The sequence below is a fragment of the Cibotium barometz genome, chromosome 49 (genome assembly GCF_041138505.1).
Source record: "Cibotium barometz isolate CiBa-2024 chromosome 49, ASM4113850v1, whole genome shotgun sequence".
NCBI lineage: Eukaryota > Viridiplantae > Streptophyta > Polypodiopsida > Cyatheales > Cibotiaceae > Cibotium > Cibotium barometz.
The window spans coordinates 10,368,509-10,512,687 of record NC_141094.1 but is presented as its reverse complement, the minus strand read 5'-3'; the positions used below and the strand labels follow the sequence as shown (position 1 = coordinate 10,512,687).

The 144,179-nt window shown below is 43.2% G+C and overlaps 2 protein-coding genes and 1 pseudogene across 3 annotated transcripts; 1 reads left to right on the top strand and 2 right to left on the bottom strand.

Annotated features, from left to right (window-relative positions):
• The first annotated feature begins 11,895 nt into the window (after positions 1 to 11,895).
• On the top strand, positions 11,896 to 12,886 carry LOC147610278 (ubiquitin-like-specific protease 1D). The gene is made up of 5 exons (XM_086786545.1): positions 11,896 to 12,065; positions 12,153 to 12,290; positions 12,377 to 12,470; positions 12,573 to 12,674; positions 12,782 to 12,886. Exons 1-5 carry the CDS (start codon positions 11,896 to 11,898, stop codon positions 12,884 to 12,886), a joined length of 609 nt encoding a protein of 202 aa, XP_086642671.1.
• Positions 12,887 to 26,065: 13,179 nt separating this feature from the next.
• On the bottom strand, positions 26,066 to 126,114 carry LOC147610276 (MADS-box transcription factor 23-like). Of its 2 annotated transcripts, none has more exons than XM_086786419.1 (8): positions 125,964 to 126,114; positions 125,597 to 125,792; positions 44,777 to 44,852; positions 44,513 to 44,565; positions 44,279 to 44,378; positions 44,139 to 44,180; positions 26,908 to 27,075; positions 26,066 to 26,470 (listed from the first exon to the last, which is right to left on the bottom strand). In XM_086786419.1, the coding sequence occupies exons 2-7, from the start codon at positions 125,776 to 125,778 to the stop codon at positions 26,926 to 26,928; spliced, it is 603 nt and encodes a 200-aa protein (XP_086642545.1). In that variant the 5' UTR covers positions 125,779 to 125,792; positions 125,964 to 126,114; the 3' UTR covers positions 26,066 to 26,470; positions 26,908 to 26,925. The 2 variants fall into 2 exon arrangements, with proteins under 2 accessions (XP_086642545.1, XP_086642546.1); XM_086786420.1 differs by having other exon boundaries at positions 125,597 to 125,787; positions 125,964 to 126,084.
• LOC147610277 (uncharacterized) lies at positions 114,065 to 115,095 on the bottom strand (annotated as a pseudogene).
• Positions 126,115 to 144,179: the final 18,065 nt, after the last annotated feature.

Sequence of the window (144,179 nt, the reverse complement as noted above, 5' to 3'; positions counted from 1 at the left end):
GCCCTCTGGTCATGTCTTTTGATGAAAAAAAGTTTTTAACCAACTTCATAAATCTCTCAAAGAAGAACATCCATCTACTCATGACACCTATAAGTGACATTTCATCCTTGAGGTACATGAGCACACACACGTATATATCAAAGAAGCCTTTAGCTAATTCATTTCCATAAGGTGAAAAAACATTATGATATCTTCTTTCATCTATGATAAAATTCAAAGGATCAATCTCTTTGGAAAAAACATAACTGTAATAATTGATAATATTATAAATATTTTCAGTAATAATATGTATGTTAAAAAACATGAAGTGAAGGCGTAATTCAAGATTATCAATTAAGTGCTCCTAATTGATAAATAATATCATCTATCCAAGGAATGAAATAGCCTTGAATAAACAATGGGATACATGCTATAAAATACAATAACAAGTGAGTTATATTTAGACTACCACATATAAGAAAATGAGAAATGTAGGTTTAAGTTAGTACTTCATTTTCCTCAACCTACAAGAAGTTACATTATGGGACTTTAGTCCTAATAACTTTTCGTTATTTGAGGTGTAAATATTTCAAAATGAAGCTCCATATCCATGTGGTGTTCAAAATTTCATAGTAAAATTTTGACTAAAAAAGGGCCCTCTATATATATATATATATATATATATTCTCTCACACAAATGCAAATTAAAATCGTGGTTCTAAAGATAAAAGTTCACCAAGAGGTGGTTCAGGATACAATGGTAATCATCCCATAAGAGTTGCATCGAATGGGGGTTTGTGCACAGATGCATGAGTCATTATTGGCCTACATGTTCAAATAGGAGAATAATTCATCTTTCGAGAACCGGAAACGCCTAAGCTTACGAAAGCTGGGCACCAAAAATGAAACAAAGCTTTGGCATAAGCTAAGCGAGAAGGCAGTAAAGTTATGGCTAAAACAAAAAGTGAGAATGAAGATAAACTAAACCTGCTTTTATTACTAGACCATTTTAAAACCTATACAATTGTGTACCCACACTTTTATTACATAGGATGCTTCACACCTATGAAAGGTATGTGTTTGTTGCACTGAATGCCATGTTTAGGCCCATTAACTGCAAGGGGAGCTTCTTCCACTTGAGGAATTGTTTAAGCTGGAATTGTTCCAGCTTTCTGGTGATCAACCAGGCCCAGTCTTCAGAGGGGTAGAGAAAGCTTCTCAGCACCCACTTGGCAGCCATTCTATTAGCCAGATTAGACACGTCTTTGATTCCAAGGCCCCCTTTACCTGTTTCCAAACAGCACCATTCCCACCTGACTTTAGGGATTTTCCTAATCTAGGGGTCCCCTCCCCATAGATAGTTCCTGCATAACCTTATGAACTACTGAAGATCAGAGTCAGGCGGTCTCCAGCAGCTAAGAAAGTAGATGATAGAAGGGATACTCAAGTGGTTAATTACCATCTTTCTATCCCCCAAGTTTAAATGCATTTTTTGCCATCTGGTGAGTTTCTCTTCCACCTTGTTTAGCACCCACCTCCATCTTTGCTTCAGGGTGATCTTGAATCCCATGGGAATGCCAAATAATCTGAAAATTACTCCCTCTTCCAAGACTTGGCAGCCAGCTTGAATCAGCCAATCAGGAGGCTTGTCAATAAGGGACATGATACCTGTTTTTTTATGGTTAATGACTGAACCAGAAGCCCTGCAGTAGATGTCCAAGGACTCCCAAAAGCACTTAATGCTTATCTCAGTATTGGCAACCATGGCATTAGTATCATCAGCAAACATTTGGGTGCATATCTGTTTATTGTTGGGCTGAGAGATACCATTCATTTCCCCTCGGTCCATCTTGTCTTTAATCAGCCAGTTCAGACCATCTGTAGCAATAGCATAGAGGAGGGGTGCTAGAGGGCAGCCTTGTTTGATAGATTTGGTCAGGGAGAATGCATCAAAGAGTACCCCATTGACGTTCACCCTAACCGTGGCATTCCCAAAAAGAGTACTCACCATCTGGTTGAAGTGCTGACCTGCATCCATGTGTTTAAGGGATTCTAGAACATAATGCCAACCGAGCCTATCATAGGCCTTGTCAAAGTCAATTTTGAAGAAGATGTAGTCCTGTTGAGATTCTTCTGCATACTTCATACCCTTCCACAAGGTGATAATGGCATCCAGAATGTACCTTCCTTTGATGAATCCCTTCTGCTCCCGTCTGATCCAATTCTTTAAATGACTGGATAGTCTCAGCGCAAGGGCCTTGGCAAATATTTTTTAGGCACAGTTTAACATGGTAATCGGTCTCCAATTGCTCAAGTCATTCTTCTCCCCTTTCTTATGGATAAGTTTTATCCACCCTTCATTGATCCGGCGAGGCAAGGCCCCAAAAGAAACAGCCTCCTACCACACCGCCAGTAAGGGAGACAGCAAGAGATCCTTGAATGTCTTGTAGAATTCAGCGGGCATGCCATCAATCCCCGGGCTTCTCCTTATCTTTAGGCAGTCTATGGCCTTGCCAATCTCTTCCTTGGAGATATTGTTTTCTAGCTCTTTAGCAAGTGTGTCAGGTATGGTTGGCTTCCTGGCCTGCCCTATGAGAGCTATGCATTTGAGTTGGTCATTGGTCACCTCTCCCCCTTTACTAAATATATTGTTAAAGTACTGGAAGATTCTTGATCTTTTCCCTTCCTCCGAGGCGATGTCCAGATGGTTGGGACCATACAATGTAGGGCTTGCAATGTAGGGATTGCGTCCTTACATTGTTTGACTTTTAGCATTTTGAACATCTCAGGAGTGGGAAGGTCAGCTTTCCCAGCCCACCAATCTCTAAAGAAAAGAAGGGCCTGCTTCTGGGTTACCTCCTCTTCTCTCCTAATTTCAGCCCTAGTACCAAGAACGGCTTCTTGAATAGCCGCATCTTCCTTATTGACTGCAGTTTCCAGTTCTTTAAGTTTTAGGTATAGCAGATCCCTTCTGTTTTTTCTGATTCTCGTTACCTCTTTCCTAATGCAGATCAAAAGAGCTTGGGTAGATTTGATGGCCAGACTCCAAGCCCTCGCCGAAGTAATGCCACAGCTGAAGAAATCAATCTAGATTCTTTTGACTTGCTCATGAATAATAGGCATTTTGAACAAGGCAGGATCCGTGTGGAACCATTGATTAGAAACCTTTTTATCATGGTTGTCCACCAGCACTAAAATCATGGGGTAGTGATCAGAGAGGCAAGTAGAGATGTCAGTTCTACATTCACATCTGATGTAGGCAGGGATTTAATATTCACGTGATCACAAGATTTTTTGTGATAATAACACATGTGAACAAGTTATTCACATGTTCTCATGTTACCGTTCACAAAATAACAGGTCACTTGCCATTTGGGAACCCCTTAAAAGCTTGGCTACACATGGGAATAAGCTATTCACATGTTCTCATGTTACCATCTTCACATAATAGCAGGTCAGTGGCCACCTAAGAAGATTTTTTATGCCCGAAAAATATAAAATTTTTAGGCCCTTGTGAAAGCTTTGTGAATATAATATAACATGTGATCACAAGATTTTTTGTGTTATTAACATGTTCACATGTTCTCGTTTATGTCAGTGAAATCCCTGGATGTAGGTGTTACCGAGGGTTTTGCTAATGTATCGTCTATCCAATCTTGCTTTCGTGGTCAACTCCCCATGGGCATAGTTCTGCCACATGAAGTCTCCCCTATTCCCCATGTCACATAGCTCAAAGTGATCCGCGGTGCGCTGCCAAGCTAAGAGCTCTGCCCCTTTGATGACTTGTCCCAGTCCTCTTAATCTGTCATTTTTGGATTCTACCATATTGAAGTCTCCCATTAGAATGATAGGATCAGGGATGCTTCTCAGTGTACCCCAAGTTCTGATTCTACTCATCTGAGGACCTCCAGCATAAATCCCAATGAAGGAGAAGGATGTCATTTCAAATGCAGCTCATCGATCAAACGTATGAATCCTCACGTCTTTCAGATCATTCTGATGGTCCACATGCATCCCTACAGCCACTCCTCCAGATCCCTGACAGTGGGCTGTGTAGATCCAGATGTGCTCTTTAGAGATGTTGAGCAACCTTTTTTCAAGCTCATCCCCGCTAACTTTGACTTCCGTTAGAGCTATAAAGTCAAATCTTCCTTGTTTCCTTAGCCATTGTTTCACTAGTTGGACATTGGAAAGGTCGGTCAACCCCTTGACATTCAAAGTGGTGCATCTCATTTGCTCTTTTTCTAGGAGTTGACCTTTTGAAGTCCCACTTTGGATGTAGCTTGAGGTGTGGTGGAACCCACCTGTGCATGCATTCTTTTCAATTCCTTGACTATCTCCATATCTTTGGGCAAGCCATTTTCTGTATCAGACAGAGACTGTTCACCCCTGTCTTGCTCATCTCCCAATGGGCCAGCCGTCATTGCATGGGGCAGGAGCACTTGATCATGGTCCATTTGATTAGTTTCGGCCAGAATTCTAGATCTATCCAACGGCGTGGAATGACTGATCTCTTGGGAGCCAACCGAGTCATCCGAGTCAGATAAGCTGTCTAATAAGGCAAAGGAGTTGGCAAATGCCCTCTGGTTTCCCGCCCTATTCTGTCTAAAGGTCTTCTTCCTATTGGGCACTGTAAACTTTTCTCCCTTTTCTTTTGAGGTAGAGGGAACAAGGGGAGAAGGCACCGTCGTATTCTTATTCATTCCAGTAGAGGCTGAGCTTGGTTGATGGCTAGGGGAAGAATAGGGGCACTAGTGGCACTCAAATTGGGGTATTTTGAAGGACACTCTCTGATCACATGTCCTTGCTTTCCACAATGGAAGCATGCATTGGGTAGGTGCTTGTAAAGAATGCTTTGCTGGATGTTGTACTCACCGCAATTGATTTCAATCTCATCAATAAGGGGCCTATCTAGATCTACTTCCACAAGGACCTGAGGATGCCATGCTGGGTTGTAATCATTCTTGGGTCTCATGCCTAGCACTTTCCCTATAGGGGAGACAATTTTCTTTAGCCAAGGGTACAGGTAGAAGGGCAGGTTAGGAAGCTCTACCCACACCGGGCAAGCTGAGGGTTTAGGACCTTGAGGGTTAAAGTTCTTGGTCCAACTGAAAAAACAGAATGGGATGTTCTTGTACATCCATTGCCCTGATCCTAGGACCTTAAGGGCCATATTTGGGTCCTTGAAAAGAAAGAGGTAGTATCCATTTGGGAGGGCTTGGATGATCTCTACTTCAATACCAATGGAAATCCAGTTATCTTTAACCCACCCCCTAAGAAAATCTACTGGAGGTCTTGGCCCAAACATCATCCCAACTAAACAACAGGCTGTGTAATCGGTTTCCAACGAATGAACCAGTTCAAGAGGAAGACAAACCACCGGAATAGTGGATGAGGGTTTACCTGAAGTGTCCATTACCTTAGCTGGAGCTTGCTTGTTGTTTTGAGCCTCTTCTTCGACTTGTTTCTGCAGCAACATCAGATTTAGCTCTTCCACTCGGGCTCTGGAATCTTCCAGCTGTTTCTTGGTGTCCATGAAGTCTTCTAAAACCTGCTCATACTTCAGCATGGTTTCTCTGTTGCCATCCATGGCCGAGGGCCAATGTAGGAACTGCTGAAAGTCAGCTTGAGGGAACTTGGCAAGCTGAGATGACTTGCTCCCAGTACTGGAACCCTGTTCTCTGAGAAGAGTAGGAGCTCCCCTCCATTCGGTGCCCATGCACCTGAGGGGGGGCTGTGGAAAGTAGGGAAGGAATCACACAGAGGGCTTCAAGCCTCTGGGCAGGGCAGCAGCTGCAGAGGGGCAAGAGAGGAGGAGCTCACGCGCAGCACAACACCATCGCCAGAAACCTGCGCTTTCAACGGCTCTCTGTTCGTCCGATTTCTAAAGTTTTGATGAATGTGGTTGCATGGGCTCTATTTTTAATACTCTTTCCCGGCTACTGGTAAAGCCTTTTTTTATTGGTTAGGAAAATGAATTCTTTGAGCATTGACACATTCATGAGACTATTAAACTTCAAGAGCAAATGATTTCAAGGTTGAAAAAGCAGTTGGAAAGTAGTACTTATTTGTATTTTAGTGGTGACAATTAAACGCCGCCGAACTTTCATTTTCAGTTGTTTCGAGTCCATAATTATAAGGGTAGGTAGGAACTTTATGAAATGCTAGAATGCTATTTTTCAAGGGGGCATTTAAATGACGAGTTTTTCGAGGTCAATGACCGGGTGGAATAGATCAGAAAGCCCAGAGGCAAAGCCCTCGGGCAGGCCATTCTAAGAAGTTAGTGCACCATGGTAGCAATTATTCCAACCTCTAATTAAGCTTGTTTTTGTTATGTAAACAATCCTGAATCAGTGCAAACTGCAAATGCCCTTTCCTGCTCTCTCTTTAAAGGTATCTGGTTTGCACAGTTGACCTCTGTGGCTTTGATGCAACGCATGGCTGATGCACAAGAGCGCAACATCTTTGACCCCACCACCTTAGACATGCTGCTGTTGGACCAGCCCTGCACAACACACGCTCTTGAGGGTCCTGACAATAATTTCCTTCTAGAAGCTCAGTATTCATCCCCCTCGTGCGAGATTCCCCTTCATGATGTGGTGTTGTCGCCCAACTTGGAAGCCTTGGAACCCTTTCTCCCTTTTAAGCCACAAGCTATCCACCATGGCGCTCCTAACAAGGATGACAGTGAGCTGAAATTGCTGCCTGAGCTGCCCCCTCGGCCTCCAACAGCGCGCCACCGCTCCATTCCTGGCCTTCACACTGCGCCGCCCATGAGGAAAGGAACGCTCTCTTACAGAGAAGCTCACATACGCTCTGAGAGACAGAGACGACAAGGCATGGCCAGCTTGTTCTTAACGCTGAGGTCTCTGCTTCCCATGACAAACTTCAAGGTAAATGAATATGTTCAAGTCGTTCTCTCTCTCCTCCTCTTATGATGTTTAGTGGCAGGATATGATTCATCGTGCACGTGCTTACGTAGCTTGAATTCTTTTAAACACGAGCTGTTTGACAATTAGTCGAGTGTTATGCACGTGTAAGGTTCTCATGCTTAAAAGCTTTTTAACAACTACTGAAGTGTTATGCACGTGCAAGCTTCTCAAGTTTAAAATCTATAAGCAGGACGTGCTCGCTCTGCAAGTGTTTACATGCTTCATGACACTACTAAGCAACCAAATTTCCATTAATTTTGATACCCCTGCTCGAGTAATTCGTGTTTTCTAGTAAACGCTTTGTGGGTTGCGCGCATGTAGTCGGACAGGTGCACTATAGTGAGCTACGTGATAGAGTACTTGCAATACTTGAACGAGAAACTGCAGCAGCTGGCCAAGACGAAGGCGGAGCTGGAGGCTGCAGCTGAGAGAAGGGGGCCATCAGACACCAACGGCGGCGACGATGGGAACGGCAGCGCCAGCAGTACTGCATGGGAGGTCGCACGTTGCCGTTCCCGTCGAATCTGACGGTGCGGTTCTGGAGCAGCACTGACGTCTTCATTTCCCTCAACTGCCCCAAGAAGAGGGGTTCTGGCCGGAGCTTCTTTCCGTCCTGCAAGACAAAACTCCAACTCGACGTGCAGAACGTCACCTTGTCCACGACGCCAAGCTTCTGCGTCCACTCGATCTACGCTAAGGTATTACTACTGAAGCTAAATTTCGGATGGTTTGAATTTCATTAATTGTGTCGACCGGAGGCTCAAGTCCCAATCGTAATTTATGGTTTCTGATCACGATCGTAAGTAATGGTCTCTGCTGTGATCAGGTACCTAATGCCGATCATGACGTCTCCTGCGACAAACTAAGGGCTACACAGTACACTTGTCGACCTCGTAGCTGCGCAGATGGGCTCCTACAATCTAGAGAAACACGCATGGAGTCTGGGTTCCTGCTCAGGAGAGTCAATATTCAGCCTCGCAGCCCCTCGTCTCTATATCACACGGTGCCTTTAAGAGGCACCTCAAGTGGGATCGACGGCTGAGATGAGCGCGCGGATCTCGGCCGTCGGCATCACAAGCGCAAAAAAGTAAACTAGGACAAGCGAAACTAAACTGGGGATCGAGGATCGACGGCTGAGATGAGCGCGTGAAACTTGGTCGTCGGATAACACCGCTAAAACCTAGCTGGTGAGGGATTTGGCGGACGTACGATTTGGAGACGTGGGATTTGGCGGTGCTCCCGTTTGAGGGATTTGGCGGAACGACGGACTGGCTCGCCTCCACCCGTTCCTGCCCACGAGGACCGACGACGTTGGACCACCCTCCCACCGGCGGTGATCTCCGTGACCTACACGTCCTCCGTCATAGAAGTCCGTCCACCGACGACGTTTCCCACCGGCGGCGATCTCCGTGACCTGCACGTCCTCCGTCAGAAGTCCGTCAACGATCCTTCAAACGCCAAAATCCCACGGTGTCTTCTTCTTGCGGTCTTCCTTGACCTTTTTTTTAATTTGTTTGGAGACATAATGGAGAGTATCATCATTTGTTGTGTTCCAGGGAATACAAATAATTGTCATGCTTGCTAAGCAAGGTTCTTGTTGCTATGCTTAATGCAGCTATGCTTAATGCATGCAGTAATATGTGTTCATGCATGCATGACACACTTAAAGCTTTTGCCAGGGAATACAAATAATTGTCATGCTTGCTAGGGTTCTTGTTGCTATGCTTAATGCATGCAGTAATGTGTGTTCATGCATGCATGACACACTTAAAGCTTTTGCCTAGTTTACTACACAGACCTAGTTTATCCCTAGTTTACTACACAGACCCAGTTTGAAAATTAGCCTTAGTTTATCGATGGTGCTTATTGCATGCATGCTTTATAGCCATGCTTGGGTTCACTTATTGCCATGATTAATGTCTTGTTGCCATATGTAATCATGCATACATGACACACTTAAAGCTTCAACCTAGTTTAACCCTTGTGCACTAGATATGCATAGTTTATCCAAACCCTAGTTTATACATTGTTTACTAATGTACCTTTGGTTCATTTAACTTCAATGAAAGCAAGTCATGATATAGTAGTTCTTGTAGTCTTTCTTTTTGCTAAAAGTATGTGGTACCAATTTGTGTATGTCACTTCTTTATATTGATGGTCCTTTGATACTCATTGCTATTAGATGGCACTTGCAAACCCTCCTTATGAGGAGATTATTCTTCCTTCTGGGAAACTTGCTCGGCAATGTCGAGTCTCAGATACGTGTCCTAGATGGAACACAAACTATTGTAAGAGAATTCATATGATTCGCCACTTGAAAGTCGACCATGGCTTAGAGGTGGATATCCCACTTCTAAAGATAGGACGCCCCTTGGGTGGTGGAATGCAAGGAGCTTCAAAGAGTGGTGCAAAGCAATCAAAGACAAGGTTTCTAGATGCACAACGTAAATTTCAAATCAACATGAAAAACAATGAAAAGAAACAAAGACTTTTGGCCGAAGATGCTTGGGAAAAGAAAGCTCCATCCAACTTGTCCAAGAGAGCCTATAACATGCAAAAGGAAGCATTTATCGAGGGATTTGTTGCCAAGGGCATGGAACAATACATGGCGAACAAGGAGAAACGCATTCAAGGGATTGAACGGCGCATTAAAGAGGGATATTCCAAACATGTGAGATTTTCTCTTGTCCTATTAACCTTAATGGTAAAATATATATATATGATGAATATTCTTAAGCTCTCATTTTGCATCTCGTAGCGACGCAAAAAAGAAAGTGATAATTGTGACAATGATGATGGTGAAGTGGCTTCTCAACGGATGGAAAACCTCAATGAGGACATATTGACAAGCGACAAGGATGAAAATCGAAAAGAGTCTCTTCCTTTGGTATGCAAGAAATGAATTTTTGATATTTTTAGCTTGTTTGTTGTTTGTTTTCTTTACTTTCATAACATGCCACTCAACCCATTTTCCTCCCTCTTGAAGGAAATCATTAATGAGGCAAACCATGAGCATGTGGCTCCATCTCAAGTGAAGAAGAGGCAAAAGTGTGTTGTTTTTTCTCCTTTGAAGGTAAGAGATGGATGTACTAGTTAGTCAGAGGGCTTCTGATATACTAGTTGGTGAGAGGGCTTCTTTGTAAACATGGTACTAACCTTAAATTGTATTTACCATGAAACTTTGTAATCTTCCAATTCAAAAGACTCGATCAAAGAAAAATGTTCAAATCCATGATAGTGAAGGCTCCTCACATGGAAACAAAAATATCGATGAGAAATGTGGAATTCGAGGGAAAAGCCTCCCTTACAATGGTATGAATATACTACTCTTCAACCTTTGTACTACTTTATTTCTTGTTTTCCTTACACTAATATACATAAATATGCATTGTTTCTTGTTTCCTCACTTTAGGAGAAAATTGTCAACAAGGAGGCTCATGTAGTGCTCTCTAAAAAAGGTAAGAAACGGAAGAAGGTAAGGGGTGGAAGATGTCTCTTTGTACACAATTTAAGAGTAGGCTTTATTTTACATACCTTGGCTCCTTATGTCAAGTCTTGTTTGTTTGAACTTGAAGGGGATGGCTTGCAATGTAAATGCATCTTATGTTGATATTAGCTCTCCGAGTGAGAGTAAGCCTTCAAATGTAATAATAACAATATCCACTAGTGAGATTAAGACGCACAATGTCTTGGGCAAGGTAAAAGATCTAAGTGCGGTCTATGAAAGGTATACTTTATTTAACTCTATGGCTTGAATATTGAATTATCTTAACATATGCATGGTTTCAATCTACGCAAGGATTGATTTTTTGGTTATGTAGACTTCAACACGGAGAGACTATTCACTTACACTCTACACGTTGGGGATTCATTGCCGAGGTGGATGTGCAACTAGCCAAGTCAATCATGCATGTGGAAGCGTCTACTCGTGTGCTTAACCTATTTGCCATGTCGGTAAATTTTTTAATTCTGAAATATAGCTTTTGGATTTGCAGCTCAAAGATGCTTAAAGCATGTTGATTTTGTAGGTGGATGGGGGTGGTTGCAAGATCAGGGTGCCCAGTTTTGTCCACTCAGGCACCTTGTAAACAGTAAAAAAAACAGGCATTTGTTTACCTTTAGTAGCTAATCTCTCCTAGTAAATGAAGGAATTTCGTTTCAAGTTCTTTTGTTGGAACATCATATTCAAAGTTGGTAATATAGTTGCATAATTTGATTAAGCATTAGATAGTCAAAAGTCCTCATTTTCTTAGGTACAAAGTCAATGTATACACCCTGTCCCAAATTTGAACTGATTCCATAAAATGCTAATATCTTTTACATATAAAGTCATATGAGATTCCCACTTTGTACCTTAGATCTTCACATAATATGGAGCTTAACTTGATTTTTTGAGAAAATTTTAAGATATCTGTCTATTTTCTTTAAATATTTCAAGGTCTTAAAAGTGTTATAATATATGCCACTTTTTGTACCCACAATAGCTACCACTTAAAATCCTCAATCTTGTAGATCAAAAGAGTGGGTAGATAGTGAGAAATTAGTAGAATGTGGTGGTTAGTAAAAATTGCAAATCCAATGGTTGGATTTTTAATGATCTCTTTTTCAAAATTCTTCCAAACTATCAGAAGGCCTGCAAATATCAATAATCTAATTAGTAAAATTACATTTTTGATGTGAATCATCTAAAACCTATAGGGACTATGGTACTTATAATGGTGCATCTATAGAAAAATAAATTGGATCACTCTAAGTATGAAAAGATCATTTGTTTATCATTTCATCATATTTTTGATTAATTTTGATTAATTAGACTAATTTATATTAATTTAAATTATATTGGATTAATTTAAGGGCAAGCGTATTTTCTATTATTTGCTTGATCTCATTTTAAGTACCTTGCCCCCCAAAATTTGCTCTCCAAGCATTGTCCCAGTCCAGCATAAACTGGATAAAACTGGATACCCTGATCTTGCAACAACCCATGGAAAAAACCCTACCTGTAGATGCTCTGGAGAAGGTTTCATTCGTGGATAGTTTGTGGTATGAATATGTGGCTTCACGGCATCCAACGAGCAATACTTCATTGCAAAATTTCTTTGGACATATTGATATGAGCAAGCATATGTTCTTGTTTCTACCTCTAGTACATAGGTAAAGTCAATAGTTTACTCATATTGATGCATGTGTTCTTGTTTTTGTCATTAGTAGACAAAGCACTTACAACTTCATGTTTTTCAGGCACCATTGGACTCTTTTTATGGTCTATAATTACCACATCATGAAGGTGAGAGGCTTGTCATCGAGAAAAAATATTCTCCTGCACCTAGACTCACTGCATGTAAGGAATTCGGGCGAGTATGTTTCCATTGTGCAACGGTAAGACAAGAGCTTTACTTTGAAGTTCATGAATCCATAATGCTTGGGTAAATGCTAACTAACATTTTACATCTATATATTATTAGAGTTCTTGAGTCAATTTCTTCAAGTTGCACACATGGACCATTACAAGAGTCTCTTGCATGCCCATCCACTGGGTTTGAGTTGAAGTGTATAGAGGTATGTGAAAATTAATTTTATCTTTCAATATTGTGTCCTTTATATAGCATGACATATGGCATTTTTTGGATCAATTGAGACATATGTAGATAAACATTGTAGGTGCCAAAACAACCAAACGGAATTGATTGCGGATTTTATGTAATGGCATTTATCAAGAAACTAATTGATGGGAGCCTTATAGATACACCTCCAAAGCATTGGGTATGCACATGCTTATTAAAAAACTTCCTCACGAAATCTCTTGCTATGTATGTGCTTAATGTGATTTTGGTGTTCTAAACTCTAACATTGCTTTTTTTCTTGTGTAGCTATCAAAGAAGTGGTTCGACCATGGATATGTCATGAAGTTGAAGGATGAGTTCAGTTCGTGGCTCAGCCATGTATTGGACGAGCATATGCCCTTAGCATCGTGACCTTCTTAGTTTGCTATGTTAGTTTTTTGGGCACTAGATTTGCGAACTTAGTCAATGGAAGGCTTATGCCATTTTATGATATATGACATTGTATGTCTCCACAATAGTGAAGATAAGTCTTATTTTGGGATTTTATAGTTGGTACAAAATTACATTTCGAGATAAGTTGTACACTTCTTGAAAGGCTACACTTCCATGGAATGCTAAATCTTTTGGTTATAAAGATTTTGTATTAGATGAGTTCAATACATGTGTCAATGCAGCAGTAGTTATTTTTGGTTTACTCCTTGGTTATTACTTTATGCAAAACTGCGCTTTTTATCGATGTGAGGCTACTTGCAAACCTCATTGGCTTTATGAGTCTTCAATATCATCCATTGGCAAATTCAAAGGCAAAGTCCATTGTCGCTTACGTTATAAATATTACGTGAGACTTCCATTTGTACTTCCGCTTGTCCTAGTTTTTGCACAGTCCTAGTTTACTGTAGAGTCCTAGTTTTTGCACAGTCTTAGTTTACTACACAGTCCTAGTTTACTACACACTCCTAGTTTATGTGAAAACGCTTACCAATGATAGATCATACACACATCCAATGCTACAGAAATATTGAAAAACAGGACAGTACTTGCCACCATTTCAAAACATTAGTTTCCTCATATATATCACACCAAAGCATTTCAACCACTCTATTCCACATGATTGATATATCAAGCGTACAATATCTTAAGTCTAACGCACGATGCATATATCTTTTTGAGTCAAAGAAAAACGTCTCTCCAGTTTGCTGCAAATGAATCACCTAGAGTTGCGCCAAAGTACTATGCAATCAATTTTCTTGATTAACCATTGATTAGAGGTTGATTTGATCGGTGATGACACTTGGTTCTCTATAGAGAGCTTTTTCTGACCTTGTTGCTAGAATTGCAATAGTATACACTCAAGGCTGCCAATCATAGGCCGATTTCCTACTGAGTTGACTTGCCACAAATAGCACTACACAAGACTCTATGGAATGCTTATGCTTTGCTACAATGTGAGGTGATTGAAGGCCTCCAAATTTCCTTCTCTTCTCAACAACACAGGAGCTCTGTGCCCCCTGCCTGGTCTTTTGATTGTAGCCACCTGGTTTCATACGCTTTCTGCAAGTTCAAGGCACAAAGATTGATGCCCTGAGGTGGGTTGCTAAAGCCCCAATACAATAAGTGCAATTCACAATCACTCAAGTGTGATTGAAGCCTCCAATTAGTGCCTTTTTTTAACTATGTTTTGCACATAGATAAATAAATTTAGTACCTTCTTGTGTTGATTCTTTCAACCATCAATGGGGGATACCATTTGAAGTTGATGATGGATTTGAATAAGGTCTCTATACTCAGCTTCAATGATTCAATATTGATGCAATCAACTCTCTTCTCACAATGCAAGCACCACCAACACTATGCTCTCACACAAGGTTTCTTTCAAATAGAGGTTCCCTTCTTCTAATGCTTATTCACACCCACAATGGTGTGTCCCACTAAGATATGATTCCTCCCTTCTTAATCTCTCAATGTTTCACTCACCAAGAGAATGAGAGTAATAATTAAGGTAATGATTAGGGTTTGGTCATAAAGCAGATTCACATAGAATGTTGTGCTCACATAAAGACTTGCACACACGTATGGATAGATTTGACACCTTCTTCTTCACTCCAATGTGCCACCCAATGAAGTGATGAATCAACCCCAAATGTAAAAAATGCAACAATAGGTTTCTCACAAAGAATACCACTTAATGATAATAGAGAATGCTTGTAAGTAAATCACACATACACCCACAATCACAAAGATGTATCCTATCAACAGATGAAGGATTACACTCCCATGGAAAGGAGCTTTGATACCATGTTAAAATACATGGTGTGAGCTTAATTATTGAATCAAACAATGGAAATGATTATCACAAAAGCAAACTCACACCATTAGAGAAACATATGCCAGCACTTAGATAATAAGATGTCTTAGTGATACCTTAGAGTGTCTTGTTGTTAGAAGGCTCATCTACTAGAGTAACTAAGTGTAGGTATAGTAGATACTTTCCTATGATTGAGGCATCACCTTTTAGGTGTTTGGTGAGAAATCTAAGCGAGGTGGAGAGATTCATGGACCCTAGGCGCCTCCTTCTCTTGAGCCTAAATAAACAGGGTATACTACTTACACTTTAGAGCTAAGTAAATAGCTAAGTGGAGAGTGTAATGCCCATGCTCTGTGTACTTGCTTAGTGATCAATATACTAAGTGGTCCTTTGTGGAAATACTCTCCTCTTTGCATTTTCCATTATCATGTGTTTATGTGATGCTTTGTGGTGACCTTGGGTGTACACCGATCTACATCGAGGAAGACCTCTGTGTGGAAGAAGAGAAAAACCTTACTGACTCCTCACAGAATTTAAAGATTGCTTCACCTAGAAACATATGGATATGAAGGGTGCACCTCCTAAAGTGGTTAAACACACCATCCCCATGGTAGAGGGAGCAAGGCCAGTGAAATAGAGAGCATACCCTATGAATCCCAAGTACTCCAAGGTGGTCTAGGAAGAAATCAATTAGCTCATAGATGTCAGATTCATCTACGAGATAGAGCACACCGAATGGGTCTTAGCCATTGTGATAGTTCCCAAAAAGAACAGTAAAGTGAGTGTGCATGGACCTCAAAACATTCAATGCTACCACAATATAAGACCACTATCCATTGCCCTTCATAGAACATGTGCTCGAACGGTTCACAGGAAAGGAAGCTTAAAGCTTGCTTGACGAGTATTTTGCCTACAATCGATCGACCCAAAAGATCAACATAAAATGGATTTTTCCACCAAATGGGGCACATGTGCATATCGAGTCATGCCATTTGGTTTGACCAACGCCCCAAGGACCTTCTGTGGAAATTCCTTAAAGTCTTTATAGATTACCTTTATGTCAATCCTAAATGGAAAGCACATTTGTGGTGTTTAAGAAAAGTGCTAGAGAGATGCCAGATCTACCAAATCTCTTTTAACCCTTTGAAATGCCAATTTTGGGTTTAGCATGGAGTAATCCTAGGACACATTATCTCATAACATAGTATCTCCACAGATGATACCATGAAGCGACTCATTCTTGAGCTGCCACCCCCTACCAACTTCAAGGGAGTCCAACGATTCATGGAACAACATGTAGGGTATTACTGGCATTTCACCTTTATGTATGCCAACATAGCACGTCTCCTTTATGGATTCTTGGTGATTTTTAAATGAAGGAGTGCCAACAAGCATATGATACCTTCAAAAAGGAATTGGTAACAAGCGCTCCCATTTTGATATCCTCTAATTGGGAGATCATATTCCATGTCCACATAGACACCTCTACCTTTGCAATTGGCTATGCGCTAGCTCCACCTAAAGAACACGACAGGAATTTCCCTGTTAGCTTTGCCAACCACCAATTAAACTAGATAGTTAAAAAGTTTCGTCATTACCTTTTGGTGACCAAATTTGTTTTCTTCATAGACCATCAAGCTCTTCTTTATCTAGTGAATAAACCTTGCACCATGGGCAGAATCACCAGATGGCTCCTCATTCTACTATAGTCTGATTTTATCATAAAAATGGTACGTGAGGGCTCCCAAAATGTATTAGCCAACCATATGTTACGCATTCTAAATGAAGAGCTACGCTAGTGGTATTGATGATGACCTACGAGATTCCTCCCTATTCCAACTATGCTTGATTCCTGAATGGGGAGATGCAGTTGCACACTTCTTAGCTAATGGCCTACCCACCGAAGTGCCGATCAATAAGGATTAGGCAAGATGCCTCATCAAGAAAGCTTCCCCCTATCAATTGATTGCGTAGGATAACTTTACAAACAAGAAAATGATGGAATCATGAGACGCGGTGTCCATGAGGATGAATACATCTCTATTTTGGAGCAAGCCCACTCTGGATTTACATACCGACACTTTGCAAAGATATCACTGCACTCGAAAGATCCTTTTGATAGGCTTATGGTTCCCAACCTTGTTTAGAGATGCCGCTAAATACGTCAAACAATGTGATGAAGTTCAATGGACAAGATGCCCCTTTATCCTGTCATGTCCTTTATTACAACCATTTGAGAAATGGGACATTGATTTTATGGAACCCATTAGTCCAACTACCTGACACACCCAATCTCAATACATGATAGCGACTACCTACGGACTATTGCACAAAATGGGTTGAATCTCAAGCCACAAGAAATGTTGATATGCAAGGTCCATGACTAAATTCCTTTATGAGTTCAAAATCACTTGCTTTGGGTGTCCCCTTGAGCTTGTTAGTCACAATGGAGCTCTAGGACTCGTCGAAAAGCTGACATCAAGCTCTTTGACTTTGGAATTGGTCGTCCGAAGTTAAAATCGACCATTTTGGTCTCCGACCAGCAACCTCCAAATTTAACCCAAAAATCGAGACAAAAAATAGCCCAAAAAATAAGAAAAATCATAAAATTTAGCGCAAAAATGATGATGAGCCATATTCGGACTACTTTTTGAGGATCTAAAACGACAAAATCACAGACGACTTAGGAAAACAAAGTTGTAGCACTCCAAAAATACTATAACTTCCTCATACAGACTTTTTCAAAATTCTTTTTGGAACACCCTCAAAAACGTGCTGCAAAACAGGGAAAAAATTCTTGAAATTTTTTTCGTCTTTAGACGGTGATGGAAAATAAGTTTTAGGACCTCCTCTTCCATCTGGGAAGTTCCTAGCATACGCTTTTTTCAAAAAAAATATCTCATGCACGTGTAGCGTCTAAGCTAATTAGGACAAACGAATACCCGTTTGATCCAACGAAGAGTATACCAAGCCTCTTGAGGCTGTAACGGGCTATGGAAAAGTATGAAAAGCAAAAAAAAAAATGTGATTACTCATTAAGGAGCATTTAGGCACTCTGACATGGCCACGCCTATAACAAGCGTGTCATCAAGTTTTACACTCCCTGTCACTTCAATTCCACCGGGCTTTGGTCCCTTGCCTAACATTCTTGAAAATCCTATAAGTACCAACCCATTCCTGAATGCCTACACCTTGGACATACTGACTAGTCTAGGAAGGGGAGTGGCCCAAGGACTCACTGAGTCTCTTCAAACAAGAGCACTTACATACGACCTCAGTGATTTTCAAAATTATGGGTAAATACGACGGAACAACAGACCCTGTTCAATTCATTCAAATGTTTGAACATAGGTGTAAAGCCTTTGGAAATCCCAACTGCCCCACTAAGGTACATGCGTTGAACTGGGAAAACCTAGTCGATGGTTCATCGCATTGATGTGGGCGATCAAGACCAACTTCAAAACTTTCAAATCAGCCTTTATACATGGCTTTTCCAAACAAGGTGATTGGTGGAGTGTAGTAACGAAACTGTATTCAATTGAGCGTAAACCAAATGAATCCATTAAAGATTTTATCCTTAGGATAAAACTCTTGGACTCAAGTTGTGAGTCATGGAAAAAATTAAACGATGTTCAATTGAAGAGATGTTTCATAATGGGCTTGAACAATAACAACTTACACAACTTAATCATTGTATCCAATCCGAAAACATTCGATCAATGTTGTAAAGAAGTAATGCGTTTAGATGACAACATGCTAGAAGATGATCATGCTACGAGGTGTTTCTCATCTAAACCAAGTAAAGCAATGGCAAAAGAAAGATCGATCTGGGAATTGACATTCCCAGGATTTTATGCAACCTTGCTTGATACCTTACAGCCAACATCTCTAAGAGAGGATAAAAACCTTCAAAACCAGACATCCTTGATGTCTCTAAAAGTGAGAAGAAAAATGCCTTGTCTTGAATGCAATTCACTATACGACCATCTCAATCCTCATTGTGCATACAAGGCACTTGTTCTTCTATACTGCATATATTATAAAACCTTTGACCATGATACTAAAAAGTGTCCCGCTTCATCCAAATGGACTTAAAATCTCCACCTCCCATGCAGACACCAAACAGAAACAATCCATAGGGTAGAAACTGCTCACAGGAAAAAGCAGTTAATCGAACATTTCAGTGTTTCTATTATCGTCGTGGACCTTACAAGATGGCAGACTACACAATTTGGAATACTTTTATGCCCATAGCCACTAGAGCCAATGTGTGTGAACGATGTGGCATTGATCACATGTTCCAAGATTTCCCAGACGAGTTGCTTCAATGTAACTTGTCTCACAAAATACAACTCTTAACATCTTAACTTTGCAAAATGGATAATTGACCACGGTACCCTTGAATCTACTTACACGCTTACAAGCCAAGACACGAGAAACAGTCAAAAGAAACACAAAAGACAATAGCTCAACATGGATAGAAGAACATGCTTTAAAACAGAACCCAAAGACTAAGAAAAACAAAGAACAATAAATTATCGAAACCAAGGTCGAATTAAAAGACAAAAAAAGAGTCTATAAAGGACATAAACCCAAAAAGGAACATAAACACGAGAGCCAAAAGCTACACATGATGTAGAAGTATCTACCTCAAAGACCACAACACAAACCTCGACACCCATACGTCCGACATAGGATACAAAAACCCAAAAGAAAATTCGATCTCATCACATGGGTAAACATAATGAAAAACTGACAAACCACAGAAAGTCAGAGAATGAAACAAGTTTTTGTACATCACTAAGTGAGGATGAAACAAGTTCTTACTCTTCACTTAGTGCACCGCATAGACCAATCAAGAAACTAGAACCCACCCAACCATCCCAAATGAATAATAATGATAACATGACATATGCAGAACGCAAAAAGCAAACTTAAGAGAGCATGCTTAGCTTGGTTGAATGTCTTACAGGGTCACCGATTGTGATTAAGCCTCATAATGCCAAATATAAAACAGCAACCAAGATAAAAAGCCTAGATGAGTACCGCTTTTCCTTTCAAGAGGAAAACGTACTCTCTACACAAGTGTCATTTAAAACCGACTGTACGAACTATAGGCTTGAGAAATCACGTAAGAGAATTTGATAATTCCCTTACAAGATTAAAACAGTCTCTCAAAACCTCATTTGGTGAAATGCTCTTCTCTCATAATAAAGTTAGCATCACATCGACACTTGCACCTTTACTGATTCAACTTGAGTTATACAAGGACATAACAAACTACATAAAACAGGACTGTCAAGATTCACAAGTTTCCAAACAGCCCTCATTAAGAATTGTCAGAGGACCAAGTGTGCCAGTGTATGCATTGAATACTCTTAAAAAAGCTGAGAGCCAAAATGAGGATGAAAGTGAATAGAAATATGAAACAAAAAAGAGATTTGAAACCAAGTCAATAACTGAAACATCCATGGTTCCTTTGGAAGATTCTATCATGGTATGGTTGGATTTTCCTACAGGCAGTGATGTTAAGCGCACACGCGCATTGATTAACCCTCACGCTAGCCATAACATTGTGACAATAGACACTTGGGTGTCATTGGGACAACCTAAACTCATCCTTATAAGCAATAGTCTTGCAAGAGGAGCCAATGAACAAAACATTGAAGTTTCAGGTTCCTTTAATTTACATTTCATGTTACCCCAGATTCCCTTGAGTATGATATCGTCCTTGGTGGAACTTGGATAAGTGAATCATTGTATTCACTAGATAAATCCATGCAAACAGCCACCTTGAACACTCCTGCGCAGACAATGTATAATTGCTATTACGGGAAAAAGAAACCTTGCAAGAGCTGGAACTTCCAACATATCTTACTAAAAATATCTCTAAGATTTTGGTGAGATGAAAAATTTTAAATATAATCACAACTCAAGCACAGCTTTATCCAACACGAGAACACAATCCCATAACCCTAGAGCTATGGGATTCGTTAAGTCAACCAACACTCATGGCCCATCTTGGAAGAATGAACTTTACACAAGACTTGAACATGCCATGTTTGGGATACTTTGAACATACAATGTATATTGCAACTAAACCCCTTTACTTGAAAGTTTTTTATGGTTGAGTATGTGTTGGAAGCAGATTTAATCTTGGGACATAAATGAACTGTTGTTGCCCAAGCACCACTGTGCTTTGCTAGCGATAGAGTCATCATGATGGTCAACGACAAAAAGTTAACAATACCATACTGCAAGGAAGAGAATCCAACTTTAATGGATATCTATGATGCTGAACGCAAAAGGATACAATCCTCTTTCACAAAAGCCCCTCTACACAATGACATATCATCTGCATCAACGATCGACCCCGATAAAGCATCAACTCCTTCAACCCCATCCTCACCTATGAAATTCGATGCCAAGACCTCGCAATCAACATCTATTCCTAAAGAAGTTCCCACAGCCAAACCATCTATCTCTAACAAGGACCTCAAAGGAAAGACCCCGAAGCTTATGCATCTTCATCGACAAACCTCATCAAAGGAGACAACCACATGCTCAAAGGTCTCGTCCATCGACAGCCACTACACAAGAGACTCTAACCTCATCATCAAAATACCAATGAGTCAAACCTACAGCCTCGGCACCACAACCAAAGTCAAGGAGAGCCCAACACCTTCCACATCAACCCAAAAGAAAACTCCGCCACGACAACCACAATCAAGATATCTTAATAGTATCAAAATGTAGATGGAGATGCAGTTACTTGTAGCTCAATGCTACTATGAAGGTGCCAATCAAATTTGGGTGCCTTGACACTCAAAAACTCTTCCTCAACGCAGCAATCAGAGGCCAAGAAAGGAGAAGAGTATTCCACAACACTGTCCACAAAAGCTTATGCGAGTTCCTCAAAGAACTCCACCAATGCAACAAGTTCGGGTACCAAAAGCACTGCTGCAAGCACAAGGGTACTACCAAAGAAATACCAAAGCTTGGGCCCCTAAATGTATCACAAAGTCCCCTAAGTTTGCACAAAGAAGAATGCCTCAACACCAAGCACATCAGTCACACCAAATTACAGTGTTCGTCAAAGATGGATGCCTATGCATGTACTTCAACAAGGATACTATGATGGTAATTCCATCATATGATTGTCAAATTCGAACATTGTGAAGGAAACCTCATCGACGACGACTTTAATCCCAACTTCACCTAAAGTTTGACAAGAATGGAGACCCAAGCAAATCACTCAACCACTCGCGCATTCAGCACCAACACAAGTGCTTGTCTGTTCAAGCAAACAATCAACAGTCTTCCTTACTACCTCGATATCATTTCTGCAACAAATTCAAGATACAATATCGAGACTTAGGAGCACATCAAGAACAAAATAACAATACTCTTGTTACCCTTTTGAAAGTGAGAAATGAGTGCACAAGAAGCTGTTGCTTGTAAATCATAACCTAAATGATCCATAAAAATAATAATAATAATAATAATAAGAACCACCTGTAAATTTTTAAAATTCCATCTCACAAAATTACAATTCACAGAGTTCCATCTCACGGCTTAAGAACCTGTACTTTCACGATTTAAGTCCCATCACGAATTAAGCCATCTCACGCAAGCAATAGCCACTATATAATTGTTAAGCTTATTGCTTACTATTCTTTTAACTCAATTAATGTAGCATCTGCTCCATGAGTACATATCCATACTCATGCACTGGAGAACATTTGCACCAAAGCCTCACCATCGACAACTTTCAAGTACATCTCTGGATGGGAGAGGCATGGTGGACGAAAGCTTGGTCAATGATACAACCCATCGCCTGAAATTTTCCTTCAAATTACAAACCTCTCCAAACGACGTCATAATCTTCACAACTCAATGATTTTCAATCCCTAGTGAAGATCTCTATATTAGCCTCGCAAGCCGACGTAATTCTTTCAATCCTCACCAACAAGTGACTACTTCAACACCAGAGCAATTCAATAAGAGTCTATGACTCAATTCTTGTACATCATGAAAATCTACTTCTAAGAGGACTTAAATAAATATAAAAACATAAAAAGCACATGGATATAAGAAGACAGGATCAAGTCCTACTCAACAACATTTGACAAGAATCCTGCCACACAAAGGGACATCATCACAAGCCAATTACTTCAAAGGATGAATGTCGCTTCAATGAATCAAATGAGAACTGAGAATCACCATCTCGTTTTGATAACTAAGTCTACGTTCCTTCGGATTCTTCTCTTCTCTCCCAATATGAACATCTCTTAGTATCCCCACTAATAAAAAACACATGTAACCTTGCCGATGATTGCAAAAACAAATTGAGCCCAAAAAAAAAAGACAGAAATGTAAAAATACAATCATTCGTAAAAAAACCCCACCCCCCATCCCATTAAAAATTCTCAATAAACCACTATCCTTTTCATTTATTAACTAGCTCTTCTTATTTCCTCCGAAGGAACAAAGACCACTGAACGTCATTCAACATCAAAGCCATCAACAAATCTTGTTCATTCTCCTCACACAAAGGTCTTCAACGCGATCACGCAAACACAAACGTCATCAAGAAGGGAGGGATATTAATCTAATTCTAAGATTAACAGGAACTACCACCATTATCTTACATCAAGGAGTCACGGTAGATACACCAAAAGAACATACATTCAAGATATGAAACAATAGTGTCCAAAAGCTACAACTTGGACGAGCGTCCATAATGGTGTGACGGAGTATTGATGACAATTCTCGCTTCAAGAACATGTGATAACAAGTTAGGATGAAGTCTAAGTAAGGTACTTCATGGATATATTATGAGAGTAATCATTGTAATAGTATTAGACCTCTTATAAGCCTAAAGTGCTCGACCGACCATACTTTAAGTGTGAACACTTATAGCCATGCATATAAATGAATTTCTCTCATAATACAACATACTCTCCCATTATGCAATTGAGTCTTGCTCTTGCTAATCCTCTTACTAATCTCTCTCCCTAATGCATGCATGCTAGTGTGTGTAAGTGAAGTGAGGTGAGAGAGAGGGACAAGGACCCGTGGTACAACACGACAAAGTGACAACACTTGCGAAAGACGCGATGAAATTGCTTCTCAAAGCGTTATAGAGCTTGGAGACCTCGAGGGTTACACGATTGACCATTGAAAGGATCCTTACGACAGTTGCGGTTCACCAAGTAATATCTTTTTGGATGTGTTTCAAGAAGGATTAGAGTGAGCCATAACAGATTCTCAATCCAAATACCTAATGGCAAGATTTCCTTTATGATGCGAACGTAAGTTCAAGTTCCTATTTGAGGAGAATGTCTCATGAAAAAGATCCATTTATAAAAGGCCCATGCTCTAGAACCACACTTCCACGTGCTTTTCAATTCAAGTACCTAGTTGAAGAGAGTTGATGTGCTTCCTCTTTATGCGAATATTTAAACAATGATTGAGAACAAGGATTAAGTGCAAAAAGGTTTCATTGCAAAAATCCATGTTAGATTTTTTATTTTTTATTTTAAGAGTGTTCCCCGTCCCTCCCAAGGTTACATACATCCAAGGGCGTCCATTGCAATGTATTAATTTCCACATCAATTTGTTGCCTCTCCAAAAAACCCAAGGCATGCACTTTTGTGTAGTGCCTTGGAGCATTTCAAACTTTCAAAGGTATTTCCACCTTTGATTGACGAATACCCATCTGAATTAGTGCTTTGGATGAATCAATGCTTTAGTCCATCTGAATTAGTGCTTAGTGCTTTAGTTGCATTGGTGTAATGGCCTCCAAGGTCTTTACACAAAATTCTCGAAGTTGCTTCGAAAACGATGAGTTACAGAACTCCATGTTTTCAAGCACCCAAGTCTAAGGACAAATACAAAATGACAGTAGCTAAACATTTTCAAAGGCCTAGCAACTAAGACAAAGTCGACCTTCAACTTCTCAAAGATGACAGTAGGGACAAATACAAAATGACAGTAGCTAAACATTTTCAAAGGCCTAGCAACTAAAGAACAAAGTCGACCTTCAACTTCTCAAAGATGAGCAAGTCCTTGTTCATAATGGCAAATACAATTGCCTGCTCAATCCAAAGCACAAGACATACCAATCAAACGACAAATCATTCATGGCCCACTTGTAATCCTTCTAATTCATACTATACTTAACTCCACCTAGAAACATCAGAGCATAAAATACACTAACACTATTCATCACACTGAATCCTCTTCAATATGTATTGGGGTCTTGAGTACCATGTGGCACCACCTGGCCATCAATGTCGAATGGCAACTGACATAATACGACCGTTACATCTGACCGGCAACACATCTGCATGTACATACATGGCAAGTCCAACGTCAACTCTTGATTCCTAGACATTGGTAGTTGGCGTATGGTTGCTATGCATCAGCTCCCAAATTCACTCAATGCTTGAAGAACAAAAGTGAACAAGTAGTGTGCAAACACATCTGCATGTGCATACATGGCAAGTCCACATCAACTCTTGATGCCTAGAAGTTGGTAGTTGGCGTATGGTTGCTATGCATCAGCTCCCAAATTCGCTCAATGCTTGAAGAACCAAAAGTGACATAAGATCATACAATGCAATTCATAAGACATGGAGTACCTTACCTATCTCATTAAACTATATAGAATTACCAACTTTCATACTCTAAGCAAATACATGAGCTGAGATAAAATCCTCCAAAAAACTACCATAAAAACTATCTTATAGTCAACGGGCAAGTACCCGAGTGGCTTAGCTCATCACAACCCACCCTAGCCAAGAGGTCATGGGTTCGAGCCCTACCACCGTAGGGTTGTGTGTGAGTGGTGTAGCTTCTAGCTCGGCTACATATCTTGAAAGAGGGATTTGGGGGGGGGGGGGCGGGGGGGGGGGGGGGGGGGGGGGGGGGGGGGGGGGGGGGGGGGGGGGGGGGAACTTAGATCATACAATACAATCCTAAGAACAAAAACTATCTTTAAAAGATCATACAATACAATGGTAAGATAATGGAGTACCTACCTAGATCATACAATTACAAAAATATGTATCTTAGATCATACAGTACAAATATGTCATAAGATCAAACAATACAATCATAAGATCATGGAGTACCTACCTATCTCATACAACTACACAATTACCAACAACATTTCATACTCTTATGTACATATCTGAAACCATAAGCTCATAGATTAACCACCTCATAAAACTATAAAAATAACTGCAACACACCGTGGTGGTGATGACAATTCGACCACAAAATAAATTAAGCTTATGTTGATTATATCACCCATACATCCCCTTAGAAGGAAATAACAAAGCCTATACAATACAATGCAAACCTCGAGTAATTACTGCTATTTGCATGGTGATGACAATTCGACCACAAAATAAATTAAGCTTTATGTTGATTATATCACCCATACATCCCCTTAGAAGGAAATAACAAAGCCTATACAATACAATGCAAACCTCGAGTAATTACTGCTATTTGCACAGTTGCTTTTGATACATATCATTGCCATGAGGAATCCCTTAAGGTCAGATAATCATTGATTATTCCATGCATTCCGTGATTGGTTTAGGTCTTCGCTTAATTTTGACCACTTTGCTGCAGCAGGGAGGACTGCATGAGTTTGATTGTTCTGGCCACTTGAGTCAACCCTACAGTATATTTCAAAGACATACTTCAGCAATTTTCAAAGACGTACTTCAGCAAAGAAACGCTATTAAAAGACACTATGAAAGATGAGGTTCCTCTAACAAACTTAAGAGCATCATCTACATGCATGCACACATATCTACAAAGATTCAAAGGCATCCACCATACCAAGTACTCTTGAAAGATGAGGTTCCTCTAACACACTTAAGAGACATGTTTAATGATATCATCTATATCGTACCAAAGTTGCAATGATTATCTGATTGACTTAACCATGCTCAAGATGATGCAATACTTGCTAGGCCTAGAGGAGCCAAATGCCACATTAGCAAACAACACCTTGATAGTCTGAGATTGAGCAATACACACTAGGGGGGTTGCAGTAATAGAGCATTTTGATATCAGATCTTTGAGAATGTCGGAGTCATGCATTACTCACCTGAGTTGCAGTGATGCATCAGTCCGAAGGGGCCTCCTCAACATTCAGTATTAGGCAGTCACCATTACCATACGAGTTACGGGAGCCAGTTACATCTGATGGACCAGAGTCCACTAGCTTGGCCAGAAGGTTTGAGCTTGCATTGCTTGTTTTCCTAGCTTCCATCGCCTACACAAAAAGAATATTATTGGTGCATAACTTAGTTGATTAGATAACACCAACCCGAATGTAAAGACACAATGATCTATCTAAAGTGCAATGTATAAAGCACACCACGAGAAAAATAGGCATATGAGCCATCATGCCATTAAATTGTTCACAATTGATCTCCATAATCTTGCATGGACTACGAAATGTTGCAGGCTAGCTGCAAGCACTGCCTTCCTCAATTGCAAGTAAGATTTGAAGAACAGCAGAAGACCTGGACAAGAAACACAAGCAAGAGAGATACTTCGATTACTGTACTCTATTATATTGCTAAGCAGAGCCTTGCAGCTTCCTCATTCCCACCCCTTCGCACCCGCCTCTCCTTTTCCCAAACACCACGCCCCGCCACATCCCCCCCCCCCCCCCCAAAAAAAAAAAAAACCCCACCACAAACTAGAGAATGATACACCCATCCTTGATGCACTTTGTGACCTGAAAGGGGCTGCTTTAATCCTTTTTACAGGCTGCACGGTAACTGCCACAGATCTCCCACTTGAGGGTTGCAATTTTGCTTTTATGCTGCAAGATGGCGGCCAAAGATCTCCCACTTGAGGGCTGAATTTTTACAACCTTCCACTGTGCTCATCTCCTTGAAGCTGCTTGTGGAGGCTGCCAAAGATGAAGCAAAGCTTGAACATGAAGGATGGGAAATCAGAGATTTTATCACCCTATATTTAGGGTCAGGAATCTAGTTGTGCTGGCCTACCTGGGCAAAGCCCCTTTCAGCTGGCCGACAGGAGCTGATGGGCCACAAAGCCCTTGGGCTAGTGTGCCCACAGCCCTTCGCCCATGGATCTAGTCATGTTACATCTGCCCATATGGTCCTACATAGCCTTTAACAAGGTCTATGCTTCATGTTTCTTCCAGGTTCTCCTAGAACATGGGACTCGGGATTCACCTGCAACAAAAGAGTCCTGCCTACTCACCTAGGCCCAAGTTTCCCAGGACACAAGACATGCATCTAAAAATTGTCCAGGTAGCTTGTACATCATTCATAGTGCCAATGGCTTACAAGGCAGTGTGGGATGGCAAGACAAGACAGACACGCACGACGCAGCTAACGACACTTGGTAGTACACCAGCCTCTCCTCCCTAGACAATGGCTCACAAAATGCTTGGCATCCAGCCATAGGTCACTTGTCCTATACAGTCCTGTCCATGTGCCATCCAAGTGCGGAATGCACGTGACATCCCCTTGGTAGTACACCAGTCACTCCTCCCTCACACCTCCCTCACAAAATGCTTGGTGTCCAGCCATAGGTCACTTGTCCTATACAGTCATGTCCATGTGCATCCAAGTGCGGAATGCACGGGACATCCCCTCCTGCTTTATCTCGTTGAAAAACCACCAAAATGTTGGGTCTTTTGTGGTAAAACTCGAGTAAGCTCTGGGAGGGTCTTTTCGACTGGAATCTAGAATGGTAACTGTCTTTCGCATCCGACTATAGTGCCCAACAGGATCAACTTCAGGCAACAACCCCACTGTCTTTTATATGCATTGCAGCGTGGTTCAATCAGGTGGAGGACGAGGCAGTATTGGGGCATCGGATGACGTGACATCCCATGTAGCTGTAGTCTTCCTCTTATTCGTTATGGCTCTTCATCTCTTCCATGATGCAACTTCCACATCTTCAAATGGTTCATCCTAACAACATTGGAATCAAGATGAACATCAAGATTTGCTTGACTACTAGAATTAGGTTCACATTGGATGATAAGCTTGCACGCGATAGCGAAGAAATACATGTCCCACCAATCGAGGGTTGGAACTAGCAAAACCACTGTACACCCAAAACCACACCTGCACCAGCTAAGGGTGTGACAATCTAAATCACATGTATAACCTCAAGAAATACCAATCTGGCACTCTGTGACTCTGACGTAACCTCTGTCAACCAACGATTGTATTAAAAGTACCAAAAACTAACTTGGCTTTATAAGATGAGACATGACTCAAAAGTCGCTTTGGAGTCATCTTATAAGTCCCATAAGATGACTCAACAGTCACTTATATACCTGGCCATCACAAGCTAGACACTTCTTAAAAGTACCAAAAACTAACTCGGCTTTATAATCACAACCTTTACAGAAGACTCCATAGAAATGTCATTATACACATTCTTGGAAAAAGCCTTTAACTTATGCTATTACAAAATACTATGATGAGGCTCCAAAATATGTCATGTCCCACCTTCTGTACTGTAGGTCTCATCCTTAGACACTAGATTGGCTTGATCTTGTTGTTCTCCCACAAGCCTCTGAAGATGTCCTTTCACTTTCACATACTCGTGTAAAATAGGAGTAAGGAGTTCACAAAATGAGGCCAAACATGTCCACAAAAGCGACAAGGTAATGTGTTGACATCTAGCGGACCCTCTGGAAGTAGCCATCGATGCCCACTTTTCATGGCCTTGTGTTGAGACTGAAGTTGAGGTTGACATCAGGATCTTGCTTTCTAAGAGCACAGAACTGCTTCCAATTCCCCCTTCTTTTTAATGGGAAAGTATGTGGGAATGCAGAGCTCCACATCTACTTCACACAGTGGAAACATGGTTTCTCCTCCGATTCAGACACACTCACATTGGGAAGCACTGTCTTCCCAATGGTGGTATGCTTTCACGGCCTTCCCAAAGAGTACACATGCTTCTCTCTGTGTTGGGGCACCCTTTAGGAAAGGTTTTACGCCCTTGTTATGTACCTTACGCTAATCCTAAGGATTAGTGGCCTAATTTGATAGGGTTAGGGGAGCCGTGGGATTAGGGAAAGCATGTTATGGCTATTAGTAAATCCATGATTATTAACTATTTACGACTAGATGGTTATTTATAGCAACAATTGAACAAAAAGAGAATGGCTATGGTGACTTGAAGATGACAACCATGGCTATGGAGTGTAAGCCAACAGTGATAGAGAGAGAAAGAGAGAGGGAGAGCTAGAGAGAGTGAGAAATACACCACTCAAAAACAATGTGATAGTTGCTTTTTTTCTTCAATGACATGCATGCACCTTTATAAGTACAGAGGTTTCCCCACTGCGTGTCTCAAACACAGAATAATATCTAGAAACCCCTCTTAGAGGTGGTTCACACACAAATATACTTCCTCACTCTAGGAGTGGGTTCACACAAAGGGAAGACCTTGATTCCCAACAATCTTCCCCTCAAGGGATTACCTGATACTGTGTATAGGATAGATCTTAGGCTCATGGCCTAGTTTCTCATGGCAGATATGGGGTCCCAAGGGTAGAGTATACATGGAATCAAGTCACTCACAAAACAACATATAATTGATCACATCACAACACAACACAACTTTGGACTCTAAAAGGCCCACTCATCATGGTAGTAATTTGCTTCCTCTCTGGAAAGCTCTTTCTTCTCAATGAAATTGACATCTGCTTTTTTATGATAGCAGTACTTTCCATTGTGGTAGCTTTTCACACAATGTTTGCACGGCTTCTTTGAATAGCAATCCTTTTCTGTATGATTGTCCACAAAGGGAGCATTTCATACCTTTGAAGTTCTTTGTGAAGAAGGAGATGTCCCTTCCTATTGCCTTATTCTTGAACTTCTTCTTTCTTCTTTGAAGGAGTTGATAACTCCTTCCAAAGTGAGGTTTGGGAGATTTTTGAGTGTGGTGATGAGGTTTCCATAGAGATCTTTAGGCATTGACATTGACTTGATAAGAACAATTCCGGCCACATCTTCATCAACCTTGGCTTTAAGTGCAGCAAGCAGATTCATAAGGGATTTCATCTTATTCACATAAGCGTCGAAGTTCTCGTGCGACTGCATCATTAGGCTATAGAACTCTATTTGCAATGAGACCTTAAGTTATATCCATGTGTTCCAAAGAGCTTATCTAGCATCTCATAGGCTTCTTTGGAAGTCGGGAGATTAGCAACTATCGGACAGGCCTAGGGCTATGAGGCCAAAGGCTTTTTGATCCCGGAGTAGCTGTCTGGGCTTCATCTTCTACATCAGGTATCGTTTCCTCCCCCCTCAAAGAAAGGCCATAAACCCTCTCTCTCAAGACTAAACTTCAATTTAGTTTGAGCTTATCCAACATCTCATAGGCTTCTTCGGAAGTCGAGAGATTAGCAACATGGTGTATGAAGTTGTCGGATAGGCCTAGGGCTACGAGGCCAAAGGCTTTCTGATCCCGGAGTGGCTGTCTGGGCTTCGTATTCTACATCAGGTATCGTTTCCTCCCCCTCAAAGAAAGGCCATAAACCCTCTCTCATGAGACTAACTTTCAATTTAGTCTGCCAGATATGAAAATTATTCCCATCAAATTTGAGCCACTGTCTACCCTTTTACAGATAAATCGAGGTTTTCTAGAAATTAGGATTTCTAAAAATTAGGGTTTCTAACCAAGGGAGTTTCAAAAATAATGACATGGCGTGCTGTAGCGACCCTTTAATCCTTACTTTGTACCCTCAATTTAAAAAATGATGGGACAATTAGGGTTAATTACTTGATTAAGCAAGAGTTTGCAAGAATTGGAAAAAGGTCCAAAAGCTCTCTGAGATGATGAACTGAATGAATGATGCACTACTTTATATATGGATTCTACTACTGGTCGGCCAGTGTACAACACCTGAATATTCCTCCATGACTTCATTAAATGCCAAAGATCTGATGCAGAATCCCACAACTGGCATAAAAGCCAAGTCGGCTATTGTGGATGCTTTGCCTAATGCTTGAAATGCCTGAATGCCATGCTTGGAAACATGTGGTAAATGCCCGGATAATGCTTTATGGTCATGAATGCTATCTGCTTAATGCTTATGGATGCTAAGAATGCCATGTCACTTGTACACCAATAGGGTGTGCACACGAGATAGGGTTAGCGTTTGCCTTAGGCTATAGAGAGGGAGAGAAAGAAATGAATGCTCAAGAGAGAGAATATTAGTGCGAGGCGTCCCTCACAAGGGACCTTCCCTACTTATGGCCGTCCTCCGTCCCGTCCCCGTCCCCGTCCCCCGTCCCTTGTGACTATGATTTCAGCACTCCAAACGCTCCCATCGTGAAGACTTCCGCTGTCATCGACTCTACTTGCAATTGGTAAGCTTTGACGCTTAAATATGGAAGCAAGTAACAGGAGGGAGAAGCAGGACTCCATGTTCACATACCTTGTGTAGTGTTCTCTTGTCCTACGTGCTCTCTTGCAGATTGTTGCTACCATGTGTTGGTGGAACAATAGACAATAGATGGTAGGGAACATGGATACTTAAGAGAGTAGTGTGAGTTGTAAATCTATACAGACAACCACATTGTTTGCAATATTGTATTCATATGCATTGGTATGAAAATCTGGTCAGAAATGCCAATGACACTATGTACTTGATTCTCCCAAGATTAATATACACTATTTGAGGGAAGGGCCGGCCATTCCGGCTCATTGTGCCTCTCTTGTCAATTAAGCAAATTATTTCTTGTACTGAGCATGTTGTCCAATAAATCTTGGTGTATTTAAGTGTATTGAATAGCATTCTGTTAAACCAAGTTACATTGGTATCAAAGCATACGGTTCTCTTTCACTTTTATCCTGAAAGACAATCACTGCGAACATTAGCTATCTCTACACTTAGAACACTATGAATAGCCATACAGTGAATGTTGAAGATGCCAACACAAGAGGCGGAGACAATGAAATGCATGCTTCCACCAATGCTTTTTACAGGAAGAGAAAACTCATGTGGTGTACACTAGGGAACAAGAACATGTGAGACGGTCGTCCCGTGGTAAAGAGAAAAAGAGTCGATAGCCTTAAGGGCTGAACTTACTCGTATGCAGGCTCTTCTTTATGCACAACAAGAAGAATTGAAGCTCTATCACCGCAAGGATCCATTGGTACATGATAGTTTGAAGGCCAAGAAAGCTGAATCTTTTATGGATCATGCAATGGCAATGATTGCTCAAGAGTTGCACATGCAACCGAGGGATGCAACATGTGCATACCTGGCTCGTACCGAGGATGCCTATGCAGAAAAGACAACCATCGCACATGTCTTGGTATCCCCACATGTGGTTGAACAAGAACACATATCTAAGAGAATGAATCCTCATACTATTAGAGAGGAACCATTGGTCCATGGCTCCTGCAATGGTAGCCCAGCTTCGTCTTCTCCTTATCTATCTTCAGCTCTAGCCGGACCTTCCTACGAGAAGGACCAAACCAAGATAAAAATGGTCCAAAGACTAAAAAAAGTCTACCAAGAAGCGTCCCTTCCAAGTGAGAGACTATGGTCTCACTCCTGAGCAGCAAAGGAAATATATGAGCAAAGGAAAATGCTTTACTTGTGATAGCACTGAGTATATTGCAAATGCATGCCATGCCCAAACAAGAAGAAGTGTGAGAATGCAAATGCATCACAAGCCAATGTGCATATGGTTCCGGATCTGCAGGGCATTTACATGATAGCAAAGACAGCGTTGTATGTAAAGCTTGGGGACAGCTTAAGGATCAGCCCACTTTGTTCGTGTTTGATGATTGTGTAACTGAGAACTTCATATCTACACAGATGGAAGCTGCTTTGGGTATTGAAGTGGAGGACATGAGTCCTCAAATTGAAGCAAGGACTGCCTTTATTGGCAGAGAAGAGCAGGTCATGCCTATTATTGGGCAAGTTTCACATACATATTCTAGGCTATGTGGATCATGAGGACTTTCCTGTAGTGTCATTGAATGGTTGTGATATATTGCTTGGAAAGCCTTTGCACACACGCACAAGGCTTACAAGACCACCAGGAGCACCTTCATGCATAAAGGCCAAGAGTATGTGATTGATGATGGTGAAGAGGGTGATACCATTCCCCTTGTATCTCATATACAAATTAAGAAAGTAATGAAAAAAAGTATTTTTGTGTACTTGATTTTTGTACGGGATCATGTTGAAGAAAATAATGTGGATGTAAACACTCTTGGTAATGATAGGATGAAATTAGAGTACAGTGATTGTTTTGCTGATGAGTTACCAAATAAGTTGCCACCCGTACGCCTAGAAGATCACCGCATTGATCTTGTGCCGGGTAGCTCACCACCTAATAGGCCAGCCTATCGTGTCAGTGCATCCCAAAAAGAGAAGATCATGAGACAGGTAAATGAGCTTCTTGAGAAGGGTTTGGTTCAGCCAAACTCTCCCCCATATTGTTTACTAGTCCTCTTGGTTCAAAAGAAGAATGGATCTTTTCGTATGTGTGTGGATTATAGAGCTTTGAATAAGCTCACCATCAAGAATTGGTTTCCGATTCCACGCATAGACGATATCCTTGACAAGTTGGATGGATCGGCATGCAAGAAGGCTACATTCAAATGGACTGATGTAGAGAGAGATGCATTCCTCAAATTGAAAGATGAAACTACCCATGGTGCAGTGTTGATCATTTTGGATTTGCAAAAGCCATTCAATGTGGAATGCGATGCATCTGGAAATTGCATAGGAGCTGTCCTAAATCAATAGGGACATGTCGTGGCTTATGAGAGCCATAGATTTTGCATGATGTAGAGCTCTCTCTTCGCATCTATGAGAGAGATCTCTTGGTTGTAATTCATGCATTAACCGTATGGAAGAATTATCTTCTTGGGATTGATTTAATTATGAAGACAGATCACCAGAGTTTGAGGTATTTTCTTACGCAAACTAAATTGTCAAAGGAGCATATAGGCATGGCTAATTTTCTCCTATGTTTCATTTTCAGATCTTGCACATCCTAGGAAAGAAGAATGTAGTGGCAGATGCATTGTCACAAAAGCCGTATGTAGCAGCTATCTCGGCGACCATCAAAGCTGAGCAAATGGTTAAAATTTATCTTGCACAAGTGTTTAAGCATCATGGAATGCCGAAGTCCATTGTGGGGGACAGAGATCCCAAGACTACAAGTCTCTTTTGGCGGGCCTTATTTGATAATATGGGCACCAAATTAGACTTCTCATCAGCTTATCACACTCAAACGGATAGACAAATTGAGGCTGCAAATTCAGCCGTGTTGGACTTCTTGAAATGTTATGTGGAAATCCATTAGGGTTGGATCTCCTTCCTTGTAGTATGGTATCATTAACTTTGTGTCATTGACCATCATGATGACCCTATCGCTAGAAAAGCACAGTGGTGCTTGGGCAACAATAGTCCATTTATGCCCTAAGATCAAATATGCTTCTAACACATACTCGACCACAAAAAACTTTCAAGTAAGGGGGTTAGATTCTATATACATTGTATGTTCAAAGTTCCCTATGCGTGGCATGTTCATGTCTTTTGTGAATGGAATTTTTTCAGGATGAGCCTTGAGTGTTGGTTGACCTAACAAATCCCATAACTCGAGGGTCATGAGATTGTGTTCTCGTTGTGGATAAAGATGTGCTAGGATTGTGGTGAGATCTAAAGTCTTCTTGGGAGAAGTACTTACCGCTTGTGGAATTTGCTTACAACAACGCGGTGCATGCATCTATGGGAAAGCCCCATTTGAGATTGTTTATGGTAAGGTGGTTTTGCCACGCATCCTTCACACAAAGGATGAGAAATTTGCAGCAGATAAAGTATGTAAGAGACTGCCTTTACTCAGGTGTGGACAGCCATTGCAAGGTCACAAGACAAACATAAAAAGATTACCGACAAGCATAGAAGGCAATTTGATGTCAAAGAAAATGATTGGGTATTGCTGACGTTCGAGAAAGCAAGACTTGCAAAGAGGCCTAGCAAAGAGGGCGCATACCCTAAGCTTGCAACCAGGTACTATGGGCCTTTTCGAGTGATCGAGAAGATCAATGAAGTGGCTTTCAGGTTAGCATTGCCCAGTCATTGGCATATACACAATGCTTTTCATGTGAGTCTCCTTTGCAAGTATGTCCCTGTGAACCGCTCATTGAGGATCCACCACAAGTGGATGAGCTTGAGGAGATTTTGCAGCCAGAACAGATTGTGTATCACAAGGAACGCAAGCTTGCAAACGAAGTTGTCAGGCGTTATCTTATGAAGTTCAAGAACTATCTTCCCATTGATGCTAAATGGGTAGATGAAGAGTTCTTTAGAGATTGCCCGCACTTTCTTCAGACATATTTGGATGCTTTTCACTTGCGGACAACTATTTTCAAGCCAGAGGGAATGTCACCATTGGGCCACCCAATTGGTCTACCCGTGCTTTCTCATTAGGTATGTACTTTGGACTAGTGTCCATGGCAGTTGCATATGCCGGGGATTGATGCCTCTCATGTGATACTATGGACTTGGCTTTCCGCTGAGACTTGTACCTGCGAGTACATGCCCGGAAATGCCTAGAGGATTGGTATTCCATTGCGTCTCGTACCTCATGTACTTGCCCGGAGCACGTCAATTTTGGTATAGTCTCATGAATGGGGATTGTTCATACCAATGCTGCATTGCGAAGAATCTTTATGAGCTGTGCTTGCCTGACCAATGTGTAGTTCCGGGTAAGGGGCACCCGCCCATGAACCATGTGTGTGCCACTGTCTGCTGACATGGTTATGTGGCATGTCACTGTCAATAAGTATTGGTCAAAAACCTAGCCTTAGACGTTAACATTAATTTATAAGTGAGTGTGTAAACACTTCATTAAGTTTTGGGTGACCAAAACTCACTTATAAATTACGACCAGCCCTGTGTTCGCACACACTTCTCGAGGTGGACAAAACCAATGCCCACCTCCTAGACCTTATCCCCTTTGTACAAAGGGAGCAACTAGCCATGTGTCCATCCTAGCTCGCACCACAAGTCACTTGTTCTCTCTACCTGACACCTAGAGTGGACATCTCACCATCTCTCTTCCCTCTCTCTAGACGTAGGCGCCCTCCTTCTTGAGCCTCTTTGGCTATATTTTCTACACTTTCTCCTTCCCAGCTCCATTTCCAAGCTTACTAGTGTGTTTTCCAAGCTTGCAAGAGTGTTTCTAGGTGGTGTTCACTCTCCCACACACTCCCAATGACCGCAATTCAGTAAAACAACTCTTATATTTGCTGTAATTTTTGGTCTTTTGTTGAAAACCCTGATTTCATCTTTTCTTTCTCAAGTTGAACCATAGGGAAAGCTTTTTCCTATAATTTCTGGCCTTTTTGTTGAAAACCCTAATTTCAAATTTCCTTTCTCGAGTTGAACCATAGGGGAAGCTTTCCCAAGGTTCCCTTCATCCTCTTGAAGCCTTTTGTCGCGAAGAATCACGACAGATTGAAGATTTCAACACTCCAAATGCTTCCATCGTGAAGACTTCTGTTGTCATCGACTCTACTTACAATTGGTAAGGCCTTGACGCTTAACTATGGAAGCAAGTAGCACGAGGGAGGTGCAGGACTCCATGTCTACATATCCTGTGTAGTGTTCTCTTGTCCTACGTGCTCTCTTGCAAATTGTTGCCATCACCTCCGATTTCTAGAGACAGCTTCAACTCATCCACTATCACTTCCTCATAGTGAAAGTACAAGATCGGTTTTGGCAATACATTTGACTCGTTGTGTGCAACCTCGCTCTGGAGGTTTCTCGATTCCTCCTTCACCATGGATGAGCTTGAGAAGGCTCTTCAAGCCTTATCCCAACGGAAATACCTAAGAGAGGAAGGATGTCAAATCCCCTCGGATCTCCTCGTGATCGATCTTGGTTCGAAACTCGAAACCTGCAAACAAACGAACAAACAAACGAAGGGGGTGCAGGCCTGACTCACCTCCCAACCATGACAGCCGTGGGCAAGCCCACAGTCTTGGCTGTCCCCACCGAGCCACGAGCTGAGCTAACTAGGTTGACGTACCGACCAATCTCGTCCTCGCGACGTCCCATACCGCCACGAAGCTGCCCTCGCAGGCCTCAAGACTGCTGTCGGCCTCGGCTGCGTAAAGCAGGTCCACGTCTGCACTAGATCTAGGCTCCAAGACCATAGAGCTCTCACAAACTCGCGAGACTCTCTATAATACAATAACTAACCTTAGCCACCCTTTTATAGGCTCTTGGCCGGTCATCGGGTGTGCACACTTGGGCGCCCGCCCGTCCATACTTGGATGCCCGCCCGTTAGTATATCCCTAACTCAGCTCGTCAATCAGCCTGCCTAGTTCCAAGCTTCCCCAAGCCTCGAATTTAGTCTTGCGTGCATGTAGCACACGGTAGATACACACTATGCACATGACATACTCCCCTTCCTCTAAGAGCTCACTCCTGAGCTCACTAAAAAGCCAGGGTAATCTCTCTGAAGAGTAGTCAATGTCTCCCATGTAGCGTCCTCCTCAACACGATCCTTCCACTTGATCTTGTATTCCGTGATAGGCGTGTTACGCAATCTTCTTTCATGAAATCCAAGAATCTTTTCAGGTTCGTGCACAACAAATGTCATGTCCTCGACATCTATAATTTCTTGAGGAGTAACTAACTAATCTGCTCCACCCAGTACTTCCTTAAGTCTACTACTACTTCCTTAAGTCTACTGACATGAAATACAGGATGAACTTTTACATGAGAAGGCAAATCCAATTCATATGCAACTGAACCAATCCGTCGTGTAAACGAAATGGTCCACAGTATCTAGGGGATAATTTCGGAGATCGACCTGTCCGTAAAGTCTCGAAATCTTTCGAAACTCGCAAATACACCATCGTTCCTGAAGAGAACTCTCTGGGTGAACGATGTCTATTAGAATAAAACATGTCTCGGTCTTGAGCACTTCTAATAGATTCCTTCGCAACTTGTAACATTTCCTACATGTCTTGCAAAAAATTACGTGCTGCATCATGCTGAAGTCTTGAGAATCCTACTGTAACAGGTGATCGAGGTTGAAAACCATACATAAGCATGAAAGGACTAAAACCTGTACTCGTATGCTTAGTACTGTTATATGCAAATTCTAACATAGGAAGATAATCCTCCCATGAACTCTGTCTTTTGGATACATACGCTCGAAGCATATCCTCCAAAATCTGATTCACTCTTTCAATCTGGCCATCAGATTGAGGATGATCAGAGGAACTCAAATTCAAAGTTGTTTCCAACTTCTCAAAAACAAGTTTCCAAAAATCACTCGTAAACTTAGAGTCTCTATCACTGACTATGACCTGTGGGAACCCGTACAGTCTAAACAATTGCTCGATAAACTCCCGTGCTAATTACGTAGCTGTAATAGTCTTCCGGGTCGGTAAAAATCTAGCCATCTTTGTCAAGCGATCTACCACAACCCAAACAGAATCGTGGCCTTGATGTGTTCTTGGCAATCCGGTAATAAAATCCATGGAAATACTTTCCCATTTATTACGTGGGATTTGCAAAGGATGCAACAACCCAGCCTGTCTAAAGCGTTCAGCTTTATTTGCCTGACAAATTTGACACTTGAGAACATAATCTTCTACATACCCTTTCATCTTCGGCCAATAAAAAGTGTGTTTCACTAATAATAGCGTCCTGTATACCCCAGGGTGTCCAGCAGAAGAGGCGTCGTGACACTCCTTAAGAATCTTGGACCTAATGTCCGGGATCTGTGGTACACAAATTTTGTCATTACGGAACAGTAAACCATTCCGAACCATCCACTAGCCTCTTGCAGCCTAAATGGTAGACTGCTCAGTCATCGAGTCTTGGTCAATCAATGAGCTCCCGTCCTGGATCTTCTGCCAAAATAGACCAAAATAACTATCAATCTTGCAAAGCCCTCTCAATGACTGAAATAAGTCAGTTGAAATCTCGGTGAACGACAAAGAATTCACCTCTCTAATCCGACTAAGCGCATCTGCAATACTATTCATGGACCCTTTACGATAACGGATCTCAAAATCAAAATCTTGCATTAACTCTACCCAACGAGCTTTCTTGCCTCTCAAATCATCCGCATCACACACATACTTAATTGACTGATGATCAGTCAATACCACATACTTAGAGCCATATAAATAATGTCTCCAAAGCTTGAGAGCATGAATCACAGCATAAAGCTCCTTCTCAAGGGTTGGCCAACGAGATTGAGTGTCGTCTAGCTTTTTACTTTCAAAAGCAACCGGTCCACCATCTTGAAATAAAGCAGCCCCGATAGCATAGTCACTGGCATCAGTTTCAAGAACATAAGGCCAACTAGGATCAGGCAATGCTAAGATAGGTGCTTCCTTGACTTTATCTTTCAAAAGTCTGAAGGCCATATCCAAATCGTTATTCCAAGTGATAGACTGATTTGACTTACGTCCACGACCTTTCAATAAGTCGGTCATCGGTAGTGTGAGCTGAGAGTACTCCCGTACAGATTTCCGAATAAAAACAACAAAACCGAGAAAAGAACGAAGTTGTTTCACTATTCGCGGTATAGGCCAGTCCAGAACCTTCTGAACTCGGTCATAGTCAATGCTCAATCCATCTCTAGTGATCTTGTGTCCCAAGTAAATGATGTCGGTCATAAAGAACTCACATTTACTTAACTTAGCATATAGTCGATTCTGTCTTAAAATAGATAAAACAATCGTGAGGTGTCTGACATGATCCTCAAGAGTATGACTATATATCAAAATATCATCTAGCAACACCACCACAAATTTTCCCAAATGTTCACGAAAAAGATCGTTCATCATTTGCTGGAAAGTGACTGGAGCATTGGTTAACCCAAAAGGTAATACGAGAAACTCGTAATGGCCATACCTGGTCCGAAAGGCGGTTCTTTCGACATGCCTTTCATGAATAGGTATCTGGTGATAGCCAGTACGTAAATCTATCTTCGTGAAATATTTCGCTCCTGCTAACCGGTCAATCAGGTCATCGGATCTAGGGAGAGGATAACGGTTCTTAATGGTCAGCTTGTTCAATCTCTTGTAATCTATACACATTCTCCACGTGTTGTCCTTCTTTCTCCTAAGCAACACAGGTGCACCCCAAGGTGATTTACTTGGACGGATCTGGCCCATCCTCAAATAATCTTCGAGTTGTTTAGCCAACTCATCTTCCTCACCTTGGCTCATCCTATAAGGTGGAATACTGACAGCATGAGCACCAGGGATCAAGTCAATACGATGATCTGCTGCCCGTTCAGGTGGTAAACCCGATGGCAGTTCCTTAGGAAATACATCTTGAAATGAATCAAGTATCTTCTGTAATTCTTTGCTTTCAAACACACTTAATTCATTTACATCCATGGAAGAGATGAGAAAGGAAGAAAGTGGAATCAATACACAATGGAAAGCGGTATACAAATAAGAATCCATTATATTTCGAAAATCAATTGTATTTACAAGAGGTCCCTAAGAGGGATGAATAGAATCACCTAAAATACTATACTTGGTGTCCCTATGTTGAAAAGAAAAAATATGACCAGACCAATCTATCTGGACGTCAAGAGTCTTAAACCACTCAATCCCTAATAACAAGTCTACATTCTCTAGATGCATAACATAGCATTCCAGAGTGTCTTTGTAGTCCTGAATCTGGATTGGAAGCATCTCCACCTTGCGATCCCAAACTTGCCTTCCCGCAGGTAGACGTACCTCATAGGTATGGTCGCTGAGTGTCGTATCAAGACTCAATTTCTACACAAGTTTGTAGTTAACAAAGTTATGTGAACTGCCAGGGTCTAAAAGAATGTGAATTTTATGGCCATTCACTTCTCCATAAACTCGGAGAAGATCATGCAAGCCAAAAACTTTAGAGTTGAACAGACAATCAGAACATGTACTAGGACGAGAAAATACAGTAATTGACATACCTGTCAAAGACAACTAGTTAGGTGCCTTTGGCTTGGGTCCTGCGTTTGACTTGGTACCCTTTTGCTTTGGCACTCGTTACGTATGTGTCCTTTTTCTTCGCAGATAAAACAACGTCCTTCCTTCTTGAGCTTTAAAGCCCTAAGGAGTCGTTTCTTCTTCGCTGGTGTCGCACTTGAATTCTTCGAAGGTTGGTCCGAATTCAGTCTCCCAAAAAGGGAGGCGTAGGCATCATTGATCCTATGACCCAGATTCGTTCCTTACTCATGAAGCTCATTATCCGTGGTCTCCAGTAAAAGTGGAAAACCATGAAAAGCCTTCCTCCTTGCCCGCATTCTAGCTTGCACCATGGCCCGTGGGGATATCATATGGATCTTTTCAAAAGCCCCTCTCTGCAAGCTTGGTCCGTCCTTTGGGGACAAGTTTGTTGCCACCCTCTTTCGAGCTTGGGAAACCCTTCAATCTTCTCTTTCGAGAGCCATCCACATGCAAGGAGCCGCTTTTCCAACCACTGTTGTGGCACGCGCTCATGTACCTCCTTTCTCATCACCTTGGAGCCCACTCACGCATTGCATGGGAATGCCCTTGCTAAAGGCTCACCCAAACTCTGGATGTAGCAAACTGAAAGCGTAAACCAAGAGTATTTGCACTTAAACACTCTAATTAACCATTGAATTCAGCATAAGCATCAAAACATCATTTCACAAATATACATCAAAAGATTTTCTTCTTTCCATCATGAAACATTTGCACAACATTAGGGACCACAAGATAGGCTGGTCTACCCCCCCTCTTCAACTGGCATTTTCATTACCATTAAGGAGTGAAATACATAAAGCATCATAAGTGGACAGCCCAAGGCCCAGCCTTGTCAAACTACCACTTCTTTCCACAATGCAAGTGAATACAATAGCAAACAATATCTTCAAAATGACTGGCACCCTCAGCCCTTCATCACCGTGAGAGCACTATGGGATCCCATCTATGTGATCACACGTGAATCCGTCAAACTGAGATACTCAACCAGTTTTAAATGCATTCACCGCCTTGCCCCTAGCAAAGGCTCAAGTAAAGCTTCACACCTGTGATAATTCTTGTCAATGGCCTCTTGCACTTGTGACTTCAGCATATCTACATTTCATTTGCCCCAGAGAACTCTCACAAATGAGAGTGAATCCTTAACTGGTGTTCCGGGACCTCACACGACACTAGCAAGCCCGTACTAGCACATGGCGCACACACAGGAATTAAGAACCTAGTAAAACTCGCACTGACGGTCACTCCCAAGCACAAACTAAGAGTAGCAACGGAAGAGAACTTGTTGGAGATGCACCAGCAGCAGGAAATCAGTAATGGGCACCACCCACAGGAACAAATAGGCTCGTAGGCTGCCGAGACTGCTCAAAAACATGAAAAAACGGACAAAAACAGGGGTCGATCAGCCAAATCAGACCCAACAGAGGCTGAACAACCACTGCATGGCTGTACAGAAGCTGTCCGTACAACCGTACAGATATGTTCATACGGACTGAACAGAATCCGTTCAGAATATGGATATGTTTATACAGACTGAACGGAATCCGTACATTAATGGATTCTGTACAGACTGCAACAGAATGACGTTTTTGATATGGGAAATCTATTGGTAATGTAGGTTTGCTTTTGATGTCGTTTCAGCCTCCAAAATGGGATTCAAAGGTTCTCAGAAGTGATTACAGAGAGTAGAAGCATAGATAGGGGCGTGGAGATGACGCGAGGATCACAGAGATGCCTTCGGTTTTGCAAATGGCTGTGCAGGATTTGGTATTAGCAAAAACGACGATGCGCTTGTGTGCAGGGAAGATGACGATGAAGCTTGCAAAGAGGGAGAAATGAATCATGCATGGGCTTTTAGGTACCCACACCAACCTTTGGCTACATGGGTAGTTACTCCTCACTTATGGCGTGTCCAACCTACACATATAGGCAAATAGGATGCCCACAAGATTTGGGCCCTGGTCAATTTAATAAAGTGTCCACTCAAATTTTAATGTGTGAACCTACAAAGGTTATAAACATTACAAAGCATTTTAATGATAAAAGCAAAGGTTTAGAGTGCACTTACCACTTGTTCACATGCCACAAAACACATCAGAATACAAGGCATTCACACGGCTCACGTTTAGGCGTCTCAGGCCCGTGAACTGGACATCCGTAGCAGGCAGCCACACGAAAACAGTTCACGTGAAAACAGTTTCAAACATTGTTGTGAGTGCGTGGAGCACAGTTTGTGCACGCGTATATGTGAGAGAGAGAGAGACACAGAGAAAGAAGTACAGGAAAAGAACAAGAAAAGGAAATCACAACTAACTTTTAAGTACCTTTTCTTTAATCTCCTCAAGCTGATCTAGAAGTAGTTCCCCCTATAGATTGGACAAACATGTAAGAAAGAATGCACTTAGTGGTTTAGTGGACTACCAATACAAAAAGAAGCTAGGTCAAAGGTGTTGCATACACTTGCCTTTTTTGCACGAACACGTCCCAAGCTCTCATGGAGTTGCTGCTCCAAGTGAACAAGATCCTTTAATGTCAGCTGCTCTAGATCATCACCAGAGATGTTCCTGGCACAGGATCGCCCTTTTTAGGGTACATGAAAGCCATTGACCTTTTAAGAAATAGGACCTGTCAATGGCTATGTTATTATCCCCTTGTTCAAAATAATTAGCACACATCTGCTCATGTTGACAATGCATACCTGAGAGTTCTCAATTTCTTAGAGTGTTGAGTTAAGCTACCAGTCTTGGCGATCTGCAGCAGTACAAGAGGGTCACAAACTCATCATCAGTGTATTCAAATGTAAATAGGATTCCACCAGTATGAATTTCCACTGTAATGTAACCAATATGTCCATCTTTAAGATTATTTTTATAAAATTTTACCTGGTGAAATCTTAGAATCCAATAAGTCTTTGCCAATCCAAGGTTGTGATCTTTAAAAACATCAAAAAAGATAAACTCACATCAGAGGAGTTATTATTCTTGGGAGACTCCGAATCCTCGTGACACTTTTCATACCGTTCCAGTACACTTTGCATGCTGAAATCGAGAAATGACATAAAAGATCATTATCACCACCAAAACATGACTAGCTATACCAAGGGTGTACAGATACTTTGAAAGAAGAAATGCTACTCTATAGAAAAAGGATATCTTGGCTTTGGATCAACCGTGAGGATAGTTAATCAAGTAGGGCACCACAGGAAAGGCAGTGTAAACAGGGATTCACAAACATCCGCAAGACAGCGTCCCCCCTTATGCAAAAAGTTCAATGGCCAAGAGAGCTCTTATAATATTCAAAATAATGATTTATAACTAATAAAAGGGTGCCCACACTTATAAGAAGTACGGTCTTTTTTAACAAACCAATCCACCCACTGTGAACATGCACAAGTTTTGCCTTTGCTTTCCACATAATGGCCGTTCCTGTCAAACCCATGCCTTGTCAGGCTCACACCCCACATAATCCAACACGTGTCCTGCTCTCAAACACCCACCAAAATCTCCAAGATGCCTGGAACTTGGAAGCTAGACCTCCATAACCTCCCATTCCCAAAGCCTTTCCAGAAGTCCATAAATCCTATAAATCTGGTGAAATATAGATAGTTACGTATAGATCCAACAAGTCCTGAAAATGGGTCCATATTCCAAATGAAAAATGTAATATTGCTTTCAAAGAATAATCCAACATTTCCCATCCGTGGAAGTCATAAGAAACCGTATAGAGCCATAGAGATTAACCACGGATACCATATAGAAGCCATTATAACCAAGCTCATTAATGCTTTATTTGACAGGCGAAATACTCCCAATTTGCTTCAGCCGTTTCTTATTCCCAATCAACCTTAGGAGTGCATTGCTTTGGATTTTGTGATGAACCTGCCATGCACACCTCAAAGGAATGATGCCATATGGACCACTGTGGATAGGTGGCCCGTTTACGATAAAGGCTTGAAGCATGGCTCGTATCTTTTTTCTAGAAGTTCAAACAGCATGGAATGCCACAAATCATAGTGGGGATAGAGATCCCATAACCACTAGTCTTTCTGGAGGACATTGTTTGACAAATCCTCAGACGAACAGCCAAAGTGAGGCTGCAAATTCAGCAGCATTGGATCTATAAAAATGCTATGCAGTCCGACTAGTTAAGTATGATAAACAGCTGCTGTACAGCCTGTTTATAGGCAGCCAGTACAAAGAAAAACCACACTGCTGCTGTATGGCCAGCACTGGAGTGTCCAGTAGAGAGAGAGAAACAGTGTTGTACGTCCTGTCTGAAAGCAGCCAGCAGAGGAAAAGCAGCACTGTTGTAGTACAGTTTGAGGGCGACCAGCAAAGACAGGTGAACAATACTGTTGTCGGCCAGACATGAGGGCAAGACAAAAAGAGAGAGAGCTCTGTACAGCCTGTTCAAAGGCAAGAGAAGAGAGAGAGAGAACTTGCTACAGCCGGCGTGTGTCCCTATGGGCATGCCAATAAGTGAACAGCCCCTCCTCTTTTCAACCCTTCAGCCCAGCCCCTTTTAGCTGAGGTCGGTCAGTTATTAAAAAATGGTCAATGCTTTTCCACCTTCCCAAAAGTGGCTTTGCTTGCTAAAAATATCCAAACTTTAGCTTTGTTTAGCCAAAGACTCTATAAATGATAGAACTCAGCCTTCTTTAGTGTCCAGGCTATAAAAATACCTCTCAAAAGTGGGCCCGACAAGCTGGCCCACATGTCTATGCAGCATCCTTACAAGTGCCCAAACCTTAAATATCGGTGTGAACACCAGACATCTTCGAAGAAATGCTTTTTTTCTTTAGCCACTCCCTTCTTTTGAGGAAAATCCCGGTTCTCACCTTGGGTGTGGGTTCCCCCCAAAACATTGATCAAGGGTGGTAAAAGGCCAAAATGGTGACACCTTTGGTGGAGTATGCATACAACGCACACTGCTTGCATCTACGGACACGGCTGCATTCGAAATCATTTATGGCATGGTAATATTGCTTACTATCCTTCGCACAAAAGATGAGACCTTTGCTACAGATGAGTGTGTTAGGGACTCAGACATTGCCTTTGCCCATGTGCAGACAGCCACAGAGTAGCCTCTGGATCAATGTCCCACGGTCCACCAAATCCAAAAAAAGTACATAGATAAATGACTCAAGGCTCATGAGAGATCAGATTCAACTTCGTGCCCATTATCCTCTCCATCACACTCATCCTCACTCTCACTACTAGTACCACTGGCTAAGTCCTCCTCAAATGTCTCATCCTCATGATCTGTTGGAGTCGCATTGGTACTAGCAAGTGCCTGGGATCGTGTACCGTGAGATGTAACTATAATCTCCTCATACAACAACATGGAATAGATCTCTCCTCCGGAGGGATGTCGGGGATCTCCTTGCACTTTGTGATATTAATCTTGTCAGGATTGACTTGGCGAGGCTCAATGGGATGCCTTTCTGCTCTATCAATCCCAAATTGCAATGACAGAACACAAGCCTCTCCGATTGTGCAATTGAGAGCCTATTCCTCTTCTTGGTGTGGAAAAGTGCCCATGTACTCCAGTTTCTCTCACAAGGTCCTGAACTAGAGTCTTGTGAGAGAACTCTCATGGCAATGCATCTCTGCAAATAAAAATCAACACCATTCACCATTGAATAGAAGTATAAGAATGTCAATATTCTTAGACAAGTTATACTTAGTAACTTGTTACTTACCAAGTCTAGAGTACCAATGTCATATTTCTCCCACCAAGATACAGGCTCAATTGTATGTCCCTCAGTTGTGCTGTTGGCCGTCCAAAAATGTGGGTATTGTTCCAAGCTCATCCTCCAACTTTCTCATAAGTTGCACATCACCATCCACTAGCCTAGAAATGTAAGAGCTTCATCTTGCCTCTAGCTCTTCACTCAAGTACTCCTCATCACTTCTCCAAAGAGGATGCAAAATGTGTGCAACCGCGTGGATTGGCCCATCAAACCAATTCCATTGTTGGTTCCATATCTCCCTAATATATACCTAGATGAATCCAGAGACACGGCCAAATTCACCTTATAAGAAAGTGAAATTTATAACCTCATGGTAAACATCCACAAGACAATAAATCATCAACTCCATCATGCATAGTATGGCCTAGATACTACGACATCCCCACTAACGTCATGAGTGCCCAATAGTGGGTGTAGAACTTGGTATCAATATATGCTCCCACACACACACACACACACACACCCACCCCGCACACACACACACACACATAATATGAGTTCAAAGTTGTAAGTGGAAAAACAAAAAGTAAGCAATGAGCATATACTTCAATCTTCTAAGTTCTATGATCTATCTAACTTCAAGAGAAAGAATAAGTGTGATATGCAGCGGAAGTCTTTGTATTGGAAGATCCTGTCACACAAATGCTCACACCGTCTTCTGTATCGTGAGTTTCGTGAGTTTCGTGAGTTTAGCAATCCACTTTAATACTTCAAACTTTAAAGAGATGAGAGAGAGATATGAGAACTGTACACCAGATAAGGTCCCGAATTACCCACTAAAGGGCCTCCTATCCCGATAACAAGATAGTATTTGCTTTATTTCTTTAGAGAGAATGATTGTGGACTGTAGATAAGCCAAACGCAAGATCTCGGAGGATCGGAAGCCTGGCTGAACTGTACACGGCTGTAGAAACACCTCGATGAACTGATCTCGAGCCTATGCACTCTTCCCAAGGGCATGAGGAAGGGTTGCACACCTAAGGCTGAGAAAAGAAGGCGGTGGACTGTTCTAAGCTATGTTAGAATGCTGTAAATGCTTATGAATGCTGTGTTACCTTCACCAAAGGGCTGTAGCATGTATGGATGATGCATATAGGCGAAGGAACTGCTGTAGAACTGCTGTAGGACTGAAAACGCAAGGTAGGACTGCTAAGGAACTGTAAACGCAGGGCTGTGCTGATGCTGGACAGAAAAACGCAGGACTGTTTGCTGTTTTGGGGGACTGTGGATGACTGAACTGCAGACGGCTGTGTACTATGCAGAAAACGCAGGGATGCCTGCTGAATTGGGGCCTGAAAAGGTGCTGAAAACAGGCGCCTATGTCCTGAATGGCTGCGCCTAGCTCTGCAAGGACTGTAGTATGCTTGGACTGCTGTAGATGCTGATCGGAAGCAACACGCAAGACCTCCTGGCTGGAGAAGCAAACGCAGAAGCTCCAATAGGGCTGGATTAGTCTAGGACTGAAGGCGAGGATGCTCCTAAGGCTGAGGATGAAGGTGCCTAACTCACTGAAGCCTGAATGAGAAACTAAGCCCTATGCAAGCCTATTTATACTAACTAGAGGCTGGTCAAGTTGGCTGGTCATTTATTTAATAAAGTTTATATTTATAAATGACAATAAATGCTAAATAAATACCAAAAAATATGGAAAAAATATCAAATAAATCCTAGTAATTTCCTTAAGGATTCTGGGATGTTCTAAATGATGCACAGGCATATGAATGCATATTATGCAGGATGCAGAGTGCTTTCTGATGCAAACCCTAAGGCTTCTACTGACTCTACATGCATGAATGATTCTCTCCAAGTGGATTAAGGGACTTGACTGACTGACTGACCCGCTAACTGTTGCACTGCTGATGATGAGCCAATTTGTCACCATGCACTGAGTGCAAAGTGCATGTGACATTCCCTCCTGCTTAGCTTGGCAGCAGATTCATGGCTCCCAAGTAGTCCGCCAACAACTGGGGGTACTCTGGAAGAACTCCTCATCTAGCCATACAGCTTCGTGGGTGCCTCGATCTCGGAATTTCATATAGAACTGACGTATCCGCCATCAACCGGAACCATGCTTCCATCGATGAAGAAGAATATGCTCGGGCTCAATAACTTCTACTTCGTCTACCACGTCTGGCTGCTCTTCATCTGAAACATCAAACACTTCTGGACCAACATATGGTTTTAGCCAAGAAACATTGAAAACATCATGCATTGGCCAACTGGTAGGCAACTTTAACTTCATGGAGACATCACTTAACTTTTTGATTATTGGAAAAGGGCCAAAACTACGGAATGAAAGCTTGGGACAACGTTTGCCCACTTGTTTCAATCTTTGTTTCATGATACGCAAATAGACCCAATCCCCTTCCTTGAAGTGGACATCTCGTCTAGTTTTATTCGTCTGTCTACTATATGCTTCTTGAGCTTTGGTCAAGCGGTCCTTGACTGACTCAATGATCTCCGAAAATGCTTTCGTGGTTTTATTAGCCTCTAAAGATGGAGACACCATTCTCGTCAAAAGAGAAGAAAAACGGCGACCAAAGGTTGCTTCATATGGAGTCCGTCCGAGACTGGATGAATGAGTGTCGTTCAAGATAGCTTGGACCAATGGAAGATAATGTTCCCATTTGGACTGCTGGTCATGACAGTATGACTTGAGAACATCAAAGGCCAACTGGTTATAAATTTTTGTTTGGCCATCTGTCTACGGATGGAATGTACTAGACAACTATAACTTAGTTCCAAAGTTTTCAAATAATGCTCTCCAGAAATGCAAGGTAAACTTGGAATCTCTATCTGATGTTATGGTGCTAGGCAAACCACAAACTGGATACCAATGCTTGAGAAACAGACGGGCTACGTTCTCGGCTGTGGCCGTATGCTTGCATGGAATGAGCATGCAGAATTTACTAAAGCGATCCACAATGGTAAAACACTGAATGTTATGGGATCCGGTGGATGTTGGTAGAGGCCCTACAAAGTCCATAGATATGTCAATGAAAGGTCCGTCGGAGATGGGCAAAGGTTGAAGTAAACCTGCCTTCTTTGTATGGGGAATCTTGACTTTTTGACAAATCTTACAGGCTTATACATGTGCATAGACATCACGCCTCATCTTTGGCCAATAAAATGACCATTCTAATTTCTCGAGGGTGCTGTTGATACCCCTATGTCCTCCAACTAAGGAGTCATGGGCATCGTGGAGAAGAGCAGAACGCTTTTCCCGAGTAACACAGAGACGGTTCTTGTAGAACAACCAACCGTTCTGTACTGAATAGTGACCAGGCTCAGAATTGAGGGCCAAACTGTACTGAGTACCAAACTCAAGGGAGTCGACATATTGGTCTTTCATACTATCTAAGTCCTTCCCCGTGATTTCGAGAATGTTAGATTCTTGGACTGCCTGGATGCTGGACTTTCCACTAAGAGCATCTGGTACTGGGTTATGCTTACCAGGGATGTATTCAATCATACCTCCAAACTGTTGGAAGATTTGACTCCACCTGACCTGTCGATCACTCCACTGGGCACTTGGCATAGTCTGAAGCCACTTAAGTGCTTGGTGGTCTGTTTTCACTGTGAAAGCCTGTCCATAAAGAAAAGGCTTCCAATGCTTGAGCACTATGATCACACCCAAAAGCTCTTTGTCATTTACCGAATAATTCTTTTCAGCAACATCCAACTTTCTACTGTAATATGCCACGGGTCTATTGTCCTGCTGGAGGACTGCACCTATGGCTACATTGCTGGCATCGGTGATGACCTCGAAAGGTTCGTCCCATGATGCTAACTTTAATACAGGTGCTTCTGACGCAGCTTTCCGGAGTGCACGGAATGCATCAAGTGCCTTGGGTGTAACTGAGACTTTTTGCTTACGAGTCTTCACCCCCTTGAGCAAGTCGGTAATGAGGTGCTACAAGGTTGAAAAACTGATGGACATGGGTACTATAGGCCTGACAAAGAGCTACGAATGAGCGGATTTCTTGGGCGGTCTTAGGAATGTCCCAATCTAAGATCTCCTGAACCTTTGATGGATCCAGTCTAATCCCATCGGAACCGATGATGTAGCCCAAGTACTGAACTTCGTTAACACCAAAGACAGACTTTTTGGCGTTTATGTAGAGCTGATTATCTCGCAAAAGTTGCAAGACTTTCTCCACATCTTTCTCATGCTGCTCCGCAGTGGCTGAGAAGACTACTATGTCATCAAGGAATATGAAAACACACTTCCCAATGTGGACTGCGAAAATCCTAGACATCATCTTATTGAAGGTTGCGGGTGCATTTGTAAGCCCAAAAGGCATGACTACGAACTCGTAGTGACCACGCTCAATCCAAAAAGCTGTTTTTGGAATGTCAGCTTCAAAAATGCGGACCTGATGGTAACCACTCTTGAGGTCGATCTTAGTGAAAAACTTAGCACCGTCTAAACGCTCCAAAATGTGCTCTATCCTTGGCATAGGAAACTTATTCTTGATAGTGAGTTTGTTTAATGCCCTGTAGTCTACACAAAGGCGTGCAGACTTGTCCTTCTTTTGGACAAATAGGATAGGTGTAGCAAATGGGGAGGAAGAAGGCCGAATGAATCCGGCTCGGAGAAGCTCAGATAACTGCTTTTCTAACTCGCCCTCTAAAGTCTTGGAAAGACGATAGGGAAACCTGCTAGGAGGATCTGATCCAAGGACCAAATCAATGTGATGGTCCTCACGGTGAGAGGGTGGGAGACGGGGCGAGAGATCGTTCCTAAGCATAACGTCCTGGTGTCTGGATAGGAGGTCTGCTAACTGAGGGACTGAAGATGTAACGGATGCTACTAATGAGGGAGGGCCTGTTTGAGCACGAACATAAAGGAGTGCTCCTTCTGCTCCCTTGCGGATAGCTCGTCTGGCCTGGAGATGCAAAATCAATGGGATGCCAAGAATGCTTCTATCCCCACGAATCATGACAGGCTCAAGAAAACCTTTACAAATAGTAAAAGTGTCCTGCCCCCAAACGGGAATAGGCTCATTCTGACGAAACCACTGAATTCCTAAGATCATGTCACACCCCAATGAAGGAGCTAAAGAAGCTCAGCTGAAACAGTTAGGGTTTCATGTGGGAGACACACACAGAGAAGAAGGGAGAGAGAGAGAGAGAGAGAGAGACATGTGGGGATAAGTCAACTCACAAAGTATGAGTGTGTGACTCCCCTATCACACATGTATATTTGCTCTAGTACACATAGTGCACTTAGTACTTTTAATGTACTAAGTTTACTATGTACTATAAAACTTATGGGCTTGTACACACTATAAGAGTGGGCATAATGCCTTTACCCCAACAACCTCCCACTTAAAGGCAATGTGCCCTTAAGTGAAGGAAAAGAAAAAATCAGCATGTACATGATAATATACAAGGCCATATCAAGACTGAAACTGGCCTCATCCAATGCCCATCAAGTGTCTGCAATGAGCAAACCGCTCTGGAGGCAAACTCTTTGTCAATAGATCAGCCGGTTTGTCATCCGTATGAATCTTGACAAGCTGAATCAGCTTGTCCTCTATCGCCTCTCTGATGAAGTGATACTTCACATCCACATGCTTCGTCTTTGCATGAAAGACAGGGTTCTTTGCCAACTGGATGGCACTCTGACTGTCACAATGCAACAATGGAATATCCCCTGTAAAACCCAAATCAACCACTAACCGAGATAGCCATAATGCCTCCTTGCAAGCCTCTGTGGCTGCAATATACTCGGCCTCTGTAGTAGATAAGGCAATGCACTTCTGCATCCTGGATATCCATGACACAGCACCTCCTGTGAATGTAAACACATAACCGGTAGTAGACTTCCGGTTATCTGGATGACCGGCATAATCCGCATCCGTGTAACCATGCACTAATGCATCCTGTTTGCCAAAGCAGATGCACATATCCTGTGTGCCCTTCAGGTATCTCATGACACCTTTCACTGCTTCCCAATGCTTCTTGCCAGGATTGGCCATGTATCTAATAACCACTCCCGCTGCAAATGCAATGTCCGGCCTGGTAGCAACCATGGCATACATGAGACTGCCACAAGCTGAAGCATACGGAATCTTGGCCATATCAGCCCTATCACTATCCGACTGTGGGCTGTCCATAGCACTGAGTTTCACATATGGAGGCAAAGGAGTACTAGTCTTCTTCCCCCACTTTGCCAATGTATTCCTTTTGAGACAAATACAACACATGCTGATTTCTGTCCCGAAGTATCCGCATACCCAAAATGTAATTTGCATCACCCAAATCCTTCATATCAAAGGTTTGATGCAGCCTCTTCTTCAAGGCATCCTTCTCTTTACGAGATTTCCCGGCAATTAACATATCATCAACATACAAGATGAGGATCAATAGACTGCCATCCAAAGCTTTCTTGGTGTATAAGCAGTGATCTATGTCACTCCTCCTGAAATCCTCGGATTTCATGAATGTATCAAATTTATGATACCATTCCCTTGGTGCCTGTTTGAGCCCATAAAGACTCTTTTTCAGCTTGCATACAAGCTTCTCCTTTCCATTCGCTGCATAACCCTCTGGCTGTTGCATATATATCTCCTCATGGAGATCACCGTGAAGAAAAGCAGTCTTCACATCCATCTGAATCAAATCCAAATCATCATGAGCAACCAAAGCTAATACAGCTCTAAGTGTGGTCATTTTGACCACTGGAGAGAAGATCTCATCAAAGTCCACACCATATTCCTGCTTGAAGCCCTTAGCCACTAACCTGGCTTTGTATCAGGTGCAACTTTGAGCCTGTAAACCCACTTGCATGGCAAAACCTTCTTGCCTGTAGGCAAATGCACCAACTTCCATGTTCCATTTTTGTGCAAAGAATCCATCTCTGACTTCATAGCACGCTCCCAAAGAGCCTTGTCTGCCCTCTGTAAAGCCTCCTTATAACAAGAGGGCTCCCCACAATCAGTGAGCATCAAGTAGTCAACCCCTGGAACAAACCTGTCAGGGGGTCGGGAGGGTCTTGTGGACCTCCGTACCCAATGATCATCATTTGCAGGTTGTTGTCCAGCCTGCATATCACCTATTGGTGGCTCTTGTTCCATGCCATAAGGTTGAAAGATCATGCCCGGTATCTCCTCTAACTGTGGGATATCCATAGGGATATCTTCTGCCATCTCTGGCTGTCCATTTGGACGATTTTCAGCACCATTTAAGGGCTGGTTTTGTTGCTGTAATGGCTGATTTACAGCCCTTGGTTGTTGTCCATGATGTCCATCATCATCAAAGATGACTCTGCCAGGCTCCTGTTGCCTTGCAAGCTCCTTATACATGCATGTTTCATCAAAAATGACATCATTGCTGCGTATAATCTTTCTATTCACTAGATCCCAAAGTCTATACCCCATTTCACCTCTGTCACCATATCCTAGGAATATGCATTTGTGAGACTTAGGATCAAGTTTGGTGCGTATGTGCACGTACACAACGCAACCAAACACTCTCAAGTGCTTGTAGGACGGAGGCTTCCCTGTCCATACTTCCTCTGGCACTTTCCCACCAAGCCTCGTGTTAGGTGACCTGTTATAAGATGAACGGCTGTCATAACAGCTTCAGCCCAAAAACCATGAGGTAACGCAGCATGTGACAACATAGAACGGACCTTCTCCTGAATGGTCCTGTTCATCCTCTCTGCTGTCCCGTTTTGTGGAGGATCATAAGGAGTAGAGAGCTCCCTCTTGATGCCTTTAGCATCACAAAAGTCCTGAAACTGTTTGGACATATACTCTCCACCATTGTCGGAACGCAAAGCCTTCAGTGTTTTGCCAGTTTGATTCTCAACATGAGCAACAAACTTTACAAACACTGAGAATGTATCACTCTTCAAACGAAGAGGATAAACCCACACCTTGCGTGTGGCATCATCAATAAAGGACACAAAATATTTTGCCCCTCCCAAAGAAAGCTGAGGCATCTCACATACATCTGTATGCACAAGCTCTAACTGAGCATCTTTCTGTCCAAGAGCTTTCTTGTGGGGGCACTGGAGTTGCCTGCCATATATACAATGCTCACAAAACTGAAAACTTGAGAACTTTAGAGAAGGCAAGTAACCAAAACGAGACAATTGCTCCATTCCTTTGACACTCGTGTGTCCCAACCGGCTATGCCACATAGAGATTTCCGGCAGCTCAATTGCATTTACATTAGCATGGTGACAAACATTAGCATGCATGAAGTAAAGAGTGTCCACCTTAGAGCCTCTGGCAACAACCAGTGAGCCCTTACTAATCTTCCACTTTCCACGACCAAATGTGGTAACATAATCAGCATCATCAAGCTGTCCAGTAGAAATCAGGTTCTTCTTGATCTCAGGCACATGCCTGACATCATGGAGCATAAGCTGTGAGCCATCTGAAAACACAAGCCTCACATCACCTCTGCCAAGAATCTAGCATGCATGGTTGTCACCCAAATAAACTACTCCTTCATTGCCAGCAGTATACCTGACAAACAAGTCTCTGTAACCTGTGACATGAAAGGAGGCACCTGAATCAATGATCCATGAGTGCATACCATGACCATCTCCTGCATGGAGTGAATGGGCATCAAGTGAAGACATGAATAGGACTTCATCCTCACTGTCACCTGCATGTGACACATTGACTTCTTCAATCTTGACTCCACTTTTGCCCTTTGCATCTTTGGCTTCATCTTTGTCTTTGTCTTTGCCTCCACTGCACCAAAGCACACAAAGCTCCCAAAGTTTATCTCCCACTGCGGAAGCACGAATGCAACTCTCCTCCCACTGAATGTGATACAATCACCAAAATCTTGTTGCTGCAGATTTATGACAGCACCTTAGATGTGCTCTGTTCCCCTTCCAAAATACTGTACAACAGTACTAAGTGCTCACCAATGATGTACCAAATCTGTACCGGCACGTACAGCAGCTGAAAATGAGCCTTTTCCTCACTCAAATCAATGTACAGCCATGCCAAAACTTGTACAAAGTTGTACCAAATCTGTACCAACAAGTACAATAGCAATAAATGCTCTCCTGGCTGTCCAAATGAGTGAAAATCAGACCTTGACAGTCCCCACCACTGCATACAATAGTCCCAGACAAAAATTGGGCAAAAGCCCCTTGACTGCAAGTGGATTACTGAGGGTTCAAGGCATAAAAGTCTTCCCTGCTGCTTTGCCAAGCTCACCAAGCACAAAATCTTGACAAGCCCCTTGATTCAAGATCAATTTCTGATCATGAATGGTACATTAATGCACATGAAGGCATCGAGAGTCTACACAATGCTTCCCCCTGGCCACATATACATCCAATACATAAAAGCCCCTTGATTTACTGGCACATTGAGTGCTTGACAGGCATCAACACATTGCCCAAGCATCAAATGCCAGTGCCTGCATGCAAATCAACCCAATTGGCACAAAAGCCCTTTGATTTGCACTCCAATTTCCTGGAATTTAGCCCCGAATGTGAGATTGCTCACATCATTCAGCATGTATGAATGCCCAATGGCACAATTACATCAAAAGCCCCAAATGTTAACACCCAATTTCCTGCCAATTGACCCGGAATGTGACCAATGTCACCCAATGTTGCCAATTGTGCTGAAATCTGAGCCATTAGGACCTGTACCTGCTCAATTGATGATAATGGACATGAGAAAATGGAACAGCACAAGTGTGGGCATGGTGGTTGCTGAGTCAAAATATTGAATGATTCACATGGGGGGTGCCCGGACAGAGTTAATGATGTGTGGACATCCCTAGGTGTGAAGGGGGGAACTAGAACATTAAAATTTTAATGTTTTATTGAAGGTTGCCCCTAGGCCTTAGTGGCCCCTAGGGAACTTTATTAACAATTAAAGTTGGGGCCCTAGGATTAATATGGAGAGGGGGCAACTCCACTTTTGGAGTGCATGCCTCTCTCTCTTGCTTTTGGGAGACAGGTGTGTATGCTCAAGCGTGGAAGAGAAAAGGGAAGAAGTCGACTGCGTTTGCTGTGAAGAGTGCAAGCTGTACTGCATACCGGCTGTATAGACCACGTAGCTGCACGCCGTACAGTCAGGCGACTGCAGTACTGTTGGGTACTGGCTCTGGCGGCGCTTGCTAGTAGAGTCAACAGGTTGAAGGCAGTACGGGCAGAACTGTACGGACAGATCAGTCGTCTGCAGTTCCGTACAGTCAGTACAGGTGGTGTCTGCTGTACAACAGCAAGTACAGTCTATTGGGCATCATCTGTTTCAGGCGGCGCAGACGTCCAGCATCCAGACAGCAGACGGGTTAATTCTGGTTACTGCAAGTACAGCCCGTACAGTCCTGTACGGACAGGTACAATCAAGTGCAGCCTGGTACAGTGCTGTTTTTCAGGACTGTACAGACAGGTACAGCACTGAGGTGGATACAGGGAGGAGGGTACAGACAAGTACACTCACACGTGTGAAGCAGGGTTGTGGAAACAAGTGCCTGCAAGTACAGATTGGTACCGTTACTTCCTCCCGTGCAGATCCACGAGCTGATTTTGGGTAAGCTCTGAGTTTGTTCATCTATCTCTCTCTCTATTGCTTTATGTCTGTTGCAAATTTGAGCTATCTGGCCCCTTGTGAGAGGAGGGGTATGGCAAATTGAAAAGGGTGGAGACAGAGGTTGAACAGTGAATGTATGTATGAGCTGAGATGTTGAATCTTGTGCTTGAGATATGCCAGATGTATGCTCATGGCTGCCTTGCTTAGTGGTCTTGGCTGATCAGAGGGAGGCACAGTGTGTTGTTTTGAGACACAGATCTGTGTGTGTGAATCCTCTGTGCTAAGAGGTATTGTGGGCTGTCAGATTGGACATACAGGTGTAATCTCTTGGCTGATTTTTGTTGTACTCAGCCTTTCATACTTTTGAAATTGAATAAAGAAATACCGCAAGTGGCGCCAAGCTTTGGGGCCAACAGGTGTCGCTTTGTTTTCAGATTTGGGCACTATAGCTCCAATCTATTCTGTTTTCATATCTAGACTACAAGTGGACGGGTGACTGCTAGTCCACCGCACTCTGGTTTCTATCAGAGGCCGGTTTCAAGGTTCCGTTGCCGGGACCAATCATCAACTTTCTGAAGGGGGTCAGCTCATGGTTGCCTCGAAGAAAGCCATCGCTGAAAAATTCAGCAAACATGTCTGATACAGAGGATGAGTACTTCTATCATGAAGAGGAAGAGCAAGAGACCTCTCCTGAGAGAGATGTATCTGAGGATATTCATGCAGGAGAAAAGGCTGCAGATGATGAGCATTATGAGGATGTAACACAGCCAGAAGATGTACTTGGTAAAGAGGATGATGATGCTCGGTTCAAAGATCGTTTGGCTAGTGTTATGGATGTATTTATGCAGCTCACACAAAGTGAGAGATTTGCTGAATTTATTGAAGGCCTTGGGGTGTTAGGGTTAGGGTTTGGAGGTGCTGCAAATACAAGCGTGGGAAGCAGAGAGAGAGAACACGACTCTTTGTGTATTCAGATAATGAAGTGAAGTACAATAGCCACATAATAAAGTGACCTAAAAAGATGTGTGTTCACATGTCCGGCCATAAAATGTGCCGAGTGGACCAAAACACTTATAAACTGCTTATAAGTGAAACTAAGCTAAACTGGGGGGAAAAAACCTCCACTAACTGAAGTAAAAAGTGCCCCAGTAATCTACTGATGATCACTAGAACTCCTCTGGGTGCATACACAGCATAAAACCCAACAAACCCCCCTGGAGTGATATGTGATCACTGTACATCATCCACCAAAAGGAAACAAATTCAAAGCAGTGCGGAATGCTTCGAATTTCGGACGTGGTAATGCCTTGGTGAAGATGTCTGCCACATTCTGATCTGTAAGACAGTAGATCAGACTGATATCTCCTGCCTGGAGTCTCTCCCGAACAAAATGATAGTGAATCTCAATGTGTTTCGTGCGAGAATGAAACACAGGATTCCTGGCCACAGCAATGGCACTCTGACTATCAGTATAGATAGGTGTAGGCTCCTCCACTGAAATATCCATATCAGTCATGAGACGACGCAGCCAAACACACTCAACAGTAGTAGTGTAGGCTGCTCTGTACTCTGCCTCACAAGACGAAGTGGCCACTGTGGTCTGTTTCTTGCTTAGCCAAGAAATGCATGAAGAGCCAAGAAAGAAACAATTTCCACTAGTGGAATGTCTGGTATCAAAATCACCAGCCCAATCTGAATCACTGTAAGCGTATAACTGCATGTCACCCCCCTCAGGATAAAGCAATCCAAGAGACAAGGTACCCTGCAAACACCGGAATACACGCTTCACAGCTTGCCAATGTGACAACCGTGGACTGTGCATGAATCTGCTCAACTGAGAGACTGCATACTGAATATCTCGCCGTGTAGTACACAAGTAAATAAGGCACCCAACAGCCTGAGCATATGTAGTGGCATCAAAGGAAATACTGTCATCTTGTAGTGACAGTTTCATCCCAGGCTCCATAGGAGTACTAATAGGCTTGCAATCCTGAAATTTAAACTTCTCCAGAAGTTTAGCAACATACCGAGATTGCAATAACCCAATGCCTTTGTTATCCTGCACAAACTGTATGCCCAAATAGTAGTGTACAAGCCCCAAATCAGACATGTCAAATGTCTGTTGCAGTATCTCTTTAAAAGCTGCAATTTTGTCATCATTTGATCCCATGAGCAAGAGATCATCTACATAAAGACTGATGACCAGCAGATCTGTCTCTTCTTTCTTTACATACAAGGTGGCTTCTGATGGACTGTTCACAAATCCTTGAGTGAGTAGGAAAGCATCTATCTTTGCATACCAAGCTCGTGGAGCTTGTTTCAAACCATAGGCCTTTTTCAGCCTACATACTTTCCTTTCATGACCATGTTCTGCAAAACCCATGGGCTGATATACATAAACTTCCTCCTCGAGGTCCCCATGTAGGAATGCAGTCTTTATGTCCAACTGGTGAACAACCCAACCACGATGTGCAGCCAATGCAATGACACACCTAAGTGTCGACATACGGGATATAGGAGCAAATGTCTCCTCATAATCAATGCCCTTCTTCTGTGCATAGCCCTTTGCAACTAGACGGGCTTTGTACCTGTCAATGGATCCACCTGCATGTCTTTTCAACTTATAGACCCACTTAGTACCAATTGCTTTCTTGCCTTTGGGCAGATCAACCAAATCCCATGTTTGATTCCTTTTAATAGAATCAAGCTCATCCTGCATGGCTTTGTTCCAATGCACATTGTCTCGTGCATCCACAAATGAATCAGGCTCATCATCATCCTGTAAACTGGCTGCCATAACCAGATTCAAATCCATGATGTGTGCATGCTCATTGGTCCGTGTCTCCCTACGAGTACGACCAGCAAGAGGACCCTCTAAATGGCTGTCCTGTAATGTCCTCAAATACCATCTAGGTATGTGTCTGACCTGTGGTGCCTGCTGCCCCATATTTGGTTCAGCATTTGGCTCAATTTGCTGCTGAATTTCTGCACCACCTTCATCATTTGCTGGCTGTCCTGTACCCTCATGAGTTGGATCACCAACTGTGGAATGAAACTCCATAGGTAGTAGACCTTCAAACACATCATTTTCAGCCTGATTTGCATCATAACCAGCCATGGATATTTCTGATTTTTCATCAAAAATCACATCCCGACTAGTGAATATCTTCCTGGATAGTGGGTCATACAACCGGTAGCCCTTGCTCTCACGGCTATACCCAACAAAAATGCATTTTGTGGCTTTATCATCCAACTTCCTCCTCAACTCTTTGGGTATGTGTGCATATGCAAGACACCCAAAGATACGAAAATGTGATACAGAAGGCTTGCGGCCATGCCAAGCCTCAAAAGGAGTAATGGAAACCAATGCCTTTGTGGGACATCGATTCAAAATATGACAAGCACACATGACAGCTTCCACCCAAAAGATATGTGGTAGCCTCTTTGCCTTTAGCATACATCTGGCCATCTCCATGAGTGACCGATTCTTCCTTTCTGCAACCCCATTCTGCTGTGGAGTATAAGGAGTAGTATACTGATGTTTTATACCTCTACTCTCAAGAAAGGAATTCAACATGTGTGACATATATTCCCCCCCTCGGTCAAAACGGAGAGTCTTAACCTTGCATCCTGACTCTGTCTCAGCAAGTGCTACAAAGGCCAAAAATGCATCATATACCTGTGATTTCTGTGTCAAAGGATAGACCCAGTATATACGAGAGAAGTCATCAATAAATGTTGCAAAATAGAAGCAACCACCTAATGACTTCGTCTGCATGGGACCACAAAGATCACTGTGTATAAGCTGCAACTTTGCAGTTGCTCGTAGAGCCTGATCACGTGGGAAGGAAAACCTATGCATTTTTCCCAAAATACATCCTTCACAAATGTGATTTGGAGGCTTCTCCATGAGAGGTGGATCTGTAAACATATTATGTCGCTGCATAAGCATAAGACTACCAAAATTTACATGCCCCATGCGAGCATGCCATAACTCCGCATCAACCATAGCTGGAGTAAGAGTGAATGCATTATAAGCAGACTGATCCACTGGCTGAAATGCATCCAACTGATAAAGTCCATGACATAATGTACCACTAAGCATCAAGGTCAAAGCATTAGCTTTGTCTCTGACCATGCATTTATCAGCATCAAAGTGGACTTGCATACCACAATGTGCTAAAGAAGAAATGGACAACAAATTCTTCTTTATCCCTGGTACATATAAGGCATCTGTAAGGCGGAGAATGGAGCCATCAATGGCTGTGAGCTGAATCTCCCCAATGCCACGAACTGGATATGAAGCATTGTTGGCACACTGAACAGTTTTGCCAATAGGAGCAGGGCAACATGACAAAACAAATCCCTTCAAGATGTGATATGCTTTGAGGCACCACTATCAAAATACCAAGTACATGCATGCTCTGTCATACTGAGTGCCTGTGAAGACCAAGAGGCATCATAGCTGCATGTATAGAAACAGTAATCCCTGTCCTCAACAAAAGAAGCAGTCTCTGGAGGAGCTTTAGAGGCATCATTTACAGACATCCCAGCTTCCTTTGCCTTCTCTTTGGCAATCCTCTTTCTACATTCTGTGATGTAGTGACCTGGCTTCTTACAGTAATGACATTTGCCCTTCTTCTTGGGCTGTCCATCACCTTTCTTGGTATCCCGAGATGAACCACCATCACCTGAATTCTGATTTGAACTCTTTGGCTGAGTTTTTCCTTTCCCCTTTTGTCCTGTAGTAAATGCTTGTTCAGCACTTCTATTCATATTCATATTCTTCCTCATTTGCTCTTCTTGTAGCAAGAGAGCAACAAGTTCTTGATACTTAAGGGGTTCAGCAGCATTCCTCATGCTGAGGTTCAAAGAGGTATGAAAAGCCAAGTAAGATCTTGGCAAAGAGTGCAAGATGGTGGACACAAGCTGTGTCTCAGGAATAATCTCATCCACATTGATGAGTTGCTCTCTCAAATCCTGCAGCTTGTTTAAGTGGCTAGACATATCATCTCCTTCATGCATTTTCTGATTTTCCAGCTCTCTTTTCAAAAATGAGATCCGAGCCTCATTACGAGCAGCATACATCTGCTCCAAAGTCACCCATGCATTCTGTGAAGAGCCAGCTGAACGAATATGAGGTATAATAGACCTCTGTACTACAATGCAATGAGTGACAAGGCTTGTGCATCCCTGGCATCCCATGTCTTCTGAGCATTTGTTCTTTGAACAGGCAATGGCTGCCCTGGAGCCTGTACCTGTTGTCCTCGTCCACGAGCACCCCTTTGGGGAGGAGTCTTTGGAGCCAATGGACCTGGACGTGGTTCATCACCACTAACAAAATCCCAAAGACCTTTTGCCACAAGCACATTTTTCAGCATAAAACTCCACAAGGAGTAGTTCGTGCCGTCCAATTTGTCTTCCTTAGACAAATACGTGAATGCATCACTCTGCTGTTGATTTGCCATTATGCCTATGCACAATGTTGTACCTGTGTATCAAAAAACCCAATAGCAAGAACCCTGAAAGCAACTGTACTCCACTGAATACAGTTTACCCAAATATGCCTGCACTCTCAATCCTCTGAATGTGCAGCTCAATGCACCAGTGACTCAGTAGAGCAGCAAAAAATGGCTTACACAGTGCCAAAATGTCCCAAAAATGCCCAAAATTACAGCACCCAAAACCTTGCAAAAAACCTGTAGACTTCTTTGTAAGAAAGTCTGCCTGTATCTGCCTGGAGATTTTCACAGAGAAAATAGAAATGCCCAAAAATTAAAATTTGTAATGCTTACCACAGTTGTACTGAGTAGGTTGTGGTACCAAATGAACAAGTACAGTTGACTATACTATGCAGGTACAGCCGACTAGTACTGTACGGAAGTAGTACTGAGGCAGGTGCAGTACGAAAGTAGGAGGAAAATGCAGTCGAATGCACTGCAAGTACTGTTGACTGGTACAGAACAGGTACGGAACTCTGTTTGCTGCTAGTCGCCTGTACTGACAGCTGTACGGCTGTCTGCGCAGGTGTGTACAGAGGACTGTACGGAGTAGGGCGACCACAGTACAGTACAGTACTGAAACAGTCGACTGTATTCAGGCAAGTACAGTACCAAATGAAGGCGGCGCTGACAGGTGCAATACTTTTCTGAAGGCTGCGCTGACAGGTGCAGTACGGTACTGACGGCGCAGACTGTGTACGGGCAGGTACTCGTGTACGGGCAGGACAGTACCTGAAGGCGGCACTGACTGTGTACGGGCAGGTACAGGTGTACGGCGAAATGTACAGCGAAGGACTGTAGCTCGTACGGACAACTGACGGCGAGGGTGGCTAGTGGCTATGGCCTGTACGGATCGCTCTGATACCAAATGAAGGCCTTGGGGTGTTAGGGTTAGGGTTTGAAGGTGCTGCAAATACAAGCGTGGGAAGCAGAGAGAGAGAACACGACTCTTTGTGTATTCAGATAATGAAGTGAAGTACAATAGCCACATAATAAAGTGACCTAAAAAGATGTGTGTTCACATGTCCGGCCATAAAATGTGCCGGGCGGACCAAAACACTTATAAATTGCTTATAAGTGAAACTAAGCTAAACTGGGGGAAAAAACCTCCACTATCTGAAGTAAAAAGTGCCCCAGTAATCTACTGATGATCACTAGCACTCCTCTGGGTGCATACACAGCATAAAACCCAACATTTATGAGATCCCGCACAGAGCCCGAGAAAAAGAAGAAGAAGGTTCGTTCTAAGAACCTTCCACAGGGTCATAGTGGTGCCATCCCACAGGATCCATCTCTTGGCCAGTTTCCGAACATGCAGCATGCTTATGGAGCAAACTCACAGAGTTCCTTCTTTGGACAGCCATCAATTCCTCAGCAGAACATGCATCCAGGTTATTTTGGTGGTGGCTCGGTGTTCCAATCTATGACTGGGGGTTATCCTCAGGGAGGCATGGGTATGCACGGGCCTTTTGGAGCTAATTTTCAGCCTGGTATGCAGGGGAATATGTATGGTGGTATGCAGTCCGGTATGCAAGGAAATATGTTTGGGGGCATGCAACCTGGAATGCAAGGCAATATGTTTGGTGGTATGCATAATGGAATGTTTGGAAACATGGCTGGAATGTATGGTATGCCTGGTGTGGGAATGGGAAATGTTGACCCAATGATGGGCATGAATGTTGGGGGCAGCAATCTTGCAAAGCCACTTCCATATGATAATCTAACGCCTATGGGAAAGGCGAAGGATTACAAGGAAGGGGGAGCTGCAATGAAGTTTGATACATTCAGTGGGGCCAAAGATAAATTAAAAGCACTTACCTTTTTACAGCAGTTTGATGCTGCTTTTTCTGGTGGGAATTACACAGAGTCCTCTAAGGTGAGGAAAGCTGCCACTTTTCTCAAGGGCAATGCTTTGCAGTGGTGGTCTACTCTTCTTTTGCAGGGCATAGCACCCACCACTTGGGTACAATTCAAACAAGTTTTCTCTTCCGTATGGCTCACATCTACATTTGAGGTGGATGTTATGACCGCATGGCACAAATTGGATGCTTCAAAATGTGAAAATTTGGAGGATTATAACAAGAAGTTTTGGAAAGCTCTACTCCCAGTGACTTCTTATCGTGCAGTGCCTTTGTCTGAGCAGGTAGAGAAGTATTGTTGTGGGCTGCCCAAAGAGGTGCGAGATTATTGTATCAAGACAAGAGTAACGAACATGTCACAGATGATTGAAAATGCTATGACAGCTAATGCGTTACTCACTGGAGGATCATCTGGGTTTAAAGGCAGTAAGAACTTGAGCAAGAAAGCTGAAAACTCTGGGCATGCTTCTCGTGATGCTAAAGGGTCTTCAGAGACGAAGTATAAGAAGTTGCCAATGCCCAAGAGGACTTCTGAGGAAAGACAGGCTTTGAGAGATACTCGGAAATGTTTTTACTGTACTGAAGAGGGACATATGTCATTCAATTGTCCCAAGAGAAAGTCCCAAAAGGACTCTGACAATAAAGGAGAGCCCAAGCCAAAGAAACCAAAGCCTTCTGCAGGGTTAGTTCCTGATCTTGTGCGGGAACAGCCAGGTGGTGAAGAGACAAAGTTGTGCAGGGCATGGGGCAAAGTGAGAAATCAGAATGCCTTGATATTCTTTGACACAGGTGCTAGAGCCAACTTCATTTCACCAAATTTGGCTGGCCGATTAGGGATTCGTGCAGAGGAGATGGGGCCGTTACATGAGGCTAACATGGCTTGTCCAGGGTATGCAAAACCCGCTACTTCTATCATTGGGAAGCTTCGGCTTCATTTGCAGGGTTATGTGGACAGCGAAGAGTTCTTTATCATGCCACTTGATGGCTGTGATGTTTTGTTGGGGATGCCATGGTGCCACAGAGTACATGCAGTGGTGGATACTTACAATAGGAAAATCACTCTGACTCATAGAGGGAAAGAACATGTATTGGATGTAAAACTCAAAGGGGAACCTGTTTCTATTGTATCCGCTTCGGCGATTTCATCAGTAATGAAAAAGCATCTTTCTGCGTACTTGATTTATGTAAAGGATGCACAAGATGATGAGTCTAAGTCTAATTTGTCTATGTTAGATAAGGACAGGACTGATTTCTTATGTGGGTTTCAAGATTGTTTTTCCGAGTCATTGCCAGGAGAACTTCCTCCTGAGAGGCCAGAGGATCATGCCATTGATCTGATTCCTAGTAGTACTCCACCGAATAGACCGCCGTACCGTGTTAGTGCAGCCCAACAGGAAGAGATTATGAGTCAGGTGCAGGAGCTTTTGAATAAAGGGTTGATACAACCTAGCTCATCACCCTTTTGCTCACCTGTGCTCTTAGTGCAAAAGAAGGATGGTTCTTGGCGCATGTGTATTGATTACAGGACGCTGAACAAGAATACCATCAAGAATCGATTCCCCATACCGAGGATCGATGACATTTTGGATCGCTTACAGGGCTCTACAGTCTTTAGTCGTATTGACTTGAAAAGCGGGTATCATCAGATACGAATTAGACCCGAGGATGTGCATAAGACAGCATTCCAAACCACGTTTGGGTTGTGTATATGAGTTCTTGGTTATGCCCTTTGGTTTGACAAATGCACCTGCCACATTTAACAGAATGATGGACAAGATTTTCAGGCCTCATAGAGAGTTTGTGGGCACATTCTTTGATGATATGATTGTGCATTCACAAACTGAGGAAGAGCATAGAAGGCATTTGGCCATTGTGTTTGCAGAACTCAAAAACCATAGGCTGGTTGTTAATGGCAAGAAGAGTGAGTTCTTTTTGCAGGAGATACATTTCTTGGGGCATATTGTGTCTAAGCATGGAGTCCGTATGGATCCAGCAAAGGTGGAAGCGATTCTTAATTGGCCAGATTTGAGGACCGTGCATGATGTACGCAGCTTTCTAGGATTGTGTTCCTATTACAGGCGATACATACGGTACTTTGCTGAAATTGCTTCGCCTCTTCATGCCTTGACGAAGAAGGCAACTCCGTTTAGATGGGCTGATCGGGAAATTACAGCATTTAAAAAGCTCAAAGAAAAGCTTACTTTGGACCCAGTATTGGTGTTACCGGACCTCCGAAAGGCTTTTGTTGTCCAGTGTGATGCATGTGGAAGTAGCATTGGTGCAGTTCTCATGCAAGAGGGACATGTCATAGCCTATGAGAGTAGAATATTGCAAGATGCTGAGAAGCATTTACAGGTTTATGAGAAAGAGATGTTGGCTGTAATTCACGCTCTTTCTACATGGAAACACTACTTGCTTGGGGCTGATTTCACTGTGCAGACAGATCATCAGACCTTGCGCTATTTCCTCACACAGACTAAGCTTTCAGAGAAGCATATGCGCTGGGCAAACTTTTTGTCTATGTTTCACTTCCAAATTGTGCATGTGGAAGGCAAAAAGAATGTAGTGGCAGATGCTTTGTTACGCAAGCCACAGGTCTCTGCAGTTTCACTTGCTTATCATCATGAGCTTGATGAAATGAAAGAGCAGTATGCCCATGATGAGGACTTTGAAAGGTTGTATGATCAGATGTCTGAGGGTCAGCGGCATGAGCACTATACTCTCAGGGATGGATTTTTATTGATGCATGGCAGACTGTGTGTTACCAGGCCATTGCGCCTCAAGGTTATGATTGAAAGTCATGCTCCACCGTATGCAGGTCATAGAGGTATTGACGCCAGAGTCAAAGCAGTGGAGACTTTCTTTTATTGGCCAACCTTGAGAAGAGATGTTGATGCCTTTGTAAGGCAATGCATCGTATGTCAGAAGGTAAAGTTTGACCGTCAAAAGACACCAGGGTTATTACAGCCTTTACCTATTCGAGATAGACCTTGGGAGAGCATTGCCATGGATTTTATATTTGATCTTCCACGGACACAAACGGGAAATGATGGCATCTAGACTATCATATGCAGGTTCAGTAAGCAGGCTCATTTCATTCCCGTGCGTAAGACGATCAAAGTGGATCATATGGTGAAGTTGTTCAGGGCGAACATCTTCAAGTATCATGGCTTGCCTACGTCTATCATTAGTGACCGTGATCCACGGATGACGAGTTTGTTCTGGAGAGGGTTGTTTGACAACATGGGTACAACTCTCAACTTTTCATCGTCATTTCATCCACAAACAGATGGTCAGTCAGAAGAGGCTAACTCTACAGTGTTGGATCTTCTCAAGTGTCATGTATCAGAGCACAAGCAACAATGGGAAAAGTATCTTCCTTTGGTGGAGTTTGCATATAACAACACTGTACATACCTCGACAGGCAAGGCGCCTTTTGAGATTGTGGAAGGAGGGAAGAAGGTACCACCCATTTTGCATACAAAGGATAAGATCTTTGAGGCTGATCAGTATGTGGAGAGTCTGGATGAAGCTTATCGGAGAGTTAAGTTGGCACTCCAGAAAACTCAGCAGAAGCAAAAGAAAGCCGCAGACCGTCACAGACGTGATTTACAGTTTGCATTGGGTGATTGGGTTCTTTTGCGCTTTGAAAAGGCTAGACTCAAGAAGATGAAGGGTAAAGAGCGCTTATTCCCTAAGTTAAGCATGCGTTATTATGGGCCTTTTCAGGTATTGGAAAAGATTGGTGAGGTAGCCTATCGTTTGAAGCTACCAGATCACTGGAGGATTCACAATGCTTTTCACGTGAGCCTCCTTAGACCTTTCCGTGGGGATGTGCCTCAGGATGTATCAGATGAGGCTCAGCCGGAAGTTGAGGAACTTGATGAGGTTCTGATTCCAAAGCAGATACTGGCACATAAGGAAAGGAAGGTACGAGGTAAAGTTTCCCGTCGCTATCTTGTGAAGTTCAAGAACTATTCACCGATGGATGCGAAGTGGATGGAGGAAGGTGACTTAACAGATTCACCTCAGGTTTTGCAGCTTTATCTCGATGCCTTTGAGTTAGAGCCGACTCTTGTTGTGGCTCATTCAGGTTCAGCAGAGCATGGGTCTGGAGCATTACCTGATGCTCAAGAGGGGGGTAGCACCTCCACTCCCTTGATACAGACAGGCTCAGATGACATCTAGAGGTCGCTTGGTGCAGTTTTTATCTCACCCGAAGGTATTGAGGCTGACAGTACATCTGTTTATGGGACTTCTATGATATATGTGTACTAGTCACATGGGATTTTGTGGATATGTATGGTTCACAGTGGTATACAACTTGGACTATTACTACGCCATTGGTTTGCAGTAAATGATGTTGATACATGTGCATGGCTTAGAGAGATTGGGACGCTGATCTTGCCATATTGTATATTTCACTTTGGATATTTTGTTGTATCACCAGAATGCAATCGAGGACGCTTGCCATTTTTCAAGAGGGGGGTATGTCATGGCCCTGTGAAAATGGAACAGCACAAGTGTGGGCATGGTTGTTGCTGAGTCAAAATATTGAATGATTCACATGGGGGGTGCCCGGACAGAGTTAATGATGTGTGGACATCCCTAGGTGTGAAGGGGGGAACTAGAACATTAAAATTTTAATGTTTTATTGAAGGTTGCCCCTAGGCCTTAGTGGCCCCTAGGGAACTTTATTAACAATTAAAGTTGGGGCCCTAGGATTAATATGGAGAGGGGGCAACTCCATTTTTGGAGTGCATGCCTCTCTCTCTTGCTTTTGGGAGACAGGTGTGTATGCTCAAGCGTGGAAGAGAAAAGGGAAGAAGTCGACTGCGTTTGCTGTGAAGAGTGCAAGCTGTACTGCATACCGGCTGTATAGACCACGTAGCTGCAGGCCGTACAGTCAGGCGACTGCAGTACTGTTGGGTACTGGCTCTGGCGGCGCTTGCTAGTAGAGTCAACAGGTTGAAGGCAGTACGGGCAGAACTGTACGGACAGATCAATCGTCTGCAGTTCCGTACAGTCAGTACAGGTGGTGTCTGCTGTACAACAGCAAGTACAGTCTGTTGGGCATCATCTGTTTCAGGCGGCGCAGGCGTCCAGCATCCAGACAGCAGGCCGGTTAATTCTGGTTACTGCAAGTACAGCCCGTACAGTCCTGTACGAACAGGTACAATCAAGTGCAGACTGGTACAGTGCTGTTTTTCAGGACTGTGCAGACAGGTACAGCACTGAGGTGGATACAGGGAGGAGGGTACAGACAAGTACACTCACACATGTGAAGCAAGGTTGTGGAAACAAGTGCCTGCAAGTACAGATTGGTACCGTTACTTCCTCCGGTGCAGATCCACGAGCTGATTTTGGGTAAGCTCTGAGTTTGTTCATCTATCTCTCTCTCTATTGCTTTATGTCTGTTGCAGATTTGAGCTATCTGGCCCCTTGTGAGAGGAGGGGTATGGCAAATTGAAAAGGGTGGAGACAGAGGTTGAACAGTGAATGTATGTATGAGCTGAGATGTTGAATCATGTGCTTGAGATATGCCAGATGTATGCTCATGGCTACCCTGCTTAGTGGTCTTGGCTAATCAGAGGGAGGCACAGTGTGTTGCTTTGAGACACAGATCTGTGTGTGTGAATCCTCTGTGCTAAGAGGTATTGTGGGCTGTCAGATTGGACATATAGATGTAATCTCTTGGCTGATTTTTGTTGTACTCAGCCTTTCATACTTTTGAAATTGAATAAAGAAATACCGCAAGGGGTGCCAAGCTTTGGGGCCAACAGGTGTCGCTTTGTTTTCAGATTTGGGCACTCTAGCTCCAATCTATTCTGTTTTCATATCTAGACTACAAGTGGACGGGTGACTGCTAGTCCACCGCACTCTGGTTTCTATCAGAGGCCGGTTTCAGGAGACTGAGGAGAGCTGCTGATACCTCAAGTGTATGGCCTCCTTTTCCCGTTGGTGCTCGAGTAACATACGTTCTCGATCAAGCTCACGTTGGTGTTCCCGAGTGGCGAGTTTAGCCTGACGCCGGTCTTCGTCGATCCTACGTTGGGCTGCCTCATAGTCCCGTCTTTCTGCTTTTTCTCTTTTCCTTCGGGCCTCATCCTCTCTCCTTTGTTGTTCCATCTGAAAGAAGAGGGAGATGTAGTCGGGTGCTGCTGGAGGTGGAGAAGGACGTGCTGCTACTGCCTCCAAGAGTTGGAGACGCTCCATGAGCAGCTGGTTCTGAGCTCTAAGAAGAGCTATGGCGTCTGCTGTAGGCGGAAGAACATGGTCTCCTTCGGGGGAGACGTCTTCCGACTGATAAGTACTCTCTTCTGTAGACATGATGCTAAAGTCGGTGGTCGTGCCGGAACGCAATCTAACCATCCAAGGATGCCCCCACGCTAGGATACGGTGTGTGTGGACAATCTGAATCTGATACCAATGTGATATGGAACGGAAGTATTTGTATTGGAAGATCCTGTCACACAAATGCTCACACCGTCTTCTGTATCCTGAGTTTCGTGAGTTTAGCAATCCACTTTAATACTTCAAACTTTAAAGAGATGAGAGAGAGATATGAGAACTGTACACCAGATAAGGTCCCGAATTACCCACTGAAGGGCCCCCAATCCCGATAACGAGATAGTATTTGTTTTATTTCTTTAGAGAGAATGACTGTGCACTGTAGATAAGCCAAACGCAAGATCTCGGAGGATCGGAAGCCTGGCTGAACTGTACACGGCTGTAGAAACACCTCGATGAACTGATCTCGAGCCTATGCACTCTTCCCAAGGGCATGAGGAAGGGCTGCACACCTGAGGCTGAGAAAAGAAGGCGATGGACTGTTCTAAGCTATGTTAGAATGCTGTAAATGCTTATGAATGCTATGTTACCTTCACCGGAGGGCTGTAGCATGTATGGATGATGCATATAGGCGGAGGAATTGCTGTAGGACTGAAAACGCTGTTGGGTAGGAGGGAAGCTAGCTTGCACACACATACACATGCACACAACCTCAAGCACAGAGAAACATGAGAGTGCTGGAAAAGATGTACTCCATAATATTATGAAAGTACACTGTGAGTACATAAAGTAGCCTAGGGCAAGGTGCCCAACACACATAAGTGTGTTCACACAGGGAAAAAACGTGTGTCCAATCACAGGGAAAAAGTGCCCGTGAGTAAGCTGTGTTCACACCTGAACTAGTCGGGAGTGGTCATGACCAACAAACCCCCCTCAAGTGAATGGTGTGAACGGGGACACGGTGTAGCAGACTACCCTGGAAGAGGCTGTAAGCTTAAAGCTTCGCCGAAAGCTTCAACCTTTTCCCTCGAAAGAGGCTTTGTAAACCCATCTGCTATATTGGCATGTGTAGACACATAAGCCAAGTCAATCACTCCTGCATGGAGCCTTTCCCTGACATAGTGATAGTGAACCTCAATATGCTTTGTGCGGGCATGAAATACTAGGTTGCAACTGCCAAAGCACTGACTATCAGTGTAAATGGTGGTAGGGGGCTGCTGTCCAACACCAAGATCGGCTAGAAGGCGTCTAGCCAAACACATTCCACGGTAGCTGTAAATGCTACCCTGTATTCAGCTTCACAACTAGAAGTGGTCACTGTAGGCTGCTGCTTACTGAGCCATGAGATGCATGAGTCACCAAGAAGAAAACAGTTACCACTGGTGGACAGTCGCGTATCATAGCAACCTGCCCAATCACTGTCTGTAAATGCAAGCAAGCATAGTGTAGAAGAACTGCCATAAAACAAGGCAAAGTTTGCAGTGCCTTTGAGATAGCGAAAGAAACGCTTGCCAATGCATAGTGCTCGGACAATGCATGAATCTGCTCAACTGGGAAACAGCATACTATATGTCCAAACGAGTAGAGCATAAGTAGATAAGGCATCCCACAGCTTGCTGATAGGTGGCAACATCAAAAGGCTCACCAGCATGCTCAAGTGACAATTATAGACCTGGTTCCATAGGAGTAGAAACAGGTTTACAATCTGTCATGTGAAAACGCTCAAGGAGCTGCTCAACATATCTGCACTAAGATAACATGATACCACCCTCAAAAGGTATAAACTGTATGCCCAAATAGTAATGTAAATGCCCCATGTCTGTGATATCAAATGCATGCTGCAAATCAGCTTTAAAAGCTGAAATATCACCCTCTTCAGGGCCAGTGACGAGCATGTCATCCACATAAAGAATAAGGATGAGAACATTGTTCCCAATGTGGCGTACATAAAGTGTACTCTCAGTTGAACTATTCTGAAACCCTTTGGCAGTCAAGTATGTATGAATTTTGTGGTACCAAGCACAAGGGGCCTGTTTAAGACCATACAGTGCTTTATGTAAACGGCATACTTTATTTTTTGCACCTTTTTTAACAAAGCCAAGAGGCTGAGACACACAAACTTCCTCCTGCAAATCGCCATTCAAAAAAGCAGTTTTAACATCTAACTGATGTACATACCACTGCTTGTGGGCAGCCAATGCAATAACAGTACGTATGGTAGTCATACGGGAAGTGGGAGCAAAGGTCTCCTCATAGTCAATGCCCTCACGTTGGGCATACCCTTTGGCGACCAAGCGAGCCTTATGGCGATCAACTGAACCATCAGGCTTACGCTAAGTTTGAAAACCCATTTTGTGCCGATAGCACGTTTGCCCGGGGACAAGTCACGTAACTCCCAAGTACCATTTTTGTCAATGGAGTCTAACTCCGAACACATGGCTGCCACCCAATGGTCATCCTCCAATGCATCAACATGAGAAATGGGTTCCTCATTACAAGCGGTGGCAACAAGAGCTGTATCCACATAATGTGAAGATGCATGGCGAGAAGCAGCACGTGTACGACCTGGCATAAATGTAGACTGTTTGCTATCACGCAAAGTGTCAACCAGCCATCTAGGAACAATTTTTGACTTCCTAGTATCTGCATCTTCCTCTCCCAATGCATCACCCAAGGTATCTTGATGAATTTGAGGCATTTCAGGATCAATTTGGGGCACGTTCAGCTGCTGATTTTGCTGGTTTTCAGTAGGCATAGGTGGCTGTAAATGAGCTGAAACTGGCTCTACATTGTCCACATTTGAATTGAATAAAGGCAACAAAGTATCAAAGACATCTTCCGGCCCAATAGACGGCTGTTTGGTACATGAGACAAGTGGTTGAGATGCATATTCATCAAAGATAACATCTCTTGACACAATGATCTTTCCTGTATTAGGCACAAGAGTCTGTATCCTTTACTCTCAGTACTATAACCAATGAAAATGCATTTGATTGCCTTTGCATCAAGCTTATGTCTTTGTTGTGTGGGCACATGCATACATGCCAAACACCCAAAGACTCTCATATGAGTCACCGCTGGAATCCTGCCATTCCATGCTTCATAGGCAGTCTTAGATTTCAAGGCTTTAATGGGGCAACGGTTAAGCACATAATTGGCACACATAACTGCCTCAAGCCAAAACTTAATGGGCAGATCCTTGCTTTTGAGCATGCAACGTGCCATCTCCATGAGTGTACGATTACGTCTCTTTGCAACTCCATTTTGCTGAGGAGTATAGGAGGTAGTACACTGATGAGAAACTGCATGTAAGCTGTGAACTCATTTGACAAATATTCCCCCCCTCGATCTGTACGCAATGTGACAAGCTTGTGTCCACAAGCATTTTCAGCCATGGGACGAAAGTCTCTGAAAGCTGCGAAGGCACCTGACTTCATTTTTAAACCAGACACCCAACAAAACCGAGTGTAGTCATCAATGAATGTGATGAAGTACAAGTGTCCTCCAAAAGATGGAGCCCTCATGGGGCCACAAAGATCACTATGAACAAGCTGTAATGGTCGGACAACCCTCATAGCCCCATCTTTAGGAAAGGAATTCCTGTGCATCTTTCCAAGGATGCATCCCTCACATACATGCTTGAAGGGAACCTGCATAGGAAGAAGCTCATGCACCATACCTTGCTTCTGCAAGCATACAAGAGATGGGAAGTTCAAGTGACCAAACCGAGCATGCCATAACTCAGTGTCACTCAACACACGCGATGTGGAGGCAATCATAGCATCATGAGAATAAGTACTCCTGTCGTACATATCAAGCTTATACAAGCTACTACAAAATGCCCCAGAAAGCATAAGAGAAGCTGAATCTCTGCTATCATACACTGAGCAACAATGATCAAAAAACTGAACCTTAAACCCAAATAATGCAAGGGCTGAAACAGAAATGAGATTCTTCTTAATGCCTGGTACATATAAAGTGTCACAAAGAGTAAAGCTATCCCCATCACATGCTGTTAGCTCCACATTGCCAATGCCTTTAATGGAGTAATAGGCATCATTGGCACACATAACTATGCCACCTGTTGGTGAATCCTGCAAATTGGCAAAGAGATCTCTGCAAGAAGTGATGTGCTTAGAAGCACCACTGTCAAAGTACCAATCTCCAGCTGAGATAGACATACAAGAAGCAGGCAAACTGCATGTAACCACTAATGCATATCCCTCATGAGCAAAGTTTGCCTCTTCTTTAGTGTCCACAGTAGCAGCCAAACCTTGCGCTTCCTACATTCCTGAATAAGATGGCCAGGTTTTCTACAATAGTTGTATCTCTTCTTTTTCTTGTTGTCACCCTCGTTAGACGAGGTAGAATCTGAATGGGCATGTGGTTTGCCCTTAGGTTTACCACTAGATGAAGCCCCAGATTTACCTTTGTTTCGATCAAAGGCACCAAATGCTTGATCAGCAGAAAGCATAGTGGTCCTATTAGAACGAGACTGCTCCTCCTGCAGTACGAGAGTCACCAACTCATCAAAGGTATACAAGTTTGGATTACCCTTCATGAGTAGACGAAGAGTAGTAGCAAAACCCTGATAGGATTCTGGCAAACCCTGAAGCACTGTAGATACAAGTGAACCATCTGGAATGACCTCATCAATATTGATGAGCTGCTCTCGCAAATCCTTGATGCAGGTAAGGAACTTGTCCATTGAGTCACCCTCATCCATATGCTCACACTCAATCTTCTTGCCATAGTCACAAGGGACGGGGGACAGGGACGGGACGGGGGACGGCCATATGTAGGGAACGGGGACGGGGGTAGGAACGGCACTTAAAAATTACTTTGTCAATACCACCCACTCGCCTATACGGGCAAAGCTTGCATGTCCATGGCTGTGCACCACCTCCATGAGGGGATGGGGTGTGATTGACCTCATCCCACCATGTCCATCCCGTCGTCCTTCTACGGGTAGTTGGAACTTGAAGAGCCACTGCCACGAGGAGGATGCCATGGATGATGGATGCCTCCTTGTCACTTGATAGCTTGAGAGACAGAGAGAGAGAGAGAGAGAGAGTGAGTGAGGCTTGAGCCTTGAAAGTTGAGGGAAAACTTGAGAGTGTGTGTGTGTGTGTGTGTGTGTGAAGCTTGAGAGAGAGTGTGTGTGAGGGAAAGTGTGTCTTGAGAGGCTACAGCTTGCTTGTGTGGGAGCTTGAAACTTGAGACCTTGGTCCTTGAGGTTTGCCGCTTGAGGGGGAGAGAGTGTGTGTGTGTGTGTGTGTGTGTGTGTGTGAAGCTAAAGCTTGAAGTGTGAGAGGAAGTGTGTGTGTGTGTGTGTTCTTATAGGGAGGGAGGCAAGAGAGGCCAAGGCCCAAAGCCTCAAAGGCTCAAGGCCTATGGGCCAAGGCTAAAGGCCCATGAAAAGCCCCGCCAAAAAAAAAAGGTCAAAAATGTGACCATTGTCCAAACAATAACCTGCAAGCGTTCCCATGCAGCCGTCCCCCACAACCGTCCCCTCTTGAATCCGTCCCCGGAACGCCGTCCCTTGTGAGGGACGCCCAGCTGGGGACGTCCGTCCGTCCCCATCCCACAGTGTTCCCGGGACGGCGTCCCCCCGTTCCAATGGTCCGTCCCCTCCGTCCCCTGTGACTATGCTTCTTGCGAAGATAGGCAACACAGGCCTCATTGCGAACCTGATACAAAGAAGCAAGTACATCCCATGCACCCTTAGAAGAAGTGCATGAACGAATGTGCAGTATAACCTGCCTTCTGCATGAGGGCAATCAAAGCATGTGCCTGAGCATCCTTGGCATCCCAACTAAGCTGTTCTGGAGTGGGTGGCAAAGGTGCAGAAGATGTAGCACCACCAAAAGATACATCATCACCTGCATCCATGGTTCCTGAAGTACTTGCTGCTCGTGCAAGAGCAATGGGCCTGACATCAACCCCTAATACATAAACCCACAAATTCTTTGCAACAAGTACATGTTTCATCATGTATGCTCACATAGGATAGTTGGTGCCATCCAACTTATCCTCAACGGAAAGCATACCAAATAAATCACCAGTATTCCCAAACATGGTGGTCACAAGTGTGTTCAAACAAGTAGTAATGCTGCATTAATGCTGTAGCTCCCAAAAAATTTGGGGGAAATGCTCCAATGCCAACCAAATGTGCCTGCAATACCCAAAATTGCCTGCAAATAGTGCCAATTTTTGCAAAATCAAGTCAATTTCTACAAAATTCCCAAATTTCTAGTGCAATTATGCACCAAATCTGCTGAAATCAATGCCAATGTGTGCCAATTTTGTAACTGCAGGCTCAATTGTAAAAAGCCCCAAATTTGAACAGGCAATGTGTGCAATTTTAGGTCAAACCTTGTAGATCTGGGATTTGAAGTTGTTTTGGACAGTGCAGAGCAGGCACAGTTGCAGGTACAATCGTCCCGTACAGGCGCATGTATGGTCGTACGGCGGCTCAGTACGGTTGTACGGTGGTGGGCGACAGCACAGGCGGCGGCGGCGCTCAGGGCAGTAGGCACAGGCGGCTGAGGGCGGCGATGGCGGCGATGCAGGTACGGGCGCAGCGGGTACTGTCGCAGCTGGCGCAGGGCGCCCAGATCTATGGCACAAAGGACAGGTGGCGCCAGATCTGGAGCGTTGCAGGCGGCACGAAGCATATCTGGGGCGGACAGGGGCGACGGCGCACACGGCGACGGCGGTACAGTCGACGGCGGCGTCAGCGCACAAGGGCGGCGGCTGCGGCGGCACACAAGAGCGGCGGCAGCGGCGGCGTGCAGCTGAGGACAGCGGAAGAGCCGTACAGTACAGCGTACGGACAGAGTACGGCGGCGTGCAGAGGCGGCTGAGGGCGGCGATAGGGTGGCTGAAGGCAAAACTCTAACACTAATTCCATATGTGTGCAATAGACTCAAGCTCTGACGGGCAACAGAGGGGCGAAACCCTAATGCTAACCCTAGCCAAGCTCTGATACCAATGTTGGGTAGGAGGGAAGCTAGCCTGCACACACATACACATGCACACAACCTCAAGCACAGAGAAACATGAGTGCTGGAAAAGATGTACTCTATAATATTATGAAAGTACAATGTGAGTACATAAAGTAGCCTAGGGAAAGGTGCCCAACACACAAGTGTGTTCACACGGGCAAAAAAACCTGTGTCCAGTCACAGGGAAAAAGTGCCCGTGAGTAAGCTGTGTTCACACCTGAACTAGCCGGGAGTGGTCATGACCAACAAACGCAAGGTAGCACTGCTGTGGAAGTGTAAACGCAAGGCTGTGCTGATGCTGTGGACAGAAAAACACAAGACCGTTTGCTGTTTTGGGGGACTGTGGAAGACTGAACTGCAGGCGGCTGTGTACTATGCAGAAAACGCAGAGATGCCTGCTGAATTGGGGCCTGAAAAGGTGCTAAAAACAGGCGCCTATGTCCTGAATGGCTGCGCCTAGCTCTGCAAGAACTGTAGTATGCTTGGACTGCTGTAGATGCTGATCGAAAGCAAAACACAAGACCTCCTGGCTGGAGAAGCAAACGCAGAAGCTCCAATAGGGCTGGATTAGTCTAGGGCTGAAAGACGGGGATGCTCCTAAGGCTGAGGATGAAGGTGCCTAGCTCACTGAAGACTGAATGAGAAACTAAGCCCTATGCAAGCCTATTTATACTAACTAGAGGCTGGTCAAGTTGGCTGGTCAGTTATTTAATAAAGTTTATATTTATAAATGACAATAAATGCTAAATAAATACCAAAAAATATGAAAAAAATACCAGATAAATCCTAGTAAATTCCCTAAGGCTTTTGGGATGTTCTAAATGATGCACAGGCATATGAATGCATATTATGCAAGATGCAGAGTGCTTTCTGATGCAAACCCTAAGGCTTCTACAGACTCTACATGCATGAATGATTCTCTCCAAGTGGGTTAGGAACTTGACTGATTGACTAACCCACTAAGGCTGAGGATTGACCTACGTAGCTCGTGCCTGACTTATTGTCATGTGCACAGTGTGTATCTACCGTGTGCTATACGCATGCAAGACTAGTTTCGAGGCTTGGGGAAGCTTGGAACCAGGCTAATTGACGAGCTGAGTTAGGGAAATACTAACGGGCGGGCACCCAAGTATGGACGGACGGGCGGCCAAGTGTGGACGCCCGATGACCGGCCAAGAGCCTATAAAAGGGTGGCCAAGGTTAGTTATTGTATTATAGAGAGTCTCGCGAGTTTGTGGGAGCTCTATGGTCTTGGAGCCTGGATCTAGTGCAGACGTGCACCTGCTTTGTGCAGCCGAGGCCGGCAGCAATCTCGAGGCCCGCGAGGGCAGCTTCGTGGCGGTATGGGACGTCACGAGGAGGAGATTGGTTGGTACGTCAACCTAGTTAGCTCAGCTCGTGGCTCGGTGGGGACAGCCAAGACTATGGGCTTGCCCACGGCTGTCATGGTTGGGAGGTGAGTCAGGCCTGCACCCCCTTGCTTGCTTGTTTGTTTGTTCGTTTGTTTGCAGGATTCGAGTTTCGAACCAAGATCGATCACGAGGAGATCCGTGGGGATTTGACACTTATCCTGGAGGACTGAGGATGTACAATGGGGTCACGGCGTACGACAAATATCATCCTGCTGGGTTCTAATACTGTACAGCTGTTGCACTGCTGATGATGAGCCAGTTTGTCACCATGCACTGAGTGCAGAGTGCATGTGACAATAAGAGTTATACCTCTCAAGAGACAATAAAGTACAAGCATCGAGGGCTCCTCCAATCTTGTCCATGAACTCATAGAGGAGCCCAATGGTACTCCCCTCCATGTCTATGAGTCAAAGGACACTCTACATGGGATTGAGTGTCTTGACAAGTGCTTGTGCATCATTCCACCAACTCTCCCTCATGACTATCCGAGCAAATGAAACTGACTTTGGTGCATCTTTGTCATCCCATGTTGCCCACTCACGACATACCACTGTGCGCATTAGACCATGGCGCACCCTCACGAGCCTCTCCACCACAATGAACATGTAGGCAAAGCGGGTTTTGGATGGCTTCAAGAGCTCAAGATCAGAATTGGCTCTATACATGCTCAGTACTTTTGGCCTCTTGGTGGCAAAGTTCACAAAACTAAAGGCTACAGAAAAAATGTTTCTCACCCAATCCAACTTTCCCACACCTTCTATCATCAAATCAAGACTATGTGCAGCACAAGGTGTCCATACAATCTTAGGGAACTCTTCTTCAAGAATCCTTCCCATGGAAACACAATTCAACCCATTGTCTGTTATCACCTGTACAATGTTGTCTTGGCCAATCTCCTATATAGCCTGGCGTATATGCCTGAAGATGAACTCCCTTGTCACCATTGTCCCAGCCACAGAGACATCTATGGCACGAATAAACATAGTGTCTTTGCATGAGGAGACAAGAATGTTATAAACACTCCTCTTCTTCACATCAGACCAACCATCACACATCAGAGTACACCCATACTTTACCCAAGTAGCCTTAAGAGGCTACATCTCTATCTCTACTGCTAGCTTCTCTCATCTGAGAGACCATCCCACTCACAACCTATGCATGAGATTGCTCTAATTGTTGTCCTCCATCGAGGAGTCCGCAAAATATTGAAGGATAATGCACACTACACACAAAGCTTGGTTATATCCCTTGTTGACTCCTTCATGGCAGCCTTTTGAAGTCCTGCCTTCACAAGCCCTTTCTTCAACAAAGGTAAAGCTGTCCTCTTTGATCGAGGTTGTGACCTAGAGCTACCCCCAACAGTAAAAGTCCCATTATGTTGACTTTGCATGTCATCTTCTGTAGAATCCTGCTCTCGCCTTGGTATGGCGTTACAAGGTCCCACCCCATGACCCTTTGTATGTGTGAAGTGTGCCTTCAACCATGTAATGCTGCCAGGATGCACCTCTGCACAAAAATTGCACCTCCATTTTCTTGAGCCTAAGCCTACATACTTGCTCTCCCATGTGACATTGCTCCACAAGGGATCTTATGTGCGTGGCATCTTGTAAAGTTGCAAGAGAAATACCATGTTGCCTGCATAGATTATGGGAAAAAATCCCCATTTTAGTTGTAGGAAAAAAAGCTTGATTTTACTGTTGGATAAATGTAATCCCAACTCCTTAGTCCAAATTAATATGTGGTTGATAGGCTAGTGGTCAGTGGTTGGTGTGTAAAGCCTACAAATGGTTGGTGCATGTTGTTCATGCAACTCATGCAACTAAAAATAGGGTAGAGGAGTCTCTAAAGAAGGTACAAGTAGTGATCAAGTGATTATGTAAGTTTGGTTCATGTCTAATCACAATTAGTATCTTCTTGTGTTAATCTCATATCAATTTTCTGCATATACCAATTTTTGTCCCTCATATTCATGATGTCTTGTACAATCTTTGATCCACCTTGAGGATGTTTTGATCAATCTTCATAGCTTAGTTATCATATCCAACATTTGGTATCAGAGCTTGACTCAATTAGGTTTAGTTTATTAAAAAAAACCCTAATCAAATTCTTAATCACCATAGCCAATTTTTTCTGTTTGAACCCCTTGCTGTAGATTGATTCCATGTGTGCAGCTGAGTTGATCATACCTCAAGATTTTGATATAGGCTCATAGATTAGCTCTCACGCATGCTACAACTCAGCTCTCATTGCCCAATTTCAATGCAGCAGCTCGAATTTTGCATCGCTAGCCAAAACGCCCGCTTTCTGTTCAGCGCAGCAATTCGCCGTCTTCGCTTCGAATTGCGCCAATTCCTTTGAGGTGATGTAAGCTCATCAAATGAAGATTCAGCATCTCAAATCTTGTGATATTTGGTGCACTGTAGTTGCTGTACGGAGCAAATTCCCAGTCGCCCCTTTTCTGCAGTTTCTGCTCCAAGTATATGGTGATACCAATTTTGAGTTATATTGATGATATTTTTGTTATTTGGGCTTAAATCATCTATGTGAGCAAGTTCTCAACATTAATCATCATATTTTATCATCATGAGTTCCAAATTCCCCGACAAATTCAACGGAACTGGGTTCCATACCTGGCAAATCAAGGTGAAGGGCTACCTCATGAAGAAAAATCTGTGGAGTATGGTCAAGCCACTTACTGAAGATGAAGCTGGTATTTTTGTTGCAGTTACAAGAGCTACAACGGCTGCACTTCAAGCAAAAGATGAACAAGCACTTGGTATTATCATTACTGCTTTAGAAGATGATTTTATTCATTATATTGATGATGTTGAGTCAGCTATGGAAGCTTGGGAATTATTAGAACGTACTTTTGGTGCAAAGGCAAAGCATTCCAAGATCAGTTTGAAGATGCAACTCTTTGATCTAACCATGGAGAGTAATGAAAATTTAGCAGCTTTGATTAACAGGTTGAAGAGCTTAATGACACAGTTGGTTTATGTTAAATCTCCTGTTCCTGAAGAAGATGCTATTGATATCCTGCTCAAAAGCTTACCTTCAAGCTTTAGACAAATTGTAACGGTACTTAAAGAGAAGGAGCCAGTCCCTTCTTTGGAAAGTATCATAAATTCTTTGCAGGAAGAAGACAAGAAGATTACAAAGGATGTGATAGATCCTTATGCATATACTGTTACTACGACATCGGCAAAGAAGAAGTGTACTATTTGTGGTCGTACAAATCATCTTACTAAGGATTGTTTCTCCAAACATCCTTGTGAGTATTGTGGAAAGACGAATCATCCATCCTCAAAGTGCTACCAAAAAGATCAAAAGCAAGCAAAGGCACACGTGGTTGAAGAAGTCAACCAACAAGAAGAAACAAATCTTTGTTCTAGTCTTAGTATAAAAGATGTAGATGAGGAATATGCTTTTTAGATTATGTCATGTATGTGGTTGAGTCAAGACTTATGTTGTTCCAACTTGACGAGTTGTAGAGGAGAGTACACTACCCTATGTTGTTGTTAAGGGGGGACTCTTACTCATTGTTTCAAGGAGGTTTGTTAGACTTGATTCATGTTTTGTAAGAAGTTGGTCTTAAGGGGGGATTGTTGGATAAATGTAATCCCAACTCCTTAGTCCAAATTAATATGTGGTTGATAGGCTAGTGGTCAGTGGTTGGTGTGTAAAGCCTACAAATGGTTGGTGCATGTTGTTCATGCAACTCATGCAACTAAAAATAGGGTAGAGAAGTCTCTAAATAAGGTACAAGTCGTGATCAAGTGATTATGTAAGTTTGGTTCATGTCTAATCACAATTAGTGTCTTCTTGTGTTAATCTCATATCAATTTTCTGCATATACCAATTTTTGCCCCTCATATTCATGATGTCTTGTACAATCTTTGATCCACCTTGAGGATGTTTTGATCAATCTTCATAGCTTAGTTATCATATCCAACATTTACACCCTAATAACTATTGCCAACACGGAAGGCCATAGGCTATAGCTGCACATATATAGAAGCATATGCCAAAAAAAAAAGGAATATAGGCTGCTTGCAGCCTATATAGTTATTAGTACAGAAACATATGCAAACGAAAAATAAAACACCCAAGCTTACCTTGAGGCTTGGCAACAGGCTAGGACAACAGTCGTGAAGGTGGACAGGTCACAATAGTCAGTAGTCGGCCAGCAATCGGGAAGCTGGACAAGTCACAATAGTCGACCACACCTGGACAGGTCACAGCAGTTCACCACAACAATCATGAGGGTGGACAGTCTGCAAGCAGTCGTGGACAATGAGAGTCGGGTGGACAGCAGTCTTAAGTTCACCAACCATACACAGGCGGCAGTAACGAGAGTCGGGAGTCGGGATAGAATCACTCGAAACGTGTGCCGCTGTGCCATGAATGGAAAGTCCACGCATATGTGATAAGACTTTTTTTTGGGAAAAAAAGATTGGATAAAAAAAGATTGGATAAAAAACGCATTTTAGTGAATGAAACGTTTACGAAAAGTTTCAATCCGTTTCAAATCTTCTAAAACACGTTTCGATGCTACACTGATGCTTGGATAATCCCCCATTCCCAAAGCTTGTACTTTAAACGTCTTGGAGTCCACCAAACCCCTTTTATACTGGGAAATGTCCAGGCTGGTGACAATAGCAGCCGCTGTCGAGAATAGGTAACCTTTGCCGAGGATGGATGACCTAGTAGCATACGCTTCTGCGTAAATTAGAAAGGCTTAAATGAATAAACTCGCTGTCAAGAACAAGCATCCTTTGCCGAGGATGGATGACGTGGTAGATCATCTTCAAGGTGCTGAGCATTTCACCAAGATTCATCTATGGCCAGGCTATCATCAATAAAGGATTATACTTGAGGACGTGGCTAAGACTGCGTTTTGGATCCATAAATTAGAAAGGCTTGAATGAATAAACTCACTGTCAAGAACAAGCATCCTTTGCCGAGGATGGATGACTTGGTAGATCATCTTCAAGGTGCTAAGCATTTCACCAAGATTCATCTACGGCCAGGATATCATCAATAAAAGATTATACCTGAGGACGTGGCTAAGATTGCGTTTCGGATGCGCTATGGCCACCATGAGTTTTTGATCCTACCTTTTGGGTTGATCGATGCTCCTCTTACTTTTCAACAAATGATGAATGATTTATTTCGTCCATATCTGGGAAAGTGGATTGTTGTCTGCTTGGATGACATATTGGTTTGCAGTAGGTCTTTGAAAGAGCACATACAACATCTTTTGTTGAGATAAAAACTCACTTCTATCTCTCTCTCAAAGGGCGTTGCCACATGAGATCGGAGTGTTTCGGACACTTCGATGATTGCTACTTAGAGAAAGATATTGGAAAAGTATCTCACTGTTCCAGACACTCCGATGATTGCTGCTAAGAGAAAGATATTGGAAAAGTATTCCATTAGAGGTGGATTACTATTCAAGCATTGCAAGGTTTGTGTGCCCAATGATTTGGACATCCAAGTTTTTATATTGCATAAGTGTCATGACGCACCTAGTGTTGGGCATACATAGAACCTTGGCCTTGGTTGGCCGGCATTTCTATTGGCCATGCATGAAATCCTTTGTTGAGGATTATGTGCGGACTTGTACCTTGTATTTAAGGTCAGTCATTTTTTGAAAGAACGTCTCGGTGAAGATGATGAGATTGTGTCGATAGAGGAGATCGCTAACCTCGAGAACATGACTAGGTATTTTCCTATGGAACCAGAGTTGGTTCTGGATCAACATACTAAATGGTTTCAGCATACCACCTATTCTAAGTACTTGATCGAATGGAAAGGACGGTCTGAGATTAAGGCTACATGGGAGTCAATGCATGGTTGAAGAATTGCTTCCCCGGATTCATTGTTGATTCATTGCTAAGGACATCAATGGTTCCTAAGGAGAGAAGTATGTTATGTCCCAAACCTAATGAGAGTTTAGATCATCATTTTAAGGGGTTAGGCATCTTAAGTGGAGATTAGTAGCTTTTATGCAACATGTGCTATATTTGTCTCCTGGTTTATAGGAGGCTTATATAAGGGATTTTATGAGTTAGTTTGAGGGAGAGAGCTCCTTAGTCCTAGACTCGAGGTCTTGCAACTACTCCGTGCTTACAACCGATGGGTGTGTACTAGTGGTATGGAATGCCACGGACTTTGCATGTCTCAAATGCTACTATCCCCTTGTGCTCGAAGGAAAGCCTGAACAGCTCTATGGTAGGGCGGTGAGCTAGACGCCAATGTCTGTGTGTTTTCTTTCTTTTTTTTTCCTTAATTGCAAGGTCTGTTAGCCTGAGGACTTTACACTCCCATTCCCAAAGCTTCTCCTAAAGTCCATAAAATCTAAAAATTAGTGATAAATCTTAGTAAATCCCATAAATTTCAAAAATGGTGAGAGAGAGAGAGAGAGAGAGAGAGAGAGAGAGAGAGAGAGAGAGAAGAAGAAAGAAAGAAAGATATATTGTGCATCTACTAAAGACCCAATGGGCACCAACGTGATACAAAAATGTCATGTTGGATATGTCATCTCCAGCTCTCTTTTACTCCATTTTATGTCCCTTTTTATCCAGATATTTATATGATATTTTTAGGGATTTTCCCATTTCTTAGGCTATTTTAGGAATTTTTATCAATTGTGGGCATTTGTCCTCCAGTGCTACTGGCCGACTGCTCTACATGAGATGTATATAAGCATGGCCATTGTGCCTTCATATTTCATTCAATACATTCAATACTTGGCTCAAGTGTTGGATCTCTCTTGGCTGTCTACTCTCTCTTGTGTGATCTCTTCCATTTCATATTTATATATTCTCACACGGCGGGAGAAAGAAAGAAACAAACAAAAGATATATTAACGTCTACGGAAGGCCAGATTGGCCTATGAGACAAATATGTATACAACAAGTCCATGTCCTGAGTATCATGGAAAGAAAAACTGAAATGAAAAGCTAATCCTAGCCATATGCAACTCACTATGCAATCTCTGTCTAGCATGCTATAGATGTACAATCATGATGACTGGTATACTACTAATTCCACCCAATGGAGATGGTGGGGTGTATTACATCATACATGGGGCATGGAGCGAGGAGGACTCTCACATCTGTTGTGCCCTAGTCCAGCTTGTGGACTCTCTCCTCCATACCTCTGCGGAATCATGCCTAGATCTGGGCAAACTGGGCCTGATGGAGTAGTGGTGGTTTTCGTCCGGGTAGTCGTGGTCTCCTAGCAGCTCTGATCTCCGAGGCTCTCTATAGTGTGAGCCCTCATCGGGAGGTAGATGATACAGGGGGAGGTGGATGTGGCTCGCTGATAGGCCTGAAGAAGCTGGTGATCTGTGGCTGGGCTCTTTGGCTCTGCACTTGTAGAAGCCTCTCTCTATGTCAGTGTAGCTCAAGGAGGAAAAGGCCTAGGCATCTCTGATCAGGATACTCCATCACCCGACTAAGTGGGCCAAAACCCTCTCTGAACAAGCAGTGATATCTGAATCTCCCTCTGATCTCATAATATACAGGGCATCTACATATGTAATGCTCCTCTGATTCTACCTCTACGTAGCATAATCTGCATACTCTGTCCTCTCTAGGGGTCCGTGCTGCTCTCCCTGCCTCAATCTCGAGAGTGTGAGAGGAAACCCCGATCTGACCAATAGTCACCCTCATGGCGTGAGACGTGTGTACATCCATGTAGCCTAGCCTAGTCCATCCTCTGTGAATCTAAGGAAATGATCGCTGTAGTACTGCATCTTGGTGGGGAGGGGACCCGACCAAGTATCCCTCGTGTGTATCTGGATCAAATCCTGTCTCAGAACTCTATTCCTCTCCTCTCGGCAGTGTGTAAAGTATGGGGAGTCATCATCATAATGGCAGGGCGGTGATCTATCCATGTCGAGCCCATGTGCTGAGAACCACTCACCTACTGCAGCATACCATGATGGGTAATGGCCCTCTGTGACGACTCCATGGCTAAGCGGGGTAGTCTCTCTAGACCCATGGCTCTGATGCGTCTGATGTAGGCTATGGTCAGAAATAGAGCCTCTACCAGCATAGGGGGCATTGCAAGCTCTGCTCTGACGATCTCATGTGGCACTGATGGTTTGCTGCGAATGATCCTGGAGATCATGAGGATCTGCGGTCTCTCCATCCGACGCCAATCATATGTGAAGAGGTTAGGGGCCCGTACCAGTGCTGCATACATCATCGCTACGGTGACTAAGGTGTCAAATAGCCATCCTTTCGTGCAAAGCTCCTGGAAGTGAGCCTGATGACACTGTCGCTCCATCAATGCAAGGGCAGCATAACCTCAGGTGAGCCTATCCTGTGATGCCTGTCTCATGGAGAAACGGCTCCCATTACTAGTGAAGGCAGAGAGAGAGAGAGAGAGAGAGAGAGAGAGAGACCAGAGTATTTCCTCAAAAGTACCAAGGCAAAGAAGGTTTATCCTCAAGCATCAAGGAAAGGTAGTCCACAAAGAAGAAACTTGAGAGAGAATTACACCATTTTCATCCAGCTGCAGTACTGTTCAACAAAAAGGTATTTGATCTTGGTCCATTCTCTTGGTGAATTTTTTGGAAGTTCAGCTTGGGACTCTACACTCGTGGGAAATTCAAAAGGAAGGAAATAAGGTTTTAAACCTATGGCTCACAAGGAATTCATGAGGGGACCACATGAGGCCACTAGGACTTGTGGCTCACAAGAGAATTGTATGTGGACCACAAGTTTTCTCCCTTAATTGGGGGAAAATGGATTTTATCTACATCCACATAATTGACTGTTTGTTATCTCATTGATTTACTTGAAAATCTACCCTCAAAAATGTAACCAAGAACTCCTCGTTCATACAATATAATCAAAAGGTTTTTTTTTTGTGTGTGTGTGCACTTTTTTTTTGGGGGGAGGGGGGGTGGGGGGTGGGGGGAGAGTGCTGTTTAACATTTTTCTTTACAGTTCTCATGGTGTCGTGACAGCTGTTGTGGACATTTTACACTTGTCTTTTGTTCCAAGTTTCAGCACCATGCCACATAAGCATAGATGTCAAGATAGGCACCTCTTTATTGTCAACACATGGGTACATCTATATCTATCGAATCACATTTCCAGAAGTCCATCTATGATATTCTTTTGGCCTTCATACATCAAAGTGATCCTCCTGGTAGTATAATCCATGTGACCACCTAAAAAACCCATTTGAAACCACTCTTAAGTCCAATACAGAGAACATTTGTCCACAAGGGTTCCCCAACGTCCCCGGCTCCATGGACATTCAAATGCATTTAAATCGAGGTAATGTCCACACCAAAAAAACAAGTTCACAGGTCAAGTCATTTCCAAGCAAAACATGTGTAATGCTATTGCACTGTTAACAAGACAATCTCCCATCCTTCAAGCTTCCACCAAGGATATCTGCAAGCCTAGACAAACCATATAAAGTGTAGCACCTCTAAACAGGGGAGCATGAGCTCAAAGACCTGCAACTGCACCATCTCAAACCTTGCATGTCAATACAGCAGTGCAAACAACCCAACAACGTATCAAAGGATCCTATCTAAACCATGTCTTTGTGAGAGAGCCATGCACTTCTCAGACTCGTGAAGGCCCCTTTGCTTTACCTGCTAGCAATCCTTCTACATCCTACAACCCACATGCCTTCTTATCGTTCTACATCCTACGACCCACATGCCATCTAATCCTTCTACATCCTATGCCCCTTTGCATTACCTGCTAGAAAGGAGAAGGTAGTCAGTAGTTACAACAAACATTTGCTTAGGGGATAAGCCTGTGACGAACCATTTCAACCCCTAAGTGTCTCTTGCCTAACCATTTCAACCCCTAAGTGTTGCTTTTTCTTCTCTCAAAAGATCCTTCTCTTAGTTTTAAAAAAAGATATCCACTCACGAGCAGATTGCAATCCAGACAATGTAGAAGGGTGTGTTCCTTCCACAGATCCCCACTCCCAAAGGTGGACTACATCTAAGGGGGAGGGAAAAAAGCCAAACTGGGGGCCTGCAATGCCAAGTGGCGCGGTAGACTCCAAGGGTAAGGAAAGGTCCTGGCCTCCAGTATGAAGGTAGGCTGCACTGCTATACACTCTCCGAGTCTCCCATCGAGCCCTCCAAGCACCCTGAAAGGATGCAGCTGAGGTCAGTTGGATAGAGCGAATGACTTCCAGCCCCCGGCTGCCTATGTTGTCGATGACCACATCACAGCATGCCACGTAGGGATGCTGCTAATGTGCTCCCACCATTAGTCTGTGCCAGTCTTAGGGTTGCAAGGTACGTGATCCATAGACAAGTAAGCTGACGCGTGAAACCCTGGCCATCCTCCTTGTAGAGAAGCACTGGTCCCGCGTCCACAGCCTGCATGATGTCCCCTCAAGTAACAACCTGAAAGGCCCCCAGGTCCAAGGTGAACACACAGCTTCTTTTGTCAGACCTGCAGTGCCTTTGTTCACTCCCTGGGTTAATGTCATTGAAACTCCTCAGGAACACCACACCAGCCTCATGAGTGCGGCTGCTGGTGATGGTGAAGCAAGTGCCCCACTACCAGGCTCCTGTGGGCAACCAATCAAAGAATGAGTGTGATCTTCATCGAACAACGACTGTCCCAAGGCCACTTCAAACTGCATTACTTTGTGCACTCTTCAGACGGGTGAATGGGCGTGCCCCACAACTACCTCATCTCTGCTCTAGGCCCACTTTCATTGATCTTTTTAAAAGACCAAGAAACTCTTTTGAAAGGTGAACAAAATTTATCCCGGGCTGAAAACTACGATGATGTAGTTCCGAGTGGACGTAATATTCTTCAACTGTTCCGTGAAATGCATGTTATGAACAGAATTATGATTCACAAAATGTTAAGCTGCATATGGCATTGACATGTAATTAGTCAAGAAGGATACAAGCAAAGCTCCTCAGGTACAGTAGATAAGTTAACCAAGATGCCAGAAAACTTAGGAACTCACATATCACATGCTCCATGGGTCATATTAGAGTGTCATCACACCAACTCCACATCAAAGCTGGGAGACAAAACGGCACTTACATGAGAGATTCAAGAGCTGCCACTATGCTAGACCTGTAATATACTGCGGGTTGACTGAGGAGAACACCATCCTATCATGCCCAGCATACTATGAAATCCAAGGAGCCTTCCAAAGATTGGTTTGCCTCTTTGAAAGGTCATAGAAAAAGAGGACCAAAATTGTGTAGTGTTATTCCTGCACGAGAATCAGAGGCATAGAGATAAACTCATGAGAGGCTAGAAAACAAACAACACACAGGCAGACATTTCTTACATTGTCCTTCCAAAACATTGACGGGCGCTGAAATAGAATGTCCTGTGCCAAGGAGGAGACACATGACAAGAGCACGACTACAGAAATGTCCCCACCATAGCTAGGCACCCTTGGACCAAAGCACAGAAACCAACAATATCTAGAATAGCATACACTAAGAGAAGATCACAAGGGACCCAAAGGGAAATCACAGGACCAAACTTTATTGCTCTGCATTGTAAATACTAAATACAAATATTGTCATTTGCTTTTGAAGGCATATAATCGCCTGCTTTTAAAACTAAGTTACACCAACTCAAAGTATGACAAAGAAACTCTTAAAAGTTCAACATTACTAAGTTACACCAACTCAAAGTAAGACAAAGAAACTCTTCAAAGTTCAACATTGTAATGTTCTGAGGCTCAAAAAAAACATTCTCCCAAGCAAGGTATCTTGCTAAGTTTAATCTCACAAGAAAGCAATTGATCAGAATCACCACACTTAGTCAATACATTCAATGCCAACAAACACAAAAGTTCTAGAAATCTCTTCATACAAAAGGAATAGTTCTATCACATAGCAACAACGCAATAAAATACACCATTTGTCACTAACCCTTTTACAATTACTAAAATTCCTGAACTCTACCCTTTGGACTTGCACAAAGGCAAGTTGATTACTAAGTATGAGCCCAATAAACAATGAAACCCTCACAAACCTATAATATGTAGTCCATGACCTGATGGCACCATGAGTACTAGGGGTTGTTTGCGTTAATGTGTAAGAAATATCTAAAAATAACTTTATGGCAATATGAAAATTGTGGGTCATTTGTGCAAGTTGGAAGTTTAGATTGACTTTTTATAAGAAACAATGCTTTGTCTATAGCAATGTGATAAGAGAGTTATTAAACTCATTTTTTGATACTTCTTACACATTAACTCAATAGAACACACACAAGATCATGTTAGCCATATAGCGTGAATTCCAAGACAATATAGAAAAATTAGTTACAAGAACTCCTACATGATGAGTGGATACTAAATAATGTTGCCTCCATTGTAACTCCCTAACGAAAAGAAATGAAGAGGCATGCTTTCGGTGAAGTCTCCGCTACATGTTCCACCCAAAGTCTTCATTCTTCCGGGTTCGTGTGTCCATTTAGACAACAAACGTGCACTATGAATGTACATCCACTACAAGTATCCATGATGTGATTATAATACACCAAAGCATTGCCATCACACTTAACAAGTCAAGGTGACTAAGACCTCAGCATGCATTTAAAACGCTACTTTAGCATGTTCACAAAGGACAAGAAAAAACCCCTAGTCACCCAAATTATGTAGGTTCTTTCATTGGTCATTGTCCATATTACGTAGCCTTTACAATGTGATACAACCCGACTATAAAAACAATCCAAGTCATATAACATCAACCTTTTTCTATCTCTTTGATTACAATTTAATATAAATACAAGAAGGTAGGAAATGTGTCTTAACCATACCACCACGCCGAGCCACCCAATAGTAACTCCATGGCCCTTAAGGTCTTGCACGACCCTAGTAGCTCTCTTGTCCACCGAGCAGATACCTCTACTAACTCATAACTGCCCCCAAGGACACTTATATAGCAATAACCCAACTATTATTGGCATTAGCTTTATTCATAAGCTTTCTTGCTTTATTTAGAAGCTTTTTGGCCACAATTACCCATGACTATTATTTGTAATCCCAAGGCCAATCCAACCCTCATCCTTGTCCTTCATGTAACGGAATTGAAAGCATTGATCATGGAGAACCAAGATTTAACGCACTTTAATCTTCAACAACATGAAAGAGACAAGAGATCTGCATAGTGCACAACACTAGGGGCCAAAAAGATGGGCTGAACCCACCCCACCCCCCCCCTTAAGGTAATATCAATTACCAAAAGGAGTCTGCTCCAGAGTACAAACTTGTGGTACCCAGGGTTCACCACTGGGATGCACCGAATTCTTCCAATACAGTAATGAAAAAAAACAAAAGCAAACAGTCCAAGCCGGTCCTCACAGGCATTACTTCTCACCACAAGGTCGTCTAGGTCGAACCTTGCCCCGTGCATGCGTATGTCAACCCTGTAGATGGCCCCTGTTGGAGTGGAACCCGCGATCTTCAATCTTCACCTGAAAAACAAGACCTCCTTCGCGACAAAAAAAAACCCCTGTGGCATCTGCTATGCATGGGACACCTGGAAGGCCCCACAGACACCCTAGGTACCTACAAGTCAGACACTTTCTTCACGATGAAAGGTGCTGTCCAAGCCCTCTCTGAATCCAAGAAAAATTCCCTACCTCTATGCTTTCACTGAGCAAACCCTGGCCTATGTGTGGAAGAGAGATAGAACACCAGATAACATGCCAAACGGCTGTTATAACCAGAAAATCAGCAAGCGATCAGCTCTATAGCAAGCGCCTGCATGAAGAGAGGTGCCAGAAAGCATAATAGTTCCAACAACCAACAAAAACAGCAAGCAAGGATCAACTGGCACGCAAAACAAGGGCTAGGATCAATTGGCACACAAAGCGACGTATTTTTACAAGTTTTGTGGTCCTAAAAAACTTCGCGCGATGAGTCGCGATCTGCTTTTTCACTGAAGATATAGCTTTTTTTTAATAAAAATGCCAGGAATAGCTGAAAGTCACTTATAACTGCTTTTTCTCTCTTAAATGGCCCAAACTTGATAATTCCACGCACAATTTGGGTGCCTATGACCTGTGACCATTCCAGATGGTAGTCCCCCCCATCATAGTGCCCAACAGAGCGATTTGATCTCGTCCTGGGACATCTCCAACCCTACTGGTGTGTGAATCTATCTTCATGACCCTTAGTAGCATGACTTAAAATAATAAATTAAAACTGAAAAATACACTTACCACCTGCAAAACCCATACGACCACCTGTTAGTCCCAAACAGATGTGCAACACACGTCCACAGGGGTACCCACATGGCCAACACACGTAGTAAAACCACGCATTATCTATACAATCTGAACAAGTTACACAAAGTCAAATAAAATCATTCATGCACATGCATGCATTGAAGATTGGAAAAATTCCCCATCAACTGATTTGTACTCCAGAAATCCACTACAGGCCCCAAGTATAAATACTTGTCCAGACCAAAAATATGTGCAAGCCCCACATAGAAACACTTGAACAAACCATGAATAAATATTGGCCCCATGGCACAAGCACATGTACAGACCATGAATCTAGGCCCCAGTACTACAATGTCTGAACAGACCACAGATTCCAAAAATAATCATGTCATATCCTCGGCCTCCAAGTGACATATGCTACCACAAGATCCATACACATGCCCAAGATTAACATACATTCCCCCCGACTTCTAAGCAGTTGTCCGCACTAGAATGCTTCAAGATAAGCTTTCAAAAGATCCGGATAATCCTGAAAGTACTCCTCATCCATCCACTTAGCATCCATTGCTGACTAACTCTTGAACTTCACAAGGTATCTGCGTACTAACTTGCCTCCTACAACTTTTCGCTCCTTATGAAAAACAATATGCTCTTGTTGTAATACCTCCTCAAGCTCATCCACTTCTGGTGGATCTAACATAAGGCCTCCACAAACGCACAAGAAAAGCATTGTGAATTTTCCAATGGTTGGATAAAACAAGCCTGAAAGCCACATCATTGATCTTCTGTAAGATCTGAAAAGGTCCATAGTACATGTTGGAAAGCTTTGGATACTTTCCTTCCTTGCCTGGCCTCTTCCTCAATCGTGCTTTCTTAAATTTCAAGAATACCCGATCAATGCACCTTTCGCCTATGTTGTCTACAACCTTATTATGCCTAGCCTAAGATCTCTCTATGGTTGTCCGAACCTGTGCAAAAGCAGTTTCCAAGTCCCTGACATACTAATCTGCTGCAAAGATCTCATCCTTAGTTCTCAAAATAGGTGGAAGTTGTAAGCCCAACCGGGCATGCAGTGACAGACTCAACCACGTGTCCAAGAGAGAAAAATATAAAGAGGGAGGGGAGAGAGAAAAGGGAATGGGGATCTTTCACAGTACACCACATTGAGCGGGCAACAGGCCCCACTCCCTTTCAGAAATTTATTTACGAACAATCCACGGGCACGTTGGCCAGGATCAATACAATCAATGAATACAAAATAAACAAATATGCTGATGTGAGATATCCAAGTCGATGTCAATGTCGACACACAAGATCTCTGATATCGAGCACACCACGGGGATGACCCGCAAGTATCTCTCATCGGGCTAGTACCAGATCCAATATCAAAATCCAATGGATCCCAAGTCCAATGAATCCAAATCCAAGTCCAAGTCCAAATCCCAGTCCAAAATCCAAGCTCCAGGTCTAAGTTCTGTGTTCCATGTTCATGTCCAAAGCTTCATGCCCAAGCTCTATGTCCAAGTTCTTCATGTCTATGCTCGAGTTCAAGCTTCCATGTCCAAGCTCTATGCCCAAGTTCCATGTCCAAGCTCTAAATCCACTTGCTCATCCCATGAATAATCTCCACAATTCCTACAGTCTTGTCAATGATGAAAACCCTAGAGAAGCTCTTTATGGCAAGAAAATTGATATAAGACCTGTTTTAATGGTTTTCGAGCGATAAAAAACTCCAAAAAGAAGTTTTTAGGGTTTTTTTGTGAGCAGTTTTAACTTTTAGGATTTTTGAAATTTTCTATCCGTATAGTCCTTACAGCTGTACAGATCCGTACAGTCGTACGGAAAGATGGTGACGCGGTACTACAGTTGCTAGAGGCCCTCTGAAATCAGCGGGTAGCGATGAAATGCTCCATCATTTGGTTCATAGATGATGATGAAGAAGATAATCTCCACGCTTGAACGAAGATGGCAACGCGATGAAGAGGTTCTTCTTCAACTTGATGCTCAAGAGAGACTCATGCTTCTTTTATACTTGGGGAAGCCTTGCTTTTTGCCAAAAAGTAATGCTTTTGCTTTGCTTTTGTCTTTTTATTAAATCTTATTAATAATAGCCAAAGTTCTTGATTTGTGCTTTTACAACTTCAGGGCCTTGCTTTTTGGTCCTAGAGCTGCTTTTTGAGAAAGCGGCTTTGAGCTTTTTGGCCCGGCTTAGTCTCCTCTTTCCAATGGTGCCCTTGGCTCGGGGTCAACCATGTTTGACTTTTTGCTTTTTCTTACTTTGACCAAGAATGGTGCTTTTTCTTAATCAATCCTTATGGACCCTATCCCCATGTCTTCTTCCACCTGGCTGGTGTCCGGGCATGGATTTCATTATGTGAAATAGAGCTAGGTGGGCCAAATAGTTACATTCCCTCCCTCTTACATCGCAGTTGTCCTCAACTGCGGACTGTAAGTGTTCCAATCACATCCATATGTTCCATGTATATCTGTGTGTTCCAATTACATGAAGTACTTCCATATGTTTGAAGGTACTAGCTCCATCTGGTGAGCTTGTGCATCTGGTCTTTCCCCATATCTATGGTGTCATCTGCTCATCTGGCAATATCTCAATGCCTTTTCTTTGACCAATGTCCTTGTTCTTTCTTCATGGCATGTCACATGTGTTAGATAAAAGAAATACATACCTCCTGCAAAAACTAGACACAAGCTAGTCAACAAACAAGTGGGAATCATTCGTGTCTACTGGGTATTCTAGGTACTGGCCACGTAGTCTAGAGCCCAATGGACTATCACATGCCATAAATCCAAGCATTCTCCATACATCAAAAATAGCACACAAAGTCAAAGAAATTAAAACATACATCAGTATGCAATGCACAAGTAATGATCCTCATGTTCATGCATTGTCCTGTCTGGTTTCATCGACACTAGGACCGCTTAGACTCTTCCTCAAGGCCATCTGGTCACTGGGACCGCCGGAATATGAAATCCAATACAGTCAGCTGGGCCATATGGTCGCAATGACCGCCCGACTGTGAAGTCCAATATATATCTGGCATCGCTGCCGTCCAATGGGTCATCTGGCATCTTTGCCTCCCATATACAAATCTCGTTCGGATATCGTTGTCGTCCAATGGGTCATCTGGCATCATTGCCTCCCATATACAAATCTCGTTCTCGCATCGTTGCCCTCCATATACAAATCTTGCTCCTTGGGCTTTCTGGCATCATTGCCACCCAAACTAGAGCATGTCCAAATAACCATTATAGGCAGCATAATGATCAATTCCAGTCCAATATATATACAGTGAAGAGGGCTAGAGGTATGATCCCTCCCTCTTGAATCTGTCTTGACCGCAAGACGTCCATATTTGTACTTCAAATACATCTCGACCAACCACTTCCTCAATGCTCATAAGCTCGAAGTAAATCTGGATAGTCCTAGAAGTACTTCTCTAGAACGTCTTTCCTCCTTTTCTCACAGAATGAAACACAATCTGTTCTGGCTCTTCCACCCCTGGTGGATTCTTCAAAACAAGTTCCTCTGGAATAACCTGTACATGGTTTCAATAAACTGTCACGGAAACCATTATATATCTTCCAATGATCTGAAAGGTCCAACTGACGACATACATGGTTGATCTTCTTGGTATCCTGAAAGGGCCATATACCATCATTCCCTGACTTTGGCAATCCAAAGATAAAATCCATAGCAATATTCTCCCATAGATCATTCAATGGGTGCAATAATCCTGTTGGTGTTTGTCGATCAAACTTGACCTTCTAACAAAACAAACATTCTCGAATCATATAGCTCAATGTCTTTCTCATACTAGGCCAATAAAAATAGTTCTCCAACCACAATAGGCACACTCCTCCTCTTTGGACCTTTGGATTCCTTAGAATCCTTGCTTTTGCCCTTCTCGCTTTTCTTGTTGATGCCTCCCTTGCCTCCTTTGAACTTGCCCTTACTTTGGGCAACAAAGACAGAATGTGTCTTCCCTTTGCCTCTCAATAAACATTTGTCATGTAAGTAAGTCACAACTTCCTCAAAAGAGGGTAGATGCTCACGGAAGTAGATGTGATCCTTGTGAATTCCCCAATTTTATCAATGATATTATCTAAGTCACTGATAGTAATCTTATCAAGATCCGCCTCCAACTTAGCAATCTTCATGGAAGATACTCTCCCGAACCTCCTCTGAATCTCATTCCACATCTGATTGGCATCACTCCGGGAAGATATAAATTGTGCCTCGACAGATGGTGTCATACAATGGATGATGATGAGACGGGCCCGTGCATCCAAAACTCCACGAAACGCGGAATCCACCAAGTGAGGAGTGGTGACAGAGGGCCACACACCTGCTCCTTCAAGAAGCAATTGCGTATAAAACGACCAAGTATGGTAGTTGGTAGCAGTCAGCTTCATGGAATCACTCACTTGAGGGGGTGAATAGGATGGCACATGGAAAGGGGTTGGGATGAGGGTTTGTGGGAGGACAGTAACAAGAGAAGTGGTGGTGACGGGGAATATGGAAGGAAAAGAAACAAGAATTTGGGAATAAGGTAGAGAAACAAGAAGCTGGGAAGCAGAACCCTGTGAATTTGGGGCTTGGGATCGGGGAGAAGAAAAGAGAATCCCCGAGTGAGAAGAATGACTATGACCAGAAGCCATATCTCCGATAACGCAGCACAATCCTCCTCTTCAACAGAGCTGATCAGAAAATCAGCAAACTCCTCCTCAAAAGCTGAGTGCAGCAAAGAGAAAGGAAGGAGAAGAGAGGGATGGGAGGGTGGGAAACCAAAAGGAGAGGTAAGAAATGACTCCCCTGGGTTAAAACCCTGTTGTAGCACCAACATACGGGGCTGATATCTGAAAACGCAGATCTCAGGCTGAAAATGCAGCACCTCAACAGAAAACACAGCTCCTCAATGGAAAACGCAGGTCCACAGCAAAAAAAAAACGCAGCTCCTCAGTGGAAAACGCAGCTCCTTTGTATATGTAGATGCGGTGGATCTTTGCCTACAATAGTAGATGTAGAAAACGCGGGTCCCTTTGTAACACTGGGCTCAGATACCATGAAAGAATGGTTGTAGATCAGAAAAAACAGCAAATAGATCTTGCAAAGAAGCACATGTGCAAAAGAACTGAAGTAGAAAACTTGTTATCTGCTGAAGTAGAGCACGAGGGCTGCCCGTAGGTGCATACAACCAACAGCAATAGCTGAATAATGATGTGCTAATGATGCTAACCCAAGCCACCTATTTATAGGTTGGACAAGAGCTGGCCAATATAAAAACAGTGGGCTGGCCGACTATGCAAAAAATACTAGAATAATGTCTAAAAAAATAGACAAAAATAGCAAAAAAATATCTAAAATAAGATGAATGCATGGCCTCATAAATCTAGCCAGATACAGCATGAAATATGCACATATATGCCCAATCTGGAGATGATAATGCCAACAATTCCTTACCCGAGCGCCCCTGAATTCAATCACCGTTTCCGGTTCATGTGGAACATAAGACAAGTCCTCAACCTCAATAAGCTCATGAGGAGTCAATGCTATCCTCAATTCCCAACATCTCTTTCAATCTACTGTCATGAAAGACTAGATGAACTTTCACATTGTGAGGCAATTCTAGCCTATAGGCTACCTCCCAGACCTTCTTACGGATCCAAAAAGATCCCCAATATCTAGGGGATATTTATAGAACCAAAGAACTATCAGATATCTGAACACTCCCGTCATAAATAACCTCTGAAAGTGTTTCTATCAAGGCCGTGTCCAAACTTTATTTTCCAAAAAAAAAAAAGCAAAATAACAAAAGAGAAAAAAAAAGTCAAAAAATTCAAACTCCAAAAAAAAGCAACGAAGAGGAGTTTTTCTTTTTACAATCGCACGCTCTATCTTCACGTGTCTTCATGCCTTAATTTACTCCAGGCACATCTTTTTTTGCATCATGGCACATCTACTCATGCATGTTCTTAGCACCATCCGGCCCATAAACCATACATTTGCCACATCGAAGGTGTGGATAATGAACTAGAAATCTATCATATCAGAGGCTAGTGCACTCGCCCCATGAACTAGGCATCCACCAATCTTGAGTTCTGGATAACTTTCTCGTCAGAAGCTAAAACATCTGCCTCAAGACGGAACCATGCAAACCCACACATATGATACATCCTAGCATCCTATACCACCAAAACTTACCCCGAATGTGTCTTACAAATCCATAAAGTCTATGACTTCGTATATGTACTTGCTTAAGGCTAGAAATAGTGGCCATAGACTATTTTTATGTTATGGCCTTACTCCTCAACTTGCAAGTCTCTTGAAAGATTACCAAAGGTTGCTAGCAATCTCTTTTGGCATACAAACTGAACCTTCTCGAGAGAATAAATCTATCTAAGAAACATATTTATTTCAATATGAGCAAAATATGCTCTAAATCTAGATCACTACAAATTTTATGTCCGCGCACTAATATCCTCGAAACCGTCTTTGCGACGCAAAGAAGCTTCACCTAGCATCTAAAATTTACAACTAGACCTTGATAAGAATGGAGCCACCCCTTTGGTATATAGTGGTGATGCACTTTAGGGGTGGAGAAGCTTGCTCCATGATTTTCTTGAAGAAGCTCAATTATTTGCACAAGTGATAAACACCTGCTATCACGAAGCTCGAATCTCCATGACGCCCGAAGCTCGAATCTCCATGACGTTGTGTTTGCTCACCTTCAAGAAGCTCTATTTATGCTTTCTCATCATCGAGAAGAAAAATATGGTTAGGCAGTTGTTCAACGACTCCTGCTAAAGGGGAAAAAGCATGTATTTTTAAGGCCCTTCAGAAAGGAGAAACTGCTCTACAAGGGCCTCCTCTTTTAGGTGGGGGTGGGTGAGAGAGAGAAAGAAAGAAAGAAAGAAAGAAAGCTGTATTAACGTCTACTAGAGGCCGAACTCAACCTATGAGACAAATCAATGTACAACTGTCAATGTCTTCTGGATGTCCAGAAAAAAAAGGACAAAATGAACATGAAATAAACTATGAAAGTACTGAGCTAGTGGGGGGGTGTGATGGATGGAGAACTACTGCTAGAGACTCAGTATGCAACCTATATGCGCAGGGTATACAAGAATGCAATGCAGATTTGTCTAGCTCTGTCATGTGCACAGTGGGAATCTACCGTGTGCTATACGCATGCAAGACTAGTTTCGAGGCTTGGGAAAGCTTGGAACTAGGCAGGCTGATTGACGAGCTGAGTTAGGGAAATACTAACGGGCGGGCACCCAAGTATGGACGGGCGGGCGGCCAAGTGTGGACGCCTGATGACCGGCCAAGAGCCTATAAAAGAGTGGCCAAGGTTAGTTATTGTATTATAGAGAGTCTCGCGAGTTTGTGAGAGCTCTATGGTCTTGGAGCCTGGATCTAGTGCAGACGTGCACCTGCTTTATGCAGCTGAGGCCGACAGCAGTCTCGAGGCCCGCGAGGGCAGCTTCGTGGCGGTATGGGACGTCACGAGGAGGAGATTGGTCGGTACGTCAACCTAGTTAGCTCAGCTCGTGGCTCGGTGGGGACAGCCAAGACTGTGGGCTCGCCCACGGCTGTCATGGTTGGGAGGTGAGTCAGGCCTGCACCCCCTTGCTTGTTTGTTTGTTCGTTTGTTTGCAAGATTCGAGTTTCGAACCAAGTCGATCACGAGGGGATCCGTGGGGTTTTGATAGTGGTATCAGAGCATACCTCGTGAACGAGCAAGTCGGTAGGTAGAGAAGATGAGGTCGAAGAACGGTGTGTGTTAAAAAAGCTTGTTGTTTTTTCTGTGCATACTGCAGTTTTCAGATTTGGTATGTGTTTTTCCTTCATCAAAGACACCCATGTTGATGGGAGATGGTAGTTAAGTAGGGTTGATTGCTTTTGCAAGAAGAGGCCTGTTTTGTTGTGCATACGCATAAACTGCAGGGAGAGAAACAGAAAAAAAAAAAGAGAGCGAAAAAGCACGTTTTGCTTTTCTGGTTCGAACGAGAGAGAGAGTGAGAGAGAGAGCGTTTGTTCGCTGGCAAGTACTGGCGTTGTCTATCGACGGTTGTGGCGGGTATTTTTATGCAGTCGCTTGCAAGTTGTTTATTATTCTCTGGCGCACGTATCCAGGCGCTTCTGCGCAGGCTGACTTGTGCGCAGGCAAAGAAGCAGGCGGCCAGACCTGCATGACCACGCGGCTTGCGCAGCCAGCCTAGGTAGCGCAGGAGCGCTTACGCCACGCGGCCAGGCCTGCCAGGCATGCAGCCCGACCTGCGTAGCCAGCCCAGGCCAAGCGGGGAGCGCCTAGGCCAGGCCAGGCCAGGCCCGGCGCTCATGCCACGATGCTCGGCCCATACAGGCGCAGGCGCAGGATGGCGCAAGAAAGCAGGTGACGCCAGCAGCCGTCATGTGAGTTGGCCGACGGGAGACGCCTGTAGTCCGGTGGGTGACGCCAGCAGATCAGGAGGGAAGCGAAAAAAAAAAACGCAAGTAAAGCATTACGTTTTTTTCAGTGCTTTCGTTTTTTTTTTTTTTGGGAGTTTTAAAATTTTTAAATTTTAAAAGAAACCCCCTCCCTAAGGTTTCCAAGGTGCTTTTTTTTTTTAAGGAAAAAGAATATATATATATATATATCCATATATATATATATATATGTATAAATATATATATATATTTTTATTTATTTATTTCCAAAAAAATACACAAAAGCTAAAGCAAAAGCTAAGCATAGCTTTTTGAGATTTTTTTTAGCTTTTGGGAAACCTTTATAAACCCCCTCACGTGGGCTTCTTGCCACACATCTCTCAAGTTCTCAAGTTCTCAAGTTTTCAAGCTCTCAAGCTCTCGAGTTCGCTCGCACTTTCATTGTGCAAAGATCGAATTTTCTCTCCACGTACCCTCTTCACGATGTCGACCCAAGAATCAGAGTTGGAGCCCCTCGTGGAACGCGAAGGCTTGCCGGCTACGGAAGGCACTGATGCCGATCTTTTTGACGAGTTTGTGTCAAAATCAAATTTCCAAGAGTTCAAAGTAGCTCTCGAAGCTTCTTCAACGGAACGTCAGGCACAAATCGCAGCCCAGATGCAGGCTTTGCAGAACTCCATCGCTCTATTGACCACTACCCTCTCTACTTTCTCGGGTATGGATACCTTGGCTTCTGCTTTAGGCCCCAATATTACTCCGGAACCGTTCGGGGGCGAGCAAAAGCAGAGAACCAAGGAGATCGTGGACACTTGGCTACACAAGTGGCAAGTTCACTTTCAGCTTCATCCATATGATGATGGAAAGAAGATCCAGTTAGCAGCAGGTTTTTTGTCCGGCAAAGCTTTGCTTTGGTGGACGGAACTCAACCCTAAGCCAACGACTAGGGCACAATTTGAAGATATCTTCAAGAAAGAATTCCTCAAGAAAGAGGATGATTATGATGTTGTTGCTCGGTTTTCAGCTTTGACCATGACCTCGCAGCACCTCACTTATGAGGTTTACCTCCAGAAGTTTCGTGACTTGCAGATGAAAGCTACAAAGATGGATCCCACTACTCTTTTGGGGTTTTTCGTAGCTGGTTTACCCAACTCGTACCGATTATAGGTTAAAAATAACAAATGTAAAACTTTGGACGAGGCCATTCATTCAGCTCGTATCTATGATGATACGATGGTCTCTTCCAAGTCGAAACCCGTTACCGAGCAGGGGAACAAGCATAAAAGAAAGTTCTCCGCACCTATGGCTAACACGACTGAAGGCAAGTCTTCGGACCAACCTTCGAAGAGTTCAAGTTCGACACTAGCCAAGAAGAAACGACTCCTTAGGGCTTTGAAGCTCAAGAAGGAAGGACGTTGTTTTATCTGCGAAGAAAAAGGACACATGCGTAACGAGTGCCCAAAGCAAAAGGGTACCAAGTCAAACGCAGGATCCAAGCCAAAGGCAGCTAACCAGTTGTCTTTGACAGGTACGTCAATTACTGTACTTTCTCGCCCTAGTACTTGTTCTGATTGTCTGTTCAATTCTAAGGTATTTGGCTTGCATGATCTTCTCCGAGTTTATGGAGAAGTGAATGGCCATAAAATTCACATTCTTTTAGACCCTGGCAGTTCGCATAACTTTGTTAACTACAAACTTGTGCAGAAATTGAGTCTTGATACGACACTCAGCGACCATACCTATGAGGTATGTCTACCTGCGGGCAGACAAGTTTGGGATCGCAAGGTGGAGATGCTTCCAATCCAGATTCAAGACTACAAAGATACTCTGGAATGCTATGTTATGCATCTGGAAAATGTAGACTTGTTATTAGGGATTGAGTGGTTTAAGACTCTTGACGTCCAGATAGATTGGTCTAGTCATATTTTTTCTTTTCAGCATAGGGACACCAAGTATAGTATTTTAGGTGATTGTATTCATCCCTCTCAGGGACCTCTTGTAAATACGATTGATTTTGGAAATATAATGGATTCTTCTTTGTACACCGCTTTCCATTGTGTCTTGATTCCACTTTCTTCTTTTCTCATCCCTTCATTGGATGTGAATGAATTAAGTGTGTTTGAAAGCAAAGAATTACAGAAGATACTTGATTCGTTTCGAGATGTATTTCCTAAGGAATTGCCATCGGGTTTACCACCTGAACGGGCAGTAGATCATCGTATTGACTTGATCCCTGGTGCTCATCCTGTGAGTATTCCACCTTATAGGATGAGCCAAGCTGAGGAAGATGAGTTGGCTAAACAACTCGAAGATTATTTGAGGATGGGCCAGATCCGTCCAAGTAAATCACCTTGGGGTGCACCTGTGTTGCTTAGGAGAAAGGAGGACAATACTGAAGGCAATGAAGGGTTAGGGTTAGGGTTTACACAAGTTCAAGCAGGCGTGGAAACCAAGATGCAGAGAGAACACGACTTCAGTATGCTTGATTGATAAAAAAGTGAAGTACAATAGCCACATGATAGTGACCCTAAAGATAAGTGTTCACATGTCCGGCCATAAAATGTGCCGGGTGGACCAAAACACTTATAAACTGCATATAAGTGAAACTGAACTAAACTAGGGAAAAAAACCTCCACTAACTGAAGTAAAAAGCGCCCCAGTAATCTACTGATGATCACTAGCACTCCTCTGGGTGCATACACAGCATAAAACCCAACAAACCCCCCTGGAGTGATATGTGATCACTGTACATCATCCACCAAAAGGAAACAAATTCAAAGCATTGCGGAATGCTTCAAATTTCGGACGTGGTAATGCCTTGGTGAAGATGTCTGCCACATTCTGATCTGTAGGACAGTAGATCATACTGATATCTCCTGCTTGGAGTCTCTCCCGAACAAAATGATAGTGAATCTCAATGTGTTTCGTGCGAGCATGAAACACAAGATTTCTGGCCACAGCAATGGCACTCTGGCTATCAGTATAGATAGGTGTAGGCTCCTCCACTGAAATATCCATATCAGTCATGAGACGACGCAGCCAAACACACTCAACAGTAGTAGTGTAGGCTGCTCTGTACTCTGCCTCACAAGACGAAGTGGCCACTGTGGTCTGTTTCTTGCTTAGCCAAGAAGTGCATGAAGAGCCAAGAAAGAAACAATTTCCACTAGTGGAATGTCTGGTATCAAAATCACCAGCCCAATCTGAATCACTGTAAGCGTGTAACTGCATGTCACCCCCCTCAGGATAAAGCAATCCAAGAGACATCTGCTCAACTGAGAGACTGCATACTGAATATCTCGCCGTGTAGTACACAAGTAAATAAGGCACCCAACAGCCTAAGCATATGTAGTGGCATCAAAGGAAACACTGTCATCTTGTAGTGACAGTTTCATCCCAGGCTCCATAGGAGTACTAATAGGCTTGCAATCCTGAAATTTAAACTTCTCCAGAAGTTTAGCAACATAACGTGATTGCAACAACTGTTATCCTGCACAAACTGTATGCCCAAATAGTAATGTACAAGGCCCAAGTCAGACATGTCGAATGTCTGTTGCAGTATCTCCTTAAAAGCTGCAATTTTGTCATCATTTGATCCCATGAGCAAGAGATCATCCACATAAAGACTGATGACCAGCAGATCTTTCTCTTCTTTCTTTACATACAGAGTGGCCTCTGATGGACTGTTCACAAATCCCTGAGTGAGTAGAAAAGCATCTATTTTTGCATACCAAGCTCGTGGAGCTTGTTTCAAACCATACAAGGCCTTTTTCAGCCTGCAAACTTTCCCCTCATGACCATGTTCTGCAAATCCCATGGGCTGAAATACATAAACTTCCTCCTCGAGGTCCCCATGTAGGAATGCAGTCTTTATGTCTAACTGGTGAACAACCCAACCACGATGTGCAGCCAATGCAATGACACACCTAAGTGTCGACATACGGGAAGTAGGAGCAAATGTCTCCTCATAATCAATGCCCTTCTTCTGTGCATAGCCCTTTGCAACTAGACGGGCTTTGTACCTGTCAATGGATCCATCTGCATGTCTTTTCAACTTATAGACCCATTTAGTACCAATTGCTTTCTTGCCTTTGGGCAGATCAACCAAATCCCATGTTTGATTCTTTTTAATAGAATCAAGCTCATCCTGCATGGCTTTGTTCCAATGCACATTATCTCGTGCATCCACAAATGAATCAGGCTCATCATCATCCTGTAAACTGGCTGCCATAACCAGATTCAAATCCATGATGTGTGCATGCTCATTGGTCCTTGTCTCCCTACGAGTACGACCAGCAAGAGGACCCTCTAAATGGCTGTCCTGTAATGTCCTCAAATACCATCTAGGTATATGTCTGACCTGTGGTGCCTGCTGCCCCATATTTGGTTCAGCTTCTGGCTCATTTGGCTGCTGAATTTCTGCACCACCTACATCATTTGCTGGCTGTCCTGTACCCTCATGAGTTGGATCACCAACTGTGGAATGAAACTCCATGGGTAGTAGACCTTCAAACACATCATTTTCAGCCTGATTTGCCTCATAACCAGCCATGGATATTTCTGATTTTTCATCAAAAATCACATCCCGACTAGTGAATATCTTCCTGGATAGTGGGTCATATAACCTGTAGCCCTTACTCTCACGGCTATACCCAACAAAAATGCATTTTGTGGCTTTATCATCCAGCTTCCTCCTCAACTCTTTGGGTATGTGTGCATATGCAAGACACCCAAAGATACGAAAATGCGATACAGAAGGCTTGCGGCCATGCCAAGCCTCAAAAGGAGTAATAGAAACCAAAGCCTTTGTGGGACATCGATTCAAAATATGACAAGCACACATTACTGCTTCCACCCAAAAGATATGTGGTAGCCTTTTTGCCTTTAGCATACATCTCGCCATCTCCATGAGTGACCGATTCTTCCTTTCTGCAACCCCATTCTGCTGTGGAGTGTAAGGAGTAGTATACTGATGTTTTATACCTCTACTCCCAAGAAAGGAATTCAGCATATGTGACATATATTCCCCCCCTCGGTCAGAACGGAGAGTCTTCACCTTGCATCCTGACTCTGTCTCAGCAAGTGCTACAAAGGCCAAAAATGCATCATATACCTGTGATTTATGTGTCAAAGGGTACACCCAGCATATACGAGAGAAGTCATCAATAAATGTTGCAAAATAGAAGCAACCACCTAATGACTTCGTCTGCATGGGACCACAAAGATCACTGTGTATAAGTTGCAACTTTGCAGTTGCTCTTAGAGCCTGATCACGTGGGAAGGAAAACCTGTGCATTTTTCCCAAAATACATCCTTCACAAATGTGATCTGGAGGCTTCTCCATGAGAGGTAGATCTGTAAACATGTTATGTCGCTGCATAAGCATAAGACTACCAAAATTTACATGCCCCATGCGAGCATGCCATAACTCCGCATCAACCATAGCTGGAGTAAGAGTGAATGCATGATAAGCAGACTGATCCACTGGCTGAAATGCATCCAACTGATAAAGTCCATGACATAATGTACCAGTAAGCATCAAGGGCAAGGCATTAGCTTTGTCTCTGACCATGCATTTATCATCATCAAAGTGGACTTGCATTCCACAATGTGCTAAAGAAGAAATGGACAACAAATTCTTCTTTATCCCTGGTACATATAAGGCATCTGTAAGGCGGAGAATAGAGCCATCAATGGCTGTGAGCTGAATCTCCCCAATGCCACGAACTGGATATGAAGCATTGTTGGCACACTGAACAGTTTTGCCAACAGGGGCAGGGCCAACATGACTAAACAAATCCCTGCGAGATGTGATATGCTTTGAGGCACCACTATCAAAATACCAAGTACATGCATGCTCTGTCAAACTGAGTGCCTGTGAAGACCAAGAGGCATCATAGCTGCATGTATAAAAACAGTAATCCCTGTCCTCAACAAAAGAAGCAGTCTCTGGAGGAGCTTTAGAAGCATCATTAACAAACATCCCAGCTTCCTTTGCCTTCTCTTTGGCAATCCTCTTTCTACATTCCGTGATGTAGTGACCTGGCTTCTTACAGTAATGACATTTGTCCTTCTTCTTGGGCTGTCCATCACCTTTCTTGGTATCCTGTGAAGAACCACCATCACCTGAATTTTGATTTGCACTCTTTGGCTGAGATTTTCCTTTCCCCTTTTGACCTATAATAAATGCTTGTTCAGCATTTGTGTTCATATTCATATTCTTCCTCATTTGCTCCTCTTGTAGTAAGAGAGCAACAAGTTCCTGATACTTGAGGGGTTCAACAGCATTCCTCATGCTGAGGTTCAAAGAGGTATGAAAAGCCAAGTAAGATCTTGGCAAAGAGTGCAAGATGGTGGACACAAGCTGTGTCTCAGGAATAATCTCATCCACATTGATGAGTTGCTCTCTCAAATCCTGCAGCTTGTTTAAGTGGCTAGACATATCATCTCCTTCATTCATCTTCTGATTTTCCAGCTCTCTTTTCAAAAATGAGATCCTAGCCTCATTACGAGCAGCATACATCTGCTCCAAAGTCACCCATGCATTCTGTGAAGAGCCAGCTGAACGAATATGAGGTATAATGGACCTCTGAACTGACAATGCAATGAGTGACAAAGCTTGTGCATCCCTGGCATCCCATGTCTTTTGAGCATTTGTTCTTTGAACAGGCAATGGCTGTCCTGGAGCCTGTACCTGTTGTCCTCGTCCACGAGCACCCCCTTGGGGAGGGGTCTCTGGAGCCAATGGACCTGGACGTGGTTCATCACCACTAACAAAATCCCAAAGAACTTTTGCCACAAGCACATTCTTCAGCATAAAACTCCACAAGGAGTAGTTCGTGCCATCCAATTTGTCTTCCTTAGACAAATATGTGAATACATCACTTTGCTGTTGATTTGCCATTATGCTTACGCACAATGTTGTACCTGTTTACCAAAAAACCCAATAGCAGAAACCCTGATAATAACTGTACTCCACTGAATACAGTTCACCCAAATATGCCTGCACTCTCAATCCTCTGAATGTGCAGCTCAATGCACCAAACAATGACTGAGTAGAGCAGCAAATGGCGTACACAATGCCAAAATGCCCCAAAAATGCCCAAATTTGCTGCACCCAAACTGTGCAAAAAACCTATATTGTTCTTTGCTAGAAAATCTGTCTGTTGTACCTGTATATTTTCACAGAGAAAATAAAAATGCCCAATATTCAAAATATGTAATGCTTACCACTTCTATGCTGAGCAGTAGTACATTCGACTGTATTGTGCAGGTACACAGCAACTACAGTCGAGGTGTTGTACGGAAGCAGGTACAATACTGAAGCAGAAGGCTAAACTGCAGTCGAATGTTGACGTAGTAGATTCTGGTCGGCTGTACTGTGCAGGTACTTTGACTGTACTATTGCAGTCGTGTTCTGTACTGTGCACTGTACGGAGCAGGGCGACCAGTTCCACAGCAGGTCGCCTGTACGGCTGTCTACACAGTCCTGCGCAGGTTTGTACAGTCTGCGAAGTCTGCGAAGCAGGTACAGTATACACGTGCGCTGCAGGTTCAGATGTACGTTTCAGGTCAGGCGCTGACAGGCGCAGTCATTCGAAGCAGGTACAGAAGGCGGCGCACAGGTGTACGGGCTGTAGGCGGCGCAGTGTGGGTATACGGGGCAGCAAGCGCACAATTGTACTGGTGCTGTACGGGCAGCAGCAACAAGAGCTTGGCAGTGTACGGGCAGGGCAATGCAGAGCTTCAATGCTCTGATACCAATTGAAGGCAATGAAGGGTTAGGGTTAGGGTTTACACAAGTTCAAGCAGGCGTGGAAACCAAGATGCAGAGAGAACACGACTTCAGTATGCTTGATTGATAAAAAAGTGAAGTACAATAGCCACATGATAGTGACCCTAAAGATAAGTGTTCACATGTCCGGCCATAAAATGTGCCGGGTGGACCAAAACACTTATAAACTGCATGTAAGTGAAACTGAACTAAACTGGGGAAAAAAACCTCCACTAACTGAAGTAAAAAGCGCCCCAGTAATCTACTGATGATCACTAGCACTCCTCTGGGTGCATACACAGCATAAAACCCAACAAATACTTGGAGAATGTGTATAGATTACAAAAGATTGAACAAGCTGACTATTAAGAACCGTTATCCTCTCCCTAGATCAGATGACCTAATTGACCGGTTAGCAGGAGCGAAATATTTCACGAAGATAGATTTGCGTACTGGCTACCACCAGATACGTATTCATGAAAGGCATGTCGAAAGAACCGCCTTTCGGACTAGGTATGGCCATTACGAGTTTCTCGTATTACCTTTTGGGTTAACCAATGCTCCAGCCACTTTCCAACAAATGATGAACGATCTTTTTCGTGAACATTTGGGGAAATTTGTGGTGGTGTTCCTGGATGATATTTTGATATATAGCCGTACTCTTGAGAATCATGTCAGACACCTCACGATTGTCTTATCTATTTTAAGACAAAATCGACTATATGCTAAATTCAGTAAATGTGAGTTCTTTATTACCGACATCATTTACTTGGGACACAAGATCTCTAGAGATGGATTGAGCATTGACTATGACCGAGTTCAGAAGGTTTTGGACTGGCCTATACCGCGAACAGTGAAACAACTTCGTTCTTTTCTCGGTTTTGTAGTGTTTCTTCGGAAATCTGTACGGGAGTACTCTCAGCTCACACTACCGATGACCGACTTATTGAAAGGTCGTGGACGTAAGTCCAATCAGCCTATCACTTGGAATAACGATTTGGATATGGCCTTCAGACTTTTGAAAGATAAAGTCAAGGAAGCACCTATCTTAGCATTGCCTGATCCTAGTCGGCCTTATGTTCTTGAAACTGATGCCAGTGACTTTGCTATCGGGGCTGCTTTATTTCAAGATGGTAGACCGGTTGCTTTTGAAAGTAAAAAGCTAGACGACACTCAATCTCGTTGGCCAACCCTTGAGAAGGAGCTTTATGCTGTGTTTCATGCTCTCAAGGTTTGGAGACATTATTTATATGGCTCCAAGTTTGTGGTATTGACTGATCATCAGTCAATCAAGTATGTGTGTGATGCGGATGATTTGAGAGGTAGGAAAGCTCGTTGGGCAGAGTTAATGCGAGATTTTGATTTTGAGATCCGTTATCGGAAAGGGTCCATGAATAATATTGCAGATGCGCTTAGTCGGATTAGAGAGGTGAATACTTTGTCGTTCACTGAGATTTCTACTGACTTATTTCAGTCATTGAGAGGGCTTTACAGGACTGATAGTTATTTTGATCCATTTTGGCAGAAGATCCAGGATGGGAGCTCATTGATTGACCAAGACTCGGTGACTGAGCAGTCTACTATTCAGGCTGCAGGAGGTCAGTGGATGATTCGGAATGGTTTGCTATTCCGTAATGACAAAATTTGTGTACCACAGATCCCAGACATTAGGTCCAAGATTCTGAGGGAGTGTCACGACGCCCCTTCTGCTGGACACCCTCGGGTACACAGGACACTATCATTAGTGAAACACACTTTTTATTGGCCGAAGATGAAAGGGTATGTAGAAGATTATGTTCTCAAGTGTCAGATTTGTCAGGCAAATAAAGCTGAACGCTTTAGACAGGCTGGGTTGTTGCATCCTTTGCAAATCCCAGGTAATAAATGGAAAAGTATTTCCATGGATTTTATTACCGGATTGCCAAGAACACATCAAGGCCACGATTCTGTTTGGGTTGTGGTAGATCGCTTGACAAAAATGGCTAGATTTTTACCGACCCGGAAGACTATTACAGCTACGCAATTAGCTCGGCAGTTTATCGAGCAATTGTTTAGACTGTACGGATTACCGCAGGACATAGTCAGTGATAGGGACTCTAAGTTTACGAGTGAATTTTGGAAACTTGTTTTTGAGAAGTTGGAAACAACTTTGAATTTGAGTTCCTCAGGTCATCCTCAATCTGATGGCCAGACTGAAAGAGTGAATCAGATTTTGGAGGATATGCTTCGAGCATATGTATCCAAAAGACAAAGTTCATGGGAGGATTATCTTCCTATGTTGGAATTTACATATAACAGTACTAAGCATACGAGTACAGGGTTTAGTCCTTTCATGCTTATGTACGGTTTTCAACCAAGATCACCTGTTACAGTAGGATTCTCAGGACTTCAGCATGAAGCAGCACGTAATTTTTTGCAAGATATGCAGGAAATGTTACAAGTTGCAAAGGAATCTATTAGAAGTGCTCAAGACCGCGACAGGTTTTATTCTAATAGACATCGTTCACCTAGAGAGTTCTCTGAAGGAACGATGGTGTATTTGCGAGTTCCGAAAGATTCCGAGACTTTACGGACAGCTCGATCTCCGAAATTATCCCCTAGATACTGTGCACCATTTCGTGTTACGCGACGGATTGGTTCAGTTGCATATGAATTGGATTTGCCTTCTCATGTGAAAGTTCATCCTGTATTTCATGTCAGTAGACTTAAGGAAGTACTGGGTGGAGCAGATCAGTTAGTTACTCCTCAAGAAATTATAGATGTCCAGGACATGACATTTCTTTCGCACGAACCTGAAAAGATTCTTGGATTTCGTGAACGAAGATTGCATCATACGCTTATCACGGAATACAAGATCAAGTGGAAGGATCGTGTTGAGGAGGACGCTACATGGGAGACATTGACTTCTCTTCAGAGAGATTACCCTGGCTTTTTAGTGAGCTCAGGAGTGAGCTCTTAGAGGAAGGGGAGTATGTCATGTGCACAGTGGGTATCTACCGTGTGCTATACGCATGCAAGACTAGTTTCGAGGCTTGGGGAAGCTTGGAACTAGGCAGGCTGATTGACGAGCTGAGTTAGGAAAATACTAACGGACGGGCACCCAAGTATGGACGGGCGGGCGGCCAAGTGTGGACGCCCGATGACCGGCCAAGCGTCTATAAAAGAGTGGCCAAGGTTAGTTATTGTATTATAGAGAGTCTCGCGAGTTTGTGAGAGCTCTATGGTCTTGGAGCCTGGATCTAGTGCAGACGTGCACCTGCTTTATGCAACCGAGGCCGACAGCAGTCTCGAGGCCCGCGAGAGCAGCTTCGTGGCGGTATGGGACGTCACGAGGAGGAGATTGGTCGGTACGTCAACCTAGTTAGCTCAGCTCGTGGCTCGGTGGGGACAGCCAAGACTGTGGGCTCGCCCACGGCTGTCATGGTTGGGAGGTGAGTCAGGCCTGCACCCCCTTGCTTGTTTGTTTGTTCGTTTGTTAGCAGGATTCGAGTTTCGAACCAAGTCGATCATGAGGGGATCCGTGGGGTTTTGATAAGCTCCAACCAGTACCATAATGTTGTGATACATAGGCAATGGCGAGGCAAAAATACTTTGGAGCATGATCTCCGTGTGTGAGTGTAAGTGAGCTAGCCGCTCCTGGATATGGTGCTAATGTCGAGCCCGTATCTCTGTGATCTCCCTCTACTGTAGTCTGGGAGTCTGGGAGCCTGGTGCTCTCGATCTCCGTCTAGCTCGGAGGTCCGCAGCGCGCTGAAGTGTAACCTCCTCCTGTGCCAGGATAGGCACTCGGACAGATCTCTGGAAGAAATCAGTGAGTGGGAGCTGTCGCCCACCTCTCCCTGTGGTACGAGTCCATAGCAGTCTCTCTCTGTGGCACTGTGTGTCTAGCAAGAACTGGCCAAATCTGCGCTGGTCTACGGACTCCATGATCTGGCGAAGTGAGGAATGTCCACTGAAGATGGTGGTGTATCTCTCTCTAATGACACTATATGCTTTGCATCTACATACATAATGTTCCTCACTCTCAACCTCCTCCTGGCATAGTCTGCATATCCTCTCTGCTCTGGGAATCCAAACTGCCCTACCTACCTCAATCTCAAGTTGGTGTAATGACACTCTGAGCTGGCCAATCACCACTCGGGCACTGTGAGGCATGTACACATCTATGTATCCAGGTCTCTGTATGAATCCATCCGCTAAGATACGCATAAACTGATCTCTGTAGTATAGCATCTTCGGCTATAGAGGCTGACTGGGTGTAATCCAAGTCTCTTGAGTGTATTGCTGCCATAAATCCTGCCGAAGGACTCTGTTCCTCTCACTGTGAGAGAGCTCGATGTGTGGTGCATGTATATCATTTTGGAAAGGTGGCAGGTGATCTATGTCAAGACCATGTTGAGTGAGCCACTGCATCATCTGTGAATACCATGATCTCCTATCTCCACTCTCTGCGAGCTGCCTGGACGCCTCAAAAGCTCTATGTGAGAGTCGATCTGATGGCATATCTCTGATCTCTGTATGAAGCAAATCGTCTGGAAGAGGGCCTCTACTAGCATAGGAGGTGCAGCAAACTCCGTCCGGACAATGTCGTGGGACGGAGGGTTTGCTGCGGATCGTCCATGAGAGCATGAGAATCAGAGGCCTCTCTATCTGAGACCATGTGGAGGTGGCAAGCCTAGGTGCCCATACTGCTGCAGCATACATCAAAGCAGGGGTAACTAGTGTGTCAAACAACCACCCCTTCGTGCGGGGCTCTTGGAAGTGTGCCTGGTGACACTGTCTCTCTAACATGGCCAAAGCTGCATACCCTCGTGTGAGTCTGTCCCTGGCTGCCTGTGCCATAGTAAATCTTCCTAGCGGAGTCGTAAATGTAATCCCCAGGTACATAGATGAGTGTACCACCTCTACCTGTCCTCCTGCTAGTGTGAAGATGGCCTGTTGTCGAACCGGCCCTGAGGTGTGGAAAATCATGGCCTTGGTTTTCCCAAGGTTCACTGTAAGCCCCCTCTCTGTGCAGAAGTCATCGAGTGCATGAAGATGGTGTTGTAGTCCCATCCGCGACTCAGAGACCAGAATAATATCATCTGCATATAGCATAATGTGGACTGTGGTACCTGAGATGTCTACCCCAAATAGTGTAGGAGAGAGTGGGCATCCTTGCTTCACACCTATGGTGCTAGTAATAACATCAGATAGCCCCCCAAGGCATCGTATGCGCCCGAAGACTTGCTCATATAAAGCATAGATGCCCCAAACCATCTCTGATGGAATCCCCAATGACTGTAGGCACTGGAAGAGTCTCTCTCGTGGCACTGTGTCAAATGCTTTGCCGAAATCCACAAAGCAGCAGTATAATCTCTTCTCCCACGCCCTAGCCTGGTCAATCTGACATCTCAGAGTGAATATATGGTCAATAGTGGAGAAAGCTCGTCGGAATCCAACCTGCCCTGGTGCTCGCAGTCCCTCCTCCTCTGCATATGAGCTCAACTCTGCCTCGAGCACTGCGCCATAAAGTTTGGCCAATGTATGACCAATCATGATAGTCTTGTAGTTGCTGGGGTCTAGCATGTCTCCCGCTTTGTGGAGAGGCACGATGGTGTGCATAGTCCACTCAGCTAGTAGGCCCTCCACTAGTGCCCTATTAAAGAGGTGAGCAACAAAGGGTCCCAATGTGTCAACTGCATAAATAAGATGCTCACTCTATATACCTGTGTAGTCAGCCGATCTCCCATGCTGTAACCGGCGGATAGAGCTCTCTACCATCGAGGCGGTAAAGAAAGTAGAGGTGGTAGGGCGGGATTCCTGTGGCTGTGGTATGGGCGGCTGCTGAGGGATATGGTAGAGGCTCTTTGCATATGTGTGCCATGTGTGGATCCTCAATCGGGGTATGAGGGCGAGGCTCTCTCATCCTGCACCATGCAGTGGCTGCATCTTTGCTCATGAGTAGGTGGTATATATCCCAGTACTGTGCCTCCTCATATGCACGCCTCTTACGGCGTGTGAGGATCCTCATCTGTCGGCTCGCTTGTCTCTGTGTAATAGTCCCCAGTGCTCTCTGGGCACGGAGGTGTCTATATAGCTCTCTGCACTCGTCATCATACCACCGATTCTGGGACATGCTCCCAGATCTATCTGTGTGTGCAATGTGTATGATGGGGGAAGCTACGGGTGGCGGCCGTATGTAGTAGAGATGACAACTCGGTGGTGAGTGTCTAGAGGTGACAGGGGATCCATCTGGAATAGCCCGTCATATACATGATGCTCATATATGTCTGCCAAGTCATGGGTGAAGTAGAAAGTTGTATGCGATGCCTCTGTGCGCTGTGTGAGGGCTAGTGTGGAGCTCGCCAGTGACAATAAGAGGTACGTGTGATCCGCACCAATAGGACGGGGGGGGGGGATGGTGAAAGATGTCACTGCCTGTGTGGTCTCCATGGACCCCATGATGTAGTCCACTGTGCTACCCCCTGATCGTGGAAAGCATGTCAGTGCTCCTGAATACTACCACTGTCTCATCCCGTTATAAATAACGAGATGGTGTCGCGCTCCCAGCTCAAGTAAGTGATGACCATATCTGGTGTTATCCGGCCAAGAGTCCTCTGACACCCTACAAGCTCCCGTGTCCTCCACCTCTAGTGTGTGCATCACCTCGGTGTCAAATCCCCACGGATCCCCTCGTGATCGATCTTGGTTCGAAACTCGAATCCTGCAAACAAACGAACAAACAAACAAGCAAGGGGGGTGCAGGCCTGACTCACCTCCCAACCATGACAGCCGTGGGCGAGCCCACAGTCTTGGCTGTTCCCACCGAGCCACGAGCTGAGCTAACTAGGATGACATACCGACCAATCTCCTCCTCGCGACGTCCCATACCACCACGAAGCTGCCCTCGCGAGCCTCGAGACTGCTGCCGGCCTCGGCTGCGTAAAGCAGGTGCACGTCTGCACTAGATCCAGGCTCCAAGACCATAGAGCTCTCACAAACTCGCGAGACTCTCTATAATACAATAACTAACCTTAGCCACCCTTTTATAGGCTCTTGGCCGGTCATCGGGCGTCCACACTTGGCCGCCCGTCCGTCCATACTTGGGTGCCCGCCCGTTAGCATTTCCCTAACTCAGCTCGTCAATCAGCCTGCCTAGTTCCAAGCTTCCCCAAGCCTCGAAACTAGTCTTGCATCCGTATAGCACACGGTAGACACACACTGTGCACATGACATACTCCCCTTCCTCTAAGAGCTCACTCCTGAGCTCACTAAAAAGCCAGGGTAATCTCTCTGAAGAGAAGTCAATGTCTCCCATGTAGCGTCCTCCTCAACACGATCCTTCCACTTGATCTTGTATTCCGTGATAAGCGTATGACGCAATCTTCGTTCACGAAATCCAAGAATCTTTTCAGGTTCGTGCGGAACAAATGTCATGTCCTGGACATCTATAATTTCTTGAGTAACTAACTGATCTGCTCCACCCAGTACTTCCTTAAGTCTACTGACATGAAATACAGGATGAACTTTCACATGAGAAGGCAAATCCAATTCATATGCAACTGAACCAATCCGTCGTGTAACACGAAATGGTCCACAGTATCTAGGGGATAATTTCGGAGATCGACCTGTCCGTAAAGTCTCGGAATCTTTCGGAACTCGCAAATACACCATCGTTCCTTCAGAGATCTCTCTAGGTGAACGATGTCTATTAGAATAAAACCTGTCTCGGTCTTGAGCACTTCTAATAGATTCCTTTGCAACTTGTAACATTTCCTGCATATCTTGCAAAAAATTACATGCTGCATCATGCTGAAGTCCTGAGAATCCTACTGTAACAGGTGATCTAGGTTCAAAACCATACAAAAGCATGAAAGGACTAAACCCTATACTCGTATGCTTAGTACTGTTATATGCAAATTCTAACATAGGAAGATAATCCTCCCATGAACTCTGTCTTTTGGATACATATGCTCGAAGCATATCCTCCAAAATCTGATTCACTCTTTCAGTCTGGCCATCAGATTGAGGATGACCTGAGGAACTCAAATTCAAAGTTGTTTCCAACTTCTCAAAAACAAGTTTCCAAAAGTCACTCATAAACTTAGAGTCCCTATCACTGACTATGTCCTGCGGTAACCCGTACAGTCTAAACAATTGCTCGATAAACTGCCGGCTAATTGCGTAGCTGTAATAGTCTTCCGGGTCGGTAAAAATCTAGCCATTTTTGTCAAGCGATCTACCACAACCCAAATAGAATCGTGGCCTTGATGTGTTCTTGGCAATCCGGTAATAAAATCCATGGAAATACTTTTCCATTTACTACCTGGGATTTGCAAAGGATGCAACAACCCAGCCTGTCTAAAGCGTTCAGCTTTATTTGCCTGACAAATCTGACACTTGAGAACATAATCTTCCACATACCCTTTCATCTTCGGCCAATAAAAAGTGTGTTTCACTAATGATAGTGTCCTGTGTACCCGAGGGTGTCCAGCAGAAGGGGCGTCGTGACACTCCCTCAGAATCTTGGACCTAATGTCTGGGATCTGTGGTACACAAATTTTGTCATTACGGAATAGCAAACCATTCCGAATCATCCACTGACCTCCTGCAGCCTGAATAGTAGACTGCTCAGTCACCGAGTCTTGGTCAATCAATGAGCTCCCGTCCTGGATCTTCTGCCAAAATGGACCAAAATAACTATCAGTCCTGCAAAGCCCTCTCAGTGACTGAAATAAGTCAGTAGAAATCTCAGTGAACGACAAAGTATTCACCTCTCTAATCCGACTAAGCGCATCTGCAATATTATTCATGGATCCTTTCCGATAACGGATCTCAAAATCAAAATCTCGCATTAACTCTGCCCAACGAGCTTTCCTACCTCTCAAATCATCCGCATCACACACATACTTGATTGACTGATGATCAGTCAATACCACAAACTTGGAGCCATATAAATAATGTCTCCAAACCTTGAGAGCATGAATCACAGCATAAAGCCCCTTCTCAAGGGTTGGCCAACGAGATTGAGTGTCGTCTAGCTTTTTACTTTCAAAAGCAACCGGTCTACCATCTTGAAATAAAGCAGCCCCGATAGCATAGTCACTGCCCAACGAGCTTTCCTTCCTCGAAAAAACAACAAAACCGCGAAAAGAACGAAGTTGTTTCACTGTTCGTGGTATAGGCCAGTCCAGAACCTTCTGAACTCGGTCATAGTCAATGCTCAATCCATCTCTAGTAATCTTGTGTCCCAAGTAAATGATGTCGGTCATAAAGAACTCACATTTACTCAATTTAGCATATAGTCGATTCTGTCTTAAAATAGATAAGACAATCGTGAGGTGTCTGACATGATCCTCAAGAGTACGACTATAAATCAAAATATCATCCAGGAACACCACCACAAATTTTTCCAAATGTTCACGAAAAAGATCGTTCATCATTTGCTGGAAAGTGGCTGGAGCATTAGTTAACCCAAAAGGTAATTCGAGAAACTCGTAATGGCCATACCTAGTCCAAAAGGTGGTGCTTTCGACATGCCTTTCATGAATACGTATCTGGTGATAGCCAGTACGTAAATCTATCTTCGTGAAATATTTCGCTCCTGCTAACCGGTCAATCAGGTCATCTGATCTAGGGAGAGGATAACGGTTCTTAATGGTCAGCTTGTTCAATCTCTTGTAATCTATACACATTCTCCAAGTATTGTTCTTCTTTCTCCTAAGCAACACAGGTGCACCCCAAGGTAATTTACTTGGACGGATCTGGCCCATCCTCAAATAATCTGCGAGTTGTTTAGCCAACTCATCTTCCTCAGCTTGGCTCATCCTATAAGGTGGAATACTGACAGGATGAGCACCAGGGATCAAGTCAATACGATGATCTACTGCCCGTTCAGGTGGTAAACTCGATGGCAATTCCTTAGGAAATACATCTTGAAACGAATCAAGTATCTTCTGTAATTCTTTGCTTTCAAACACACTTAATTCATTCACATCCAATGAAGGGATGAGAAAAGAAGAAAGTGGAATCAATACACAATGGAAAGCGGTGTACAAAGAAGAATCCATTATATTTCCAAAATCAATTGTATTTACAAGAGGTCCCTGAGAGGGATGAATACAATCACCTAAAATACTATACTTGGTGTCCCTATGCTGAAAAGAAAAAATATGACTACACCAATCTATCTGGACGTCAAGAGTCTTAAACCACTCAATCCCTTATAACAAGTCCACATTTTCCAGATGCATAACATAGCATTCCAGACTGTCTTTGTAGTCCTGAATCTGGATTGGAAGCATCTCCACCTTGCGATCCCAAACTTGTCTGCCCGCAGGTAGACGTACCTCATAGGTATGGTAGCTGAGTGTCGTATCAAGACTCAATTTCTCCACAAGTTTGTAGTTAACAAAGTTATGCGAACTGCCAGGGTCTAAAAGAATGTGAATTTTATGGCCATTCACTTCTCCATAAACTCGGAGAAGATCATGCATGCCAAATACTTTAGAATTGAACAGACAATCAGAACAAGTACTAGGGCGAGAAAGTACAGTAATTGACGTACCTGTCAAAGACAACTGGTTAGCTGCCTTTGGCTTGGGTCCTGCGTTTGACTTGGTACTCTTTTGCTTCGGGCACTCGTTACGCATGTGTCCTTTTTCTTCGCAGATAAAACAACGTCCTTCCTTCTTGAGCTTTAAAGCCCTAAGGAGTCGTTTCTTCTTCGCTGGTGTCGAACTTGAATTCTTCGAAGGTTGGTCCGAAGACTTGCCTTCAGTCGTGTTAGCCATAGGTGCAGAGAACTTTCTTTTATGCTTGTTCCCCTGCTCGGTGACGGATTTCGACTTGGAAGAGACCATCGTATCATCATAGATACGAGCTGAATGAATGGCCTCGTCCAACGTTTTACATTTGTTATTTTTAACCTGTAATCGGTACGAGTCGGGTAAACCAACTACGAAAAACCCCAAAAGAGTAGTGGGATCCATCTTTGTAGCTTTCATCTGCAAGTCACGAAACTTCTGGAGGTAGACCTCATAAGTGAGGTGCTGCGAGGTCATGGTCAAAGCTGAAAACCGGGCAACAACATCGTAGTCATCCTCTTTCTTGAAGATATCTTCAAATTGTGCCCAAGTCGTTGGCTTAGGGTTCAGTTCCTTCCACCAAAGCAAAGCTTTGCCGGACAGGAAACCTGCTGCTAATTGGATCTTCTTTCCATCATCATATGGATGAAACTGAAAGTGAACTTGCCACTTGTGTAGCCATGTGTCCACGATCTCCTTGGTTCTCTACTTTTGCTCGCCACCGAACAGTTCCGGAGTAATATTGGGGAGCCAAGGTATCCATTCCCGAGAAAGTAGAGAGGGTAGTGGTCAATAGAACGATGGAGTTCTGCAAAGCTTGCATCTGGGCTGCGATTTGTGCCTGGCGTTCCGTCGAAGAAGCTTCGAGAGCTACTTTGAACTCTTGGAAATCTGTTTTTGACACAAAATCGTCAAAAAGATCGGCATCGGTTACTTCCGTAGCCGGCAAGCCTTCGCGTTTCACGAGGGGCTCCAACTCCGATTCTTGGGTCAACATCGTGAAGAGGGTACGTGGAGAGAAAATTCGATCTTTGCACAATGAAAGTGCGAGTGAACTCGAGAGCTTGAGAGCTTGAAAACTTGAGAACTTGAGAGATGTGTGGCAAGAAGCCCATGTGAGGGGTTTATAAAGGTTTCCCAAAAGCCAAAAATCTGCAAAAGCTAGGCTTAGCTTTTGCTTTAGCTTTTGTGTTTTTTCTTTCTTGAATAAATATATATATATATATATATATATATATATATATATATATATATATATATATATATATATATATATATATATGGATATATATATATTCTATTGTCTTTTAAAAAAAATAAACATCTTGAAACCTTTGAAACCTTGGAGAGGGGGGTTCTTTTAAAACTTTTTTTTTTTAAAATTAAACTCCAAAAAAACTGAAAGCTAAAAAAAACGAAAGCTTTTCTTAGTTTTTTTTTTCTTTCTCCCCCTGGATTCGCCCGTCGGTGAGCTGCCGGCACATGCTTTTCGTCCGGCGCCTGCGTGCGTCACCCATGCGGCTTCGCCTGCACTTCTCGCCATCGTGCGTCTCGCCAGCCTGCTGTGCATGGTCTGGGCGCCGGCCTGCTGTGCGTGGCCTGGGCGCCGGCCGTACTGGACCTAGGCTGGCTACGCAAGCCTGGCTTGGGCACCTGCGCTTAGGCTGTGTAGGCCTGGTTGCCTGGCTTGGCAGGCCTGGCCGCCTGCTTCTTTGCCTGCGTACAAGTCAACCTGCGCACAAGCGCCTGGATACGTGTGCCAGAGCATATTAAACAACCTGCAAGCGACTGCATAATAATACCCGCCACAGCCGTCGATAGACAACGCCAGTACTTGCCAGCGCACAAACGCTCTCTCTCTCACTCTCTCTCTCTCTCGTTCGAACCAGAAAAGCAAACGTGCTTTTTCTCTCTCTTTTTTTTGTTTTCTCTCCCTGCAGTTCATGCGTATGCACAACAAAACAGGTCTCTTCTTTGCAAAAGCAATCAACCCTACCAAAACTACCATCTCCCATCAACATGGGTGTCTTTGATGAAAAAAAAAACACATACCAATCTGAAAACTGCAGTATGCACAGAAAAAACAGCAAGCTTTTTTAACACATACCGTTCTTCTTCGACCTCTTCTTCTCTACCTACCGACTTGCTCGTTCACGAGGTATGCTCTAATACCACTGTCAAATCCCCACGGATCCCCTCGTGATCGATCTTGGTTCGAAACTCGAATCCTGCAAACAAACGAACAAACAAACAAGCAAGGGGGGTGCAGGCCTGACTCACCTCCCAACCATGACAGCCGTGGGCGAGCCCACAGTCTTGGCTGTCCCCACCGAGCCACGAGCTGAGCTAACTAGGATGACGCACCGACCAATCTCCTCCTCGTGACGTCCCATACCGCCACGAAGCTGCCCTCGCGGGCCTCGAGACTGCTGCCAGCCTCGGCTGCGTAAAGCAGGTGCACGTCTGCACTAGATCCAAGCTCCAAGACCATAGAGCTCTCACAAACTCGCGAGACTCTCTATAATACAATAACTAACCTTGGCCACCCTTTTATAAGCTCTTGGCCGGTCATCGGACGTCCACACTTGGCCGCCCGCCCGTCCATACTTGGGTGCCCGCCCGTTAGTATTTCCCTAACTCAGCTCGTCAATCAGCCTGCCTAGTTCCAAGCTTCCCCAAGCCTCGAAACTAGTCTTGCATGCGTATAGCACACGGTAGATACACACTGTGCACATGACACTCGGGGTGCTCGAAATCATAAATGTCGCACTGTCGGCTGTGTCCGTGCATTGAAGTCCCCCATAAGGAGGACTTCCCCCAGGTTGGAGTAGTGTATGATCTCATCTGAAAGGGCTGCATATGGTGACTCTCCCTGTCCTCCTCCTCGCCTCTACTCTCATCCTCTGCTGTCATGACATATCTCGATCCTCTAGGAGAGAAGTAGCATAGAGCAATGTATAACACCCTATCTGCTGAGAGCTGCAGTCTAATCCACATGTATCTAGCCTCCTGGTCACGTGCTACCACCTGTAGGTGCTCCTGTAGCTCTCTCTTGAAGAGTACCGCTATACCTCCGGATCCTCTCGATGTGCTCTGCCGTGTGGTCCCCCTATATGTAAACTCCCAATGATAGCTCTCTACTTTGGGTAGCCCCTTTCTGGGCTCTGGTGCGTCTCTGTAAGTAGTATGATATCCCGTCCCTCCATGACCTCCTCCATCCTCCCAGGATGTGTCCAAAGTGCTCCATTGCAGTTCCAAACTGCTATGTGTATCTATGAATCTGAATCCTCCATAGCCGATGTCCCATAGGCCGCCTGGCCATCGATGATGACACGGCCATCATGATAGAATGCTCTCTTGCTCTCTTTCCAGGCCTGTAGGACTCTCGGCATGCATGTTTTCCTGTATTCTATCTGCTTCCTTGTAAGGTCGCCATCCAAATAGATCGGATCTCCCTGTAATCATCGTAGAATCACCCTCTTTCTCATGAAGGTGACCCTCTCTGTCTCTCCTGCAAATTGTAGGATGAGGGCTCGCTTGCGTGTTGAGTCTTTCCCGGGTCTCCATGCTTTGGTGAAGGGGAAAGGGTCCTCTTCCCTATAGCCGAGCTTAGCTAGCTGTCCATCTTTCTCGGGAGTGGAGTCGGGTGTCTCGGCTATACCTCTGACTTGAATGTTGAGGCGGCGGGCATGCCTCATCTTCTCCTCCTCAATGGTGGTGTGAATGATTTGGTGTTCTTCCCTTTGAGTCTCTCCCTCACTTCTTTACGGATGTTCTTCTTCACCACCTCAACCCATCTACATAAATTAAAAACTAATTGTAGTATAAATAGTTAAATTTGATGTTGATTATTGTAGTAGATTTTTAATCTTACATTAAATATTGAATTATACTGTTGTCTGTAATTATACTATTATACTATTTTTAATAACTTAACAAACTTATTATTGTAAAATATCAATTTTGACTACGTATTTTAGTTACTAATTATTATATTATCTGTAGCCCCACACACACAGGCGCGCGCACTCATAGAGAATTTTGGCTTTGAACTTCTTGTATGGGGGACCATTAAAAGAAAAGCAAAACGTGGGAGGCTTAACAGGAGTCCATGAATTTAAGAGGAGGGGAAGATGGAGGTGGAGATACTTTGTTTTGGGAATTTCAGCTAGCCATAAATCCAATAGCCTTCCTTTTTCAAAGGTGAAAAATGATATTTTTATACAATAATTCAATGTATTTTGTAAAACTAAAAATGTGTGTGTGTGTGTGTGTGAGAGAGAGAGAGAGAGAGAGAGAAAGAGAGAGAGAGAGAGAGAGAGAGAGAGAGAGAGAACGATACTGTTTAAACTATGTAACATTGCAGAAAATTCCAATGCATTCCAAAGCTTTTGATTCCAAGTTCTGGGCTGAGACAAGAAGGTTGGTACAGCATGAACCTGGGGTTCGCGAACTGGAAGAGCTTCCCTTTTCCAGAGAAGACGATGACGGCAACCTCCGCATCGCACAGCACGGAGAGATCGTGGGCCTTCTTAAACAGTCCACCTCGCCGCTTCGAGAAGGTCACCTGTCGCGTGGTAGCGTCCTCGATCCTCTTGATCTTGATCTTCCGACGCGCCATGCTCGTCGCCTAGCCTTTGCAACACAGGAGCATACACTATTAAGTCTAGAGGGCAAAGCATGGCGAGAAACTTCAAAAAGCAGGCTTCTCTGTTGTCTCCAACACGCGCACGCACACACACACACACACAGAAGCAAGCATGGTAAGCAGGTTTTATCGGAAATCCTTTCCTGCAAAGCCCTTACCTCTCGCGCTTCGATCAGCTCTGCGCACCTTCCTTCCTTCAAGTAACGTACTGCCAAGAGTATTAAATTAGGGCACGACAATATCTTGAAGCTGGGCAGCGTCCCTCAGGCGTCCTTCCCTGGTCCTGTTCACACTTTCAAAAGGTGGGCGTCTGCCCTGCCATCTGGACCATCAAAACAATGTCCTTTACCAGGGGCTTTACAGACTTGGCCTACAATAAATGCATCTCCTAACCACCTTAAGTTTGAAAATGAAATATTGGATTGCCTTGGCATTAATGGTTGAGATTGTGAGACTTTGACACTTTCAGTTATAAAACCAATTGATCTAATTGAAAATCCGCCAAGGCCAAGATGTCTCCTTATTTTAACTGCTTGCGAAAAATGCTTTTTTTTCTAAATTACCTTGCATGCTCACTTTTAGTTTATGTGGTACCTTCAGATTCATTGAACCAGCCTGCTGCAACGTCTCTCGCTAAGGGTCTTTCAATACATACATTAGCTACTACTTCCTTTTGATGACAAGTTAATCTTAAAGAAAGTCTTCAAGGTCTAATTTTATGACTTGAGCTATAAGACTCATGAGACATAGAGTTCCCAAAGACCCGCCAAATACCTTTGGTTTTAGACCGCATGAAAAAGCCTTCTAACAAAGCCACTATTATTAATGCCCCCTCACCCACACCCAAGTCTAGTCCAACTTCCAAGCCATGTTTTTGAAATTACAAATTAAATGTGGTTACTTAGAAGTTAGAATCTATCCTTAATCATTACTAGAAATGATGTTTGTTATGTGTATCTCGCCATAAAAGTTATCTTCCTCACCATTAGCACAAATAAAGAATTATTTAAAAAATCATTTCACTTATTGTCTTGTGAGTAAACCTTTGGACCTACACATCCTATACAAGAAAAGCACCCCCACTCCCTTCCATCCTTGTGAGGAGACTTCCATGTTTGCATTTAAAGTCCCTCTTCTAATAAATACCTACAAGTGGCATTAAAAGACATCACCTAAGATAACTTAATGGGATTTTATTAAAAGAGTTATCACAATTTATAAAGCTTCCTCTATTAAAGATCGCACAAGCAATCATGAAAATAAAGCTTGTAATACATTAAGTATAGGCAACTAGATTGTGTGGTAGATCTCATGTCGCTCAATATGTGGATGAGGGTTCTAATGTCACTCATTTTACTTTTGTAAGAAGGTCATGTCCCTTTGAAAGAGAGAAAACTTAACATAGGTATAGCTTTAGAAATTGATACCCCACAGCAAATTCATTGGTAGAATAAAAAGAAGCCATTGTGTTAATACTATGAAATTAAGAAAAGTCACGTGGCAATGTGTGGCTTCTTTCCTAGTAGATGTTTAAAGTGCATATTTTCATATGTAGGTGATGCATAGGTGATGCATAGGTGGGGTTGGCATGATAATAGTGATGTGGCTTGGGGGTAATAAAAGGAATATTCCCTTATGTGAAGGAATAATCCTAGATTCAAAAGAATGTATTCAAGGAACAAAGGATAACAATATGAGAGGGAAGTTTTACATGGTCATTTTCCAAAGCTTGTTTAAAAAAATAGCATTAGACTTCTTGCATCTAAAGTGATTTAGCATTGGACTTCTTGCATCTAATGTTTTAGCTTAAAATATAGGCGTTAATTTATGTAAGGTAGGTTACAAGGGGCATTGATTAGGTAAGGCCCACTAGCTATATGGGTTAAAGTTAGATAGTAAAGGGGGAGGACTCATAAGAGGAGGAGTTGATTGGAATGAATATTAGCGCGAGTAGCCACATCACAACGAAATAACCTTCCACCTATGTGGAGCTCACTTCACCTCCACCTTAACTCCCCGCCACATCCTCTCTCTCTCTCATCACATCAACATCACGGATGGCCTAAAAACAACCCACTTGTGTCAAAAAAATTTGAGCTTTTTAGTATGTATTATGATGGCACCATACAAAACATGCTAGGAGTACCATCCATTTTCACTAAATCAAGCTCAAATTCTTGGTCTAGCAACTAGAGTATTATTGAAGTTATTGTAGTTATATCACATATCATGTATCCGATTTTTGTCAATTCACCATGTATATGGGCTAGATACACCAATTGTATACTTGTCTTAATACAACTTTGATTAGAATATTTTGTCCCATTTATGTCTTTAATGCTTTTTTTAGGTTTGGTTTTAATGTAATTGTTGTACATTGGAACTCAAAATTTGGGCCAAATTTAGGGAATTGCTCTATCTTCCCAAATAACAGTTGGGGTCCAACTCGTTTCTCCTTTTCTTCATTAAATCATAGCTTGATTGTTGTAGAAATGACATTGATAACTTTTAACCACCCATTCTTACCATAATTCTAGTTATTAATCCCACTAATAAGACTTTTGTTTATTAGCCAATCACTATGACAAGATGAGGGGTTAGTAACACTGATTATTGACACTTTACATTTCGCCGCTATAAGCGCTTTAGAGTCTACACATTTAAGTGTGAAAATGTCGACCTTCTGACCACATTACATTATATACTTTATAACACAACGCTAGTTTTTTAAAATATAATTATATACTTTATTAAAACACTATATATATTAGTAAAATAAAACATCTTTACTTACATAGTAGTCACATCCCCTTGCATACTCCCATTCTTCTCTTGTAATCTCTTCTCTCACCTTTTTAGCTTGCTCTAGGGCATCTCTAAGCGATTCAATATTTCAATCCTTTTGGAGAGCCTCTAGGTTAGGTGGGTATATCATGTGCCTATATGTTGGTCTCTTAAATGTTGAGAGATGTAATCGTGGTGTTGTGTGTATGTGGGAAAGCACCCTAGAGGTGCAAGATAATGTGGCAAGATAAGAATGCCACATGTGATGTTGTATGGTGTGTGAGTGTTGACCAAAAGAGTAAAAAAGGAGTTGTCACATGGATGATGATGTGTAAAGTGGGATAAGGGTAGAAAGCCTATATCATTGTATGGTTCATTGTGAATGCAATAGTGCAATAGAATTGAGTGTTGAGTGTGCAATCTCTCTCTCTCTCTTATGGAGTTCTTAGTGTGGTTTAATCCACCTTAATTATGTTGCTTAATCTATGGCTATCACCATGATCAATCCCATTTTTGGATTTTTAACATTAAAGTCTCTTCTCTCCTCTATCCTTGTCTTGAGGGTGGTATGATAGGAGACTCTCCATCTCCTGTTTAGGAAAACCTTCGATGGAGCATAATTGGGGTGGTTGGGAGGAAGAAATATATGATTCCCATCGTACACCACTTTTTTAAGGCATACACTTGTTGGATATGCACTATATCCTACGGTAGTGAGACCTTCCAAAATGACATTTAAGAAAATGTATAATTAATAGAAATTTAAGTAAATATATAGAATTTTTCATGAAAATCATTGCTTAAGTTAGTGGCATACCTAAGCACTCCTTATAGCGTAGAAAAGCATGCATTTTCCATATTAAGATATGCTTTTGTAACATGAAATTGGATGGAAAACATCATGCGCCTTTATGTCTCTCCTATAATTGTTGGAGCTCAGAATCAAGGGCTCAAGGTTACATCCATATTCTGTACCTTGTGCTTACTAAGGGCACAAGAAGTGCAAGCATCACATGACCCATGGGCATCCATGGAGGACATTTGTAATTGACAATGACAATGGGCCATGAGGACCATAATGTAGAACTAAATCTAAATGGGTTCACTCCATCCATTCCCAACCCAAGTCACAAATTGCGAAGCTCGAATCCTTGTCATGCCATCAGTTGAATGATGGCTCACATGCTATGTCATTAATTGGGAATGGATTAACACCGAAATATATGTTGGATTTGAAATATAATAAGAAAGTGCCTTAAAACCTTTTGAGGTATTTTTTTCCCCTTGTAAATTCTTCCTATAATAATTATCCTCTCCACAAATTGGATATTTCTTGACATTGGTATAGGCACCCCTAAATTCATTATGGCATGCATAAATTCGAGTGTAATTCATACCAAGCATAAAAAGCATTTTTCGCACATCACTCCTTGCATAAAGTTTTTTGTTTAGAGCATCTTCTTTATAACTGGAGTAGGCTATTCACACTATTATCCCTCCATCCATATGTTGTTTGCTAAGTGTAAGATTTCCAAGCATGTACGCAAAGTATAGAGCTTTGCACCCTCATACATTGGTGTACTAGCTTCCTATCTTCTCTGTCAGAATTTTGAGAGTTAGGGATCCCTTCCTCATCACTCTAGCTTTGGAAAAAGTGAGTAATCATATCCTCTATGGAATCTCCCTCCTATATGTCATATGGAGGCAATTCTGGCATTTCTAAATTTGATGCTCCACTTTTCAGTGCTCTAGCCTAATGAAAATATTAGCATAAACAATGACGATTAACATTTCATTTGCCAACCTTAATTGTATGCTTTATATGAAAGATTCATATATTACCCAAGGAGTTATCTTGAGGTCCTCTGATGGTTGGCATTGGCTCAAAAGATCTCCATTTCTTAATATGATGCATACAAACATTCTTACATCTTACACATGAACAAGGGATTCTTGTTTGCAACCACTCCAAACTCCCAACATGGTCACGTTTTGAGCTAGAAGAGGACATTTGCATCGAAAGAAATTAAACAATAAAAAGAAAGACATTTGCATCGAAAGAAATTAAACAATAAAAAGAGATAAGTAAGCATAGACTCGCCTCAGCCGATTTCCCTTCTTAGAATGCTCCTCTTAGAATCCTTTTCTCATTAGGGCTTACAAATAAGTGTTCTTTTTAGAGTAGTTAGCCCTTATTAAAATACATTATTTCTTTTCTTTTTATTTTTTACTGACATTCTTTATTTTGGTTTTCATGTGTAGGGTTCTCTAATCTTATATCTATGCTTTTTATATTGTTAACTAACATTCTTTATTTTAGTTTTTGTGTGTAGGGATCTCTAACCTTTTGATTGGGTATGCTTCTCTTTTCTTTAGTCTCCATTACAATAACTTCAACTTAGCATACGAGAGGCACTTGGATTTTTTTTCTTGCCCTATTTAGTTTTTCTTATTATGCATGCTCTCTAATGCATGTGCTCTTATTTTGGGGGATGGTCACCAAGGGAACTTGGTGGAGGGATCTTTTCTTGGCTCCTCTCCTTTTCTACTTGAACAATCTCTCTCTAGCTATTCACACCACCTCCAGCCCCCTTTACCACCAACCTTGCTCCTCCCTTTCTCTCTCTATCTATTCCCATCTTCCCTTCCTCTCCTCTCCTCTCTCTCCAACCATCTCACATCTTTTTGTTTATCTTCTCTCTCTCCCTTGTCTCACTCTTCCCTCTCTTTATTTTTCTCTCTCTCCATATCTATCTTTTTACTCACTCTCTTTTTTACCATCCCTCTCTCTCTCTCTCTCTCTCTCTCTCTCTCTCTCTCTCTCTCTCTCTCTCTCTTTGTATCCTTCTCTTTCCTCTTATCCTCCCTCTCTCTCTCTCTCTCTCTCTCTCTCTCTCTCTCTCTCTCTCTCTCTCTCTCTCTTTGCTCACTCTCTATTTCCTCCTCCTCCTCTCTCTCTATCCTTCTCTTTGCTTGCTCTCCCTATCCTCCCTCTCTCTCGCTATCCATCTTTTTACTCACTCTCTACAGCCTCCTCTCTCCATTTCTGTCCTTCTCTTTGCTAACTCTATCCTTCTCTTTGCTAACTCTCTCTTTCCTACCTATCTCACTCACTCTATCCTTCTCTTTACTCACTCTCTCAATCCTCCCTATCTCACTCTTGTTATCCTTATCTCTCTTTGCTCACTCTCTTTGTCCTCCCCCTATCTCACTCTCGCTATCCTTCTCTCTCTCTCTCTCTCTCTCTCTCTCTCTCTCTCTCTCTCTCCTTCTCTTTGTTAACTCTCTCTGTCCTCCCTCTCTCTCTCTCTCTCTCTCTCTCTCTCTCTCTCTCTCTCTCTCCTTCTCTTTGTTAACTCTCTCTGTCCTCCCTATCTCACTCTCTCTATCCTCCCTATCTCACTCTCTACATCCTTCTCTCTCTTTGCTAAATGTCTTTGTACTCCCTATCTCACACTCTCTATCCTTCTCTTCTCTCTCTCTCTCTCTCTCTCTCTCTCTCTCTCTCTCTCTCTCTCTCTCTCTCTCTCTCTCTCAACATAGTATAATTAAGTCATGTTTTGCGTATATATCCTCGAGTCTACAAACTTAACACTACCTTATTCATCCACACAATACAGAAAATGTCAATTCTTTATTGCTTTATATGATGTACATAAACATCATTGAAACTGTCAATGATATCTTATTCCAAAACCCCAACATGCATTGCTCTCGCCCTCTTTCTCTCTCTTTTTTTATATGCAAAATAAGATCATGACATAATCATAAACAATTGCTAAACCTAATCACTTGAATATTCACAAACAAATATGTTTATTACACTACAATGAAATCTTCATCAAGACAGCCTCCACCACAACATCCTCTTCGGGATCAAATATAAACAATGTTCATGCCTAATTTGTGCACTACCATAGCACAACCTCCACATCTTGCATAAAGCTCTACTATCACTTGCCCTTTTTTTACATGATGTTTCAATAGGACATCCCAAAAGTCATATCCACACTGACATCCACCTGCAAAGAAAACATCTCTCTTAATTCCACAAAAAATGTAACACTCTTAATTTGCAGCACCTATATGTTTTTACCATACCTCACCATGTTATCCCATATGGGCATCTTCCCTAGTGCATCATAGTTCAAGGATCAATGATATAATCAAGCGAGAAAGGTTGTGTATGGTTTACTTCGACTATTCTCGTGAAGGTAACAGGTGACGAGGATATGTGTGCGCAAGAGTATGAGATAATTTATTGTAATAAAAAGTGATATCCAATGAAAATATCTATGGTTAGTGTTGCTTACCTCTTTTCCAAACACCTTTCCAATCTGTGTTGTACACTGCACATTCACCAGGGTGTCTAAGGAGAAGCTAGATTGCTCGACCTATGCTATAATGGTTGTCACTTGATACATAGTATCGATGACAATAATAGAGCCATTATCGTCTAAGATTGCTCGGCCTGCGCTATAATGGTTGTCACTTGTCTAAGATAGTCAAAGAAATAAAGGCTCCTCTCCATCTACGTGGCATAAATATAAAACATAAGAATGTGTTATGCTTGACCACACCTCTCCAAGAGGGAACTCTACACATTCACCTAATGGATGAGCAATGAAACACAACCATCGTCGGGTACTTATTACCAATGCTTTGAGCTCGTGTCTCTTGAAGCCTCCAAGCTCGCATGTATGCTCCAAACTCCAAGCTCCACCTCCACACTATCACCGTGGAGTTGCTCACACCATCACATAGGCCAATCACACTCTCTCACACTCTCTTATACAAGCATAAACACACAAGAATGAAAGAGGCACAATGCTAGAATGCTCTCACTCCTCACTATCTCACACGTACAAGAGAAGAGCTCTCAATAGCACAAAGGGGATTGTGTTCTTTCATTATGAGAAAATACCTTATATACAATTGGCCCTTATTCACACTTGGGAGCCCAAAACTTACTAACTAGGCCTTGGGTGGCCAATGTCTCATAATGTACAACCTTTATAGTGCCTTTACATGACACTTATTAATGTCCTCAATTGAGGATCATGGTGTTAATCCAAATGGGATTAACATTCCCCCTTTCTTGAAGTAGGTTCTGTCCTCAAAACTTGTTATTGAGGTCTGAAGACCTGGTCACCGAATTCGTGGTGGCGATAGAAGTTGCAGGCGAGACTGAAGTTTTCTGCGTGTGCGCCAGAATGCCGAATGGGACTTCCAGAACCCGGTGTCGATCATGTCTTCAAATGTTATGTGCATATAACCTGGAAGACATCTTAGACAATGGTAATATAGTATTATACCTTTGTCTAATGGCCCTTGGTTCATGTGTCAAATTGTAGATACTGAGCCTCATGGCCATCATAAGGTTCTCTAGGTTGGTCTATCAGAACCACTAATAATTTCATGAACCTGACACTGGCTACAATTGCAGGATCTGGTATTTTTCGCCAAGCTTTGATCCAATTGAGCAGTTATTGTCTTTGTGCTTGAATACTGGCAAATGTTGCTAGGTTAAATATTGAAAAATTGTGGCAGATATGAGAATCCCTTTCTTTTGCAGCTTGAAACTCCAGCGGTGTCCACCTCCTCTTGATAGGCATGTAGAGTGGATCCACTCTTAATGTTGGTGGCGCACTCATGTAAATGATACTATATTCATTTATTGTTAAAAATTCATTTCTCCATGAAGGTTGCACTCCAAAATCCTGCAGCTGTGGTGCCTCTTTAGTCGTGTGGTTGGTGGTGTATCCACCTTCTGTAACAATAACTGATCATGAAAGTGACTAGGAGAATTTCCAACAAGTCTGAGTGATGGGGGTTTGCCATCCTTGTGTGTTTTGTAGCATTGGCCCATAATGTTCCCTCTCCAGCCAATGGCAGTAATTCCTCTAATTTTGGACGAGTGGCCCGAAGAGGGTATGGCACATAATGTTGCCGTGTGGGGGTGACTGCAGAATATGCCTCTAGAAGAATCTTGCTGGTAGGATCGAACGGGGTAATCTGCATCAACGCCTTGAACATAAGCTTTGGCTTTAACATTGGATTGCCTTGTTGCATGCACTCTTCATATTCTACAGTTGTCCACGGAATCCAAAACATTATTGTTAGTGTAAGGTGTAACATTATCAACTGGAGGCAGATTACGTACCTCCTGAGGTTGCCTTGGTGGAGATGGAATAGGTACCAATATCTCCTCGGGGACAAGAGTGTTAGTGGAAAATTCTAATTCTAGTGGGGAGAAGGAAGAGTAGATGCATCTAGCTTGTGAAGAAGTAGTAGGAGGCGTGCTTGGATAGGGACCAAGAAGCCTACTGGCGATATTAGTATACACAGGGTAGGTGTTTTTGAAAAAAGAAGATGGACCCTCATCCTCACCCGTGACCTGAAAAGGGGGTGGGTGGCTAGGTTTATGAGCTTGGAAAAAGGTTTGAATTTCAGGGATTTCTTCGTTATCCACATCTAGGTAATTTATGTGAGTTGCATCAAAATTATTACTTACGTTGGTAAGCATAGCTTCTAAATGTTTATGGATATTAGTATATAGCTTAAGGATGCCCAGTGGGTGATATAAGGTAGACCCACAAAGATTTAAATGTTGGTGAGTATTATATACTTCTAACCACTCGTGTGACTGATTACCCATTGATAAGTATTAGCCACAACTTCGTAGTTGGTTGGTGTTGCTGGTATGTCATCTGGAACAAACAGGTCGAGTTTGTCGACCATGTTGTCCAGAATTTTTGAATTTTGTAAGACATGACACCAACTACGGAGGTTGAGGACTATTGGATGCAAAGGATAAAAGAAGATATCTTGTAGGTTAGTTAATATCAGATTCCCCCTCAAAATGCCCATAATGATGGGTTGGGTCAGCATCTCGCTCAGTATTTTGTTTAATAAGGGTTAATTCTCCTAAACCTATATCTTCAGCTAAGTTAATGTCATATTGAAGTAATGAGAGTGTTAGTGTAGATAAAAACAAGGTAAGAGTTTGAGAAGGGGCCTGAGGAGTTATTGGCAATTGTCCCAATTTTGAGGCACACTCAAGGAGGGTACGTAAGTCATTTGTGGGCTCCGGCCTTTGACTCCTTTCCTGTGTGGCTAGTTGGTGGGCTAGTTCTTGCATGCGGATATTAGCGTTGTTGAGCTCTGTAGAAATGACTGTTTCTCTGATCAGCATCCAGCGCTTCAAATCTTCTTGTTGCCACTTCTTGTGCTCTTTTGGAAGTAGCTTCTCTTTGATTGGCTTCAGTAATTTGAAATATCTGTTGTGTTACCAATCTTTGTGCATCATGTAATTGGTTTTCTAGTTGTGATATTGTTTCTTGGCTTCTTTGCGCTGCTGTTTGGTTAGTGATGATTATTTCATTGAGAGCCTTGAGTTTTTTCGCATGTGCGCTTTGTTAACCTGCTCTCATTCCTGTTGCAGTCCTTGTACTCTTTCTCGTTCTTCTTTGAGGTTGGCTATGAGGAGCTCTATTTGTTGTTGAAGTATATCCTCAGTACGCTTTGCGCTCTCCTGGTACTCTTGCATTTCCTTGGCATGCCTAGTTGTCAGGCTCTGTGTTGTGTGAGCTATCTCCTTTTGTATCTGCTCCTTTGCTTGCTCCAGCTCAAGTCAGCATTCTCATTTATTTTTTGTACAATGGTTTGACTCAAAACCAAGTTATTGCTCTCCAATGCGCTATATCTTGTTTCCTGTTCTTCTGCAGCCTGTAAACTCTTTATGATGATTACTTTTTTATGAGTTTCCTCTACTGCCGCCAAAGTATCTTTCACACTTTGTGTTTGTGCATTGGCCTCTTCTAGCTGCTTCCATAGGTTGGCGTTCCTGTCGTGCAGCATGTGCGTTTGTCAACAAATGGCAACACCATACCTTCTGTTCCTATTCCCAGTTGGTACTAGTGGCCGCACTTATTTTTGTAAGGGTATCATGGAGGAGTGTGTCGAGGCCTTCCAAGGTATCCTGGAGGAATTGTTGAGAATCCACCTCCTTGAAAGAACCAAGATGCGGTAGTGGCTCATCTTGATCCAATCTTCTTTGTTTGCTTGGCATGGACGTCTTTGGGGAGTGTGGCCTCTTACTAGATTCTGCTGGCTTCTCTAATTCTTGTTGTGCAACTGATGCCTCCTTGTGTATTGGTCCTTCTAAGGTATGATCTTTATGTGTTTGTTCTCCAGCTTCCTCTATGTGTATCTCTGTTAATTGTGAATCCTGGAGAGGTCTTTGAATATTAGTTGTGCAGGGCTCGTTTGGAGGGGAGAGCTATTGGTGTTGTTCCTGCATAGTAGGAATTTGTAGTTTTTCTTGGAGAGCCTCTTGGTATGTCTTGATCTTTGATGCAACAGGGGCTTCCAATTGCTGAGATTATGTGGTGACATCCACTAGTAGCCCTCTCATCCTTTTGTCAGTCTTCTCTTTTGATCTTTCTTGATTGACTTTATGAGCTGTTATGTCTCCATTAACAATACTTGTCCTTCATCCACCCTTCCAGTAGATTCAGTAGGTTGACTGGGGAGGGATTAGGGCTAGTGACAGGTTTTCCTATGGTTCATCTTTCATTGGCCGCTGTGCCACATGGTTAAGTATTTGTGTTAATAGGTATGGGTTGTTGACCTTGGGACTGATGTGCCTTGAGATAATTTTCCATTTATTTGTGTATTAAAAAGGCCCAATCGTCCTCCTTCTCTTCATGAGCTTTGGCAATCCTGTTAAGGCTGACCCTATTATACCTATCCACTGGTTTGATTTGCATCATCAACGACATTGCCCTACAAGCTTTCTCCGTGGCTTTCTCCTTGATGTTCTTGTACTCTGCCCCATTGGAGTTATAAGAATCTCTCTTTAGCATCTCCTTGATTGGGCATTGTATCTATTGTGTGTCTCTGGGCCTTGACTGCCCCGTGGGGAGTTGTAAAGCGTCTCTGATGAGGTCTTCTATTATGAGTAGCTCTTCCGTGGTACCATTTGCCTTTGCAATTTTTCCTCTCTTTGTCTGCTTGTCATATGTACGGAGAAATTCTGCTCAGAGGTTTGTGTCGATCCCTCTGGGTAGTAGCATTGTAGCCATTCTGCCGAGGCTGACTTTTTCCAGCTTATCCTTTACTTCCGCATCTTCCAATAGATGGAGGCACTCCTTACTATGGCACTGCAGAGTGATTTTCCCATGTGGTGTAGTGACCTATCTTCTGATGAGAGTTCCCTGGAAGGACTGGGCGTAAGAAGTTGCTCCTCAGCTTGCTGGCACTCTGGGACCCTGTGGCACTGCTGGCTTGTGTTGGAGGTGGTTGCTCTCGGGAATCAGATTCTGACATAGACATCTGTACAACCATATATTGTCAGTCGAATGACTGGTGGAATCCACCCTTTTTTTTCTTTTTCTTTTTTTCTCCCTATTTTTTTGGTGTTAATTAGTGTTAGTATGTTGGGGAAAGGTTCGTGAGGGCCTTCCCATATAGTAGAATGTGTGAGTTTGAAGGTGTGAAAGGTTTCTCCGTGAAGCAGCAAATGTGAATGTGGTGCGAGGACGTGAAGGTCTCCCGTGAAGTTCGGGGACATGAAGGTCTCCCGTGAAGTTGCAGACTTGGGGACGTGAAGTTGCAGACTTGGGGATGTGAAGGTCTCCCGTGAAGTTGCAGACTTTATCAATTTTTCGTGATAATGAGGCTAGATTTTTCATTTTCTACACCTTATGTATTCATGCAGATTTTTCTTGGAAGGTTGATATTTTATGTTTTTACATTTGCATTTTACATTTTCATTTGTTGATCAGTCCATGAATCGATAATAAAAATCAAAAGAGATAATTTCAACACCCGTCCAAAAAATATACACATTCAAAAGAAACAACAACAAAAAACAAAGAAAAAAGAAGGAAAGGAAAGGTATAGCTCCCACCTTGAGAGGTCGAGAAGGCGATGTTGGGAGAAAGGAGTCAAAAGCGCGCAAGGAATCGATGAAAGAGAACGCGAAATCACCAGTGAAAGTGACAAAATCAAGAAAGCAAATTGATTTTATAGCACAGCCGTCGGACAGGGCGGCTACGTTAAATGATCAATCCATGTGTCATTTTGTAACTGGTTCCACAGTTTTTACCATTTCACGGTGTGAACTTCTTTGCACTTTTTCACGGTGTGAAACACTTAAAAAGGTTCATGTCGTGAAACAGTTTGGGGTTCTTCACGGAGTGAAACACCAAAAATAGTTCACGTTGTGAAACATTTTGGGTACTTCACGGCGTGAAGTATTTTTTTGCTGTTTTACGTGAAGTTTATAAAATCAAATTTTTGTGCTCAAACATACCCACATGCACATGATGATGCATTTCTTTTCTTTTTCTTGTAATTTTACCATGGAAACCAAGGGTTTTCTTTGGTACTTCTAAGCATTTTTTGATGAAATCTTTTTAATTCTAATTGGGAGATTTTTAGTGTTCCTTCCACCCAATTAAATATTTTTGTTGCAGTGTCTGGTTGTGTATTTCTTATACGGGGGACACCCTTGCTTTTTCCTTCACACATATTGTTTAATTCTGTATTTACTGTGAGTATTGTTGTTTCTTGAGTCATTCTTAACTTAGGTTGCTGAATTTGCTTCCTTCTCCACACAAGTGTAGGTGTAGGGTTTGTCTTTTTGGTGGGGAGTTTATGCTGAAAGCTCTTACCCTCTTTTGTATATTGATTCATACCTGTTGTGGCATCTGTCATAGATTTTCTTTTGGGTAGCCATATTGTTGTATTGCCTTGATAGTAGCCTTGTGCTCAGTAGGTCCTTTCGGATCCATTGTTTTGACGGTGGCAGTCATGAGGTTTCTGCAAGTTCTTGACCTTCTGCCACTTTGTAGGTGGTGTCAATGGTTGACTTTTGAACTGGGTTCTCTCATGAGAACGTTCATCATTCATTGGTTCCTCCCTCTTAGGTTGACCCTTTGGGTGAATCTTGGGTACCCATTTATATGTACTCTTGTATGTTGGGCTTTGTGTAGGCAATTTGAACATGGTGGGTGTAGATTTTGTTTTCTGAGGTACCGCTTCTGTAGCAATTTGTTTTCCTTGATTTGTCGAGTTCCGTAATGGTATGGACATGACTTTTTCACCAATGGTTAGCAATGTTGTTCTGTCTTCCCATTGGATATTGCACTTGTTGGCATGGATCTAGGATCGTCCTAAGATCATCTCCTCTTCCATTGTACCTGCAGGCATTACAAACACCTTTCTAACCAAGGGATTATTATTACTGATGCAAAAGTTAACATTTAAATACCCAATGGCCTTTGTGGTTGTTAAGTGCACACTACAAACTTTTGCATCCGTGTGTTCCAGGTTTGGTCTCCCTAAGGCTATCCAAGTATCATATGAGATTAGGTTGTGGCTCGATCCCATATCTATCAATACAACACTTGTTGCAATGCCCTTATTTGTTTTTGAGTCCCAACTTGAGTCTTGCTGGTTCAATGTTTAGATCCTCTTCATCCACGAGGGTTATGGACACCATGTTGACATGAATCAAGCCCTTCTGCATTTTAGCCTCGTCTTGCGCTTGCTGGATCTTTTCTTTTGCTAATTGCTTCTGTTTTTTAAAGAGGTGTTCTTGGAAGAGCATCTCTTGGGTTAATGACCCAAAGTATTTTTTAAGTTTATTCCCATTGACATAGCCCTCCATTTGGATGCCGTCAATTGTCTCTATTTGGACAAACGCTTGAGGTGTGATTTCTGATACGCGGAATGGCCCCAGATCGCAGTATTTCAGTTTCTTTTTCCTGGCGCTTCCCACACCATACATGAAGACAAGGTCCCTCGTTTTTAACTCTTTTTGCTTGAGGGTTCTATTAAACCAATGTTTTCTGCGCAACTTTTCAACCATGAGTCCGTGTGATGCTATCAACCGGGTTTCATCCAGTTTTTCCAAGTCAATTAGCCTTTCAGCTAATGAATTTTCAGTTAGACGTTCTTGTATAGCAATTCTTAAGCTTAGGACTAAGTATTCCATGGGCATAACGGCTTCAACTCCAAAAGCTAGACGAAAAGGAGTATATCCTATTGCCACCTTATAAGATGTGCGGTAGGCCCACCATAAGCTTATGCTCCCAATCTGTTCGACTTGCTTCCACAGTTTTTGTCAAGATGGTACATAAAATCTTACTGGTACTTTCTGCCTGACCATTTGCTTGAGGGTAGTATGGTGACGATTTACAATGGATTACCAAGAATCCTGCAAGCAATTGATTAATCACCTCATTAATGAAATGCGAGCCACGGTGACTCACCAATTCCAATGGACAGCCGAATCGTGATTTGATTTGCTCGTATACAAATTTCGTGGTTGTTCGCGCATCCGCTTTCTTTGAAGTTCTGGCCTCTGCCCACTTTGTGAAACAATCAGTGGGGCTACGATTATGTAGCGGGCTTGTGTGATGGTTGAGCCGCAGGACTTATAGGCCCCACCAAATCTATTCCCCATTTCTCAAATCCTAACAAAGATGGGGGTTATTGGCATCTTGCCTCTTTTTTGTGGGATAGTGAAACGTTGGCATTCCTCGCATCTTTTGACGAACTCATTGGCGTCCCCGAATAACGTGGGCCACCAGAGTCCAGCTTGGAGCACCTTCCAGGCTGTAATTTCTCTAGCAAAATGCCCGCTTGCTATCCCAGAATGAGACTCTTTCAGTATGGTCATGAATTCATCCTTCCTTACACATCATTTGAGCACATTATCTTTGCCCAGTCTATACAACTCTCCGGCAATCAATTGATATGGTGCTGCAAGCTTGATAAGCTTTCGCATCTTATCCTTATTTAAGGGTACATCCTGAGGGAAGCCATAAGCCAAATACTATGAAATCTCTTCGCTCCACTTCGGTACCATATCCAATTTGAATAGACAAGAATTAGGGAGGTCATCGTTGACACCAATTGCTGGTTCTCCATTTGGAACTCTAGACAGGTGGTCGACCAACTCATGTTGTGTTCCCTTCCTTACCATGACAATAAAGTCAAATTCTAACAACAATAGTAGCCAACGTGTGATTCTTCCTGTGGTGCAAAGTTTATTCACTAAATATAGCAAAGCTTGATGGTCCACAAAAAATACGAATTTGTTAGCCAAGAGATAATGTCGGTATTTCTTGACTGCGTAGACCATGGCCAATCCTTCTCTTTTTGGTAGTGGTATAGTTCACCTCTGCATCATTCAATTGACGACTAGCAAAGCAAACTAGATAGTCCAATTTGAATTCACCAGGTTGGATTAGTACGTAACCAATTGCATTCACCAGGTTGGGTTAGCACGCAAACTGGATAGTCCAATTTGAATTCACCAGGTTGGGTTAGCACGCAACCAATTGCAAAGTTTGACGCATCGATGTGTACGTGGAATATAAGATCCCAATTGGGGGGTCACAAAATGGGTGCGCTTGCCAAGGCTTGCTTCAGACGATCATAAGCCTCTTGACACTCCTTGGTCCACTCAAAGACAATGAGCAGTTTATACAAGGGTCTAGCTATCTCCACATAAAATATGATGAAATGTCAATAATAACCCACATGACTCATAAACCTTTGCACATCTTTGTAGTTGGTGGGTGGTGGTAGTTCCAAGATCAACTTGGCCTTGCTATCATCAGTGGATATGCCTTTTTTTTTAGACTATGTGTCCTAGTATCACACCATGCTTGACCCAGAACTGGCACTTCAAAGGGTTTAGTGATATCCGATATAATCGGCAACGTTCAAACACCTTCCTCAAATAGTTCAAATTATCTTCACATGGAGAATGTGCACATAGATCATCAATAAACACTTCCAACCACTTTTGCAAGTAGTCCTTAAAAGCTGTGCACATCAATCTTTGAAAGGTTGCCGGGGCATTTGTAAGACCGAATGGCATGACCTTGTAAGCGAATGTTCCCCACATGGTATTGAAGGCAGCAGTCTTATGTTAGTCTTCTGGTGCTATGGACACCTGATTGTACCCTGAAAACCCATCCAAGAAACTATATGCTTCCCTTCCACAGCCACTCTTTCTAGGACATGTTCAGTATACGGTAATGGGTAATGGTCCTTTCGAGTGGCTGCATTTACTTTCTTAAGATCGACACATACTCTCAATTTTCCATTCTTTTTAGGCACTATAACAATGGGTGATAACCAATCCTTTCGAGTGGATGCATTTACTTTCTTAAGATCGACACATACTCTCAATTTTCCATTCTTTTTAGGCACTATCACAATGGGTGATAACCAATCCGTATGTTCGATCTCATAGATAAAGTCAGCAGCAATGAACTTATTAATTTCCTTCTTTATAATTGCTGCATACTTTGGATTCATCTAGTATGGTTTTTGCCTGGCAGCAGGCCGTGATCCTTCCATAATTGGAATCGTATGTTGTACCACCTCAGGAGAGGCGGTACCCCTTTTATTTCTTTATAGTTCCAAGCAAAACAATCCTTGTATTCCTTGAGAAGAGCAATACGTCTACTTTCTCTGCAGAGGTCAAATCCTTGGCAATATATATGGGCCTTTCTTCTTCCCCTGATTCTGCAATATCAACCTCCTTGACTTTTGCCAGGCCATCGTATGATGTCGACAGCCCTTCCTCTTTTACCCTAGTGGTTGTTAATCGGACCACTCTTCGATCATCAATTGTATAGTTCTTGAAATGGTCAGGCATTGAGAGTACATCCATTTTGTCCTCATTGTCTTTTTTTTTGTATTTTCCATGATTTTCTTAGCCTCACGTTCTGCCTTTGCCACCAAGGCTTTGTTGCGTTTTTGACATCCCGTTTTTGTAAGTTTGGGTGTATCGATTTTCAAAAGGGTGATTTTCTCTAGATTCCTCCCTTCCAACAATATTTTACTCAACTCTTCGTCGCAATCCTTGGAGAATTCATCATGTACCCTTGTAGCCCCAAGATATCTCAACCATTGGGCATTCGTTGGTTTGCTTCGCAGTAATGCGTTTCGTTGGGCTAGGTACCGTTTTTGTCTCCATCGCCTGATGCACTAACTGCTGGTTCGAATTCACGCCACGGTACCTTCTGTACTTGATGTCTTTTCCACTGACTCCCCATCCATGGTTTACCAATCAACCATGTAGATAGAAGTCATAGGGATGTTTCTAGATTCCAAATAATGGGTTCCCTTAGGTTGTATCACATCAATTGTGGCCAACACATGCATCCAATTCTCACAGAAATCCGGGGAGTTAGTGATGCATACATCTCCATATCCTCCTCATCCTTGGTTTCCCCCTTTGTGGACTGGCACATCTGTAGGGATGTGGTTCGCTCCGTTTGTGACCGAGTCATAACCTAATTGCCCTTCCATAGGGTGTGCCTTCCATGCTCTTAGATCAATCTTCAATGTTTGTGAGTCCCTGCATACATATACATGATCCAAAGCCCAATCATGTACCAATTTGGATTCCCTCATGAAAGGTCGTCCCAATATTATGTCATATGTATCAGGTTGGCGTAGGAAGTCCATGACCACAAATGTATGACGATATTGAAACGTAGAGTCTGAACTTCACATTTTCTAAGAGCCCAATGGGTCTTGAAGATGTTCCATCAGCC

Bases quoted from the DNA above. Each gene is read 5' to 3' on its own strand.
- LOC147610278 (XM_086786545.1), top strand. From the start codon at position 11,896: ATGGAAAAAACCCTACCTGTAGATGCTCTGGAGAAGGTTTCATTCGTG. The intron at 12,066-12,152 runs GTAAAGTCAATA...CATGTTTTTCAG, and splicing joins TTTCTACCTCTAGTACATAG to GCACCATTGGACTCTTTTTA. The intron at 12,675-12,781 runs GTATGCACATGC...TTTCTTGTGTAG, and splicing joins ATACACCTCCAAAGCATTGG to CTATCAAAGAAGTGGTTCGA.
- LOC147610276 (XM_086786419.1), bottom strand. From the start codon at position 125,778: ATGGCGCGTCGGAAGATCAAGATCAAGAGGATCGAGGACGCTACCACG. The intron at 44,379-44,512 runs GTATGCATTGTC...ATCCTGTGCCAG, and splicing joins AAGAAATTGAGAACTCTCAG to GAACATCTCTGGTGATGATC. The intron at 44,181-44,278 runs GCAAGTGTATGC...TCCAATCTATAG, and splicing joins GACGTGTTCGTGCAAAAAAG to GGGGAACTACTTCTAGATCA.